Source organism: Calypte anna, chromosome 7, assembly GCF_003957555.1.
Source record: "Calypte anna isolate BGI_N300 chromosome 7, bCalAnn1_v1.p, whole genome shotgun sequence".
Taxonomy (NCBI): Eukaryota; Metazoa; Chordata; class Aves; order Apodiformes; family Trochilidae; genus Calypte; species Calypte anna.
Genome location: NC_044253.1, coordinates 39022215 through 39139214, shown reverse-complemented (window position 1 = coordinate 39139214; position 117000 = coordinate 39022215). Strand labels below are relative to the sequence as shown.

The 117000-nt window shown below is 45.0% G+C and overlaps 2 protein-coding genes and 2 long non-coding RNA genes across 7 annotated transcripts; 2 read left to right on the top strand and 2 right to left on the bottom strand.

Annotated features, from left to right (window-relative positions):
• Positions 1-6319: 6319 nt before the first annotated feature.
• Positions 6320-13872, bottom strand: LOC115598600. Its single transcript, XR_003987763.1, has 2 exons — positions 13799-13872; positions 6320-6539 (listed from the first exon to the last, which is right to left on the bottom strand). It is a non-coding gene; the product is annotated as an uncharacterized LOC115598600 (long non-coding RNA).
• A 3004-nt stretch (positions 13873-16876) lies between these two features.
• Positions 16877-43930, bottom strand: LOC115598588. The gene is made up of 19 exons (XR_003987756.1): positions 43845-43930; positions 34383-34447; positions 26752-27384; positions 26243-26339; positions 25818-25883; positions 24875-25498; positions 24367-24463; positions 23942-24007; positions 22998-23624; positions 22489-22585; positions 22063-22128; positions 21124-21744; positions 20615-20711; positions 20190-20255; positions 19247-19866; positions 18738-18834; positions 18313-18378; positions 17374-17985; positions 16877-16962 (listed from the first exon to the last, which is right to left on the bottom strand). It is a non-coding gene; the product is annotated as an uncharacterized LOC115598588 (long non-coding RNA).
• Positions 43931-51277: 7347 nt separating this feature from the next.
• STAT4 (signal transducer and activator of transcription 4) lies at positions 51278-85825 on the top strand. The gene is made up of 23 exons (XM_008496957.2): positions 51278-51409; positions 52798-52942; positions 62946-63044; positions 63799-63891; positions 65508-65586; positions 67965-68050; positions 69458-69609; positions 70757-70915; positions 71764-71856; positions 72641-72700; positions 73495-73512; positions 73589-73682; positions 74462-74506; positions 75869-75952; positions 76672-76770; positions 79132-79267; positions 80360-80412; positions 81193-81287; positions 81723-81859; positions 82239-82430; positions 83023-83089; positions 83547-83655; positions 85633-85825. The coding sequence occupies exons 1-23, from the start codon at positions 51282-51284 to the stop codon at positions 85657-85659; spliced, it is 2250 nt and encodes a 749-aa protein (XP_008495179.1). The 5' UTR covers positions 51278-51281; the 3' UTR covers positions 85660-85825.
• A 3384-nt stretch (positions 85826-89209) lies between these two features.
• On the top strand, positions 89210-115851 carry STAT1 (signal transducer and activator of transcription 1). 4 transcript variants are annotated; one of them, XM_030454616.1, is made up of 24 exons: positions 89210-89230; positions 91820-91948; positions 92565-92709; positions 94400-94498; positions 96538-96633; positions 97440-97518; positions 98619-98710; positions 99297-99448; positions 99711-99869; positions 100480-100572; positions 101140-101199; positions 101819-101848; positions 101984-102077; positions 102834-102875; positions 104061-104144; positions 104632-104730; positions 105301-105436; positions 107172-107227; positions 107922-108016; positions 109899-110038; positions 111296-111481; positions 112495-112570; positions 113033-113135; positions 113621-115851. In XM_030454616.1, the coding sequence occupies exons 2-24, from the start codon at positions 91821-91823 to the stop codon at positions 113642-113644; spliced, it is 2268 nt and encodes a 755-aa protein (XP_030310476.1). In that variant the 5' UTR covers positions 89210-89230; position 91820; the 3' UTR covers positions 113645-115851. The 4 variants fall into 4 exon arrangements, with proteins under 4 accessions (XP_030310476.1, XP_030310474.1, XP_030310477.1 ...); XM_030454614.1 differs by lacking the exon at positions 89210-89230 and adding an exon at positions 89239-89338; XM_030454615.1 differs by lacking the exon at positions 89210-89230 and adding an exon at positions 89895-89932.
• Positions 115852-117000: the final 1149 nt, after the last annotated feature.

The following is a 117000-nucleotide window of genomic DNA, read 5'->3' as shown; positions in this document are numbered from 1 at the left end:
CACGGAGGCGACGCGGCGGAGCGGAGCGGCCGCCGATCCGGCGTTCCGCGCTCTGCCCGCCTGCCCCGCCAACAGCGGCGGGGCCGGAAAGAGACGGACGCGGCCGTTCCGTACGGAGCGAGAGGGCGCCGCCATGATTCCGTAACGAGGGCGGGTGCTCGGCTTCAGCCGCCGCCGCGCATGCGCAGAGACGCCGGCGCCTCGCCGCTGCAGTGCCGGCTTCTCGCCACCGGGGGCGCCCGCCAGCCGCGAAAAAATGGGTAAAAACAAAAAAAAGGAAGGGGAAAACAAGAATAATCCCAAAATAAAAGCTCCCCGCACGTCCCCGTCACCCCCTGGCCCCCCCAGGACCCATTTAAACCCCCCCAGCAGTCCGCGGCGCCACCCAAGTGCAGCCTCCAGCCCCCCCCACGGCCCCTTCTCCCAGTAGCTGCTCCGAGTCAGGCGTCTCCCCTTAAAACTGAACGTCTGCAAAAAGTAAAGCAAGGCACCTCCGGAACCAGGGTTCACGGCTCGTCTTTATTGGAGTCCAGCAGCTGACACGGTACCCCACCGTACTACACAGATGACCTCCCCCGTCTCCAATACCACCCACCTCAAACCCACGCCCTCCCCCCATCCCCCCAGAAAAAAAAAACCACCCCTCAGGCTAAAGACCCCAGCATCACTGCGAGAAGACTCAGATACAGTCCTAAAAGTCAGTCCCCTCCGTGGCCAACACACAGCTGCCCGCCCCCCAAATCTAGCCTCCTCCCCCAGTTTCCTCTCCCCTTCTCACATTTCTTTACCTGTCTGCTCATACCTTTTCACCAAGGTACCAGAACCAGGCATGTGGGAAAGAAGAGCGGAGAGAGAGACGTACATCAAATGGCATCACTGACACAGCTGACAAAATAAAGCTTTTCTAGGCAGCACCTGATGCAGCACAACTCAGCCGCAGCCAGAGCAGAGGCTGTGGCTGAGGGTTTTGGGGGAAAAGATACTACAGTTTCTTTCCTGCGCCCGTGCCGTACGGCTGGATTCTTCTTTACAGTCTCGAGCAAACCTCCTCCTTCAGCAGAAGATGATCTCTGGTTTTTGAACAGCGTCCTGGTTTGGGACAGGAGAAAAAGGTAAGTTTCTGTCTGGCACTGCTTCTTTCAGCTAAGTCTCTAGCCAGCAATCTGGCTACAATTTTGCTTCAGTAACAAAAAGCTCTGATGTTCGACCCCTCCAGGGCACACCCACTATCTAAACAGGACTCCAAAATTCCAGAGAAAAGGGCTTAAATAAAAAACATAGTGTGATAACTGAAAACTTGTGCTGGCCCTTACCCTCACGTGGAACCCTACCCACAGGGCAAGGAATAATCTGGCTACAACTTTTGTTTTTGTACCACATACCTCCAATATCTGACCCCTCGATGGCAAACCCACTGTACCTAAATACGGCTCCAAAATTCCAGAGAAAAGGGCTTAGGAAAAAAAAAAAAATCCACAGTGTGACCACTGGAAACTTTGGCTGGCCCTAACCCTCACGTGGAAAGCTACCCACAGGGCAAGGAATAATCTGGCTACAACTTTTGGTTTTGTACCACATACCTCCAATATCTGAGCCCTCGGCCTCTCCCCTGATGTTTCACAATGGGGCTCCAGAATTCACCAAAAATGGCCCTAGATAAAAAAAGGAAAAAAGTGACAACTGAAAACTTGTGCTGGCCCAAACCCTCGCGTGGAACCCTGCCCACAGAGCAAGGAATTAACTTGGTAAAGCTTTGTTTTAGTACCAAAAGCCCCCAATATCTGACCCCTCGGCAAAATCCGCTCCCCTTCCCCAGCCCGGTACGGCTGCCGCCCCCCCCCCCCCCCCCCCCCCCCCCCCCCCCCCCAAAAAGCCTCGCGCGACAAGTTCCTCGCCCCGGTGGGACCGGCGAGCAGGAGCCGGAGACAGGACGGGGCTGCTAGCCCGCCCGGCAGCCGCCCCCCCGCCCCATCCCACCCACCCCCCCCCACCCCACGTCCCCCTCCACCCCGTGGCTCTCCCCCGGCCCCAGCTCTCCCCCCCCCCCTCCTCCCCAAACAGCCTCGGAACTCCCTGCCGGCCCCGGGGCACCGCTCGGGACCGGCGCGGAAAGGCACGGCACGGCACGGCACGGCACCGCCCGCCCCGCCCGCCTTACTCACCCCCGTCTCTCCGCGCCGCTTCCGCCCCTCTCCTCGCCCCGGAGGCGGGCGGCGCCCCCCTGCCCGTCTGGCGTTCCGCGTTCTGCCCACCGGCTCCGGTAACGGCGGCGGAGGCGGCGGGAGAAGCGGACGCGGCGGCTCCGCGCCGGGGCGCCGCCATGGCTTCCGCAATGACGCCGTTCCCGCCTTTTAGTTCTCCGTGAGTGCTGCCTCCCGGTGGCTGAAAAGCGGTACTGCAGCTCGCACTGCGGCGCTGAGTCGGCGCATGCGCACCGGGCAAGTACTGGCAAGCCCGGCTCTCGCACATGCGCAGTAGCGCCCAGAGAAGCCCAAACGTGCCGGGATGCTCGCCAATCTGCGCATGCGCCTCCGGCTTGCCAGTACTTGCTTCTGCGCATGCGCCGGAGGACCTCCACCAACGAGACGAGCCCCGGCGGACGGACCGGCTCCTCGCGGGCTTAACCGCCTTCATTTCGCCATCGAGACGTGCCCGCTCCCTGCCCGCTTCGGCCGTCCCCGTCCCCAGCCCCGCCGCCGCCGCCGCCGCCGTCCCCGGCCCTCCCGCGCCTTTTCCTCGCCACGGAGGCGACGCGGCGAGGCGGAGCGGCCGCCGATCCGGCGTTCCGCGCTCTGCCCGCCCGCCCCGCCAGCAGCGGCGGGGCCGGGAAGAGACGGACGCGGCCGTTCCGTACGGAGCGAGAGGGCGCCGCCATGATTCCGTAACGAGGGCGGGTGTCCGGCTTCAGCCGCCGCCGCGCATGCGCAGAGACGCCGGCGCCTCGCCGCTGCAGTGCCGGCTTCTCGCCACCGGGGGGCGCCGCCAGCGCCGAAAAAATGGGTAAAAACAAAAAAAAGGAAGGGGAAAACAAGAATAATCCCAAAATAAAAGCTCCCCGCAGCGTCCCCGTCACCCCCTGGCCCCCGCAGGACCCATTTAACCCCCCCTCAGCAGTCACCGGCGCCACCCAAGTGCAGCTCCAGCCCCCCCACGCCCCTCTCCCAGTCGCTGCCCGAGTCAGGCGTCTCCCCTTAAAACTGAACGTCTGCAAAAAGTAAAGCAAGCACCTCCGGAACCGGGTTCACGGCTCGTCTTTATTGGAGTCCAGCAGCTGACAGGTACCCACCGTACTACACAGATGACCTCCCCCGTCTCCAATACCACCCACCTCAAACCCCACGCCCTCCCCCCCATCCCCCCAGAAAAAAAAAACACCCCTCAGGCTAAAGACCCCAGCATCACTGCGAGAAGACTCAGATACAGTCCTAAAAGTCAGTCCCCTCCGTGGCCAACACACAGCCGCCCGCCCGCCCCCCAAATCTAGCCTCCTCCCCAGTTTCCTCTCCCCTTCTCACATTTCTTTACCTGTCTGGCTCATACCTTTTCACCAAGGTACCAGAACCAGGCATGTGGGAAAGAAGAGCGGAGAGAGAGACGTACATCAAATGGCATCACTGACACAGCTGACAAAATAAAGCTTTTCTAGGCAGCACCTGATGCAGCACAACTCAGCCGCAGCCAGAGCAGAGGCTGTGGCTGAGGGTTTTGGGGGAAAAGATACTACAGTTTCTTTCCTGCGCCCGTGCCGGACGGCTGGATTCTTCTTTACAGTCTCGAGCAAACCTCCTCCTGCAGCAGAAGATGATCTCTGGTTTTTAAATAGCGTCCTGGTTTGGGACAGGAGAAAAAGGTAAGTTTCTGTCTGGCACTGCTTCTTTCAGCTAAGTCTCTAGCCAACAATCTGGCTAAAATTTTGCTTCAGTAACAAAAAGCTCTGATGTTCGACCCCTCCAGGGCACACCCACTATCTAAACAGGACTCCAAAATTCCAGATAAATGGGCTTAAATAAAAAACATAGTGTGATAACTGAAAACTTGTGCTGGCCCTTACCCTCACGTGGAACCCTACCCACAGGGCAAGGAATAATCTGGCTACAACTTTTGTTTTTGTACCACATACCTCCAATATCTGACCCCTCGATGGCAAACCCACTGTATCTAAATACGGCTCCAAAATTCCAGAGAAAAGGGCTTACGGAAAAAAAAAAAAATCCACAGTGTGACCACTGGAAACTTTGGCTGGCCCTAACCCTCACGTGGAAACCTACCCACAGGGCAAGGAATAATCTGGCTACCCCTTTTGTTTTTGTACCACATACCTCCACTATCTGAGCCCTCGGCCTCTCCCCTGATGTTTCACAATGGGGCTCCTAAATTCACCAAAAATGGCCCTAGATAAAAAAGGAAAAAAGTGACAACTGAAAACTTGTGCTGGCCCAAACCCTCGCGTGGAACCCTGCCCACAGAGCAAGGAATTAACTTGGTAAAACTTTGTTTTAGTACCAAAAGCCTCCAATATCTGACCCCTCGGCAAAATCCGCTCCCCTTCCCCAGCCCGGTACGGCTGCCGCCCCCCTCCCACCCTTTCCCCCCCCCCCCCCCCCAAAAAGCCTCGCGCGACAAGTTCCTCGCCCCGGTGGGACCGGCGAGCAGGAGCCGGAGACAGGACGGGGCTGCTAGCCCGCCCGGCAGCCGCCCCCCCACCCCACCCCACCCCACCCCACCCCACGTCCCCCTCCACCCCGTGGCTCTCCCCCGGCCCCAGCTCTCCCCCCCCCCTCCTCCCCAAACAGCCTCGGAACTCCCTGCCGGCCCCGGGGCACCGCTCGGGACCGGCGCGGAAAGGCACCGCACGGCACGGCACGGCACCGCCCCGCCCTTACTCACCCCCGTCTCTCCGCGCCGCTTCCGCCCCTCTCCTCGCCCCGGAGGCGGGCGGCGCCCCCCTGCCCGTCTGGCGTTCCGCGTTCTGCCCACCGGCTCCGGTAACGGCGGCGGAGGCGGCGGGAGAAGCGGACGCGGCGGCTCCGCGCCGGGGCGCCGCCATGGCTTCCGCAATGGCGCCGTTTCCGCCTTTTAGTTCTCCGTGAGTGCTGCCGCCCGGTGGCTGAAAAGCGGTACTGCAGCTCGCACTGCGGCGCTGAGTCGGCGCATGCGCACCGGGCAAGTACTGGCAAGCCCGGCTCTCGCACATGCGCAGTAGCGCCCAGAGAAGCCCAAACGTGCCGGGATGCTCGCCAATCTGCGCATGCGCCTCCGGCTTGCCAGTACTTGCTTCTGCGCATGCGCCGGAGGACCGCCACCAACGAGACGAGCCCCGGCGGACGGACCGGCTCCTCGCGGGCTTAACCGCCTTCATTTCGCCATCGAGACGTGCCCGCTCCGTGCCCGTTTCGCCCGTTCCCGTCCCCAGCCCCGCCGCCGTCCCCGGCCCTCCCGCGCCTTTTCCTCGCCCCGGAGGCGACGCGGCGCGGCGGAGCGGCCGCCGATCCGGCGTTCCGCGCTCTGCCCGCCCGCCCCGCCAGCAGCGGCGGGGCCGGGAAGAGACGGACGCGGCCGTTCCGTACGGAGCGAGAGGGCGCCGCCATGATTCCGTAACGAGGGCGGGTGCCCGGCTTCAGCCGCCGCCGCGCATGCGCAGAGACGCCGGCGCCTCGCCGCTGCAGTGCCGGCTTCTCGCCACCGGGGGGCGCCGCCAGCGCCGAAAAAATGGGTAAAAACAAAAAAAAGGAAGGGGAAAACAAGAATAATCCCAAAATAAAAGCTCCCCGCAGCGTCCCCGCCACCCCCTGGCCCCCGCAGGACCCATTTAACCCCCCCTCAGCAGTCACCGGCGCCACCCAAGTGCAGCTCCAGCCCCCCCACGCCCCTCTCCCAGTCGCTGCCCGAGTCAGGCGTCTCCCCTTAAAACTGAACGTCTGCAAAAAGTAAAGCAAGCACCTCCGGAACCGGGTTCACGGCTCGTCTTTATTGGAGTCCAGCAGCTGACAGGTACCCACCGTACTACACAGATGACCTCCCCCGTCTCCAATACCACCCACCTCAAACCCCACGCCCTCCCCCCATCCCCCCAGAAAAAAAAAAACACCCCTCAGGCTAAAGACCCCAGCATCACTGCGAGAAGACTCAGATACAGTCCTAAAAGTCAGTCCCCTCCGTGGCCAACACACAGCCGCCCGCCCGCCCCCCAAATCTAGCCTCCTCCCCAGTTTCCTCTCCCCTTCTCACATTCTTTACCTGTCCTGGCTCATACCTTTTCACCAAGGTACCAGAACCAGGCATGTGGGAAAGAAGAGCGGAGAGAGAGACGTACATCAAATGGCATCACTGACACAGCTGACAAAATAAAGCTTTCTAGGCAGCACCTGATGCAGCACAACTCAGCCGCAGCCAGAGCAGAGGCTGTGGCTGAGGGTTTTGGGGGAAAAGATACTACAGTTTCTTTCCTGCGCCCGTGCCGGACGGCTGGATTCTTCTTTACAGTCTCGAGCAAACCTCCTCCTTCAGCAGAAGATGATCTCTGGTTTTTAAATAGCGTCCTGGTTTGGGACAGGAGAAAAAGGTAAGTTTCTGTCTGGCACTGCTTCTTTCAGCTAAGTCTCTAGCCAACAATCTGGCTAAAATTTTGCTTCAGTAACAAAAAGCTCTGATGTTCGACCCCTCCAGGGCACACCCACTATCTAAACAGGACTCCAAAATTCCAGAGAAAAGGGCTTAAATAAAAAACATAGTGTGACAACTGAAAACTTGTGCTGGCCCTAACCCTCACGTGGAACCCTACCCACAGGGCAAGGAATAATCAGGCTACAAATAGTGCAGGAAACTGCAGGAAAAAGTGCAGGGAAGTGCAGAAAGTGCAGAAAAGTACAGGGAAGGATAGTGCAGGGAAGGATAGTTCAGGGAAGGAGTGTGCAGGGAAAGGACGATAGTGGCAGGGAAGGATCGTTCAGGGAAGGGATCGTGCAGGGAAGGGACGATAGTGGCAGGGAGTGCCAAGGAAGTGCAGGGAAAGTGGCGGGAAGGGTAAGTGCAGGGAAGAATGATAGTGCAGTGGAAGGGTAGGTCCAGGGAAGGGTAGTGGAAGGAAGGATCGTGCAGGGAAGTGCAGGAAGTGCAGGGAAGGATAGTCAAAGAAGGATTAGTTGAAGGGAAGGTAGTGGCAGGAAGGATTGCAGCAAGAAGGATGATAGTGCAGGGAAGGATGATAGTGCAGGGAGGGATGATAGTGCAGGGAGGGATGATAGTGCAGGGAGGGATGATAGTGCAGGGAGGGATGATAGTGCAGGGAAGGATCGTGCAGGGAAGGATAGTGTAGGAAAGTGCAGAAAAGTGCAGGAAAGATCAGGACAGTGCAGGAAACGATAGTGCATGGAAGGATAGTGCAGGGAAGGATAGTGCAGGGAAGGACCGTGCAAAGAGGATGATAGTGAAGGGAAGGGTCGTGGAGGGAAGGATCGTGGAGGAAAGCATAGTGCAGGAAATTGCAGGGAAGTGCAGGGAAGGATAGTGCAGGGAGGGATCGTGCAGGGAGGGATCGTGCAGGAAGGGATAGTGCAGTGAAGGATGATAGTGCAGGGAGGGATGATAGTGCAGGGAGGGATGATAGTGCAGGAAAGTGCAGGGAAGTGCAGGGAAGGCTCGTGCAGGGAAGGCTCGTGCAGGGAAGGCTCGTGCAGGGAAGGATCGTGCAGGGAAGTGCAGGAAAGGATACTGCATGGAAGAATAGTGCAGGAAAGGATGATAGTGCAGGGAAGGACCGTGCAAAGAGGATGATAGTGAAGGGAAGGGTAGTGCAGGGAAGGATCGTGCAGGGAAGTGCAGGAAAGTGCAGGGAAGGAAAGTGCATGGAATGATCGTGGAGGGAAGGATCGTGCAGGGAATGATAGTGCAGGGAAGGAAAGTGCAGGGAAGGAAAGTGTACGAAAGGAAAGTGCAAGAAAGAAAAGTGAAGGGAAGGAAAGTGCAGGAAAAGAATAGTGCAGGAAAGGATAGTGCAGGAAAGGATAGTGCAGGAAAGGGTCGAGCAGGGAAGGAAAGTGCAAGAAAGGGTCGTGCAGGGAAGGGTCGTGCAGGGAAGGAAAGTGCAGGAAAGGAAAGTGCAAGAAAGTGCAGGAAAGGAAAGTGCAAGAAAGTGCAGGGAAGGAAAGTGCAAGAAAGGATAGTGCAAGAAAGGATAGTGCAGGAAAGGAATAGTGCAAGAAAGGATAGTGCAGGGAAGGGTCGTGCAGGGAAGGAAAGTGAAGGGAATGAAAGTGCAGGGAAGGAAAGTGCAAGACAGCATAGTGCAAGGAAAGCATAGTGCAAGACAGCATAGTGCAAGAAAGGATAGTGCAAGAAAGGATAGTGCAAGACAGCATAGTGCAAGAAAGGATAGTGCAAGACAGCATAGTGCAGGAAAGGATAGTGCAAGAAAGGATAGTGCAGGAAAGGATAGTGCAAGAAAGAAAAGTGAAGGGAAGGAAAGTGCAGGAAAGGATAGTGCAAGAAAGGATAGTGTAAGAAAGGATAGTGCAGGAAAGGAAAGTGCACGGAAGGAAAGAGCACGCAAGAAAAGTGCAAGAAAGGATAGTACAAGAAAGGAAAGTGCAGGGAAGGGTAGTGCAGGGAAGGAAAGTGCAGGGAAGGAAAGTGCAGGGAAGGACCGTGCAAAGAGGATGATAGTGAAGGGAAGGGTAGTGCAGGGAAGGATGATAGTGCAGGGAAGGATGATAGTGCAGGGAAGGATGATAGTGCAGGGAAGTGCAGGGAAGGATAGTGCAGGGAAGGATAGTGCAGGGAAGTGTAGTGCAGGGAAGTGTAGTGCAGGGAAGTGTAGTGCAGGGAAGTGTAGTGCAGGGAAGTGTAGTGCAGGGAAGTGTAGTGCAGAGAAGTGTAGTGCAGGGAAGGGTAGTGCAGGGAAGTGTAGTGCAGGGAAGTGTAGTGCAGGATAGTGTAGTGCAGGGAAGTGTAGTGCAGGGAAGTGTAGTGCAGGGAAGTGTAGTGCAGGGAGGGATCGTGCAGTGAAGGATGATAGTGCAGGAAAGGATGATAGTGCAGGAAAGGATGATAGTGCAGGGAGGGATAGTGCAGGAAAGTGCAAGGAAGTGCAGGAAAGTGCAGAGAAGGATAGTGCAGGGAAGGATGATAGTGCAGGGAAGGATCGTGCAGAGAAGGATCATGCACGGAAGGATCGTGCAGGGAAGGATCGTGCAGGAAAGTGCAGGAAAGGATAGTGAATGGAAGAATAGTGCAGGAAAGGATGATAGTGCAGGGAAGGATAGTGCAGGGAAGGACCGTGCAAAGAGGATGATAGTGAAGGGAAGGGTAGTGCAGGGAAGGATCGTGCAGGGAAGTGCAGGAAAGTGCAGGGAAGGAAAGTGCATGGAATGATCGTGGAGGGAAGGATCGTGCAGGGAATGATAGTGCAGGGAAGGAAAGCGCAGGGAAGGAAAGTGTACGAAAGGTAAGTGCAAGAAAGAAAAGTGAAGGGAAGGAAAGTGCAGGAAAGGATAGTGCAAGAAAGGATAGTGCAGGAAAGGATAGTGCAGGGAAGGGTCGTGCAGGGAAGGGTCGTGCAGGGAAGGGTCGTGCAGGGAAGGAAAGTGCAGGGAAGGAAAGTGTCAGAAAGGAAAGTGCAAGAAAGGATAGTGCAAGAAAGGATAGTGCAAGAAAGGATAGTGCAGGAAAGGATAGTGCAGGAAAGGATAGTGCAGGGAAGGGTCGTGCAGGGAAGGGTCGTGCAGGGAAGGATGATAGTGCAGGGAAGGATGATAGTGCAGGGAAGGATGATAGTGCAGGGAAGGATCGTGCAGGAAATTGCAGGGAAGTGCAGGGAAGTGCAGGGAAGGATAGTGCAGGGAAGGATAGTGCAGGGAAGGATAGTGCAGGGAAGTGTAGTGCAGGGAAGTGTAGTGCAGGGAAGTGTAGTGCAGGGAAGTGTAGTGCAGGGAAGTGTAGTGCAGGGAAGTGTAGTGCAGGGAAGTGTAGTGCAGGGAAGTGTAGTGCAGGGAAGTGTAGTGCAGGGAAGTGTAGTGCAGGGAAGTGTAGTGCAGGGAAGTGTAGTGCAGGATAGTGTAGTGCAGGATAGTGTAGTGCAGGGAAGTGTAGTGCAGGGAAGTGTAGTGCAGGGAGGGATCGTGCAGGAAGGTATAGTGCAGTGAAGGATGATAGTGCAGGAAAGGATGATAGTGCAGGGAGGGATAGTGCAGGAAAGTGCAAGGAAGTGCAGGAAAGTGCAGAGAAGGATAGTGCAGGGAAGGATGATAGTGCAGGGAAGGATCGTGCAGAGAAGGATCATGCAGGGAAGGATCGTGCAGGGAAGGATCATGCAGGGAAGGATCGTGCAGGGAAGGATCGTGCAGGGAAGGATCGTGCAGGAAAGTGCAGGACAGTGCAGGAAAGGATAGTGAATGGAAGAATAGTGCAGGAAAGGATGATTGTGCAGGGAAGGATAGTGCAGGGAAGGACCGTGCAAAGAGGATGATAGTGAAGGGAAGGGTAGTGCAGGGAAGGATCGTGCAGGGAAGTGCAGGAAAGTGCAGGGAAGGAAAGTGCATGGAATGATCGTGGAGGGAAGGATCGTGCAGGGAATGATAGTGCAGGGAAGGAAAGTGCAGGGAAGGAAAGTGCAGGGAAGGAAAGTGTACGGAAGGAAAGTGCAAGAAAGAAAAGTGAAGGGAAGGAAAGTGCAGGAAAGGATAGTGAAAGAAAGGATAGTGCAGGAAAGGATAGTGCAGGAAAGGATAGTGCAGGAAAGGATAGTGCAGGAAAGGATAGTGCAGGGAAGGGTCGTGCAGGGAAGGGTCGTGCAGGGAAGGGTCGTGCAGGGAAGGGTCGTGCAGGGAAGGAAAGTGCAGGGAAGGAAAGTGCAGGGAAGAAAAGTGTCAGAAAGGATAGTGCAAGGAAGGATAGTACAAGAAAGGATAGTGCAAGAAAGGATAGTGCAAGAAAGGATAGTGCAAGAAAGGATAGTGCAAGAAAGGATAGTACAAGAAAGGATAGTACAAGAAAGTTCACGGAAGGAAAGTGCATGGAAGGATCGTGCAAAGAAGGATGATAGTGCAGGGAAGGATAGTGCAGGGAAGTGCAAGGAAGTGCAGGAAAGTGCAGGGAAGGGTAGTGCAGGGAAGGATGATAGTGCAGGGAAGGGTAGGTCAGGGAAGGGTAGTGAAGGGAAGGATCGTGCAGGAAGTGCAGGAAAGTGCAGGGAAGGATAGTGCAAAGAAGGATGATAGTGAAGGGAAGGGTAGTGCAGGGAAGGATTGTGCAAAGAAGGATGATAGTTCAGGGAAGGATGATAGTGCAGGAGGGATGGTAGTGCAGGGAGGGATGATAGTGCAGGGAGGGATGATAGTGCAGGGAAGGATCGTGCAGGGAAGGATCGTGCAGGGAAGGATCGTGCAGGGAAGTGCAGAAAAGTGCAGGAAAGATCAGGACAGTGCAGGAAACGATAGTGCATGGAAGGATAGTGCAGGGAAGGATAGTGCAGGGAAGGACCGTGCAAAGAGGATGATAGTGAAGGGAAGGGTAGTGCAGGGAAGGATGATAGTGCAGGGAAGGATGATAGCGCAGGGAAGGATGATAGTGCAGGGAAGGATTATAGTGCAGGGAAGGATTATAGTGCAGGGAAGTGCAGGGAAGGATCGTGCAGGGAAGGATCGTGCAGGGAAGGATGATAGTGCAGGAAAGGATGATAGTGCAGGAAAGGATGATAGTGCAGGGAAGGATGATAGTGCAGGGAAGGATCGTGCAGGGAAGGATCGTGCAGGGAAGGATCGTGCAGGGAAGGATCGTGCAGGGAAGGATCGTGCAGGACAGTGCAGGAAAGGATAGTGAATGGAAGAATAGTGCAGGAAAGGATGATAGTGCAGGGAAGGATAGTGCAGGGAAGGACCGTGCAAAGAGGATGATACTGAAGGGAAGGGTAGTGCAGGGAAGGATCGTGCAGGGAAGTGCAGGAAAGTGCAGGGGAGGAAAGTGCATGGAATGATCGTGGAGGGAAGGATCGTGCAGGGAAGGAAAGTGCAGGGAAGGAAAGTGCAGGGAAGGAAAGTGCAGGGAAGGAAAGTGCAGGGAAGGAAAGTGCAGGGAAGGAAAGTGCAGGGAAGGAAAGTGCAGGGAAGGAAAGTGCAGGAAAGGATAGTGCAAGAAAGGATAGTGCAAGAAAGGATAGTGCAAGAAAGGATAGTGCAAGAAAGGATAGTACAGGGAAGGGTCGTGCAGGGAAGGAAAGTGAAGGAAAGGAAAGTGCCAGAAAGGATAGTGCAAGAAAGGATAGTGTAAGAAAGGAAAGTGTAGGGAAGGAAAGTGCAGGGAAGGATAGTGCAAGAAAGAAAAGTGCAGGGAAGGATTGTGCAGGGAAGGAAAGTGCAGGGAAGGATTGTGCAGGGAAGGAAAGTGCACGGAAGGAAAGAGCACGCAAGAAAAGTGGAGGAAAGGATAGTACAAGAAAGGAAAGTGCAGGGAAGGGTAGTGCAGGGAAGGGTCGTGCAGGGAAGGGTCGTGCAGGGAAGGGTCGTGCAGGGAAGGGTCGTGCAGGGAAGGGTCGTGCAGGGAAGGAAAGTGCAAGAAAGTGCAGGAAATAAAAGTGCAAGAAAGTGTAGAAAGGAAAAGTGGCAGGGAAGGAAGTGCCAGAGAGGATAGTGCCGAGAAAGGATCAGTGCCAGAACAGGATAGTGCCAGAATAAAGGATGAGTCGGCCAGAACAGGATAGTGCCAGAAAGGATAGTGCAGGGAATGGATAAGTGCCAGGGAAGGAAAGGTGCAAGGAGGATAGAAGTGCAGCGGAAGGAAACGTGCAGGAAAGAAAAGTGCACGCAAGGGAAAGTGCAACGCAAGGAAAGTGCACGGAAGGAAAAGTGCGAAGAAAGTGCAGGAAGGAAAGAAAGTGCAGGAAGGAAGTGAGGAGGAAGTTGCAGGGAGGAAAGTGCAGGGAAGGAAAGTGCAGGGAAGGAAAGTGCAGGGAAGGAAAGTGCAGGGAAGGATAGTGCAAGAAAGGATAGTGCAAGAAAGGATAGTGCAAGAAAGGATAGTGCAAGAAAGGATAGTGCAAGAAAGGATAGTACAGGGAAGGGTCGTGCAGGGAAGGAAAGTGCAGGAAAGGATAGTGCAAGAAAGGATAGTGTAAGAAAGGAAAGTGCAGGGAAGGAAAGTGCAGGGAAGGATAGTGCAGGGAAGGATTGTGCAGGGAAGGATTGTGCAGGGAAGGAAAGTGCACGGAAGGAAAGAGCACGCAAGAAAAGTGGAGGAAAGGATAGTACAAGAAAGGAAAGTGCAGGGAAGGGTCGTGCAGGGAAGGAAAGTGCAGGGAAGGAAAGTGCAGGGAAGGAAAGTGCAGGGAAGGAAAGTGCAGGGAAGGAAAGTGCAAGAAAGTGCAAGAAATAAAAGTGCAAGAAAGTGTAGGAAAGGAAAGTGCAGGGAAGGAAAGTGCCAGAGAGGATAGTGCCAGAAAGGATAGTGCAGGAAAGGATAGTGCAAGAAAGGGTAGTGCAGGAAAGGATAGTGCAGGAAAGGATAGTGCAGGGAAGGGTCGTGCAGGGAAGGGTCGTGCAGGGAAGGAAAGTGTCAGAAAGGATAGTGCAAGAAAGGATAGTGCAAGAAAGGATAGTGCAGGGAAGGAAAGTGCAGGGAAGGAAAGTGCAGGGAAGGATAGTGCAGGGAAGGAAAGTGCAGGGAAGGAAAGTGCAGGGAAGGAAAGTGCAGGGAAGGAAAGTGCAGGGAAGGAAAGTGCAGGGAAGGAAAGTGCAGTTTCCCTCACGTGGAACCCTACCCACAGCACCACCAACAGTGTGGCTACCACTTTTGGTTTTGTACCACTCACCTCCAATATCTGACCCCTCGGCCTCTCCCCTGATGTTTCACAATGGGGCTCCAAAATTCACCATAAATGGGCCAAGATAAAAAAGGAAAAAATTGTCAAGTGAAAACTTGTGCTGGCCCAAACCCTTCCATGGATCCCTACCCAGAGCACTACCAACGATCTGCCTACCATTTTCCTTTAGTACCTAAAATCACACACTTTCCATCCCTCAGCAGCTCTGTCATTGTTTCAAGTTTCGGCTCCCAGATACACAAGATTTACACGTGGCTTTTCCACACAAGTAAAAATTGCCTGGATTCCTGTTATTTTGCCCTAACATTATCATCAAGTCTTCAAGAACACTTAAAAACTCTGTATATTCATGAAGTAAACCACTCACCTGCTCTTTGTAGTATTTTAGTTTGTAGCCATCTTCAGTTTTAGAACCTGGATGATGAAGAGTTTGCAGACAACTCATCCAGAAGCCACTGATTCACTCCACACACAGACTCAGCCCTTAAACCCATGTGGAGGCTTCTATGCAGTTGTTCTGCCCCACCTCTTTCTCACCATCCCCTCCTCTCCTTCACTGTATTTACCTGGGATGAAGGAGCCTCACCTGCAACCCACCTGAGAACATCACACCCTAACCCTAAGCCCACCCCCTATCCCTCCCCACTCCCCCTGCCAAGAGCTGCAGTTTGACCCCTGGGGCTATGGAAAGACTCAGGCCACAGAGAACCAGAAAATGTTCACTAAAGCACATCAGAAATTTCCCGCAGTGGGATGGGGAAAGGAGCAGAGTAATATGGATTTCTTAAGGCTGAATCTAAGGTCACCTGCACCATGGATGGCCAAAATCAGAAAGGTGCAAATCCAATGGAGTGTCATACCTCCCCTGGCATGGCTATTTCAATCCCAAAGTCCCTGGAAACATATTTTTTAATAAATTTTTTTGATTCCCAACCTTGTCCCCTCCATCCCACGAGCCCTCTCCCGCACCCATCCCTCTACTTGGCTTCCAGGAGGATGCAAGTCTCAACCCATGACCGGCACAAGGAATATTAAACAGAATATTAAAATACAAAATATTTAAACACCCCAAAATATCCCACAGAAAGCTGCTAACAGGAGAAAAAGATGAGGGCAAGAAACGCCCTTCTGACTGCACAGACTGCTGACTCAGAGGCTCTTGCAGAAAGCTGATGCCTCTGTGTCCATGACCTCCCAAAACCACTGACCCAGTGAGCTGCAGAGCTGTCACAAACTGCAAGAACAGCAGAGTTCTGACCCCAGCACAGCACCAACACAGACTGAGAGCCCTGGGCAGATGTGGGGGGTTTATGTACCTCAGGCACCACCCACAGACTGTCCCACCACCATCTGGGGAAGGGGCAGTGCCAGGAATAAAGGGGCAGGAGGGCATACAGCTGGTTCTGTCAGCTGCTTCTGGGGACACAGTGGAATTAAGTGAAAAAAACCTGAAAACTAAAAGGGTGTTGACATAGCATTATCAGTTGGAGTGTTTAGACCTCAGGCTGCAATTCAAATGAAATCGTAGCTGAACTCCTGTGATTTAGAGTTAGACTTTCACTCGTCCACTTAGAATAATAATGGCAGTTTGTAGACTGTAAATACTCAAAATAACCACGTACAGTGGGAGGATGCATTGACTGAGACTGAAGTTGGAACAATTGGACTTCTGAAGGATTATCCTGATGAGAAGTGGTTGATGGTGAATGGGGACTCGGGTAGAGGACAGACCCAATCATAAAAGGGAGGCCTCATCATCCTGGGAGATTACTGGATGGACAGTCACATGCATGTCGTGCAACCAACCTCGAAGCCACACTGTGAGCTCCAGCTGCAATAACCCAGTTCTGGGACAGAACTGAACCTCTCAGCTGCAATAAGGAGCAAAGCCCTCTCTTAAATCTTCATTTCTTTCCAGACAGCTCCTCTCAATGCTCATGCTTCGGGAAAGAGTCCAAACAAAACATGTCCAGATTTTTATCTCTAAATCAGGAGCAACTAAAAGCAATTCAGTGTTCCATTAGCACTGATAAAAAAATTCTCAGAGTAACTATGGCAGCTCCAGTGTAAAGCAGAGGGACAGCAGAGGGCTAAGGAGTGCTATGTGAGTGCTGCTGCCCTGTGGCTGAAAAGGGGCACTGCACCTGGCACTGCTGCTTGGAGTCCACCCATGTGCACTGGCAAAGACCGGCATTCCGGGTTTGCACATGCACAGTAGGACACACCAAATCCACGGCCCCCAGCCACATTTAAAGCCCATTTTAAAAGCCCTACTTGCAGCCCTTTCTGCCGGTACCTGGTCCTTCAAATTAGGTACTGTGGAATCTCACAACAAAAAAAAAGTAGCCTTTGAAAATAAATTAAAAAAAAAAAGCCAAGAAAAATTTAAACATTTTACACAGTACAAGTTTTATTTTACACATCTGTATTGACACTGCTTTAGCAAAAAGGGGTTTTATTTAACAAAAGCACTCTGCAGAAGCCCACTCATCTGCTCTTCACACCCATTTGCACCACACCACCCAGGCAAAGCCAGCTGCAGCCTCTGCCCTGCACCTGACCACGTCCACCAACAACTACCTGCCAAGAAACCAGCCCTGTTTTCAGCCTCCAACACCACAACGCTTCCCTGTTCTCCCCTGACACAAGCTCACACAACAAAGCCTTCACAGAGCCACCTGCTCCTCCTGCACAAGGGCTGCAGCAAACATCTACCTCAAGGCTCCTGCAACAACGGCCTCCGCCACCAACACTTCCTCTGTCTCCACAGGAGACTTCCCTAAGCTGCCTCCTGACAAACTCGCCCTGTCCTCGCCAAAGACACACACCACTACAACAACAACAACAACAACAACAACAACAACAACTCCTGCCAAGACAGATTTGCATGTGTGGTGGGCGCAGGTGTGAGCTAATGCAGAGCTGGCCTTGGAAATGGCAGAGTGCACAGCCCGGGGGCTTTATCTAAGGTTTTATTGCATCATCTCCCTCCCCCCCCCCCCCAAACCCGTGGACGAATCCTCCTCTTCTTCATCCACTGCTGAAGGTCCCCCGACGTCCTCGTTCCTCTTCAGCCTCCGCTGGCAGGTCCCCCGACGTCCTCATCTTCTCCTCCCCGCCGTCTTCTGCTCCCAGGCTTTCTCCTTCGTGACCTGTCCAGAGAGACGCACAAGAGGTGAGCTCTACACCAACCCTCTGGTGCCGGCCCGTGGCCGAGTCCCAAGGCTGAAACCTCCCAACCGCCCCCCCTTGCCCTCTTCTTCCCTCCACTCCTCCCGGTACCCCAACCCTGCCCACTCCCAGCAGCTGAGCTGACCCCACACCAACAACAAGCCCGCTTTCCCCTTCCTCCCTCCCCTCCCAAGAGCCCAAACCTTACACCAGGCTCTTGCCCGGGCTGCACCCTTTGGTCTCTGCCCGTTGCTGCTTCCTTCTGGGGGGCCCGGGACACAAGGACACCCCTCTGAGCCATCTCTGCACCCTCCCCTCCAGCCCCCCTCCCACCTCCCGGCCCCCGAGAAGCCCAAAAGCCCAGGCAGCAGCCCCTGCTCCTCCCCACTCACCAGCCCCTGCTGCTGGACACCCCGTAAAGGGCCAGGGAACGTGCCTGTGGTGGCCAGATTGATCCCTAGCTTTAAGTGCCCTCCAGAAAAGCCCACTCCTTATCCGCTCTTGGCACCCTTTGCGCCACACCGCCCAGGCAAAGCCAGCTGCAGCCTCTGCCCTGCACCTGACCACGTCCAACAACAACTACCTGCCAAGAAGCCTCCAACACCACAACGCTTCCCTGTTCTCCCCTGACACAAGCTCACACAACAAAGCCTTCACAGAGCCACCTGCTCCTCCTGCACAAGGGCTGCAGCAAACATCTACCTCAAGGCTCCTGCAACAACGGCCTCCGCCACCAACACTTCCTCTGTCTCCACAGGAGACTTCCCTAAGCTGCCTCCTGACAAACTCGCCCTGTCCTCGCCAAAGACACACACCACTACAACAACAACAACAACAACTCCTGCCAAGACAGATTTGCGTGGGCGGTGGGCGGACCCCAGGTGTGGGCTAAGGCAGAGCTGGGCTTGGCAATGGAGGAGGGCACAGCCCGGGGGCTTTATCTAAGGTTTTATTGCATCATTCTTCTCTTCCCTGGCACCAGTGGATGGATCCGCTGGGGATGTCTGGAGGCATGAGGGAGAGAGAGAGAGAGAGAGAGAGAGAGAGTTTAGGTAGGATTAACCAGCTCAACACCCCTGTCCCAAGCAGGGGGACCCCGAGCCTGCAGACACCCCAGGAGGCCCCACATGATTTACACTTCTTTCTCACCCCTGCCCCAGCCTGGGCACAGAGGGGAAAAAATACAGCAAGTATTTGTCAAAGGGGCACCCAGAGCTCTATCGGGTTTTCTTTCAGGAAGACGCCAGGGCAAGGAGATGGCCCGCCATTTGCCAGCCTCTTCCAAAAGGAAAGCCTTCTCCCTCCTCAGCTCAGAGGCTTTTGCAACTCACCAGAACCTCCCCCAGCGTTGAACAGGAGCCTGGGAGCGCGGGTGCAGGACGCCTGGTGTCCTGAGCCTAGGGGAGAAACAAAGAAGAAGAGGAGCGTGAGACCACTGAGCACAAAGTGGGAAGGAAGGAGCCCTGCCCCCAGCTCACTACCAGGCGCTGAGGAAGCCTCGGCTCGGGCCATCGGACGCCCCCTGGCCTGGGAGGTCTGGGCCCCTGGGCAAAACTTCCAGGGGGAAGCCAGGCCAGCTGCAAAACCACCTGCATCTTTCTTCATCCCTCCTGAACCGGAGGGTCCACCGCCATCCATCCTCTTCTTCTTTTTCCCTTTTGACTTCTTCAAGCTCTTAACTGCCTCCCTCTTCCCTCCCAGGTGCGTGGCCACCCTCTCTGCTTCCTTTGTCACTCTGGAGCCAGGGGTCCCTCACCATTCTTCGCCTTCTTCAGCCTCCGCTGGCAGGTCCCCCGACGTCCTCATCTTCTCCTCCCCGCCGTCTTCTGCTCCCAGGCTTTCTCCTTCGTGACCTGTCCAGAGAGACGCACAAGAGGTGAGCTCTACACCAACCCTCTGGTGCCGGCCCGTGGCCGAGTCCCAAGGCTGAAACCTCCCAACCGCCCCCCCTTGCCCTCTTCTTCCCTCCACTCCTCCCGGTACCCCAACCCTGCCCACTCCCAGCAGCTGAGCTGACCCCACACCAACAACAAGCCCGCTTTCCCCTTCCTCCCTCCCCTCCCAAGAGCCCAAACCTTACACCAGGCTCTTGCCCGGGCTGCACCCTTTGGTCTCTGCCCGTTGCTGCTTCCTTCTGGGGGGCCCGGGACACAAGGACACCCCTCTGAGCCATCTCTGCACCCTCCCCTCCAGCCCCCCCTCCCACCTCCCGGCCCCCGAGAAGCCCAAAAGCCCAGGCAGCAGCCCCTGCTCCTCCCCACTCACCAGCCCCTGCTGCTGGACACCCCGTAAAGGGCCAGGGAACGTGCCTGTGGTGGCCAGATTGATCCCTAGCTTTAAGTGCCCTCCAGAAAAGCCCACTCCTTATCCGCTCTTGGCACCCTTTGCGCCACACCGCCCAGGCAAAGCCAGCTGCAGCCTCTGCCCTGCACCTGACCACGTCCAACAACAACTACCTGCCAAGAACAGCCTCCAACACCACAACGCTTCCCTGTTCTCCCCTGACACAAGCTCACACAACAAAGCCTTCACAGAGCCACCTGCTCCTCCTGCACAAGGGCTGCAGCAAACATCTACCTCAAGGCTCCTGCAACAACGGCCTCCGCCACCAACACTTCCTCTGTCTCCACAGGAGACTTCCCTAAGCTGCCTCCTGACAAACTCGCCCTGTCCTCGCCAAAGACACACACCACTACAACAACGACAACGACAACAACAACTCCTGCCAAGACAGATTTGCGTGGGCGGTGGGCGGACCCCAGGTGTGGGCTAAGGCAGAGCTGGGCTTGGCAATGGAGGAGGGCACAGCCCGGGGGCTTTATCTAAGGTTTTATTGCATCATTCTTCTCTTCCCCGGCACCAGTGGATGGATCCGCTGGGGATGTCTGGAGGCATGAGAGAGAGAGAGAGAGAGAGAGCGAGAGTTTAGGTAGGATTAACCAGCTCAACACCCCTGTCCCAAGCAGGGGGACCCCGAGCCTGCAGACACCCCAGGAGGCCCCACATGATTTACACTTCTTTCTCACCCCTGCCCCAGCCTGGGCACAGAGGGGAAAAAATACAGCAAGTATTTGTCAAAGGGGCACCCAGAGCTCTATCGGGTTTTCTTTCAGGAAGACGCCAGGGCAAGGAGATGGCCCGCCATTTGCCAGCCTCTTCCAAAAGGAAAGCCTTCTCCCTCCTCAGCTCAGAGGCTTTTGCAACTCACCAGAACCTCCCCCAGCGTTGAACAGGAGCCTGGGAGCGCGGGTGCAGGACGCCTGGTGTCCTGAGCCTAGGGGAGAAACAAAGAAGAAGAGGAGCGTGAGACCACCGAGCACAAAGTGGGAAGGAAGGAGCCCTGCCCCCAGCTCACTACCAGGCGCTGAGGAAGCCTCGGCTCGGGCCATCGGACGCCCCCTGGCCTGGGAGGTCTGGGCCCCTGGGCAAAACTTCCAGGGGGAAGCCAGGCCAGCTGCAAAACCACCTGCATCTTTCTTCATCCCTCCTGAACCGGAGGGTCCACCGCCATCCATCCTCTTCTTCTTTTCCCCTTTTGACTCCTTCAAGCTCTTAACTGCCTCCCTCTTCCCTCCCAGGTGCGTGGCCACCCTCTCTGCTTCCTTTGTCACTCTGGAGCCAGGGGTCCCTCACCATTCTTCGCCTTCTTCAGCCTCCGCTGGCAGGTCCCCCGACGTCCTCATCTTCTCCTCCCCGCCGTCTTCTGCTCCCAGGCTTTCTCCTTCGTGACCTGTCCAGAGAGACGCACAAGAGCTGAGCTCTGCACCAACCCTCTGGTGCCGGCCCGTGGCCGAGTCCCAAGGCTGAAACCTCCCAACCGCCCCCCCTTGCCCTCTTCTTCCCTCCACTCCTCCCGGTACCCCAACCCTGCCCACTCCCAGCAGCTGAGCTGACCCCACACCAACAACAAGCCCGCTTTCCCCTTCCTCCCTCCCCTCCCAAGAGCCCAAACCTTACACCAGGCTCTTGCCCGGGCTGCACCCTTTGGTCTCTGCCCGTTGCTGCTTCCTTCTGGGGGGCCCGGGACACAAGGACACCCCTCTGAGCCATCTCTGCACCCTCCCCTCCAGCCACCCCTCCCACCTCCCGGCCCCCGAGAAGCCCAAAAGCCCAGGCAGCAGCCCCTGCTCCTCCCCACTCACCAGCCCCTGCTGCTGGACACCCCGTAAAGGGCCAGGGAACGTGCCTGTGGTGGCCAGATTGATCCCTAGCTTTAAGTGCCCTCCAGAAAAGCCCACTCCTTATCCGCTCTTGGCACCCTTTGCGCCACACCGCCCAGGCAAAGCCAGCTGCAGCCTCTGCCCTGCACCTGACCACGTCCAACAACAACTACCTGCCAAGAAGCCTCCAACACCACAACGCTTCCCTGTTCTCCCCTGACACAAGCTCACACAACAAAGCCTTCACAGAGCCACCTGCTCCTCCTGCACAAGGGCTGCAGCAAACATCTACCTCAAGGCTCCTGCAACAACGGCCTCCGCCACCAACACTTCCTCTGTCTCCACAGGAGACTTCCCTAAGCTGCCTCCTGACAAACTCGCCCTGTCCTCGCCAAAGACACACACCACTACAACAACAACAACAACAACAACAACAACTCCTGCCAAGACAGATTTGCGTGGGCGGTGGGCGGACCCCAGGTGTGGGCTAAGGCAGAGCTGGGCTTGGCAATGGAGGAGGGCACAGCCCGGGGGCTTTATCTAAGGTTTTATTGCATCATTCTTCTCTTCCCTGGCACCAGTGGATGGATCCGCTGGGGATGTCTGGAGGCATGAGAGAGAGAGAGAGAGCGCGAGAGTTTAGGTAGGATTAACCAGCTCAACACCCCTGTCCCAAGCAGGGGGACCCCGAGCCTGCAGACACCCCAGGAGGCCCCACATGATTTACACTTCTTTCTCACCCCTGCCCCAGCCTGGGCACAGAGGGGAAAAAATACAGCAAGTATTTGTCAAAGGGGCACCCAGAGCTCTATCGGTTTTCTTTCAGGAAGACGCCAGGGCAAGGAGATGGCCCGCCATTTGCCAGCCTCTTCCAAAAGGAAAGCCTTCTCCCTCCTCAGCTCAGAGGCTTTTGCAACTCACCAGAACCTCCCCCAGCGTTGAACAGGAGCCTGGGAGCGCGGGTGCAGGACGCCTGGTGTCCTGAGCCTAGGGGAGAAACAAAGAAGAAGAGGAGCGTGAGACCACCGAGCACAAAGTGGGAAGGAAGGAGCCCTGCCCCCAGCTCACTACCAGGCGCTGAGGAAGCCTCGGCTCGGGCCATCGGACGCCCCCTGGCCTGGGAGGTCTGGGCCCCTGGGCAAAACTTCCAGGGGGAAGCCAGGCCAGCTGCAAAACCACCTGCCATCTTTCTTCATCCCTCCTGAACCGGAGGGTCCACCGCCATCCATCCTCTTCTTCTTTTTCCCTTTTGACTCCTTCAAGCTCTTAACTGCCTCCCTCTTCCCTCCCAGGTGCGTGGCCACCCTCTCTGCTTCCTTTGTCACTCTGGAGCCAGGGGTCCCTCACCATTCTTCGCCTTCTTCAGCCTCCGCTGGCAGGTCCCCCGACGTCCTCATCTTCTCCTCCCCGCCGTCTTCTGCTCCCAGGCTTTCTCCTTCGTGACCTGTCCAGAGAGACGCACAAGAGCTGAGCTCTACACCAACCCTCTGGTGCCGGCCCGTGGCCGAGTCCCAAGGCTGAAACCTCCCAACCGCCCCCCCTTGCCCTCTTCTTCCCTCCACTCCCCCCGGTACCCCAACCCTGCCCACTCCCAGCAGCTGAGCTGACCCCACACCAACAACAAGCCCGCTTTCCCCTTCCTCCCTCCCCTCCCAAGAGCCCAAACCTTACACCAGGCTCTTGCCCGGGCTGCACCCTTTGGTCTCTGCCCGTTGCTGCTGCCTTCTGGGGGGCCCGGGACACAAGGACACCCCTCTGAGCCATCTCTGCACCCTCCCCTCCAGCCCCCCCTCCCACCTCCCGGCCCCCGAGAAGCCCAAAAGCCCAGGCAGCAGCCCCTGCTCCTCCCCACTCACCAGCCCCTGCTGCTGGACACCCCGTAAAGGGCCAGGGAACGTGCCTGTGGTGGCCAGATTGATCCCTAGCTTTAAGTGCCCTCCAGAAAAGCCCACTCCTTATCCGCTCTTGGCACCCTTTGCGCCACACCGCCCAGGCAAAGCCAGCTGCAGCCTCTGCCCTGCACCTGACCACGTCCAACAACAACTACCTGCCAAGAAGCCTCCAACACCACAACGCTTCCCTGTTCTCCCCTGACACAAGCTCACACAACAAAGCCTTCACAGAGCCACCTGCTCCTCCTGCACAAGGGCTGCAGCAAACATCTACCTCAAGGCTCCTGCAACAACGGCCTCCGCCACCAACACTTCCTCTGTCTCCACAGGAGACTTCCCTAAGCTGCCTCCTGACAAACTCGCCCTGTCCTCGCCAAAGACACACACCACTACAACAACAACAACAACGACAACGACAACAACAACTCCTGCCAAGACAGATTTGCGTGGGCGGTGGGCGGACCCCAGGTGTGGGCTAAGGCAGAGCTGGGCTTGGCAATGGAGGAGGGCACAGCCCGGGGGCTTTATCTAAGGTTTTATTGCATCATTCTTCTCTTCCCTGGCACCAGTGGATGGATCCGCTGGGGATGTCTGGAGGCATGAGAGAGAGAGAGAGCGCGAGAGTTTAGGTAGGATTAACCAGCTCAACACCCCTGTCCCAAGCAGGGGGACCCCGAGCCTGCAGACACCCCAGGAGGCCCCACATGATTTACACTTCTTTCTCACCCCTGCCCCAGCCTGGGCACAGAGGGGAAAAAATACAGCAAGTATTTGTCAAAGGGGCACCCAGAGCTCTATCGGGTTTTCTTTCAGGAAGACGCCAGGGCAAGGAGATGGCCCGCCATTTGCCAGCCTCTTCCAAAAGGAAAGCCTTCTCCCTCCTCAGCTCAGAGGCTTTTGCAACTCACCAGAACCTCCCCCAGCGTTGAACAGGAGCCTGGGAGCGCGGGTGCAGGACGCCTGGTGTCCTGAGCCTAGGGGAGAAACAAAGAAGAAGAGGAGCGTGAGACCACTGAGCACAAAGTGGGAAGGAAGGAGCCCTGCCCCCAGCTCACTACCAGGCGCTGAGGAAGCCTCGGCTCGGGCCATCGGACGCCCCCTGGCCTGGGAGGTCTGGGCCCCTGGGCAAAACTTCCAGGGGGAAGCCAGGCCAGCTGCAAAACCACCTGCATCTTTCTTCATCCCTCCTGAACTGGAGGGTCCACCGCCATCCATCCTCTTCTTCTTTTCCCCTTTTGACTTCTTCAAGCTCTTAACTGCCTCCCTCTTCCCTCCCAGGTGCGTGGCCACCCTCTCTGCTTCCTTTGTCACTCTGGAGCCAGGGGTCCCTCACCATTCTTCGCCTTCTTCAGCCTCCGCTGGCAGGTCCCCCGACGTCCTCATCTTCTCCTCCCCGCCGTCTTCTGCTCCCAGGCTTTCTCCTTCGTGACCTGTCCAGAGAGACGCACAAGAGCTGAGCTCTACACCAACCCTCTGGTGCCGGCCCGTGGCCGAGTCCCAAGGCTGAAACCTCCCAACCGCCCCCCCTTGCCCTCTTCTTCCCTCCACTCCTCCCGGTACCCCAACCCTGCCCCTCCCAGCAGCTGAGCTGACCCCACACCAACAACAAGCCCGCTTTCCCCTTCCTCCCTCCCCTCCCAAGAGCCCAAACCTTACACCAGGCTCTTGCCCGGGCTGCACCCTTTGGTCTCTGCCCGTTGCTGCTGCCTTCTGGGGGGCCCGGGACACAAGGACACCCCTCTGAGCCATCTCTGCACCCTCCCCTCCAGCCCCCCCTCCCACCTCCCGGCCCCCGAGAAGCCCAAAAGCCCAGGCAGCAGCCCCTGCTCCTCCCCACTCACCAGCCCCTGCTGCTGGACACCCCGTAAAGGGCCAGGGAACGTGCCTGTGGTGGCCAGATTGATCCCTAGCTTTAAGTGCCCTCCAGAAAAGCCCACTCCTTATCCGCTCTTGGCACCCTTTGCGCCACACCGCCCAGGCAAAGCCAGCTGCAGCCTCTGCCCTGCACCTGACCACGTCCAACAACAACTACCTGCCAAGAAGCCTCCAACACCACAACGCTTCCCTGTTCTCCCCTGACACAAGCTCACACAACAAAGCCTTCACAGAGCCACCTGCTCCTCCTGCACAAGGGCTGCAGCAAACATCTACCTCAAGGCTCCTGCAACAACGGCCTCCGCCACCAACACTTCCTCTGTCTCCACAGGAGACTTCCCTAAGCTGCCTCCTGACAAACTCGCCCTGTCCTCGCCAAAGACACACACCACTACAACAACAACAACAACGACAACAACAACAACTCCTGCCAAGACAGATTTGCGTGGGCGGTGGGCGGACCCCAGGTGTGGGCTAAGGCAGAGCTGGGCTTGGCAATGGAGGAGGGCACAGCCCGGGGGCTTTATCTAAGGTTTTATTGCATCATTCTTCTCTTCCCTGGCACCAGTGGATGGATCCGCTGGGGATGTCTAGAGGCATGAAAAAGAGAGAGAGAGCGCGAGAGTTTAGGTAGGATTAACCAGCTCAACACCCCTGTCCCAAGCAGGGGGACCCCGAGCCTGCAGACACCCCAGGAGGCCCCACATGATTTACACTTCTTTCTCACCCCTGCCCCAGCCTGGGCACAGAGGGGAAAAAATACAGCAAGTATTTGTCAAAGGGGCACCCAGAGCTCTATCGTCTTTTCTTTCAGGAAGACGCCAGGGCAAGGAGATGGCCCGCCATTTGCCAGCCTCTTCCAAAAGGAAAGCCTTCTCCCTCCTCAGCTCAGAGGCTGTTGCAACTCACCAGAACCTCCCCCAGCGTTGAACAGGAGCCTGGGAGCGCGGGTGCAGGACGCCTGGTGTCCTGAGCCTAGGGGAGAAACAAAGAAGAAGAGGAGCGTGAGACCACTGAGCACAAAGTGGGAAGGAAGGAGCCCTGCCCCCAGCTCACTACCAGGCGCTGAGGAAGCCTCGGCCCGGGCCATCGGACGCCCCCTGGCCTGGGAGGTCTGGGCCCCTGGGCAAAACTTCCAGGGGGAAGCCAGGCCAGCTGCAAAACCACCTGCATCTTTCTTCATCCCTCCTGAACCGGAGGGTCCACCGCCATCCATCCTCTTCTTCTTTTTCCCTTTTGACTTCTTCAAGCTCTTAACTGCCTCCCTCTTCCCTCCCAGGTGCGTGGCCACCCTCTCTGCTTCCTTTGTCACTCTGGAGCCAGGGGTCCCTCACCATTCTTCGCCTTCTTCAGCCTCCGCTGGCAGGTCCCCCGACGTCCTCATCTTCTCCTCCCCGCCGTCTTCTGCTCCCAGGCTTTCTCCTTCGTGACCTGTCCAGAGAGATGCACAAGAGGTGAGCTCTACACCAACCCTCTGGTGCCGGCCCGTGGCCGAGTCCCAAGGCTGAAACCTCCCAACCGCCCCCCCTTGCCCTCTTCTTCCCTCCACTCCTCCCTGTACCCCAACCCTGCCCCCTCCCAGCAGCTGAGCTGACCCCACACCAACAACAAGCCCGCTTTCCCCTTCCTCCCTCCCCTCCCAAGAGCCCAAACCTTACACCAGGCTCTTGCCCGGGCTGCACCCTTTGGTCTCTGCCCGTTGCTGCTGCCTTCTGGGGGGCCCGGGACACAAGGACACCCCTCTGAGCCATCTCTGCACCCTCCCCTCCAGCCCCCCCTCCCACCTCCCGGCCCCCGAGAAGCCCAAAAGCCCAGGCAGCAGCCCCTGCTCCTCCCCACTCACCAGCCCCTGCTGCTGGACACCCCGTAAAGGGCCAGGGAACGTGCCTGTGGTGGCCAGATTGATCCCTAGCTTTAAGTGCCCTCCAGAAAAGCCCACTCCTTATCCGCTCTTGGCACCCTTTGCGCCACACCGCCCAGGCAAAGCCAGCTGCAGCCTCTGCCCTGCACCTGACCACGTCCAACAACAACTACCTGCCAAGAAGCCTCCAACACCACAACGCTTCCCTGTTCTCCCCTGACACAAGCTCACACAACAAAGCCTTCACAGAGCCACCTGCTCCTCCTGCACAAGGGCTGCAGCAAACATCTACCTCAAGGCTCCTGCAACAACGGCCTCCGCCACCAACACTTCCTCTGTCTCCACAGGAGACTTCCCTAAGCTGCCTCCTGACAAACTCGCCCTGTCCTCGCCAAAGACACACACCACTACAACAACAACAACAACAACAACGACAACAACAACAACAACTCCTGCCAAGACAGATTTGCGTGGGCGGTGGGCGGACCCCAGGTGTGGGCTAAGGCAGAGCTGGGCTTGGCAATGGAGGAGGGCACAGCCCGGGGGCTTTATCTAAGGTTTTATTGCATCATTCTTCTCTTCCCTGGCACCAGTGGATGGATCCGCTGGGGATGTCTGGAGGCATGAGAGAGAGAGAGAGGGAGTGCACTTTAGGAAGGACTGATCTTCCTCATGTGTAAGAGAAATTGGTTTTGTTTTTTGTCAAAATAATTTTTTAAGACTTTTTTCAGTACTCCACCTTTAAAAGGTGGGTAAAACACAACAGTCTAGTTTTGTAAGATTTTTTTTTAATAGATTAACAACTATTTAGTATAGGTGTTCTTGATTGGGGCTGCAATAATTATTTATTGATGTAAGGGTTAATATAAAACTTGTGCCAATAATATTTTTGTAATGATAATGACACCTGGTTTAAGCTAACACAGAATGCTTATTTAAGAGAATCTAAGGAATTGTTTACATTGTCATTGTAATAATTTACATATAGTTACATTTGTTTATTTAAGAAAAAAGGTGTGGGCCGATTATACCCATTACAAGAAATAACAATTAGAGGATATGTGGTCATGCCCGTTAACTCTGAGGACGTTAGAGAAGTTAAAAAAGAGATGAGAAATTTATTGGAAGATCCGTTAGGAGTAGCAGAATAGGTAGAATAATATTTAGGCTCCTATGTGTTTACCTGTGATGAGTTTACAGTCAGTTTTAAGAATGATCAGGAGGGCAGGAATGAGGATTTGGGATGAGCAACATCAGCAGGGTCCTGCAGCAGATATTAAGTGGCCCCTACAAAAGTCAGACTGGACTAACCATGATCCAGCACATAGGGGGCATATGTAGGAGCTGAGAACAATATTATTCAAGGTAAAAGAGAATCCGTCTCACACGGACAGAATATTAATAAAACATTTTTTTATACAACATCAAAAGAAAGATGAAACTCCTACTGAGTGGTTAGAAAGGTAAAGAATGAATTTACAGATGTTCTCAGGGCTGGACCCCAGTACTCCAGTAGGAGAAGCTGTATTAAAAACTCAAGTTTGTGGCTAAATCTCAGAAGCATATTAGGAAAAAGCTGAAGAAATTAGAGAACTGGCAGGATAGGGGACTGGATGAATTGTTTAGGGAGGCTCGGAAAGTGCGAAGAAGGAAAGTGTATGTGCGAAGAGGTGAAGAGGCAGAGGAGCAAGCAGTGAAAATGATGGGTGCTGCTGCTGTGCGAGGGAGTCAGAGACCGGCAGGTCAAAGGCCAGTGGGGTGGGAGCTGGTTGAGCCCAAGGGACAGTATCAGAGGCCTGGTAAAGCTCCAGGGCCACTTGAAAGGACTAAGAATGTAGTAGTTTGCTATTACTGCAAAAAGAAGGGTCATATGAAGAGAGATTGTGGACAAAGGAAGAGGGATGAGAGGATGTTTGAGGAAAATTAGGGGCTTTACTTGCTAGGGACCAGAGAAACAAATGAGCCCTTTGATTAAGAAAAAAACAAAAAAAAGTTGGTTCCTAGCAACAGGAGGGAGAATTTTCAGTGGACTTGGGGGAGGATGGTAGACAGCTTGTAAATTGTGAGCTGTCTTGGGAATTTTACCGTTGTTGAGGGAACAGAACTGGCATTGTTTGTACTGGCTTAAGTATGCATATTATGTCGTACATATTTTTGAAAAATTTTTTGAAAAAAGAGGCCTAATTAATTAACAAAGGAAGGGACTTATACACAGGTATTGCGAGCCCTGCGAGAACCAGCAGGAATAGCAGTAGTACATGTAAAAGGTCACTAGAGGGAGCTGGGTTTTATAATCAGGGATAATAACATAGCTGATCAGGAAGCTAAAAGGATAGCCTTAATGACCATGTAGATGACTGACAGTCAATGCAATGAATTAGATACAAGTAATCAAAAGCTGTTAACCAGAAGATAAAATGTATTCATTTTTTTTTTTTAAGATTTAAAAATTAAACCTTATTTGTTACAATTAATGAGTAGGCAGGAACAATAGGGAGCTAAAGGGTTTAAGTAGTGCAACGACCACCATTGGGTTTAGTGATACATAGAATAAAGACTGGAGATAAAATATTAAGTCAAATCCTGGAAGGATTCCTCTTTGACTTCTCGCTGGGAAGTTTTTTTTTATTGTTTTGCTTACTACAGAGACAGACAGCCCAACTTCCAAATGAAGATGGATAGATGCCAGCCACGTCAGGGGACCAGTTAAAGTGGAGTGGAGGACCATTCCAGGAGCAGATCTTACAAAAGTCATCAAAAACTGATGTGAGATAGTTGATGAAACCTCTAGGCAAAGGGAAATAAAGAGTAAACACCATACTATAAGAATACTTAGACCTTCATTAAAAGACTTAGTAGGAACTGTAAATTGATGTACAAAAATTACATTTGCTATGCTTTACATGGCATCTAACCCAATTTTTTTGCCTAAAAGACCAATTGCAATATAAAATAAGCAGAATAAGGGGCTGATATTAGTATATATAAGGTAAATTTCTCCTAGGTGGCTACGGAGGTACACTTGTCAGAGTGAAATGCAGTGTTGTTTGTTTTAGTGATGTAATTGTGAGATACATGTCTGATTTATTTTTTATTTTAGTAGCTGCTTAAAACTCACTTAATAAATAACCAAAACACAACTAGCCAGAAATGTTATTAGTGTAGTATTAGTGGGCAAAAGCTACTTTTTGTTATAATTGAAAACAATTATAAGATCTGTATGGACAAAGAAATAATTAGATAACACATTTAAGTTTGTTCTGTAGCAGAATTTTAAAGTAACCTTATTTTTCAGTTTCATTACACTCAGCCTTCAGATACTTTCAGAACGCTCTATTCCTTAAGAAAATCCTCAGCTGTGTTCTAGGCTCTTGCTCTTCCCTCATATGTAGTTAAAGGCTATCAGCAAGACTTTGCTGCCCAAAGGATGAAGACTAACAGGTTATCAATGTTTTCATCTTCACGTTTTTTTGCCCTTAATCTTTGAACATCCACAGTATGAAACATTCTGCACATCTGCCTAGGACTCTGCCTGCTCCATCCCCATCCTGTCTGACAGGTCATGATAGGAGCTGTCTCAGAGATGGAAATGAAGGCAGACAAGGTGGAACAGAGATTTTTGTTGTTAGAAGCTGTGACTTTTCTGAGCCTTTGTGTAAATTCATCTTCTAGTCTGGCTCCACCTAAAATCCAAATCAAACTTAGAAAGAGCCAGGACAGGGATTTAAACAAGTCCATGTCTGTCAGGAAATGCCCTTCCACTGTGAAGTGAATACTTTTAGCTCTTGTGGAAAGAACCTCTTTTTGGGATTGTTATAGATTCTGGTTGGATTTAAGCATGACAACCATCTCATTCTGTCTGACAAAGAATAGAGATTCATACTGCCATTAATTCAGGAAAGACTGCTTCTTTGCTCATTTGCCTCTCATTCTGCCAATGTGTTCACACTAGTATAGTATTTTAAAAACCTTCTTCCTAAATTTACTTTGGACTTGGAAAAGATCCTAGTGGGAAATAATTAAATTAGTCCTCTAACAGGGGAAAACGTCAGATTTAGGTCTGATCCAGTAATTAAACTGACCAACAAGTATGTCCATTGATAGCTTGTGGTATTTGAAGAGTTTGCTATTGACCAAAAATTCAATCCAGAACTTAAATCTTATAAAAGCTTTCACAAAGGCTTTCACAACTCTCCAGAAGTCATTTAACAAAGGGCTGTAAAGAATTTTCTTTAAACTGCCAAGTGTTTTATAGCTATTATTGTCATTTCCATCCCAAACAGGTTATGAGCTGCATGGTGTGAAAAACCTACCAGAAGGACCAGCCATTCTTGTGTATTACCATGGAGCTATTCCTGTAGACTACCTTTACTTTTTGTCTAGGCTGTTTCTCTGGAAGAAAAGACTTTGTCTGTTGGTAGCCGATCATTTTGTCTTTCGTTTGCCAGGTAAAAACATATCCTCTTGTATTAAAATATCCTGGATGCACTCGATTTATCACTGCTTTTGGTGAAATTTACATTCATTACCCTTTCAAGACATCCTTTAAACTGAAAGACTGGTTTTAAACTTTTAAAGTAAAAGCTGGTAGATGCAGAAGGACAAACAGCATAGAATACCCTGTCTTTTAGGTGAAAGTTTAAAAATATTGGTAGGGTCTCCAGAGACAACAAACAGAAATTATATAATCCCTTTGGAATGAAATATCATGCCTTAGTGGAAAGTGCAGGGTAGGACTTTATTAATCACCCAGTCCTGGATGGTCATCTATTGTCTATAAGTGCAGAAGAGCTCAGTAAATGATAAGGTATCAATTACTTACTTGTTCTCTACATTGGGTAGCCATTATAGGATGGGATATGACATAAAATCTACCTTTTGATAAAAGGAGAGATTATTTACAGGCACCTTTCACCACTTACATAAAAAATTCTAAGAGGAAAGGAAGCTATGTACAAGTAGAAAGCCATTCTTCAGAAAAGGAAGTTGTGTCCATACACTGGAAACAAAGAGCACAGACTCAAGCAAGTTAGATTCATGAGCATATTAAAGCATCCCGGGAAAGATGATGAGGAAGAATTTGCTAGAAGCATACTTAGTAAATATTTTGTAGTACTAAACCCATCAAGAGATGATTAATGGTCATCAAGAGCTTATTGGCTTTTAAGACCCTATGAGGAGAGGCTGAGAGAGCTGGGGCTGTTCAGCCTGGAGAAGAGGAGGCTCAGGGGAGACCTCACTGCTGTCTACAACTACCTGAAAGGAGGCTGTAACCGGGTGGATGTTGGTCTCTTTTGCCAGACAACTTTCAACAAGACAAGAGGGCATGGTCTTAAGTTGTGCCAGGGGAAATTTAGGTTAGATATTAGAAAGAATTTCTTTACGGAGAGAGCAATCCGGCATTGGAATGGGCTGCCCAGGGAAGTAGTGGATTCTCCATCCCTGGAGATATTTAAAAAGAGACTGGATGTGGCACTCAGTGCCATGGTCTAGCAACCGCAACGGTGGTAAAAGGGTTGGACTAGATGATCTCTGAGGTCCCTTCCAACCCAGCCAATTCTATGATTCTATGAACTGTAAATAATAATAATAAAGTGTTACTAAAAAATATAGAACCCCCACATCCTCTGAAGAGCACTACCTGCTGCTGAGAAGAGACACTCCCAGCGCCTTTTGAAAACAGGCGGCCGAGACAAAGGCAGAGCAGTACGAGGTGTGAGGTGACATATAATGGGGAACCTAATATTAATTACCTTGATCACTTCAATCCTGCTGGCCGAAGGTTTAGGAAATGAACACCACCAACCCTCTGAATGGTCCCTGATATACCTTGAAAAGCTGTGAGCTCCATATTTGATACCAATATCAGATCCTATGGCACCTTGTACTGAGCAAAAAGCATGTAATTTTTGTCCTGCTCCTGGAAAATCTTCCTCCATGCCCAGATGACAATTAAAATACTATTTATTGAACTATAATATTTTTCTAATATACACAGATTGATTTTCTGGCATCCTGAAGAACCAGCAGGTGGCTAGGTAGCTTGTTGGGTCTGTCCTGCTTTGAACAGGAAGTGTGAAAAGCACAATGTGACAATTGTTAAAGCCAAAGCTTTATGCATGGGAATCAACAAACAGGTTCACATCAGGTAAAATAAATACGCACAACTTGTGTTATGTCTTCATTAGGAATTTTTACCTGCTAACAGATTTCTGAGTAAATAAGTGCATCTGTGCTTTTCGAAGCAATGTGTGAGTTTTTCATGAGACCTTTTGTGAATATTCATTCTCAATGATGCTTTCCCTGTAATGCCATATACGTAACATTCTCTTTCCAGAGTAACACTTATTTTAGTTAGGAGCATTGCACAAACAGGTATTTTTTTCAGGCTTTCATGTGGTCATCTGAATATAAACATATATAAAATATATTTTTGTGTGAAAGTTATATTAAATCAACGTATAAATATACTATTTGTTTTAGGACTTACCTGTGGGCCTAGTATTTTCAATAAAGTAATTGCATTAGTTAAGAGTCGTTTAGAAGCAGCCCATCTAATGCTCATGCGTGCCAGATATGAACAAATACCTTCTAATAAATCTGAAACGGCAGAAGTTTTTGTATCACGCTGCCAAGAACTGCAACAGTTCAATGAACAAAATCCAAGATAAAAGAAAAGGGGAGATTGTAATAATTTACATATAAAGTTATATTTGTTCATTTAACCTATGTAACTTTGTTCACAAAACAGAAGTATTAACAGCAAAGTTACGTGCCAAAAACACAGTGGTACTGTAACAATTTGTAATAACTTATGTTTGTTCATTTAACCTAAGTAGAAAAGTTTTAGTGTATTTAGGCAAGATAGAAACAGCGAAAGAAGGTAAGGATGTTAACTGTAGAATGTACTTGAGAAAGAAAAAGTGTATTGTGACAAAATGCTGTGTAATTATGTTTAAACGTTCTTATAGACAACCTTTGTAGAAAGGGGTTAACCAAAACACACGATGTGTCTGCTTAAGAATAATTATTGTAGAAAAGGGTTAACCAAACACAAGATGTGTTCATAAGAGGAATTAGTATTGTTGGCTGTGTCTGCTCAAGAACAGTTTGTATCTCGACACATTTTGAGCTTTCCCAGCAACATCGGGCTCACACAGCCATACAGGACTATAAATACCTAAGAAACTTTAAGGAAGCGGTGCTGTCCTGTCGGAGCAGAGACTCCCGAGCACCCAGCGCTGTTTTTGCTTGCTAATAAATTCTAATTGGTTTTCAATTAACGTGTCCTGGTCAATTTTTTGGACCCTCTTCTAATTTATAATTGTCGTCATCTTTTTAAAGGAAATATATTTGCTAAACTGAGAATTACAGTACCTTGAGTTAAGAAACAGAACATGGCTGAAGACTGAAGAAATGCACATCCCCAGAGAAGAAGAGGTGAAAAATTAACATCTAGAAAAATCTTTTTTAAATTTTTATTTCATACCCACATCCCTTTTGACCACTTCCAGGAGACACCAGGATTTCTCACAAAGTTCCTGCTATTCCTGGAACTGAGGTGCCCAGAACTGGAGACAATATTCCAGATGTTGCCTCACCATCCCACTTACCAGTACCTGCCTAGCCCTGAAGAGCAGCCTGGAAGCTGGGATGCAGAGCTACTGGTATCCTGAACCTAGGGGAGAAAAGAAGAGTATCAGTCTGAGCATTAACTGTACACCTGGAAAGAGCTGTTCCTAAAAACTTAAACATTTCAAAGTTTTAAAATAAACTTAACAAAAATTTCTAAATTAAAATTAATAAATGTTATTGCAAGATTAATTTCAAATTAATAAAAGTTACTTCAAATAATTCTTGTTATAATGATGTAAGTTAATAATAAAACAAATACATCTATACTAAACTGTTCATTATATATACTTATTAATGTTTAGTTCCATTATAAATAAGCATTGAAAAGTAGAATAAAATTCAGTATTATTTTTAAAATTCAAATATCTTAAATGAAAAAAAAAAATTATTTTAAAATTTTTTATGTAAAAATACCATTTAAATCTTAGAAAATAAAAATCACATGATAAAAACCTGGGATAGAAAATAAAACCTGGGAGTTAAAATTTTTTTAATAAAAAAAGAAAAAATTAAAAATTAAGATTTTAAAAAGTAATTTTAAAAAAATTTATTTTTTTTATTGAAATTTAAAAGTCCATGGTAAATATTAATAATTAGGTTTTAAATTTATCTGAAACTTTACCCATTTATTTAAAAAGTAATTTTAATTATTCGCGACAGTAAAAATATGCATCATTAAAAATATATATTAATTAAAAATAAATTTTAATTTGAAATAAGGGTAATGATTTTAAAATATAAAAACTAAAATTAAACAAATTAGCTATGTTTAAATTTAAAGAAAATAATTTAAAACATTAGATTAGAAAATAAATATTTCAAGTAGAAATAAACATTACAAAAACGAGAAATTACAAATAAAGTCTAAGAATAAGGCCAAATTGTTAAAATCGAGTTAAAGATTTAAATTCAAGTGTTATATTTATTGTAAATAAACACTTATAATTAAAATGAAAATTATTATTAAAATTGAATTATTTAAGCTAGAAAAAATATACTTTTCTATTTAAAATACTTCCTTTTTAAGATACAATTAAATCATACAAAAATATAAAAGACATGACAATAACCTGGGAAAAAAAATAAAACCAACATGAGAAATTATGACAAACTTTAAAAAATTAAGCTAAATGTTTAAATAGTTAAAAGTATAGCTAAAATTTATTGTACTTGAGTAACATTTTAGTATTAGAAATGAAACTTATACAATCTAAAAACCAATTAAAGTTAAAAGTAATTAAAAAAGAAAAAGCAATAAAAATATTAATATGTTCTAAATTTTTAAAATTACATTTTAAGCACTTAAATAAATATTAAAACTATATTTGTTATTTAATATTATCAATATTAATAATTACATTTAAAAATAAAATTTAAATAGGTAATAGAAAATATACTTTACATATTTTATTATATATTTATGAATATAAATGTAAAAAATAAGTTTATTATTATATTATATACTTGTTTATTTATATTTTATAGATGAATTATTTATATTCATATATTTACTTTATATAATATAGTATTTTTATTTATGTGTAACGTATGTATAAATTAATTATTGATAATTAATATTATATAAATTATAAATATAACACTGATGTTAGTAATTATTAAAATATTAAATCTTAATATCGAAAATTTTAATTTCATTTTAACATGTTAAAAACATTAAGAAATTAAAACTCATAAAGGCAATTAAAAAATATTTACGTTTAAACATAGACTTAAAAGTTACACATTGGAAATTCGATTTAAAATTTAATTAAATTTTTAAGATTTTTAAAAAACAACACGATCTTCTGGAAACAAAGCTGTCGGTTTCCTGTCAGAAGTGAAAAGTGATTAAAAAAGAAAAAGCAAATAAAAATATTATGTTCTAAATATTCAAAATTACATTTTAAGCACTTAATCTTAAATAAATAAATTTTAAAACTATTTTTATTATTTAGTGTTAATATTAATAATTACAATTAAAATAAAAATATTTAAATAGCTAATAGAAAAATTTACTTTACATATTTAATTTATTATATTTTACATATTTTTATATGTAAGTTTTATTGTTATGTTATATACTTAATATTTTTATATTTTATAGATGAAGTATTTATATTCATATATTTACTTCGTATATTTATGTATAACGCAAGTTGTTTACATTAAATACTATTGATATTTAGTATTATTATAATTATAAATATATAATAAATGATAATTATATATAATATATATACTATATATAATATAGTATATATATAATAGAAAAATTTGCTTTACATATTTAATTTATTATATTTTATATATTTTTATATGTAAGTTTTATTGCTGTTATATACTTAATATTTTTATATTTTATAGACGAAGTATTTATATTCATATATTTACTTTGTATATTTATGTATAACGTAAGTTGTTTATATTAAATACTATTGATATTTAGTATTATAATTATAAGTATATATAATTTATTATAATTATATATAGTATATATAATATAAAATATAATATATATAAAATATAATATAAAATATAATATATATAACATAATATATATAACATATAATATATAATAGAAAATTACATATTTTATTTATTATATTTTACATATTTTTATATGTAAGTTTTATTGTTATGTTATATACTTAATATTTTTATATTTTATAGATGAAGTATTTATATTCATATATTTACTTTGTATATTTATTTATGTATAATGTAAGTTGTTTAAATACTATTGATATTAAGTATAAATATAATTACAATTATAAATATATATTATAATTATATATAATATATAAAAGTATAACATATAATACATATAATATATATTATATAATATATAAAATACATAGTATAATATATATTATGTATAATATAAAATATATTAAATATATATAATATGTAATATATAATATATATAATATAAATATTTATAATTATAAATATTTAACACTGATGTTAGTAATTATTAAAATATTAAATCTTAATATCGAAAACTTTAATTTCATATTAACATATTAAAAACATTAAAAATTTAAAACTTATAAACGCATTTTAAAAAATATTTACGTTTAAACATAGATTTAAAAGTTACACATTGGAAATCGCATTTTAAATTTAATTACATTTTCACAAATCAACACGCTCTTCTGGACACAAAGCTGTCGCTTTCCTGTCACACAGTGTAACAGGATCAGAGCCGCAGCCGCCATCTTGTCCCCCCCTTTCCCCCCCGAGCTTCGGTCCCGCCCCTCTTCTTTCCCTAAAATGGCGACCGCGCCGTTTTCTCCCTCACCTCCTCAGCCACCCCTGACGAGCCTTGACGCCCGGGGGGGGGGGGGCAGTCCGTCCACTCGGCCCCCGCCGCCATTTTAGGAACCTTCGCTTTTTTTTTTGTTTTCCCTCGCAAAACCAGCGTTTAAAACAGGTGGTTTTTAATTGCATTAACGACACTTTTAAAAGAAAAACAGATCTGGGGGGAAACCACACCGTACAGACCAGATCGGATTAGTTAAAATATCAACAAGTCACTCAGAACACTTAAAGAGTACAAAGCAGACACAACTCCAACATCGGACAACCCATGCGCGCGGCCGCCAGCGATGCCGTGATACAAACCCCCCTTCCCCCCCCCCCCCCTCATCCGCACCCCAACCCCCGCTCGGTCTCTCGGACCCCTCCGGGACCACGCGGAAAAATCCGCGGGTCTGCACGCATAGCGTAGAAACTCCACCCCGCGCACTGGAACTTTTGGGCATTATTAACCGAGGAATAGTTTAACCGAACACGGGTGCGAATATTGAGGTAATTTTCAAGTTTCCTCTCACCATTTTCAGTATAAAATAGGACTGGAATTCCAGGAACCTCTTACTGAGGTGAGGACACCGCCTCACAGCGCAGGAATGGGTATTGTTGCAAATTATTACTGCTCCGAGTGCGGATCGGCCGATAGCAAACAGGGTACCGAAACCGAATTTGGGTCTTAGACGCAGCGACAACCCCCGCCCCCCCCCGAGTTACCTCAAGCCCCAGGCCCCGGCCGCCGCCGCCGCCTCCCTTCCCTTCCCCTCCCCTCCCGCGTTCAACACTTACCTCATCACCTCAGAGCAGTCGCCTCACAGTTCGCGCCGTGCTGAGGGAACGCGAGGCAGCATGCCCTTTATACCCGGGCCAGCCAATCGCGTTCGAGCCCGCCGCCCGCTCCGCCCTCCTCCCCGTACCACTGGAGGACGTTCCTGTCCATCACCGGCACCGGTTCCCGCGCCTGCAGAGCACGTCACCGCCCAGCCTTTATCCCAGCCAATCAGCGCCCGAGCTGCCCTTAGCGCCACAGTCCCTGCAGTTCCGCCGAGCGGCCGCAGGGTGGCAGTGGCGCTCCGTAAATCCTCACCCTAATCGCACGGCCCGGCGTATGATCAGTTCCTGAGCATGGAAACACTGCCGGAGCCGCTTCGTTTGCTTCCAGGGTATTAACAGCCACCACGAGAAAGGCTTCCATCCATGAGCTGCTTTCTGCTTCCTGAAACACAATGAAATCCCTTTGCAGAACCGAAAAAAAGTGTGGAGACATCTGTTCAGACAGATGGGCGATTATAATTTTTTAATTAAACCAAGTCTTCTCTTTTTTGCATCAAATGGATAGATTCTTCATTTGAATTACTTGATAACACCATTTCTTAAAGAACACAGTTGCTTAGGTAGTCAACCATACAATGAGGTAGAGAAACTTGCTGCTACTGTCTGCAACACAATAACCAGTCTTCATAAGCATCTGCTTGTGTATAAATATATATTTATTAACATTTCAGTTTCCTAATGCATTACACAGCCCTCTGGCCTTCATAGATGATACTTTACAGGATAATGTTTTCCTCTTTCCAGAATGAAGCAAAAGGGTGATACATAGAATATACAAATCGTGCTTCACGATACATTTGATATACTGTAGCACACCTTGGACATACACTGATACCACATTTTCATTATCAGTTTTAGAATCTCAAGGGTGCATTCTCCATTGCTCTTTGATGTTCTGCTTCCTAGAAAAAGAAAAAAAAATAGCAATTTCATTATTTTTGTGGGGAAATTAAAACCCAAAACAACAACAAAACAAGCACAGAAAAAATATCATCATTCCTCGCTGTCTCCAGGTAGATAGAGTGTCAAGCACTTCACACAGCTTTTCAGCTGGCTGAGTTGCAGATTCCCTGTCCCCCCCCAAAACAGTCCCCCCGATCTTGTCAATCGACTCCCAAATGGTAAAACGTTTGGGCATTCAACAGACATTTGGGCTATCACCACCTTTGACATTCAACAGGTCACCTACTCATATGGAAATTAACCCCCCCCCTTCTTGCAGCCACAACTACACCATCCGAATTTCCACACGAGGAAAACTTTGGGGGTTGGGGAGGCACAGAAGAGTGGAGGGGGGATGGAGGGGTGTTTATTTAAGGAAATTTCATCACACCAGTGCAGAGGCGAATTTGGACTCTGCGTTATTACAGAGGGGACCTCAAATTATTTAGTAATTTCCCCTTTCTCATTTAGTCAGCCTTACTGACACTAAATGCAGAACCCCTCCACTGAAAAGGCCCCCCGACATTGATTTTCCCCCCTTAGACATAAATTGGAGCCCAAACATTTCAGACCACAGGCACTCTTCCATCACCAGAGCTGGGCAGAGCAGAGCTGGAAAGAGCACGAATGCACAGGGCAGGAATTGACAGGATGGGAGAGGACGGGACAGGACAGGGCAGAATGCTTTCAACACCTTGTTGAAAATGAGAAAAAAACCCCAACAAGTACTAAAAGGAAAACCCACAAAACTTCTTGTCTTTAACTTTGTTTTTAACTTGATAGTTCGATGCAGGCCATGTTCCCTCCTAAACTGGCAGTATGGCAATGGGGCAGGAGCAGATGTGGCAAGAAGAGCTGGGGCAAGGTCACCTGTGTAGCAAAAGATGAACAGTTCAGGGGGAAGCAGCTTCATGTGGAAATACACTGCGGGGCCGAAATGCACCAGCACAGAGTCCAGCACACATTTGACACAGTGCCCCCCTCATCTCTATCAATCGTCACAAGACTTTTGGCCTCCCCGGCCGACACCTAAGAGCATTTTAAGACAGCTCCACAGTTCCTTCACATCACCAGAAATTCACTGCCAAAAGCAGACAAAACCGGCGAGCGGCAGCCCGTGACAGGACGGGGCTCAAACTCCCCGCCGGCTCCCCCCCCGCCGCTTCCGGGTTGGGGGGGTCGCTCCATCGCTCGCTCGCTCGCTCCCGGAGGCGGGCGGCGCGGCGGAGCGACCGCAGCCGGGGCCCCCCGCCGGGCTGGAGTTCCGCGCCATGCCCGCCGGCTCCGCCAACAGCGGCGGCAGAGGCGGCAGGAGCGGAGGCGGCGGCTCCGCACCCGGCGAGAGGCAACCGCGCGGCAGCACCGCCGCCATCACCCCGGAAGCGGCGCGGCATCACGCGCCGGCAGTGACGATTCCCCAGCGCCCACAGCGGCACCGCAGCCGCGGAGAGCCCCAGTGCCCGCGCTGTGCCCGCGCTGTGCCCGCAGCCGCAGCCCCGCGCTCTGCACCCGGGAACGGCCGCGAGTCAACAGAGAGCTCGGCTCCGATGCCGGTGTCTCTGCCTCCCTGCCTGCCTGCCTGTCTGTCTGTGTGTGTGAATGCACACCCGAGGGCAGGGACCGCCGCGGTCCCGAGCTGTGTCCGCAGCGCACACACTGACTGTAAAACCCCTCCCGATTTGCACCCTCATGCCCTCACAGCCCCTCAGCTTGGCTTTCACATGACAAAGAAGCTGGTAGAGAGAGATGGCAGAAAAAACAGCGGGTGTCCAAGCTCAAGGAAGCTGCAGATGTCCAACAGTAAGCTTGCAGACTTCCACCCTTCAAACAGCATCCTCAAATACACGGGGGGAAGGGTGAAGATGGCTTCTCGACAGCCGACATTCTGGGAAGCACCATCCTCACTCAGAGACACTCAAACCAGTATGCCCTGCTAAGTCAGGCGCCTTTACAGATACGACAATCTCACCAGTAATGACCACAAAGCATTCAAAAGTAGAACTTGAAATACATTACTGAGCAAGTCTCCTCAAAATTTAAACTCCTCGCTAGTTCAGAACTCACTTCTCCAGCTCTCTGCCAAAAGCAGCATTCTCCATTTCAGCTCAACTATTTTTGAGAAATCTAACAACCTGAAATACAAACCTAAAGCTTTGTCACCTGCCTCACAAGAGAAGTCAATATTGGTTTTTAAGGCAAGAAGGGAAATGGGATCAAGTTATGTATGCTGGTATGTTTCTCATACCTTGAGAAACCACCCTGAGTGACAGAGGGAATGTGGTGTTCATTTGCCATGTCTTGATTCTTTTGTTCTTCTCTTGAAGAAGGACAGAAATAGACCTGGGGGCAGGTTCAAGAGCTGTCGTTCAGCTTGCAGTATAGCAATGAGAGATCCCAGCCTAGTAGCTGGAAGGGCCAGGGCTAAGCAGGGAATGCTGATTCAAACCCAGGCATCAGCTAACTCCGGGCGGGAAGCCCTGAGGCTTTCGCAATTGCTGCCTGGAATCGCTGGAAATTGGCTGGGGGAAGTGATAGGCACAATCCTGATAAAAAGAGATAGTGCTTTTAAAATTAAAACCCAGGACCCTGATAAGAAGGATGCAGAAGCTATGATGAGGAATCAAGGAGAACGAGAAGAAAAAATGGAAAACTGAAAGAGATTCCGTACTGTTTGCCTCCACCTCCCCCTCCCAAACCATTCCCCATCTTGTCAATCGGCTCCCAAGTGGCTGTCTGAAGAGCACAAAGGAAGAAAATTCACCCAAATATGATCCATTCAGGTAAAACATTTGGGCTATCACCACCTTTGACATTCAACAGGTCACCTACTCATATGGAAATTAACCCCCCCCTTCTTGCAGCCACAACTACACCATCCGAATTTCCACACGAGGAAAACTTTGGGGGTTGGGGAGGCACAGAAGGGTGGAGGGGGGGTGGAGGGGTGTTTGTTTAAGGAAATTTCATCACACCAGTGCAGAGGCGAATTTGGACTCTGCGTTATTACAGAGGGGACCTCAAATTATTTAGTAATTTCCCCTTTCTCATTTAGTCAGCCTTACTGACACAAAATGCAGAACCCCTCCTCTGAAAAGGTCCTTTACAATTTAAAGCCAAGCCTTCCTTAAAAAGATACAACAGTACAAATGTGACATCAAAGACTGTCGGGGAGACAGTCTCCAAGTTAATGCTGCTTTTTTAAAGCGACATACTGCATCATGAGCCACGAACTGGAAAACAAATCACAAGCACCTCAGCTACCAGCTTGCTTACTCTCCTGAAATGCACCATTATAAAGGACTGAGACAAGATACACGGAGTCATAGAAGCACTGACCGATTTTCATCAGCCCTGGAGTTTAGCCACAACTTGATGAAAATTGATCACCTGGCACACATTGTGCTCTTGCGCTTGCAAAAGCCTCTGAAACAAGAGCTGCAAGCTGCGGAAGGAAAACTTCTTACTGCAAAACATACAAGTTTTTAGCCCATCAGAACCATTTACCAGACACTGGCTGATCTCTCAGAACTGGAGCCTCAACAACTCAGCACTGGATACCTCAGTGGTCAGACTCGTGTCATAACGCTGATGCTAAAAAGCCACAAACTTGTGGTTGAGACAAAAAAACCCAAATCAACAAAACAACAACAACAGAAACAAAAAAAGAAAACAAAACAACCAAACAAAAAACCAAACACCACGTGCCACAGCATCTATTTCTTATGTACAGGCTTTCCCAGTCTTTCTCAATACTTGAAAGAGTACCTGAAGAAACACCACAAAAGTTCCTCTCCACTTTCAGAAGTCAAAGAGTTGAAAGAATTTTCAGAACTTGAAAAGCACTTTTATTTAGCTGGAGAGGAGTGTGATATGTGACAACACTTAGTGAGAAATCATTGCAAGGGCTTCTCGGACTCAAGCAGAGACTCAGGCAGCCTCAGATGTCTCCTCCAGGGCTCAGCAGACATTGATTTTTCTGCCCTCAGACATAAACTGGAGCCCAAATATTTCAGACCAAAGGCACTGTTCCATCACCAGAGCTGGGCAGAGCAGGGCAGGAATGGAGAGGAAAAGAATGGACAGGAAGGCAAAGGCAAAGGCAAGGCAAGGCAAGTGCAGGGGAGGAAAGGGCAAGGAAAGGGAACAGGAAAAGGAAAGGGAACAGGAAAAGGAAAGGGAACAGGAAAAGGCAGGAAAGGAAAGGAATGGGCAGGAGAGGAATGGGCAGGAGAGGAATGGGCAGGAGAGGAATGGGCAGGAGAGTCCCCTCTGGGCTGGGCAGCAGCTGGGGCAGCCCAAGCCCAGGCTCTCAGGGACAGCTCACACCAGGCTCAGAGCAGCCAAGCAGCTCCTACCTGGGCAGGCAGAAGGCGACCTGTCCTGGGCAGTGATGTTCGTGTGAGGGGAGGAAGCCAGGAGCAGCGGCAGCAGAGCCTCAGCCTCTCTCTTGTTGGCCATTTTGTACTGAGCACGCCAAGCAAAACTGTTTGGAGACAGAGTTTTGAGTCTTTAAACAGCAAAGGTATTTATTTTCGGATCCGGGGAACTCCCAGCTTGCCCCGGACAAAGAGTTCCAAGGGTTAAGGGAAAAGGGGTTAGGGTATTTATATAGTAAAAGGGGGAGGTTACAACATTACTACATTCTCAGTTCAGTTCTTGCTGACTTCATTATATTGTTACAAGGCGATATCAGACCCCAGCCATAATTTTCTTCTTATCCATTGGTGGTGATATCTTTATATTCTTCTTGTGCGGATGTTCACATCCTTTGGTGTCCAGCTGGCGCCTGAATAAGAACAAGACTTGTTTTAAGAAAAGAGTTACAGAAGAAAAGACTTATACTCAATTATTTCCAAGCTAGAAGTTAATCCCGTTAGGACCTTGTATTGGTTACATTGTAGTTGTTGTTCTAGTAGGAAAATGACATGTCTCAGCTGCTTTGTATGGGAAAGTGAAATGTCTCAGCTGCTTTGTTAGCTTCTTTCTCAGTTTAACCCTGAATTCTTAGTAATTATGAATACAAATTCATTAGCATATATTACAAGTCTTAATTTTACATAAAGTAAATTCACACAAACAGCTTGGCCTGATCCACTCTCTTCTTCATTCCCCCCTTTCCTTAGAACTTACAAAATCTTCCGTCAAGTTCCAAGGGAAGGTTCTCATGCCTTTGAATCATTGCCCACAGTACTCGGATCCTTTTGACTACATCATTCAATTTGTAGTGTAGCCACACAATGAAGAAGAATAACATGAGAATCATCACTACCATGACTATTAGAGGGTATATCAGGTAATGGAGTACTTGCGTAGTTGCAGGGGAATATCCCGTAAAGATATCCCACCCATGACGCTTCCCTACTTGTTCTATCTTTGTTAGCACCTGCTGTATACCTTTTGAATCATGTGTCACTTGCCAAAGCATGCGTTGTGTGGTTCTATTAACTTCACGGACTAATTGTTCTATGTCAGGGTGTATAAGCATTGCCTTCAAAAGATTAATATTCATGCCTATCTGCAAATGTGGTACATTATGATACAGAGTATACTCAGCTGCAATCAATTGCATAGTGGTTAGTGGAACAGAATAATCAAAATCACAGCCTACAATTCTAGAAAAATTACACACACATAAATTGGTACCATTAGCTATTTCAGGACAATAATCAATGAAAATATGAAGGCATAATGTTCTAATACATGCACAGCCATTTCCTACATAGTAAACCTGTGATCAGTTGTCATTGTGGGGAAACATTTCAAAAGTACACACACTATCTTCAGTATCTAAGCACAAATCTTCATTTTCTATGACCATATTTTCACAAATATATCCTAGTTGTTCTTTAGGAATACAGGCTTCTGTGCTGATTGATTGCCATTTACTCCTGGAGTAATCAAAACTTGCCCAAACATTATGGCCTATGGGTCGAATTACAAGGTGGTATGCACTACCTGTCTTATCATTATAGATAACAGCTATGTAAAAATGCTCAGAGAGTGACTACCTAGCCTAAAATATGTATAAATATATATGTATAAATGAAGCTATGAGTATTTATTTAAAGGCTGGAGGACAAAGTACACTACAATAGTTCCCCCTGCTGACAGCACAAAATCAAATTACTCAGCAATGTTATTGCCTGGGTGTCCCCAAATTACTAATCCCATGTCCCTGCACTGGTAGGCAGGAAACACAGAGAAAATCAGCTGCCTTAGAGGACTTACCAAATGGTACAGAAAAAAATCTGACCAAATTCCAGTCAATCTCTATGATTATTTACTACACTTGCAGCATGCAGTCCTGGGTAAGGATTCCAAATTGTGTGTGGGTTCTGAATGAAATGCCAGGATATCCATCAGCAAAACCAGAGCTGTAAGTGCAGCTCTGTAAGCTTCCCATGCTTGCTGAAATCTAAAGGACAGACAGCAGGTCTGAGCTTGCCAAAGCCCAGCTCTCTCTGGAGAATTACCTCTTCAGACCAAGAGCAAGCCTGACATTCAGGCTGCTCCCCAGCTGCCAAAAAAAAGTAGTGAAAATAGAAAATACTGCCATTCTGCTCTCTTGTGAGCCAGTGGCAGCTGAGTTGAATCAGAGCCAAGAGCAGCCACTTTCAGAAGTCCAAATGTAATTTGGGAATAGAGAATGCATCTGGTCATGAACAGGAGCATCCTCCAACCTTATGTACCCAACTTTCATTTCTGGGTTGTAAAGCTAAGTTGGTTTTGCACTCTGGTCATTTAACCAAAAAAAAAAAAAAACAACCTCAAGGAGCTGAAGAATACCCTCTAGTACATCATAGCCTCATCTTACTTGAAAAAGGTAATGAAAATTATGCATTGATACAACATGAAAGAAAAAGAGGAAGACACAGAGAGCGTACTGTATTATGCACTAGATGACACAACTCTATAAAGCAGAATTTTGCAGACTTGTTATGATCCTGCGTCTGTAAAAAATGCCCCTGAAAAATTGTTAAATACTTCTGAAAATAATGCTAAATCTCATTTCAAGCATGCATCCAGTGAATATTCCAGATAACCAGTGGGCATTCAGACATGGGTCAGTTGCTGACACTTGCATAGGATCATCTGAAAGTTTCCTGTGTATCAAAGCTCCTCACCTCACTTTCAGTTCTCCCTCTGCTCTATCTGGAAAAAATAATTATATATCAGCAGGGATAGAAACCTTCCTCTTAACTGCATCTCCAGCACTTTTTCCACTTGTAAAAACACTCTGTAGGTTCTCTGGCATGTTCTGGGAGCATCCTTCTTAGTCCTGGTATGCACAGCCTGGTGCAGAAAAGCCTTGCTCGTGAGTGGGGTTTTTTGTATGACAAATAAAACAATAGCCACTCCACTGGATCTTTTTTAAGATGTGTTTGAAAGGGTCATAATAAAACCAGAAGAAAGAGCCAGGGGGTATTTAGGTTGAGTATTAGGGAAAATTCCTTCACCCAAAGGGTTGTTAGGCCCTGATCCAGGCTGCCCAGGAGAGGGTTGGATTCCCCATCCCTGGAGGGATTGAAAAGCTATGGAATTGTGGTGCTGAGGGACAAGGGTCAGTGGTGGCCTTGGCAGTGCTGGGTTAATGGTTGGACTCTGTGATCTTAAGGGTCTTTTCCAAACCAAACAGCTCCCTGATTTTGTGATTTAGTATTGTCCACTCCCTCTGGTTTCAGCAGCACTGCACCTGCAGAAATCCTCTCCCCAGTAAGATGTTTCTTTGGAGAAGAAACACTTGGATCAGGTCTCCTTGCTCTGAGAACATCATTTACAGCCACAGTGCTGGATTATGAACTCCTGGGACAAGAAAAGGGGATGAGACAACTTGGGACAACTCTTGGGACGAGAAGAAACTTTTCTCTCCCAGAGAAGCTCCGGTATCCCAGGCACTCCCTGAGCCCAGGACTGCCCAGGGCAGGCACCTGAGAGGCTGTGCTCTCCATCCCTCCGGGAAGCATTGGGAATGGGCACTGCCCAGGGCACTGCCTCGCCCTGCAGCACAGGGAAGGGGAGCAGGAAAAGGGGGAGCCGGGAGGAGAAAGGGGGGAGAAAGGGGGGGAGAAAGGGGGGGAGAAAGGGGGGGAGAAAGGGGGGGAGAAAGGGGGGGAGAAGGGGGGGAGAAAGGGGGGGAGAAAGGGGGGGAGAAAGGGGGGAGAAAGGGGGGAGAAAGGGGGGGAGAAAGGGGGGGAGAAAGGGGGGGAGAAAGGGGGGAGAAAGGGGGGAGAAAGGGGGGGGAGAAAGAGGGGGGAAAGAGGGGGGGAAAGAGGGGGGGAAAGAGGGGGGAAAGGGGGGGAAAGGGGGGGGGAAAGGAGGGGGAAGGGGGGGGGAAGGGGGGGGGAAAGGGGGGGGAAAGGGGGGGGGAAAGGGGGGGGGAAAGGGGGGGGAAAGGGGGGGGGAAAGGGGGGGGAAAGGGGGGGGAAAGGGGGGGGAAAGGGGGGGGGGAAAGGGGGGGAAGGGGGGGAAAGGGGGAGCAGGGAAAGGGGGAGCAGGGAATGGTGGAGCAGGGAATGGGGGAGCAGGGAAAGGGGGAGCAGGGAAAGGGGGAGCAGGGGGAAAGGGGGAGCAGGGGGAAAGGGGCAGCAAGGAGAAAGGGGGAGCAGGGGGAAGGGGCAGCAGGGGAAGCCCCGGTGCCTGACACGCCGGAAAGCCGCTGCCGTCGGGGCTGGGGGCGGGCGCTTGAAAAACCCAAAAAAAAGCGGCGGCGGGGAGGGAGGGACAAGGGACGCGGCGGCAGCATCGGGGCTGGACCGGAGCCCTTGGAGCAGGCAAGTGGGGAGGCCGGGGGGTGGGCTGGGAGCCCGGTGTGGGTGGGAGAGGCAGGGAGAGGGGGACAGGCGCAAGAGCTGTTGGATACCAGAAAAGGGAGGTGGGGATGCTTAGGATGCTGAGGGGAGACATGGCTCCATAAAGCTGCCCATAAGGAGATGGTAGCCAGGTGGGGGTCAGCCTCTTCTCCCGAGGAATAAGAGATAAGATGGGAGGAAACGACCCCAAGGTGTGCCCAGGGAGGCTTAGGTTGGGTATTCGGGAAAATTTCTTCACCCAAATGGTTGCCAGACGCTGGCCCAAGCTGCCCAGGGAAGCAGTAGAGTCTCCATCCCTGGAGAGATTTTAAAGCCATGGAGTTGTGGTGCTGAGATGCACTTGGGCCACAACAACTCCATGGGGAGCTCCAGGCTGGGCACAGAGTGGCAGAAAGGGACCTGGGAGTCTGGATTGCCAGGAAGCTGAACATGAGCCAGCAGTGTGCCCAGGTGGCCAAGAAGGCCAATGGCATCCTGGGCTGGCTCAGGAACAGCGTGGCCAGCAGGTCCAGGGAAGGGACCTGTGCTTCCCTGTGCTCAGCTCTGGTGAGGCCACAGCTTGAGTCCTGTGTCCAGTTCTGGGCCCCTCAGCCCCTCAGGAAGGAGATTGAGGTGCTGGAGCAGGTCCAAAGGAGGCAACTGGGCTGGGGAAGGGACTGGAGCACAGATCCTCTGAGGAGAGGCTGAGGGAGCTGGGGGTGTTGAGGCTGGAGAAGAGGAGGCTCAGGGGAGACCTCATCACTCTCTACAACTCCCTGAAAGGAGGTTGGAGCCAGGGGGGGTTGGGCTCTTTTTCCCAGGCAACTCTCAGCAAGACAAGAGGGCACAAAGGGTCTCAAGTTGTGCCAGGGGAGGTTTAGGTTGGAGATGAGAAAGAATTTCTTTCTGGAGAGGGTGATCAGGCATTGGAATGGACTGCCCAGGGAAGTAGTGGATTCTCCGTGTCTGGAGATCTTTCCAAAGAGCCTGGATGTGGCACTGAGTGCCATGGGCTGGGAACCACGGGGGGAGTGGATCAAGGGTTGGACTTGATGATCTCTGAGGTCCCTTCCAACCCAGCCCATTCTATGATTCTATGGTTCAGTTGGACTCTGTGATCTTCAAGGTCTTTTCCAATCAAAAACCATTCCCTGGGAGTCAGGCATCTGCACTGTTGCTTCATCCTGGCTGTGACATGGCACCTCCTCCTGCCAGCTGCCATCGGGGGCCACCCAGAATAAACCAAAACTCTCCAAGCTTTTAAACTGATTGTATAGCTCCCTTTGCACTGAGGAACAACAGCTGTAAGGATGTCTTGTGCCAAGAATGTCACAAAATCCCATCCACAACCCACACCCATGAGCCGTGCATGGGAGCATCCCTGCACCATTCATAGCAGGAGTCAGAGCCTGGACAAAAATCTTGCTGCTTTTTTTTTTTCTTTTTTCCTTTAGATAATATTAATTTATTTTTTTTTGCTAATTTTTACAGGGTATCTCAATCACCAGAATTCACCAGCAGCAGCAATTTTAAAGTCCCACTAAGGTGAACAAGCTTACAAATTTTGAATTTTTTTCCTGTGTATGAGCTATTAATGCACCATTTGGTTCCTTGTATCTCAGGAAATAAGGTCTGTGATTCTTTGGTGCAGTAGAAACAAATGCAGTGAAACTCTCCCAAACAATTCAAAGAAATGAAGTAAACTTTCAGGCAGTATTTTTTTGGGTTTTTTTGTCCTCTCTTAATGGAAGTAATAAAGAGGAAAGAAACATAACTGAGCACATTTCCACTGATGTTTCATGTGCTGCACACAAAAATCATCCCATCCAGCCTTAAATAGAAATTAAAACCTGTCACTTTTATTTTTGCCTGACTAAGCACTCAGGGCTCCGTTACACCTTGAGACATTTCATCTTTTTCTTTTCTTTGTCCCCTTGGACACAAGAGCGTGCAAAGTGCAAGACCACAACATGAAAATGATGATGTATTCTCTACTCCATTCTGAAACTATGATTCAGAATTGGAAATAGAGAAGCTGATTATAAAAAGGTCAACTTTCTATATAAACATCAGTTTTGATGAAATCTCTTTTTTTCAGTCAAAAATTCTACCAGGAATGCTCATGCAGATGTAATACCATCACCTACTGCAGTGCAATCTTTAGTCCATGATTAGATTTGATGGAGCTTTTTAACATGAACAAACATCCTGACAAAAGGGAAGACACTTCCCTGTGGGATAGGAACCCTTGAGGACCAGAATCCCTTTTCTCTCCTCATCCACCACAGCCTCTTCACAACCCTCCTGCTGACTTCCTACCCACTTGCCCACCCAAAACCAAGCTTCTGACTCCTGTATCTCAGTAAACAAAAAAACCAACTTATTTGGGATGGTTATTTGAGTAAGAATTAATATTATGGAGCCTGTCAATTGGGTTATGCTACTCTTACCCATAATGCCCATATGCCTTAACAATTCCTGATTTTTTTTTTCTTTCTGTAATGTGAAATCTCAGGATTCTCGGCAATGAAAAATTGGAAAGATTTACTAGATAAACGATTTAGACCATCAAGCAAACAGTACTATCCAAACAGAGGCTGAGGGGTTTGGGAACAGCACACTAAACACACAGCTCTTACTGCTTTAGGAAAAACCTGAGGGCTACCAGTTCACTAAGAAATCCATTTGCTTTCTACCACACTTCCATAAGAACAGGTTTTTGCACACTGGAAAAAATAATTTGCACTAAAGGAAGCAAATTGGCAGAGGTGCCCATTCAAGTGGAAGAGTTAGAACTTCTTTTAATGGGTTTCCTTGCTGTTCCCTCTCTTCCCTTTAGCTGAGTAGCTGGAGCCAAGTACTCTCCATTTAGGCAGACAGAATAGAGAGGAATATTAAGTCTATAATAAGGACTACAATGAAACCAAGTGATTTATGCACTCTGGATGATTAATTTATATTCACCTTTCAATGACAAACATGTTTCAACTTCTCTTTTGCAGTATGTCCCAATGGAGTCAAGTCCAGCAGCTGGAAATAAAGTTTTTGGAGCAGGTAGACCAGTTCTATGATGACAACTTCCCCATGGAAATCAGACATCTGCTGGCACAGTGGATAGAAGGCCAAGATTGGTAGGATTACATTTACCCCCATCCTTTATTATTTCAGTCATGAACATTTTTTTTATCTATCTGACAGGTTTTGGGGTGGTTATTCATGAACTAAGCACTCCAAGAATAGTATTCCACTAGCTGGGGATTTATCCCATTGGACTGTCAGGCTTTACATTTAAGGAATGCTTGGAGGTGATGTGTCATTTAAACTGCTTCCTAAACAAAATCCTAAAAAAAAAAAAGTCTAGTAAATTAATGGTATTACAGGTTTTTCATAGGAAAAAAAAATAAGCACAACATTTTCAATGGAAATGTTAGACATTTACCTCTTGTAGCCAAAATTGTCCAACACTGCACTTAAAGCTTGCTATTAATTTTAGGGAACAAGCCAGCTGTTTGCAGGAGCTGCACTCCAAAAGGTGAATTTATTCACAAATTTAGATCAAAGTCACTGGAATTGGATCACTAAAGAAGTTTAAATTAGTTGTACCAAAAAGATATATCTCAATTTTTCAAGCTAAATCCACAGACCATTAAAAAAAAATAGTAATCACCAGCTAAGGAATATAATCTTTCCTTATAGTTCATAGCCCAGTCTTTGTGAGGCTACAGGAATTTGGGAAAGATTAAAATCTCCTTTTTGCAAGAATTTTCAAGGATATCTCAGCCAGGCATCTGGGTACTAAATCTCAAGGACAAGGATGCCATGCACTCCATAGTCCATCTTCTTCTATTTGGCTTGCTAATGTTATTGCCCTTCAAGTACCAAACTGTTCCATGAACAGCAGAACCAGTAAAGCCCAGCTCTGTGTGTGGTTGGGTCCTTTGTCCCCTACATCACCAGTAGCTCCAGAGACTTTCTGGATCTCCAAATAGTTTGGCTAAGGCAAAGGCTCATCTGGTGCCTGGTGTGAAGATCCTTGTCTGCCACCATTGCCATTTTCCTCAGTGGAGGCACTAATTTGGATCCCTCTCCTCTTCCAACCTGCCATTTTTTTTGTGAAATGTATGAAAACACAATATCTTTTTGGACCTCAAGCCCAGTGTCAACAACTTTGTCTGAAAACAGGCAGCAAATTCTGAAATGATACTGACAGTAGGAAAGTGTGCATCAGCTCTATTTCCTCTGAGAAGGGAGCTAAAAATATATTTAAGTATTCACCAGAAAATCCTGATTGCCTCCCCTCTGGCTCTGTCTTTAAACCTGCACATCTCTGTGAATATACATAAAAAGATCATAAAATCAGTTATTCACAAATCTTTAAATTATATGCAAGCCACTATGTATTTAAGGCTTTTTTTTTTTTTTTTTTTTGCTGCCTAGATTGCTGAATGGATTCTAATTTCCTGCACAGACCATCTTACGACTTTTTTTAACATGGTTTTCTCATTCCCTGATCCTGCAGGGAGGCTGCATCCAATAATGAAGCCATGGCCATGATCCTGCTCCAGAATTTGCTGGTACAAGTGGAGGAGCAGCTGGATCGGGTGTCACAGGAGAAAAATCTTCTCTTGCTTCACAACCTGAAAAGGATCAGGAAGCTGCTGCAGGTATGTTCTTACTTTGGGATTTGCCTAATCCCAAATTCCTAGTGGATCCTAAATCATAGAATCATGGAATGGGCTGGGTTGGAAGGGACCTCAAAGATCATCAAGTCCAACTCCTGATCCACTCCCCCCGTGGTTCCCAGCCCATGGCACTCAGTGCCACATCCAGGCTCTTTGGAAAGATCTCCAGACACGGAGAATCCACTACTTCCCTGGGCAGCCCATTCCAATGCCTGATCACCCTCTCCAGAAAGAAACTCTTTCTCATCTCCAACCTAAACCTCCCCTGGCACAACTTGAGACCCTGCCCTCTTGTCTTGCTGAGAGTTGCCTGGGAAAAGAGCCCAACCCCCCCCTGGCTCCAACCTCCTTTCAGGGAGTTGCAGAGAGTGATGAGGTCTCCCCTGAGCCTCCTCTTCTCCAGCCTCAACACCCCCAGCTCCCTCAGCCCTTCCTCACAGGAATTCTGCTGGATCCCTTCACAGCCTCCTTGCTCTTCTCTGGACCTGCTCCAGCACCTCAATCTCCTTCCTGAGGGGCTGAGGGGCCCAGAACTGGACACAGGACTCAAGCTGTGGCCTCACCAGGGCTGAGCACAGGGGCAGAATCCCTTCCCTGGACCTGCTGGCCACGCTGTTCCTGAGCCAGCCCAGGATGCCATTGGCCTTCTTGGCCACCTGGGCACACCGCTGTGCCCAAGCCCTGCTGAACACAGGTTGTCCCTATGTACATCCCAGAGCTGCCTGGGGTGCTACAGACTCCAAGCAGCTTTGGGAAGACCAAACTTTCAGCATTATAATTAAAAAATAATAATTCCACTGTTTCTTTCTTTGTGGAAGAGTAATTGACATTTTATTGCACACTGCTCAGAGACAAGTGCTGGGAACTCCTTAGCCCTGCGTTTCTCTGTTTCACTGAGCTCTTAAAAATAAAACTAGCATGCTTGTGGATGTTCATGTTTATTACAAATGTAATTACAGCCTTTCAGGCACACTCAGATATTTAACTGGGGAATAAAAATCCATGTTTAGGGCTTAAAGCAGCACCCTGAAAAAACCCCACCCTGTATATCACTGGCATGTTTGCCATTTTATGCGTAGCTGGGGTTATTTGTTATGAATGGCTTCGAGGGTTTTCCCTTAGGCTTCCTCAGAACGCTATTTATTTTTACTGGCTGAATGTTTCTCCAGAGATTGTTTATCTAAGATAAAAAAATTAAATTTTAAATCTAAGATCACACTCAGAGTTCCACTTCATTAGTCACTGACTTCCTGACATCTATCTGTCTTCTGCATAAAACAGAAAGGCAGCTGAGTTTAATGAAAGTTTGGGGGCTTTTCTCTTCTTTGATGGTGTTAGTAGTTAAATGACAGTTTTCTTGCTGGCAAAACATTTTTTTATTTTTCTTAATTTTTTCTATTTTTCTAAACACACACACACCCCAGTCTGGAAAGTCTTAGCGACCTTGCCAACTATTTTTTTTGTCTTCATGTCTGTGTTCTATACCTCTAATGGTACAGAAATCTCTTTAAACAGTGACAGTATTTTTATAGGAATCTCTTTAAACAGTAACACTATTTTTTTTATCTTTATGTCTGTGTTCTATACCTCTAATGGTATAGTAATCTCTTTAAACAGTGACAGTATTTTTATAGGAATCTCTTTAAGCAGTGACACTATTTTTTTTGGTCTTAATGTCTGTGTTCTACACCTCTAATGGCATTGAAATCTCTTTAAACAGTGACAGCATTTCCAACTCTACCACCTTTTCTCCAATTGCTATGCAAGCACCCTCATTTATCTTAAAACTAAATTGCTTTTTGTTTCTTTTCTGGGTTGTTTAGCATCACTAGCCATAATTCCAGTACTGCTCAGACTCCAGATTTACTTGGCTGCTTTTGGAGCTGACTGCAAAAAGCTTCATCCTGTTCTTGGCACACAGTAGAGCTGAGACAAAGCTGTGGCATCTTAGTAAAGGTATTCCCTCTCAGCAGCATATTTCTGGAATATTCCAGCAGCATATTTCAGGGAACTGAAAGAATCAGTTGCACCCCTGGATTCCTAGCTCCCAAGATTATGCATTTACAGCTATACCATAGCAAATGCAGAAGGACTGCTGTGTATTTACTGCCAGGCTCTATAAAATTCATGCCTCTTGCTGTTCCTTCTCCTCTTCACTCCATTTATTGTATTCTAAAATTTTTACCAAAGCTTGGAGTGTGAAATCTGGCACACCAAGTTTTCATAATAGCCAGCGTGGCAATGGCCAGAAGGAAAAGCATTTTTCCCAAGTCCTGGTGTGTCTGGAAATTGTATAAAGATGTGCTGCTGGAAGAGCACAAGGCAAAGGAGGTTTCTCCCAGAAAAGCAAAAGAAGGGGAGTTTAAAGTGATTTTTAAGTGATTTCTGATTTAGTGGTTTCTCAGGTGCATGGATCTGAGTCACCATTCCAGAGGAAGCCCAAAGTGCTGAGATGCATCATGCTGGAATTATACCACTTGTTAAAAAATGGCAGTCTTGAGCTTTGCAGTAAAGTGTTTACAGGTGAGCAGAAAAAAAAAATACAGAATTCTCCATCACTAATAATGCTGGCCTTTTAATAATAATGCTGGCCATTTAATACTTTGTCCATTATCTCAAGACAGCAGATAATCTGCATTTAGATAAAAAAACTACTCAAAACACACATGGCAAACCACCAGATACTGAACAGCACATTCACTATCAGAGCTTCTCCTGATTTCTTATGACTATCACCTGCAGTCTGCTCTGATTTCCAAAGGAGTTTCTACAGGCAGGAGTAGGACCAGGCTCTTGCAACTGAGTTTTCTTTATTATTTTGGATAAGGCAAATAGCTTAAACTGTGTCTTAAGACATTGGTGACAGAGGAAGTTTGGATTTCTTTGTAAAATATTATGTGACAATTTCCCCTTTTTTAGCACACAGACAATAAATGCATTTTCAGCCAAAGTATAGGCTGCATTCTCTATAGAGCTGCACAGGCTGCCCCTGGGCTTCAACTGATAAAATTATTTTTTTATTGGTCAAGTACATAAGCAAAAAAAAAAAAAAAAAATTCAATACTTGTAATCAGCTGTCACCCTCTCCTTGTTATTAACTGTCAGGTATTACTAATGGACTGGGAACTGCACATGACATAGGGACAGTATCTGCTGTCCTGTCCTTCAATTTCAACACGCAAATCACATAATTATGGGTTTAACCTTTTCAATGCATTACTGATTGTATTTTATTGCTGAGGTGTGAGAAGTTTGGACCTGGGTGTTGGGTTTCCCACCCCCAGCTGCTCCATTTGCAGCTCCCTAACTCCTGCTCTTCCAGCTAGGTTGGTTCCTAAATATAAGAGGAAGCTGTGCTTGGTTTTTTTCTGGTGGTTCTGTGATAGATACTGGGAGCCCACCTTGATCTCTGATGTGCTCAAGCACTTCTTGGAAATTTCCCTCCTCTTCCTTCCCCTCTCTGACCACAGACACAGATACAAGCACACACAGAGATGTTCAGCCCCAAAACATGAACCCAGAGCAATGTCTGCTCATTCTTTTGAGCCAAACTCTGTTAAACTATGAAATAATACTTGTCAAACTAGATAATACTGGCAAGCAGCATTTATCACTGAGTATGGAGATTAGTCTTTTGAGCTAAGCCACAGGTCCCTAAATACTGTGACAATAATAAAATTAAAACCAGAGGACACAAAAACCCAATCTGTAAATATCTGACAAAAGGCAAAATGAGGGACTAACATTTAATTAGAAATACAACTAGATTGTTACTGAAGAGCAGCCTTAGGAGAGGAAACCACAGACACTTTGCAAAGGACTTGTGACAACCTGAGACTCATTGGGATCAAGATTCCTGGTGCTGCTTAGAGAGAATTATCCCTACAAGTTACCAGCACCACATCCAAGCATATCCAAGACCTCCCTGGGGTTAATTTTTGTTATAAAACATGACAAAATGTTCTGTTCTGAGCTTGAACATCCACAAAGATGTTCAACCCCAATACATGATCCCAGAGCAATGTCTGCTCATTCTTTTGAGCCAAACTCTGTTAAAATGTGAAATAATATTTGTCAAACTAGGTAATACTGGCAAGCAGCATTTATCACTGAGTGTGGAGATTAGTATTTTGAGCTGTGCCACAGGTCCCTAAATAGGTTGGAGCCAGGGGGGGGTTGGGCTCTTTTCCCAGGCAACTCTCAGCAAGACAAGAGGGCACAAAGGGTCTCAAGTTGTGCCAGGGGAGGTTTAGGTTGGAGATGAGAAAGAATTTCTTTCTGGAGAGGGTGATCAGACATTGGAATGGGCTGCCCAGGGAAGTAGTGGATTCTCCGTGTCTGGAGAGATTTCCAAAGAGCCTGGATGTGGCACTGAGTGCCATGGGCTGGGAACTGCAGCGGGAGTGGATCAAGGGTTGGACTTGATGATCTCTGAGGTCCCTTCCAACCCAGCCAATTCTATGATTCTATGAATCCAACCATAGGTCTGAGTCCAGTGCTAAGCCATGTCCCTAAGCACCACATCTACATGATTCTTAAATGCCTCCAGATTATTTCTTTCAGTACAAAGAAAATGGACAGAATCCCACTAGATCTGAGAATGAGAGGTCATTCCAGCTGGTACTCAACAAACAGTTCTAATAAGCACCGTGCTGAGAAGCAGTTCCAAAGGATGGAAATGCAGCCATTGATGGGTTGAGTTGCAGTTTCCTGTTAAAGCTTACAACAGGGTGAGAATGGAACAAAACAAAAAGTTTCCAGCATACCACAGAAGACCCATTTCAGGAGGTTAATTACATGTATTTAGCACTCCTGTAACTTGCCAGATCAACAGAACAACCAAATTATGGTAGGAAATGTGTTTTGAGCCAGTGTGTCCTGCTGTCTAACACAATTCAGATTGTTTTTTTCATATTACTGTCTTGCCCCCTCTGAGTTTTCCAATTGTGTATCAAGCTGTTTATAAAAAATATTGGTGCATGAACTGGACAGAAGCCTGCATGGTGAGGCAGCTCTCTGCTCTTATGATCACTAAACCTGTTACCAGTGATAACATTTCCACTGTAGATTGTTTTGTAGCACCTGGAGAAAAGGAGCTGATTGGAGTGATTTATTTTCACTCCTAGGGGAAAAAAAAATAAAATTAGCCCCAGAGCCTTTGCAAATGCTAGAATAAAACCAATCACAGCACTGGCTGGTGACTGCATATCAGCTAAGAGATTTTTTTAAAATTACTGATACAAGAATAAAAAAACCTACTTTTTAGCAGTAAAATATTTTTTCCCAGTTGTTATTTAAAGTATGCAACTTGAACAGTTTATAGGTGTTTGGTTTTGTAGAATGAGTAAGAGTTAACTTGGAAACAAGAAGTGAAAACACACCAAATGAAGTGAACTGCCTCCCGTGGGGTTTATTCATTCTGCAGGATTAAGGGCTCAGTTGCAGGCAAACATAATTATATAAAATATATATATTAAAAAAAAAAATATATATATATATATAAAATACTCAGATCTTTGCATCCAGAAGATGAAGGGAAGAAAAAAAAATTGGGGAAAAAAACCCCCACCCTCTCTCTTCTCTGCTGTGTTACCTTTTTTCATAGGAAACACTCATTTTATTTATTCTGAAATAAATCTCATTTAACTACAAAGCATCACTGCATTTTTCATCCCCCCCTGGCAGCACAGCTCTGCTGTCTGATGATGATATTTACAGACATTCATTCTCTGTAACTGTATCTACCTGCTTAGAAATCTGCTGTTTCTCTAGATCATTCCTTGCTGGGAGGGACTTCAGCTGTGGAATCTGGCAGCAAACTGAGGGATGGAAAAAAAAAAATAAAAAAAATCTCTGCCTTCATAGTTTATTTGCTGTGCTTTTACAGCTTAGCCTATTGCAATTTAGGTGCCCTAAAAGTTGTACAAACTCTTGGTTGTTATAAGATAGCAGAAAACCAGAACTCCAACACTCCAGACCTATGTGTTACAACTTCCCACACATCCCAGGAGCTGCCTGAAACAATGAGGTTACCTTGAAATTCTCCTTATTTTGAGAGGGGGAAGGAGAAATCTAAAAATAAAAGTCTAAATAGTGTTGTCACAGGTACTTCCTCTGGCAGACCTAGATAAAACACAGCCATCTTTCTATTAGAAAAAGATTTCTCAGTAAAATTATTGCCTGTTTAAATACAGGCTTTCCAAAAAGTTCCTAGCACTTCACCTTAATCCAGGTAACACAAAGACCATCTCTTTCTTTGTATTCTAGTACTGTCTTCTTAAGAATTTCTGCCATAAATAAAAGGTAGAAAACAAATCAATATAAAACATCATTTGGCATATTTGAAGGTGAAAATGGGAAATAAGCACCTATGGTTATATGGCTTCCCACTCACACGTTTCCTTGAAAAACACAACTATACCAAAATTGTTTTAGCTTTCAAAAATCAAGTGATAAACGAAAGGAAATTTTTCTCCCTGTTTTTTAATTGCATGAAAGAGAGAAAATCTTTTAATCTAGAAAAACACCCAGTATCAGACCTGGTCAAGTAAACACATCCCAAGTGAGCAACAGGGAAAGAAATGTATTTTTGCTTGATTTTGTAATCCTGTTCCTATCTCTCTTTGCCCCTTCCATCAGCTTCTTTAAATATACGTTTAATTTCAACAAATACATCAACAGCCACACCAGTTAAAGGTTCCATGCCTCCAGTAAAGCTCTTGTTGTATACAAGTAAAAGGTTCAAACAGAGTTCTTCTAGCAAAAGCAAGAAAAAAATACAGCTGATGTTATGGGTAGGTTAGGGGGGAAAAAAAATTAAAACAAGGGAAAGAACAACCAAATTCAGAAGCACTTTTTTCAGAATTAGAAAGCACTATAACCTGCTCAAGTCCTCTTTAGGTCACCTTGAAAACCAGGAGATAACCAGGTGAAACCCTGGCTGACTTTACAACTATAGAGCAAAAGTTACTAATACTTAATTCTCTACTTCAGTCCCTAAAAATCTGAGTCAGGATCCTCAAATAATGCCCATATTCACTTACAGATGTGTGCACTGTGGAGACACCTTGGACAGAGGAAAAGAAAGCTTTTCCAAGCCAATATTACTGTGGTTGGAACTCATCCACTTTGTGATGGAGCTGCCACAGGAAAACGTGCTAAATTTTGGAAAATTAAAAGAAATGGGGAGAAAAGAATAGTAAAAGAATGGATCTCTGGTCTAGAGTTCTTCATTCATCCCAGGAAATTTCAGATACTAAGATATTTAACAAACATGAGCTTATAAAAACCACACTGAAGTGTCAGAATATGTATTTTAAAATTCTTCCATTATATTCCAATTCACAGAAGCAAACCTTCCATTGTCCCAGCCACTGTTTCATGCATCTGGAGTAGAGAGGGTAGATGCTGGGTGGTAGGAGGGAGGTTTTCTCCTGAGGAAATGTCATCAGCAGTCAGAGAAAATTTTCACCTCTTCAGAACAAAAGTTTTTTTTCCCCTGTTTGCTTCTATTTAGCACCAATGCTGGGAGTTGTAAAGAACCAAATAGGATCATTTGTTGTAACTCATTATAAGGAAGATCTCATCAAAGGAGGAGAGGGAGAAAAAAAAGAGAAAAAAGGGAAGGGAAAAGGGAAGGGAAAAGGGAAGGGAAAAGGGAAGGGAAAAGGGAAGGGAAAAGGGAAGGGAAAAGGGAAGGGAAAAGGGAAGGGAAAAGGGAGAGGGAAAAGGGAAGGGAAAAGGAAGGGAAAAGGGAAGGGGAAAAGGGAAGGAAAGGAAGGGAAAAGGGAAGGGAAAAGGGAAGGGAAAAGGGAAGGGAAAAGGGAAGGGAAAGGGAAGGGAAAGAGGGAAGGGAAAGGGAAGGGAAAGGGAAGGGAAAAGGGAAGGGAAAAGGGAAGGGAAAAGGGAAAAGGGAAGGGAAGGGAAGGAAGGGAAGGGAAGTGGAAGGAAGGGAAGGAAGGAAGGGAAGGGAAGGGAAGGGAAGGGAAGGGAAGGAAGGGAAGGGAAGGGAAGGGAAGGGGAAGGGAAGGGAAGGGAAGGGAAGGGAAGGGAAGGGAAGGAAGGGAAGGGAAGGGAAGGGGAAGGGAAGGGAAGGGAAGGGAAGGGAAGGGAAGGAATGGGAAGGGAAGGGAAGGGAAGCGGAAGGGAAGGGAAGGGAAGGAAGGGAAGGAGAGAAGAGAAGAGAAGAGAGAAGAGAAGAGAAGAGAAGAGAAGAGAAGAGAAGAGAAGAAGAGAAGAGAAGAGAAGAGAAGAGAAGAGAAGAGAAGAGAAGAGAAGAGAAGAGAAAGAGAAGAGAAGAGAGAAGAGAAGAGAAGAGAAGAGAAGAGAAGAGAAGAGAAGAGAAGAGAAGAGAAGAGAAGAGAAGAGAAGAGAAGAGAGAAGCCTTTTTTTGTTAAATTTCCTTTTTTTTCCAACAGATACAACAATTTCAATGATAGGAAACAATTCTCTATTAGTTAGTCTGAATCATCTTGGGCAGAAATGATAGGAAACAATTCTCTATTAGTCAGTCTGAATCATCTTGGGCAGATAATAATCATCTTGGCAGATAACAAGGGAATACTGAGTGGAATGTCTGGGACTGGGATTACCTCTGAGGAGTACAAAACATGGGGAGAAAAATAAAAATCCAGTGTTATTATTTTGACAGAGCAAATCACACTGGCTTTAAGTAATTATTTGCTAGGTTACATGGATTGAGATATTAAATATTATAACTTATTTATCATCCAACAATTATTGTCTAGTTGCAATCTCTCTGCTACATGGCTGCAAAAGAGTTGAAGAAGCACCAGACAGACAAAATTGAAGGAATCACTGCAGACCCAGCTTATTACTACAGCTTTAGGAGTTAGAGGAGAAAGGAAGAAAAAGAAAGTGCATTTCCTCTTCATCTCTTGATTCAGATCTCTCAATGAAACAATGAAAAATTTCACATCTAGAAAGGCCAGGAAAGTCCCTGATGCCTTGCATTTTTTTGTGGGGGATTTTAAAACATCCCACAGAAGATTTTTTTTTTTTTAAGTGCCTCTTCTAAAAAAACACCTTTTCCAGCTTCAAGAGAAGATGTTTATTTCTTCTTGACTTTGCTAAATAGTTTTGCTCTGACTCCTTTTTGCCACAGGGCAACCATCAGTCCCTAAAGTGTTCACACTCTGATGGGCAGAGGTAAAACCCAACACTCCTCAAGCTCTGCAGTTTCAGAGAGCCTGTTGCTACCAGCAGGCCATATGAACCCCAGGTGGAACCCTCATTTTTAATACACCAATTGGTGTGATACAGCAAAGGAAAACACAGCACTAATTTCAGGATGTACAGATTGGTTGTGCCACATTCAGAGAAAGGAAGAACAAATGAAGTTCTGAGTGGCAGCAAAAACTAAGCAGAACGAGGAGAGAATAGACCAAGTCCAAAACCAGAAACCATACAAGAAAATAAATTAACTGGACTAATTATAAGGAATGGCTGGAAAATGTTTGAGCACTGAATAAAGGGCATCTGAATGATGAAGGATATTGAGAACCACTGAACAAATAAAAGAAGCTGCTTGATACCCCTCAATCTTTCCAGCTGGACAAAGCACAACCCAACAGCTGTTCAAATTGTGCCCACTCCTCAGACACACATCAGCAATTCTGCACTTTAGTTATGGTGGTATGAAAATAAAGGCTTTTTTTTGTTGTTTTGTAGCTTGGGAGGAGAGTTCCTTCTTCCTTCGTCCTAACCTTCGTCCTTCCTTCTTTCTTGAAGGAGAAAAAAAATTCATTGACATTAAAATTTAAGCTTTCTTGCTGAGAAAGTGTAAAAAAAAATTGGTGAGGAATATTTGATGACCCTGACACAAAGTGATGCTGCTCTCCAAGGCTGAACCCCCACTAACAGGGGAGTCTCCTCCCCCTGCAGCTCCTGGACCCACTGCTTGTGACACCCAGAGGGACATTCCCTGAGTTCTGAATTTTTCAAAAGCATTTACTTGTTCTTGCAGGGCAAATATCATGGCAATCCCATGCATATAGCAGTCATCATCTCAAACTGGTTAAGAGAAGAAAGAAGAATCCTGGCTGCAGCTAGCATGCCTGTACAGGTAATCAATTTTATTTTTTTTAATGCACTCCTGCTTTTAGGACTAAATCCAAATCCTGTCCTCTCATTGTACTACAGGGTTTTATGTACACTAGGACTTGCCAAATTTTGCCCTTTAAAGTGATGTTTGTACTTCATTAGTGGCTCTGCTGCTGCAGATATTGCTATAGGTGACTTCTATGTCACAATGAGTCTTCAAAGACTTTAATCTGTGGGAAAGGCACTAAAAAGATTATTTTTTTTGCAAAACAGATGTGTGCAGTAATTCAAATTAATAAATGCAAAAGACATTCCAGCTGATATGTTGTAAAGGCATTGATAGCTTTAATGTTGTTTAAAGAAAAACTTTAAAATATTATATAAAACCTTTTTGGAGGGGAAATTAAAGGATTAAAACCCAGATATAATTTTTGAGTGGGATCTTTTTAGCCACCTGTGGATGCGATACATATTCTTACACAAGTACTGTGCCATGGGTTTTTTCCAGCAACCTAATCTGTGTGTCAGTTTCTTTAATTTACTGGCTCTTTGAGGTTTAATGTTTGCACTATACCCAACCTTTCACCTTCTGGAATTTCAAAGACAAAGCAGCGTGGTTTTCACATCGTGGAACTAAACAGAATTTTTTGTTTACCCCAGTTTCCAGTTTTGGAAGACCAGCATCTGAATTCCCTCTCTGTGCTGGAATTTACAGCAGAGCTCCTGTTATTCCTTCTTATTTCTCATCCCCTCCTTCTCTGTTCCCTGTGCTCCAGGGACCACTGGAAAAATCTCTGCAGAACTCTGTGGTTTCAGAACGACAACGAAACGTGGAACACAAAGTGTCAGCCATCAAGAACAGTGCTCAGGTATTTTAGTTTTCTCCTCTTTGCCACGAGACACACCTGAACCAGCTTTCAGCTGGGCAGCACAGATCCTTTTCCAACCATTTTCCATCATTCTGGGGACATCAGCCCAGATTACCTGGTGGCACCTGATCCATCACTCAGCTGGATCCCCAGGTGTTTTACAGCTGCTCTGGCTTCAGTGTGGGAGCTCCCTATTTTCAAGGTAGCTCATTGACCCTTATGCAAGTTGCAGGAAGTGTTGCTGAGTGTTTCTGAGTGCAGAAACACAGCTACAGTCTCTAAAAAGATGTCTGAGGTTCAGTAAACCTAGTTCTGCAGTATCACCTCTTGTAGCTGGGTCAGCCTTCATCACCTCTACATTCCCTCCCAAGATCTCTTTGTAAAGCTGAAAGTGAAATGAAATAATTACATATTAATTGTAATTATGAGACATGAAGAGAAGAATATTGGGAGGTGATGGTAACAATTCTCCAGGAGTTTCCCAACCATTGCAGACCTGTAGCAATGTCTCAGAGAGACCTCAGAAGCTCAGAGGAGGAGAAAGATCCAGATGAGCTTTGCTCTTCTGCTCTCCCAGCCCTACTTTCAGCTTTGCAAAGGTCTCAGGGGAGTTTTATTTGAAATATTCTCTCCACGGGGTGTTCAAGAGCAACACTTTTGGTATATTGCTAAGAGGTCCTCGTAGCATTTTCTCACGAGTGTCTTCCTACTAAGGGGAAAAAGGGTTAGAAAGATGAAACCCTTAAAAGGACAAAGCCAGCTTTAGGAGAAGGTGATACTGAATCTCTTATCTGTGTGTCAAGTTATGAGATAAGAGGTGTGAAATAAAAGCAGAGAAAGCCGCAACACAGCAGATCCTGTGCTGCTCCTGCTGCCTCTGTGGGAAAGAGCAGCCACCCCTGAAAGAGCAGTGAAAATAAGAATGATTTCTAGGTAAGAAATAATTTTTTTTTTATTTAGTAAGCAATTAAGTTGAACAGAGCACAGACTTTAAAAAAAAGAAAAAAAAATCTAGCCTCTAAATTAAAGAATAAAACAAAATGGCTGATGCTGTGTGTCTTGCCTTAGCAAATGGCATCTGTATTTTCACAATACTTGTGTCCTGGGACACTAAAAAGGATTTTTTATGAGTTGTTGGCAAAATCAAGGATTCCTATAGACAGCATAGAAAGAGAGAGAAATAAAGCAGATTGTTTCCTGCAGTTTTATTTTCCTTCTTCTGATGTGCCTTTCTTTTTGAATTATTGTTTTGTTCCTAGGAAACACCTTCTAAACTTTTTGCAGCACACATGAAAACAAATCCTCGCAAAAAAATCCCAAGAAAGCAAGTGAAAATGTTTTATATCTTTACCCAAGTCCTGAAGTAACATTCTAAAAAAAAAAAGTTATAAAAAATATTATAGTTATAAATAGGTCATTTATAAATAGGTGCATTTATAGGTCAATTGTCTTTTTGAAAGTTAAATAAGTTAATAAACCACAGTTCCCAGAGCTGCTTAGGGATTTTCAAATGATAAGAAAGGAAAACAATACATTAAGAATTTGTCCATCACAAAACACATTCCTTTTGTCACCATGAATGCCCAAATAACTTTATTTTCTTTTCCCTGGAAAAGCTGACTGACCAAGATGTCAAATACCTGGAAGACTTGCAAGAGGAATTTGACTTCAGGTATAAAACATTACAAAGTTTAGGTAAGAGATTTTGTTATAATTTTTAGACTCTCTAAGCTGACTGATTCTGCAGCTAGACCCCAGTGTCAGACTTTTTTATGAATTACAAGGATTATGTATATAACAATAAAAAAAGTATTTTTAGTTTACATAAAACTGAACATAATGGTTCTTTTGGGAACAAGAGGATAATCAGGATCTTATTGAGCAAGTAGAGTAATTTTGTATAGATAAGTGGGATAATGGCATGAAAAGTGGTACTTTTCTTGATTTAGAGAACCTATTTTTCATCAATTCCTCATCTTTGACAGGATGGGGGAAAGCCTCTTATTTCCCAGAGTTGTGCAAAACTGATTTATTTTTTTTTTTTAGCCTCTAACTTTCTGTTCTTTTTTGCTGACAGTGGTGATAACCCACTGGTAAGCACTCTGAATGCAAGTCTGGCCATGATGGTTCAGAGTTGCACTGGGCGACAGCCCCTGCATGATCTTTCAGAAAAGAAAATTATGTCACCTGTGTTTGCTCAGATATCTTCCAATTTTCCTTTAAGCATGCAAAAATACTGGGCTGGAGGTGTCCAAGGTGTTAAACACGGCATTCCTAAAATGTTTAAGGCTGGATGTGGCCAGGTATTTGGCAGAGATCAAGTTGCTGTGGTTTTAATGAGTCGGTAACCATCAGAAGTATTGACCACACAGAAGATTTTGCCCCACTGGCAAAAGAAAATTTGCTTACAGGAATGACTAACAAGGCTTAAAATGTCACCAGCAGAGCCACCTTGCCCTGCCTTCCCATGTCTGTGGGCAACTTCTGTGACTGAGCTGCCCTGACCATCAGGTCCTTGTCTGCCTCTGCTGAAACAGCTGAATGTAATGGGAAGATGGGAATCCAGAGCTCAGCAGAGACACAGCTGGCACCAGTCTCTTTTTTGAAGCTAGCATAGAATCACAGAATCATAGAATGGGCTGGGTTGGAAGGGACCTCAGAGATCATCAAGTCCAACCCTTGATCCACTCCCGCTGCAGTTCCCAGCCCATGGCACTCAGTGCCACATCCAGGCTCTTTGGAAATATCTCCAGACACGGAGAATCCACTACTTCCCTGGGCAGCCCATTCCAATGTCTGATCACCCTCTCCAGAAAGAAATTCTTTCTCATCTCCAACCTAAACCTCCCCTGGCACAACTTGAGACCCTTTGTGCCCTCTTGTCTTGCTGAGAGTTGCCTGGGAAAAGAGCCCAACCCCCCCCTGGCTCCAACCTCCTTTCAGGGAGTTGCAGAGAGTGATGAGGTCTCCCCTGAGCCTCCTCTTCTCCAGCCTCAACACCCCCAGCTCCCTCAGCCCTTCCTCACAGGAATTCTGCTGGATCCCTTCACAGCCTCCTTGCTCTTCTCTGGACCTGCTCCAGCACCTCAATCTCCTTCCTGAGGGGCTGAGGGGCCCAGAACTGGACACAGGACTCAAGCTGTGGCCTCACCAGAGCTGAGCACAGGGGCAGAATCCCTTCCCTGGACCTGCTGGCCACGCTGTTCCTGAGCCAGCCCAGGATGCCATTGGCCTTCTTGGCCACCTGGGCACACTGCTGGCTCATGTTCAGCTTCCTGGCAATCCAGACTCCCAGGTCCCTTTCTGCCACTCTGTGCCCAGCCTGGAGCTCCCCATGGGGTTGTTGTGTTGAACCTCATCCCGTTGGGATCAACCCAACTCTCCAGCCTGTCCAGGTCCCTCTGCAGAGCCCTCCTGCCTTCCAGCTGATCCACACTCCCCCCCAGCTTAGCATGAAGGATGCAAAAAGAGCAAAAGGTGGGGGAAAGCAAGGACAGGGAGGGAGAGCTGCACGTGGAAAAGCACAGGGCAAGAGATTGGGAAAACTTGAAACTCACGCATGATCCACAGGAGGCAAAAAATTACTGAGAGGGGGAAATACCCAGTGATGACTACTCCTGAAATCCCCAGTGATTAACACTTTACCTCCATTTCCAGTGCCTAGCCTCCATCCTCCCTGCCAGACATGAAATCCACAGCAAACCCAAAGAGCTTTATCCTAACTGCATGAGCATATTTCAGCAGTGCACAGCATCACTGAGCCAAGACAGATGTACCAAATACAGGAGTGTGCACCTGAACAAGACATTTATGGATTTCTAGGCATCATCCATATGTTTTCTACCTTTTCGTCATCTAAAGAGTGGGGTCATAAACCTCATCTCAAACCACCCCTAAAGTCAGGCCATGGAGATGAAACACTATTACATAACCTGCTGATTTCTGCAGTTTATTTTTTCACAGGTGGTTTTTACCTCTCCCCTCCTCCCCAACAAACACAGGCACATACCCACATGAGTATTTCTACTCATTTTTTCTTTTTTTTTTTTTTTTTTTTTCTCATCCCCCTGCAGAGCAGACCGATAAAAACAGCGTCCTCATTAAGCAGGAAATGTTGGCTTTGCAGGCAATGCTCAACACTTTAGACTACAAGAGAAAGGTTGGTGACAAGTTTTGTCATTTGTGGTTCGTTTGCTTTCTCCCCTTTTTCCCCACATCTAATGCTCAAACATGTATACGTGCCTGCTGTCTCCTCCACCCAGAAGAATAGATAATTTACACCGGTTACAAAGCCCCAAGAGGTTTGGGGTTGGGTGTGTGATTTTAAAAAGAAGATCTTTGCAAGTAAATAACAGGTCAAAGATTTGCTTCTTCACACTTTAGAAGGTGAAGGCATCACTTCACAGGACTTATGTGTAGGTACCTTAGTTGGTAAAAAAAAGTATTCAGAGTAAATGTAATAATTAAATAAAATGTAATAAACCCAGAAAGGTGCATATAATACCCTGCTGTGTTCAGTGACAAAGCCTTGCAAATATAACAAATATTTCCCTGGCCACTTCTTTGCTGGCACAAAAATTAGTATGTTTAGAATCATAGAACTGGCTGGGTTGGAAGGGACCTCAGAGATCATCAAGTCCAACCCTTGATCCACTCCCGCTGCAGTTCCCAGCCCATGGCACTCAGTGCCACATCCAGGCTCTTTGGAAAGATCTCCAGACACGGAGAATCCACTACTTCCCTGGGCAGCCCATTCCAATGGCTGATCACCCTCTCCAGAAAGAAATTCTTTCTCATCTCCAACCTAAACCTCCCCTGGCACAACTTGAGACCCTTTGTGCCCTCTTGTCTTGCTGAGAGTTGCCTGGGAAAAGAGCCCAACCCCCCCCTGGCTCCAACCTCCTTTCAGGGAGTTGCAGAGAGTGATGAGGTCTCCCCTGAGCCTCCTCTTCTCCAGCCTCAACACCCCCAGCTCCCTCAGCCTCTCCTCATAGGATCTGTGCTGGATCCCTTCACCAGCCCAGTTGCCTCCTTTGGACCTGCTCCAGCACCTCAATCTCCTTCCTGAGGGGCTGAGGGGCCCAGAACTGGACACAGGACTCAAGCTGTGGCCTCACCAGGGCTGAGCACAGGGGCAGAAATTTAGAAATTAAATTTAGAAATTTAGGCAACTTGAGTCCTTGTGCTTCTCATGGATAAAAGCAAGCAAAAAAAACCTGAGTGCACTGGGCATGATACAAAAGGAAGACTTTTTGACCTTGATAGAACTTGTAAATGTCAACTTCCTGGAGGCGTCCTGCCCACAAAGAGTACAACAGCTCACTTTCCCACCCCAAACCAGAAAGTTTTACTGAGGAAGAGTTCAAAGAGATTCAAGACTGATGTCAACTACAATGAGTGATGAACCCAGTCACCTGTAAATCAGAGACTAAAGCCATAGGGGCTAAATATGGTAACTTTCAAAGCCAAAACTTTCAAAGTCAATGTCATCAGCCCTTCTATAATACCTGCTGAATTTTGTGGCTGTTCCTTGGGGTGGGTTTGTGATACCTTTGGTATTTTGCAGGAAGTCCTCAGTAAAATAGGGCGTGTGATTCATGAAATTGAACTGCTGCTGAGCAACATGCTGACTGAGGAGCTGCTGGACTGGAAGAGGAGGCAGCAGATTGCCTGCATTGGGGGCCCTCTCCACGGTGGGCTGGATCAGCTACAGAACTGGTGAGCTTGCCCTGGGCTTCTATTTCCACTGAAAACCACAGGAAGTCTGCTACACATGAAATGATCTGTCCTTTAGATCGTTGCAACGGAGGCAAATTCATCAGCAGCTAGGCAAGCAAATACCAAAAATGCAAATTTTTTGGTGGGCAACGTTTGGTATTTAGAATTAACAGCATTAGAGTGAACTGGTGAGCTTGAGATGGGGCAGTCAGTAATTTTTTGGGTTGATGGTTGGTCCAGATATAGGATACATGCCCTCTTGGGAGTTTTGCTTGAGTAAAAACTGTGCTGACTGAGCTGAGGACAGGGAGAGTTTTGCCTAGGCAGGAGCTGGGCTGACATTTTGTGCTTTGACTCAGCAGGTACACCAGGCTTCAAACTACACAGGAATTGAATGGCAGTAGTCTCTGTGGTTCTAAAGGTGATTCCAAATTAAAAAAAAAATTAAAAAGCATTATATTAAAAAAAGTGATGCAGCCAGAGAATGTCAGTGCTCTGGTGATTTCTCTCCCAAAGTTCTCTTAAGGAAAAGGTGAAGTAAAAAGATGAATACAGGAAGGAAAACAAAAAAACCCTATTTAAGTTTGAAGACAAAGTCTTTTTTTCTTTTTCTGTGTGCTTTTTTGACTACTAAATACAATAAAAATAGCTAAAAGATGTGATTTTATACAAGCATGCCCTATTAAACTATTACCAAGTGTTCAGATTTGATTTTCCTTATTGCTTTCACATTTGAGAAATTCACTTCCTCGGTTTCACAACTTTCTTTTTTATATAAATATTCTCCCTTTAAAGAGCCTGTTTTCCAAAACCACTCAGCTGTAGGAAAGAAATAAAATTGGCACAAGTGCTCTGCAGGTACAATGTCAAAACTGGGCATATATTTCACAGACAGTGTTGCACTGCTGTTGATGGGACCTGTTGCAAGAACACTTCTCTTTGAAAAAAAAGCAGGAAATTTTGGCCTGAGGTATTTACACACTCCTTTAAAAAAAAAAAAAAAAAAGAATGAATATGAGCCTGGATAAAGCTAGAAAGCACCAGTTAGCACTGACTGTGATTTCCCTAAACAAGAACTTCAGCAGCCAAAACGCTCTAAGCAGCCATCAAAACTAAAGTTTGCAAACTCATTTCTGTCTTCCTGTAGTTTTACCCTGCTGGCAGAGAGTCTGTTCCAAGTTAGAAGGCAACTAGAAAAACTGGATGAGCTGTTGACCAGGCTGACTTATGATGGGGACCCTATTCCAGTGCAAAGACCTCAGCTGCTGGAAAAAGTCAACTTTCTGCTCTACAACCTCTTCCGCAAGTACGTAAATGGCTGCCAAGGTCTGGGGGCTTCACCTGAGCTGAACCCAACTGATCATTGGCACCAGGGAGACCATCTGGTTAAAAACAAAACAAATGAAAAAAAAAAAAAAAGTTGAGTCTCTGAGGATCTTGAAGGTCTAGTTTCCAATATTGAAAGTATTTACAGCTGTCCTCAAAATTTCTAGAAGGCGAAGGTGCCAGGCAGATCCTCCTGTGCAGGAGTTGAAGTCAAGTTCTGACTCTAGGTGAACTTAAAACATCCACTTATTTCAGTAGAAAGCACATGCACATGGTAAAAAGGTTGAGGGCTTGCTTGTTTGTCTCTTTTTTAAGCACCTTTTTTAAGTAGGTGCTAATTTTTCCTTGTCTTTATTCTTCCCCACCAAGATATTTTATTAATATATAAAATATCATCCTTCCTCTTGCCTTTTGTAGATGAGAAACACATCACAAGTTACTAGCTGAAAGCAAACCATGTTCAATTGGGTTTTTTTAATGAAATAAAAAAAGATAATATGTTTAATTTCACTGGCTCAGTGCATTTTCATATTCTGTTTCATGGTTCTGTTAGAAATATTGGTCTGCCAGACTTTATCAGCCCGGTATCTTAGGACTATGGAATTTATTTTGTTTCTAGTTTTAATATATTCCAAATATCTGTTTCTTAGGGGAAGAATTCAGCTGTTAGACCACATGATCAGTTTGAGAACTGAAAAACATACCTCCAATTCCAGCATCTGTAGAGAAATTAATCTCTATAGATAACAGCACTTTTTTTTCCTTTAATACAGCTGTTTGCTTATGCATATTCCTAACAATATATTTGTTTCATTTCCTTTCACACAGCTCATTTGTGGTTGAAAGGCAGCCCTGCATGCCAACACATCCCCAGAGGCCAATGGTTCTTAAAACCTTAATCCAGTTCACTGTTAAATTAAGGTAAGGACAGGCAACCTGATGCAAATCCTTTCATTTCTGTGCTGCATTTTAACCTAGGAGGCTGTTTCAGAGGATTAGAGAGCAAAGCAAACCAAGCCAGCTTGTGTTGGAGATCTTTTTGACTCCAGGGAGGGTTTCGTGGAATGGGGACATAGAGGCCACAGAATCTGTCACTTGTAATGAGAAGCAGTAAAGAGTAAATCAGTAGGAGGAAAAAAAAAAAGACTGTGGCCTGAAGTCAGCACCCTCAGGATGCTATTGAATTCTTGTTTTAATGACTCTGCAAACAGAGTAAATAGTGATCCACATCATACAAGCCACAATCAGAATACTCACTGCCATTTCTGCACATAGGAAAGAGAAATTTCTGTATTTTGGGGTGCTCTGGTGAATCAGTGACAAGCTTGCTCTCTCCTGATTTTCAAAAAGAGTGAAGATGGGAGTAGGAGCTGCCATTTCATATCCATCTGGCAGCAAAAAAAGAATTCTGGAAAGGGTAGATGAAGGAAAGTACAGTCACAGATTATATGTATCCATCTCGATTTTCTCTCTGCCCAGTCCCCCAAACACATAATAACTTTGCTAGATATTTGCAGGGGAAGTATAACACCTGCCACTGGAACAGCTCAACCCCTCTGAGTATACAACCCTATAAATCTTAATTCTAGATGCCTGATCCATTTTCAGATTATAATTTCAGATACCTTGGTGTCTAGCTCCCAATCTCTAATATTATCTGCTGAGAAATTTATTAAGATTCACTTTCACATTTTCTGTTTTGAAGGTTGCTGATCAAATTGCCAGAGCTCAACTACCAGATCAGAGTGAAAGCAACTATTGACAAGTAAGAAACTTCTCTCCCTTCCTACAGAGACAACACAGGTTTTTCAGATGCTGCCCTATTTGATTTAGAAGTTGCTCTAGAAAGGAAAAAACCCACAACACAAACAACAATAGAAACCCCAAACTGTTAAAACATCAGTGCTAATGCTTTTCTTTTTCACTGTGGAAGACTTCTCTTTTTATTAAAAAAAAAAAATTAAAAAATGTCTAATTGATAGTTTTAAAGTGGAAGCAAGAAGCCCATTATTTAAGATTTATTTCAAGACTAGATAAAATTCACCAGTCTGAAACAGTGGCATCACACAAGAACTTTAAATCCAAATCTATTGCATTGATAGGACAGATGAGATTTGAAATATCACTTATCTCTCCTTGTACTAATAGGCCTGGAAGTTCCAATGTAATATGTTTATGATGCTCTGAGTATTATGAGTTTGTGCTTGAAAAGCTGCTTCTGTAATTAGTAACTGGTAAACTTAGGGAGTTTTACCCTGGCCTAAAGTCAGGACTTCTACAGAAACTTTTTCTTTCAAAGGGTTTTGGTACCTTGATACCCAATGGAAGAAAAAAAGCCAAAACAAAACTAGGTAAAATCACCTCCTCACATCTGGCCAGATACAAAAGTTGAACTGTGCAGAACAAACTTTTGGTTCTTCATTTTTATAATTACAATTGGATTGGTAACATGACTTAATTTTAATAAATGTCCTCTCTCAAGTCTCTCAGTGCAAGTCTGGCTTAACACACTTATTGATCCATAACCTCTTTCTTCCCCTCACCCTTCTTCTGTTGCAGGAATGTTTCAACTGTAAGGTAAGGAAATATCAGATTTCTTTCCTTACCCAATATGGGGTTATTTGGGTGTATAACCATGTTATGACCTCCCCAGTAACCGTAGGTTTGTTCTGTGTGGCACACACGTGAAAGCAATGAACATGGATGAATCTGCAAATGGGAGCCTCTCAGTAGAATTTAGACATTTGGTAAGTTTGGCTGATTTTTTTTCCCCCTCTCATGCACCTCTGGTAAAGACATGTAAAAAGAAAAAGAAAAAAAAACTGTGCAGGGAGAAGTGTATTACAAGTAATTTTCTGCAAAATTTACTCCTGGAATTTCTTTGTCCCACTCCGTATTTAACCCATTCTGAAAAATAAATGAAGTTTCAACAGAAATGCCAAAGCAAATCCTAATAATGCCAGAAAAGGAGGAATATGAACATGCTGAACTGAGTTTGAGAAACTGAGTTTTGTTAAAAAAAACAAAACAGAACAACAACAAAACAAAAAAACCCACACCACCATTGTCTGGGGAAATTTATAATCAAATGCTTTAGATCTGGTTGAAATGAATGCTTGTAATAACTATCTTTTGAGAGCCTATAGTAGTGCTTCTGTAACTTCTCTATATCCCAGTGAATCCTGCTTTCTGACTCTCTCACCCATGTTTAGTTTTTTGCCTAAGCACAGATGCAATGCATCAATGTAGTTTTGCAAAAAAAAAAAAAGAAAGATTTATGGTCTTTCTTGAGCACCCTGATTAACACTGTGTTACATTAACTTAGTTTCTTTAAAACTTCTTCAAAAAGAGCAACAGATTATTCACTAAATAGACTTTTCAAGGCTTAGTCTCAGAGCCTTCAGTACCACCTGTAAATTGTAAATAAAATCTTATTCTAAGAACATCGTGGTTACAAATGACAGGTTTTATATGTGCTTCTATCTCTACTTTCTTTGCCACATAAATACTGTTTTGCTTTATACAGCAACCCAAAGAAATGAAATCAAGTGCTGGAAGCAAAGGAAATGAGGTTTGTGCCCTTATTTTACATGGTTTTGATTACTCTCACAAGTATCTCAGATTAGATTTTTATTTCAACCAAAGAGCAATCATATGGCGGTAGATTTTGAAAAACCCTGTTCTTATATTAAAATAGGACTAATTATCACATGAAAGTATAAATATAAGAAGAACTTTGCAGAGGTAAGTGCTCCAATTTTAATTACATGCTTCAAGTTTCTGTATAAAAAAGTTAGAATAGAAGATAGGAAGGAGGAAGGCCACCTCTTTAGTCATTTCCATTTTGAAAAAAAAATAATTTTGGAGTCTTTTGCTGGTCCAATTTTTCCAATAAGAGTTCTTGAAATATATATATTTTATACAGCTAAAGCAAGAGTATAATGGCTTCAGAGGTCTGTCTGCTTGTCTCAGCCAAGGTCAGGGATCCTCAGAGCTCATCAAGTCCAACCCTTGATCCACTCCCGCTGCAGTTCCCAGCCCATGGCACTCAGTGCCACATCCAGGCTCTTTGGAAAGATCTCCAGACACGGAGAATCCACTACTTCCCTGGGCAGCCCATTCCAATGGCTGATCACCCTCTCCAGAAAGAAATTCTTTCTCATCTCCAACCTAAACCTCCCCTGGCACAACTTGAGACCCTGCCCTCTTGTCTTGCTGAGAGTTGCCTGGGAAAAGAGCCCAACCCCCCCCTGGCTCCAACCTCCTTTCAGGGAGTTGTAGAGAGTGATGAGGTCTCCTCATCCCGCTGGAATCATCCCAACTCTCCAGTCTGTCCAGGTCCCTCTGCAGAGCCCTCCTGCCTTCCAGCTGATCCACACTCCCCCCAGCTTAGTGTCATCTGTGAATTTGCTGATGATGGACTCAATCCCCTCATCTAAATCATCAATGAAGATATTGAACAGCTCTGGGCCCAACACTGATCCCTGGGGGACACCACAGACGCCATTTTGGACACCACAGCCGCCATTTTGGACACCACAGCCGCCATTTTGATGCAGCCCCGTTCAGCACCACTCTCTGGGCCCGGCCCTCCAGCCAGTTCCTAACCCAGCACAGGGTGCTCCTGTCCAAGCTGGGGGCTGACAAAGTACCTGTTAACTTCTTGTGTGTGCCACTGTTTAAAAGAAACATTTTAAACAAATTAAAAGCAAATGTTTCAAGTTTAAAAGCCTTGCTTTAACAATCTGAAGGGTGTTTGGTTTTTTGTTTTTTTGGTGTTTTTTTTTGAAAGAGTCATCAAGGAAAAAACAAGCCCAAACAGTTAATGTCAGCATTCAAGCAAATTATTTCATTCACTTCCTCTTTTTTCCTGCTCTGCTTATGTATTTGATGTGGTTTCTTTCCAAGTTTTATAACCTACTCCTTCCCTCAGGGCCCTCACATGGTGACTGAGGAGCTGCACTCCATCAGCTTTGAAACCCAAGTCTGCCTCTATGGACTGACTATCAATTTGGAAGTGAGTATTCCAGCCACATTTTCCAGGGCAAGAATAAGAGGTGGTTTTTTCAGCAGCTTACATGAGAGCAATGGGATGCAGCCAGATCTATCCTAGGTTTTGCCTTCAGCAGTGACCAGAAGCAGACAGGAGATTTCCAGAATGTCTGGACAGAAAATAGTATGCACAGATTTACGTAATTTTTTTTTTAACCCTTCTCTTCAGAAGCTCAAATACTGCCTCTCACTGTCATTCTGTTACTTTTTTGCAAAGGTAACACATTTTACTTAGCAAAAGCTGTAGGATCCATTGAAGCCAGTGATAAAATCCACTCACAAAACCCATGTTGCCTGGCAGGCACACCCCTCCACCAAGCACTATAAATTTACATATTAGAGAAAGTCTATGCTACCACCTCCAAGTTATAGGCAAAGGACATCCCTGGGTGCCTAAAATGGACGTTTAGAAGCTCTTCTAGTGATAAGACTGCCACAAATCACACAGTTGGCATCCATGGCTGTGTCTTCTGCCCAGGTACAGCCAGCCCCAGTCCTGGATACCCTCTGAGATGCCACTTATGTGTTCAAATGTAAGGTAGACATCAGTTACCAAGAGCTCCATGAGCTAAAAAATAGTATTTTGAGGGGTGGGAGAACCAAAGAAGAAAGAGAGCAAAGCATAACACAGTACTAACACTTTCCTTATCAACATTTATATTCTGTGTTCATTCTTTCTACTAGACCAGCTCTTTGCCTGTGGTGATGATTTCCAATGTTAGCCAACTACCCAATGCATGGGCTTCTATCATTTGGTACAATCTATCAACCAATGATCCCCAGGTAAGTCCTTAGTGTGTAAATATTGACTTCCTGCATGGTCACCTTGCTATTATTTGGTTACCAAATACATTCATTATAAAAAGGCTTTTGTTTCCCTCTTAAACTAAATTTTCTCACATACTCTGCCATTGACATCATATATTCATGTTGTTCACTGTATCTTTTGTTCTCTGCCCAGATATAAAAGCATATGCACATTTTAGCCTTCCTTTTTGTAAGCTAAAATAGTAGTTCTTAACTAGGAAAACATCATAGCCCCTTCTCTACAGCTTTTCTAGTTTGAATTTTTTTTTTTTTTTAAGATGTAGTTGACCAAAACTGTACATGGTAAAATAATTCTACTTGTACAATTCAGAAGTGTCATAATAGGTGTAAAGGTGGATCTGGAAAAGTGCTGCTTTCCCTCAGACATTTATAGGAGGTAATGCTTTCCATGGAGAAGATCCTAAATGTCAAGTAGCACCTGCAAGTGTCTCTAACCATGAGCAAAAGCAGAACCATCCTTTCTCAGGCTCCTGCTGGCTCAGCAGGTATTTTAGATTCAGTCTGTTACTGCATTTGCAGGCTGCTAATATCTCACAGGCTTTCAGTGGATATTTAGTGGTAGTTAAACAGATGACTAGAGGAGAAAAAGGTGAGATATTTTACCACAGTGAGCCTAAGAATGATGGCAGAATCCATCCAGATTGCTGGTCTTCATTCTCACTTGGTGCTACTTCAGAGTTTTCTGGATGTTTATTACATGTACAGGCCAGAAACCAAGTGAAAATAATAAGATGAGCCCAACCATTCAACAGTTCATCCCTACACAAGTATGTAATGGTTTGGGATTTCCATGCACCAAATATTATTGTGGGATCATCTACATTTATAAGTTTTAAGAATATTTTCACTGCCTTAATACACACTATGATGAGAAGCATAGGAAGTTATTTCACCATCCAAGGTGCACACACAGACTCCTGCTCTCTCTAGGAGTTCTGCCCTCTTCCTACAGCTCTGCACAGGGACCCAAATTGACTTTGCTGGGTGGCTGCAGCTGGGAGGCCCAGCACTTACTTACCCCAATGTATCCCCAACACACACACCTTAGAATCACACACAATCACCCGGGTTGGAAGGGACCTCAGAGATCATCCAGTCCAACCCTTGATCCACTCCCGCTGCAGTTCCCAGCCCATGGCACTCAGTGCCACATCCAGGCTCGTTGGAAATATCTCCAGACACGGAGAATCCACTACTTCCCTGGGCAGCCCATTCCAATGCCTGATCACCCTCTCCAGAAAGAAATTCTTTCTCATCTCCAACCTAAACCTCCCCTGGCACAACTTGAGACCCTGCCCTCTTGTCTTGCTGAGAGTTGCCTGGGAAAAGAGCCCAACCCCCCCCTGGCTCCAACCTCCTTTCAGGGAGTTGTAGAGAGCAATGAGGTCTCCCCTGAGCCTCCTCTTCTCCAGCCTCAACACCCCCAGCTCCCTCAGCCCTTCCTCACAGGAATTCTGCTGGATCCCTTCACAGCCTCCTTGCTCTTCTCTGGACCTGCTCCAGCACCTCAATCTCCTTCCTGAGGGGCTGAGGGGCCCAGAACTGGACACAGGACTCAAGCTGTGGCCTCACCAGGGCTGAGCACAGGGACAGAATCCCTTCCCTGGACCTGCTGGCCACGCTGTTCCTGAGCCAGCCCAGGATGCCATTGGCCTTCTTGGCCACCTGGGCACACTGCTGGCTCCTCTTCAGCTTCCTGGCAATCCAGACTCCCAGGTCCCTTTCTGTCACTCTGTGCCCAGCCTGGAGCTCCCCATGGGGTTGTTGTGTTGAACCTCATCCTGTTGGGATCAACCCAACTCTCCAGTCTGTCCAGGTCCCTCTGCAGAGCCCTCCTGCCTTCCAGCTGATCCACACTCCCCCCAGCTTAGTGTCATCTGTGAGTTTGCTGTTGATGGACTCAATCCCCTCATCTAAATCATCAATGAAGATATTGAACAGAACTGGGCCCAGCACTGATCCCTGGGGGACACCAATTGGATCAGCCCCGTTCAGCACCACTCTCTGGTGGCCTCCAGCAGTTCCTAACCTAGCACAGAGTGCTCCTGGCTGAGCCCTGGGCTGACAGCTTTCCCAGGAGATGGTATCAAATGTTTTGCTGAAGTCCAGGTTGACTCCATCCACAGCCTTCCCCTAATCCCCCAGGTGGGTCACCTGGTGATAAAAGATGAGGTTGGGCAGACAGGACCTGGGTCCTCCTTTCATCCCTTTTTATGGACTTCTGGGTTTGGGTGAAGTATTTGCAGCCTTTATTTACAGCTTTTAGTTTATTTCATGATTGCAGCCTGTCTAAACAAAACACTAATTCTGTTGCAGAATTTGTCTTTCTTCAACAATCCCCCTTCTGCCACTTTAAGTCAGCTGTTAGAAGTACTCAGCTGGCAATTTTCATCATATGTTGGCCGTGGTCTCAATTCTGAGCAGCTCAGCATGCTGGCAGAGAAACTTACGGGTAAGGTTGTAGAAATATACATATTTTACATGCTTTTGGGCTCCTATATTTGACAGTCACAGGTAATGACTTTAAGTATGACCTTCCCTACCAGAGCTAACTTCAAAAATGCCACAATGATTTTTTTTTTCCTCTTTCTTTTTCTCCAAAGAATTGCACGTGTCAGCTCATTCTCACAAAGTGGTTCAACTTCTGAACTTTCAGGTTGCTAAACTGAAAAAAGGAGGGCATCAGTCACACTGAACTGTGATGTTATCTTGTTTCCTTAGCAAGTCATTACCTCCTGCCTCTGAAATCAAAAGGAAGGGTTTCTGCTTGTCTATGGGGTTTGTCTCATTTTAAGTGCTGCTCCTTGTGGGTCTGTTAGTTTGGGCACCCATCCCTGACAGGTGACAGCAGAGCCAAAAGGCCCGGGAACGTGCATGGGATGGACTATTGAACACTTTGATCTGACAGTGCCCAGAAAGGAGAGGCCTTAGGGGGACCTGCCAGAAGAAAAAGTGTTTTCTGTTGCTGGAAAAGCAAGAACTAAAAAATACATTGTGAGCTGTAAGAAACTCTGAGCTGAAGGTCATGAGACCTCCACTGTCAGGCAAGGAAAAAAAAAAAAACCCATCTGTCACAGACTGGGGGCAATTTTTGATTCTATTGCTTCCTAAAGCTGGGAAGCAAGGACTGGGGTCTCTGGATAAGTCACTTTTTTGATGGTTTCTTCGAGATTTCTTGCTTACTGGAGGTAGCAGAGTTGAAAGGTGATCAGCAAGAATCATAAGAATAAATTGTCTTAAAATATGGAAGCTCAAGATAGAAGTAACACTGAGGCTAAGAACTGGAAGTGAACAGAAAAAAACTTCAGGCAAATATTCCCAAATTTCCAGTATCAGCTGCTTAAAAAACATATAGAAAACCTGATTTACAGCCCTTTAGCTTGCCCCTCTCAATCCCTCCCCATGTCTGGATATCCTGTACTCCCCCAACTACATAGATAGCAAACTATATTCATTTCAAAATTTCAGAAAAACAGACTCATTTTGTTGGTTTGTTGGGTCTGAGTGTTCTGGGTTTTGTTTTATTTTGTGTTTTCTCTCTCAGGACAACAAGTCAGTTACAATGATTATCAACTATCCTGGGCAAAGTTCTGCAAGGTATGGTTGCAAAAGTAAAACTAGACTTTTCTTTCTCTTAACACCAGCATGAGGGCCTAAACCTGTGTCTCTCTGATGCTACTGATAAGATTCCCACTTGTCATCTATGGGACTTGTATCCCAGCATAATATTTGTTGTAAAAATTTAAAGAGGAAAATCAGATTTCCACAAGTTTAAAAGCTTGGCCTAAGAGATCTACTCAGTTATGTTGCTACAGAGATCAGAAACTGTCATGATAGTTACAGATTTCTGTAAATGATCAATAAACTGTGCTATCAAAGAACACATTTTCCATAAAGCACACTGTACATTTTTTCATACCCTCAGTTGTGACCTAAATTTCAGGTCAATCAATGTATTCAGCAACTTTGCTGAGGAACAGAGAAGTTCTTGAGGAAAAAGTCTGAACCCATTTTACTTGTATTAACTACATCATTTAAACACAAACAACGTTGGAAGAAAGTTGAGTTTTCTCATCACTATTTCTCTCAAAATATAAGTTCATAACCAGGAAAAAAAATTAAATCAAATTGTTTGTTTTCTTGAAAAATGAGGCATTTCCAAAGCTTAAAAATAAATGGATTTTGTTAGGCTGAGAGACTTGTACTCAAAACAGCAGTTCAGATTTGCCATTTTCATTTCAACAACCAAGATTATTCTCAAAAAAACAGATAACTATATCACATGGATGTTGGGTAACACACTCACAATTCTCTTCTTGTGTGTGTTGGTTTTGTGTATTGTATTATTTGGCCTTTTTTTTTTTTTTTAACCATCAGGAACATTTACCTGGGAAGTCTTTTACCTTTTGGGTTTGGCTGGAAGCCATCCTGGACTTAATTAAAAAACACATTCTGCCTCTCTGGATTGATGGGTGAGCAATGAGGAAACAGCTTTTTATTGATCCCTCTCTGCTTTGTCTTTTTTCTTTCTAATCTCTGCTTCAGCCACGCAGAAGAAAATTTCCAAGCAATCCAATACATCTGTTTCCCTCTTTCTGTGTATAAGTTTTTGAATTTTTTTTTTAAACCAGAACACCTTTGAATATTAAAAAAATGCAGGTTTAGATGTGTTTATCAGTTCCGTCATTATACAGTCAATTACTGTGGTAAAATTTCATCAAGCTTCACAATACTTGGAGCTCTAATACATGTAACTCACATCAGCTTTTCTCATAGTTCAAGATCTTATAAAGCTTTTCTACCCAGGCTTTGAAAACCCATATAAAGTTTGCCTAAATGCTTTGCACAGACTGAATTCTGCTTTTTTTTCCCCAAAAGCAAACCCGTGATTTTCTGTTACACTTCAGGTACATAATGGGATTTGTAAGCAAGGAGAAAGAACGAATTTTGCTCAGAGACAAAACTCCAGGAACATTTTTATTAAGGTTTAGTGAAAGCAACCTGGGTGGAATTACCTTTACGTGGGTGGATCAGTTAGAAAATGGTAAGTGTCATTTAAAAAAAAAAATAACAAGCCTCAAAACTCTGTAAAAATACAGGAGCCAGTTCCTTTGGTTTAGAGGTCACATGTATCATCTCTTAGTATGGCTTTGGGCAAGATATAAGAATTCTTTTAACTGAAACACAAACCAAAACTCTGAAAGCTTACCCCTTGGTTCTTTATATTCATTAAATAACTCCACTAGGAGGACTATCTGCTTACTGCAGGCTTGAAATTTGTTTCCACACGTGCAGAAAGTAGGAGTTGAAAGATATGAACTTTGGGATGAAAAGGTAAAACCTATCCAAGTGTAAACTGCAAAAAAAAGGTGAAAATATGTTCCAACTATGGATGCTGCTCTGCTAGTACTGTGTTTTTCCAGGAGACGTAACCTTTCATTCAGTGGAACCCTACAACAAAGGTCGCTTGTCTGCACTGCCTTTTGCTGACATCCTGCGTGATTACAAAGTTATTATGGCAGATAATGTTCCTGAAAACCCCCTGAAGTACCTGTATCCAGACATTCCCAAAGATAAGGCCTTTGGCAAACACTACAGCTGTCAGCCCAATGAAGGTCAGGCTCTGTTTGGATTTACCCTTTCTGCAAAGTCCAGAGGATGGGCATCAGAGGGGGGTGGTGGGAATAGAGTAAGGTGCCTTCTTTAATAGGCAAAAAAAAAAAAAAAGGGATTTTTTTTTCCCCTGACACATTGCAAAATTCTGTGCATAATCACTCAAAGAAGATGAAACTGAAAAGTCATACAGCTTCTTAATTATGAGATGCACAACTAAGCTCCTGCCTCTTTAGTTTCAAGCTGGAAGCTGTATCTCCACAAAAGCATTAACAGAACTAAAATTTGGAAGCTCAGAAGGACCAAGCTTGTAGACTTCATGTAATTTGAAGCCCTGATGAGATCTCTTTCAACAGTTACTGTATTATTTTCTGAGATAATGATTCATACCAAGGGATCACAGCCAATTATCTAAGACCTGAACTCAAAGATTATGTCAGGTATTCCCCTCATTTTTATGGCTGTTTGTCTAAACATAAGGACACATTTATTGCTTAATATATTATTGTCTGCAGCACCTAAAGCAGATAGTAAATTTCATTTAAATAACAAAATTACTGGGTATGATTTAATTTTTAATATTTTTTTTTTTAGTCTCAAAGCCCTCAGATGGAGGAGTCAAAGGTTATGTGCCTTCTGTGTTTATCCCAGTCTCCAAAATGTAAGTATGCCTACAGCTATATTACATCTCAAAAGTAATTTTTATCAGATTTACATATTGCTTCAAAGTTTTCCACGCCTCCCTTCCCTCATTCAAAAAGGTTGGAATAGCAACAACACTTGGCATGTTTTTGGCCAAAGAGTACAAGAAAAGGAAGCAAGGAACTTCACTTCTACAGTTCTTTTCCTATCCAGGTGGCAAAATATTTGTTAAAATTGAGTGCAGACTTTGCAGTACTCATCTTTCACTGTCTCCTTTATCTCTCCAGAAGCTGACAGTACTTCTAGGTTTATCCTCTCTTCCCTTGGTCTTCTCTCTTACATTTTTAAAGCTATACCAGGTTTCTGGCATGTGCCTCTAGCCCCAAGCACAGACTTATGCATCAAGTTGGAGAGACTTAGGTCACTTTTAAAGATTATTTTTCTGTTTTGTTTGTTTGTGTGTTTGTTTTTTTAAGCTTAAATGATTCTACAGAGCCACATTCTCCATCAGACCTCCTTCCAATGTCTCCAAGTGTTTATGCAGTGCTGAGAGAACACCTGAGCCCCACAGTGATCGAAACCGCCGTACGTTGCAAAGCTGCCATTCACAATAATAAGTAAATGGGACACATGGGACACAGATGCTGGTTATAAAAGGGCTGCTTATATAATTATGAAAAAGTTAGAGCTCTTTCATAACCTGCCATGAAAGTGCAGACATTTCCTATTCTGAACAGGACAGGATGCTGCAAGTATACACCATGCTTGTGAAATCGTCTGACGTGCTGGCCAGTGAACTATGAATTTCATTATTGAAAGATCACAGAGATCTTGCACAAACAAAGCTTTTGCACTGCCAAACATGTCTTGATTGCACTAATTGTGTAGACAGCACAAAGGACTTGAATTGCTCAGGGAACCTGCACAAAGAACACAAAAAATTCAGATTCTGCAAACTTGCACAGCTTTTCTGTGCTGCAAGTTCCTACACTGGGTATGGAAGTGAGGAATTAGAAGTCAATGAAAACATTTTTAATAAATAAAATATTTACTGAGTATATGGAAAGGTTGGTAAAGTACTGTCCCATTAGAAGTATTTTCCTCTTGTAAAAGACATTGTGTTCTGGCTTAGATTACTTGCAGCACTGATATATGCCCACTGGTAATTTGTCCAGCAGACTTTTGTCAGGACACACAGCAGTGGTTTGGCTTTAACAGCTTTAAACAAATCCTCCTTTCTAATGCTAGCTCTTAGTTTTCTCTGTGACCAATGATTTATGGTCTTAAAATGGTTATGTATTTAAGAGCCTGTCAACTCCCCTTCTCTGTAAATACCCCTCCTCACTCACAAACAGAGCAAAAATAAACCAGGAAACTGGTTGTTTAGCACAGCTTAATTTCATATACAAATAAAGGAGCTCTTTAATATTTACCAGGCTGCAGATCTGTTCAAGAGCAAAATAACTTTGCTTCTTCACCTTTTTCTGATAGTGCTCCAGGGTGAAATCCTTAGCCTGAAAACTGCATTAAAACCTGCCACATCCAGTCTGAGACATCCACTCCTCTCTTGCTGAGTTTATACATAAAAAAACCCACTTCTGACCTTCTAAACTGCATCTGTTTAGAACTACAAATGCATTAGCAGTTTCCCAAAGTTTTGGCAGTAGCAAGAATATTTGGCTTCATTTTTGTTTATCATCAGGTTCCAAAAGGTTTTGGTTTCCTTAACATTCACAGCAATTCTCAAACCAGATCTGTCCAGAGCTTCCAAGCCAGCTGTGACTATCACCATCTTTTGGGGTCACAACCCTGCAAAAAGAATTTGTTGACTGATGAATTGGAAGAGTTAAATAAAATCATGCTTTTAAGTTTTTAAGGCTGCTAGAGAAGTGGTTGAGTGCTGCTAGATCCTAGGTGGATTTCTGGAGGTTCTTGATAGAAATGTTTTCAAGTTCTGTTAGAAATCAGGGGAGAAAATACTTAGGGAAGATTTTTTTTATTTCCTTAGTTTTTCCATTATATTTAAATTGCTAAATGGAAATGAGAAAAATACAGAAGTTGTCTTTTTTTTCTTTACATCCCAAATTCTCAGCATATAATCTCCTATGAGGAAGAAGTTGCAAATTTCACTAGCAGTCTGCATTATTACAGCAACATTTTTCCTCTATGAGATGCCAAGAAAAATACACCATGTGAGATACGGAGGACAGGAATGAAACCTGCAGCAGGACAAACTTATATCTTAGATATATTTTCTGCAGTCTTGAATTCCCTTGTTTCCCCCTCCAGATTCTCCTGTCCCTCAGGAGAAGAGTAAGAAGCCCACTATACATATCTATAGGTTGCAAGAACCACAAGAGTTCAGAAAAGAACAGAGAACTAGCGAAGAGAACTAGAGAACTAGAGACAAGAACTAGAAACTGGACACCACGATCCTCACCAGTGCTACCAGTCAAAAGGATATTACAGTGACCTTGAGCCAGGGGAGATTTTCTCTGCAGGTATTTCGGGATGAAGAGCAGTAACAGCCCTGACACTAATCTTTTCCTTCTTTTCTTCCAGCTGAGTTCTCCTTACTCAACTGACTGAAGCCCATATAATGAAAAAATGAGTAAATGTGTGAACTCTGGAGTGGTTAAAGGTGCAGTAAACTGGTTTTGCCATCTTTGGAAATCACCATTTCTTGGAAACCAGTCTGATGCTCCGCTTGAGCCTCTCAACTCTTATCAGTACCATGTAAATGTGGAATCTTCTCCTTAGGGGTTACAAAGCCTCCTGCAAATCAGAATTGTGTCCTCACTTGATAAAAGGCCACATCCTTTCTGGCTTAGAAGTTAACTTCAGTGAGGTCCAAGCAGGATTAAATTTTACTCACAAAATTAACATCCACAGAACTGCTGTAATGTAAAGAGTTTAACAATATGTTTTCCTTCTGAGAACAGTGTGTGAAGATAATTAAATCCATGAATGTGCTTGGGGAAATTCTAGGATTTATTAGGTTAAACGTTTCTATTTAATCATCATCTTTCATACTGCTGCTTTAGCTTCTCTTTTAAAGACAAGATTCTCATTCCTCTGAGTTGAGGCATGCCACAGGGGTTGTTAGTTTTCCAAAGATGAATGGCCATCAGCATAGATGTTTGTCTGCCACCACAGCAGAAGATGTGGGAGAAAGGCAAGGCTGGAAAGGGAATTCAAGAAAAGAAATGGACACAAAACCCACCAAAAAAAAAGCTGTTTCTGTTTTGCCACTGAGAGGATTAGCAAAAAACCTACCCCTCTCACACAGTAGATGCAGAAGTAAAGCTCTTTGTGTATGAAGCACTTGGAAACTACAGCAAGTTGTATCAGAAATTCTACAAATTAAAATCCTGATGATGCAAAAGTTGAGAGAGGATCTGATAAATCCAGGCTGAGAAGAACAGAATAGTTACTGAAGAGTTGCAGCATTTGCTGACTGCTGGGCCATTTGTGCTATATAACAGGATGTTGTATGCCAGAGACTCATGTAATAAGCAGAATAACTAGTTTTATATGTAATAAATTGCCTTTTAAAAATATTTGCCTTTTTTTTTTCCTTTCAGGCACTGTTTAGTGTTGGGTTTGGGTCATTTGGTTTTGTTGTTGCTTCCCCCTCTCCTCCCCCACAAATTATCTTTAAGATTAATTTTTTAATAGAATAAACAAGTAACTCCAACCCCACTGTATTTTGTGTATATGCAGGCTTGTTCAAGATCTAATTCTTGTGTGCAGAATATAGGGTAAAAGCATACAAAGGGCCTGAAATACATCTGAACACTTGAGTAGCTGCACCTTATACTCAAATATATATAAATTGTACAGTTGGGTTGAAAACAACCTCCTTGAATCAGCAAGACCTGGATTTTACTTTCATTTCTCCCTTTTTACTCACTCCCTTCCCCCTTACCATTGATGTGAGTTGAAAGTAAGTAAATTGAAAGAAAGGATTAGATACCTGCACTGTGGTGCAGGGGAGTAGATTTAAGATGAACAAACACCTCTCTGTTCATTAATCTGAGTGACACAGAGCAGCTCAGCAGAGGTCCAGTTGTTTTCTCTCAGAAAGCATCACATATAAATAAATCTCCAGAACAACAAGAGCCATGGGGTTTGATAACATCTGTAATTTATATAAGGAATGAATAAAACCAGATTTGGGCTGAAAGCTGGATTCCTGAACTTTTCTATGGCATTTTCAAGATACAATAATGATAGTCCTGCCTTTCTTTTTTGTTGAGTTCAAGTCATGCAGTTACACAGAGTTCTAGAGCAGCAAAGGTAACTTCAATAGCATCATCTCCTGCATTGCCTTTTCATTCCAATCAGTTCTCACAACTTCTAATACAATCACTTGGGGGTGCACCCTATGCTTTTGATCATGAGATATCCTGGGGAAGAAGGGCCAGACACAACTCAATTTTCTCTCTTTCCTCCCTGTGAGATAAAACTCTTCAAGATTCTCAAGCTTTGGCTTGAACCCAGTGTATTTTGTTGCTCAATAGCATTTCAGCTTCAACTGTTGTTTCAAAACAGATCCTGCAAGGCAGAGGTTTAATATTTAATTAAAAGGCATCCAAGTTCAGTTTGCTGCTTTAAAGGAACATTGGTGTCATTTTCTGGAAGATAAGTGTATACGGCCCAAGGCTCCTTCTATAAAAAAGTGAGAACTTTGTCCTTATACCCCTGTCAGTAAGAACAGGATTCTGAGGTAAAATGACAGGGACAAGGGGCAGAGAGTAAAAACCATGTTCAATGGGATGCCAGAGGAAAATAACCCAAAACATCTGCTTTTATGTATTTTTATTAATTGTGCTTTCACTGCATTTTTCAGCAGTGAAGTCAAAACTAATGGTGGGGGGGTGGATGGGGGAGGAATCACATTATTTTTCTGTGCTTTTAGTCTTGCCACATCACCAGAATGAGCTAAGTAAATGTAAAAATGGAAAAACTGTCATCTACTGTAGCTTTTATTTATAACCATATTTATATCCACTACTCAGTAGCATTTCATGCCACCAAGTTTACCAAACAAACCTTCTATGTACTGGTTTTTTCCACAGACCAAGAATTTTTTTAAGAAACACTAAGTCACCTGCAATCTATAAATATTCTTTAAGCTTCCATAACCTTGATGGAAATCTGGGTAACAGTTGAGAAACTAACAACTGTGTGTGTACAACTCTTTAAGGTACTTGCATGCCTTTTTTCCACCTATGCAATTGGGGCAGCTGAGATTAACAGCTTTTTTGCCAGACTTTTATATCTCTGCTTTTGCTTTCCAGAGCTGTCTCTGCACCAGCTGTGAATTCCATGAAATAGTCTGGGTTGGAAGGGACCTTACAGATGATCAGGTACCAGTAGTCCTGCCATGGACAGGACACATCCCACCAGACCAGGCTGCTCCAAGCCCCATCCAACCCAGGCTTCAACACTGCCAGGGATGGGGCAGCCACAGCTGTTCTGTGTCAAATTGTGTCACAGTAAAGAATTTTTTCTTAATATCTAAACTAAATCTCCCCTTTTCCAGTTTAAAGCCATTTCCCCTCATCCTATCACTCTATGCCTTTGTAAAAAACTCCTTCCTGGCTTTTCTGTAGCCACTTCAGGTACTGGAAAGCTATTCTAAGGTCTCCCTGGCTGAACAACTCCACCAGATTTCGCTCAGGGGAGTTGAAAACTGGCAGAAATTTTTTCCTCCGAGGAAGTTCTGAGAAAAGCTGAACAGGAGCCAGCAGTGTGCCCAGGTGGTCAAGAAGGACAATGGCATCCTGGGCTGGCTCAGGAACAGAGTGGATCAAGGGTTGGACTTGATGATCTCTGAGGTCCCTTCCAACCCAGCCCATTCTATCATTCTATGAAAAAGAGCGACTGCAAAGCAAGTCCCTTCCTACCGCTTCCAGCCCACCGCCTCTTTTCACCCCCACAAAAATCGAAAGCAAACCACAGCTGCTCGATGAGAGGCCGCGGGACCAGATGCCCTCGGGCTGCGGGGTGGCAGGGAAGCGGGATCAGGCATTGCGGGGGGGGGGGGGGGGGGGGGGAGGGCAGTGCGGAGGGCCGGGCTCCTGCCCCTAGTTTCGCTTTCCCTTTCCCCTCAGTCGCCGCTTTCCCCTCCTCCTCCGCCTTTCCCAGAAATCAGGTGACGCGGCTCTTCCCTCCCGGGCTCATTCCTCCCACAGCCGCAGCCTCCGGGACATTCCCAGGGGCACCGGGGGGTGGGCTCCTCACTTTGCCGAGGCTCCCGGAGGTGAGGGGAAGGGAGAGGGAACACTAGGGCTGCTGGCTTCCAAGGCAAGGCGGGGAAGGTCATCCTTAGCACCGGGAGCCGCACAGCGGGGCGGGACCGGAGCCTCCAGGAGGCAGAGGGGGGAATGAACATACAGGCAGCTAAACGTATGGCGGTCTGGGCTGCAGATTGGGGCTTGACGCTTCGTTAATTTGGGATTCATTAATTTTGGGATTGAGGCTTCGTTAATTTGGGGGCGGTGGGAACAGAGCTAACAGAGCCTCCTCACCTCCCTTCCCTACTCGGCACCTGCTCACACGTTACACTCCCTGACCCATCTCCTCTGCTAACTACCGGCTGCTTCCCTCCTGCCCGCAACCCCTGCGCAGCTCCCGCGGGTGCGGAGGAGGTTGCGGAACCGGCGGGGGGGGGGTAGTGATATTCCCTTCCACGCGGAAAGAGGCCGTGGGCGGGGCGGCAGGCGGTGTTGCGCACGCCCATTGGACGGGGCGGCGGAGGGGCTGGGAGCTGGTGATTGGCAGGGCTCGGAGGGTAATTCCGCGCGTCGGAGAACGGGGGTGCCGCGTGGAGTGGGAGCGCAGCTTCGTCGCGCGAGTAAGTGCCGGGGAGGGGGGGAGGGGAGGGGGTGGTGCGAGGGGCGCGCGGGGCTATCGGTCGCCCAACGGCCGTTAACGGTCGCGGCGCGAGCGGTGCGGGGCTGACAGAACGAAAGAGAACGGGGCGGGATGGGATGGGATGAAGGGGGTGAAACAGCCCGCGGTGACTCCGCCGATCGCCCCGCAACGCAGGGACGGCTGTGCCCTTCCCCGCCTTGCGGCGATCACCCGGGAAGGACGCGGGGAGGGAATGGTGAAGAGGGGTGGGAAGGTCGTGAGACAGCGGCCGAGAGGAGTGCCTGGGAGGAAAGACCTGAGGAGGGGTGGTACCGAGCCTCACAGACCCAAATAAGCCAATTATTAGGGGGCTTCCAGCGTGGTCTCTTCTCCAGAGACACGCGTGGGCTGCCTTTGCTATCGCTGTGTTTTGTCCTTATCCCGCAGAACGGGCTTCCCACCCTGCAGCCCTTCACTTGCTTGTCCACGGCAGGCTGAGCCCTGCACCCCAGGACTGGTCTCTCTAATGCTTTCTGCACAAAAGCTGCTGCTTTCCTGCTTGTTTGTAATGTTTCCCCGCCCTTAGCCCCAAGAGATCACAGAATAGGCTGGGTTGGAAGGGACCTCAGAGATCATCAAGTCCAACCCTTGATCCACTCCCGCTGCAGTTCCCAGCCCATGGCACTCAGTGCCACATCCAGGCTCTATCGTGTTCTGTATCTGTCTCTTTGGGTGGTTTTCTGTCCCTGCTTCTCAGTCCTTCCCCAGTCTAATTGCTTGAAGACAAAAATTATTGCTTTCTCTCTGAAGCAGGAAGGGGGAAAACAGACTAACTCCATGATTTCAGACAAATTCTTGCAGCTTTCCTCACTCACATCATGTTTAACTCTTTGCCTTGGTGCCACTACAGTGAACTCGCATGCTGCGTTATCTGCGATCCCAATCCTCACACACCTCCAGATCCCAAAAGTCCACCCTTTAAACACAACAGCCTTTTTAACTTTTAACTTCTCAGGCATAGCATGCAACACGAGCAGCCGAGGGACCTGGCGTAATAAACAGGATGAATATGGCAAGAAGCCACCTCTGAGCCCTTCACCATGCTGCCCTCATCCCTGGATAGGTCCTATGACTCTTTTAAAAGCTGCAGATGTGAGGGGACATCCACCTCACCACCCATATTCACTCCTTGTACATGTTTTTGCGTGCAATTCCTGCTACAAGATGCTCATGTGCAGCCCAGTCAGGACGCAGCAATGGCCAGAGAACATAAATCACAACAAACAGCCACTTGGTCAATAGAAATATTAGACTTCTCCTTTTAAAGTGACTGGGATCTAGTCCATTTTCAGAGCAGGTGAGGGCACAATTAGAGCATGAAAATGGGCTCCTGGAGGTTTGATTTTGATTCACATTTTTCCCACCTCTTGGTGGTAGAGAGTTTGTCTGTACCAGTGAAAAGTGAAACTCCTCATCCAGGATCCTCAGAGTGCAGGTGTTAAACAGAGATCCTCATTCCCATATCCCTGCTCAACAAGAACAGTCACACTATCAGCATCCTAAATGCTGTGAAAACAGGTTCAAAAGGGGGGGAAAAACCCATGCAAGTTTTCATAGCGAAGGGTGATATAGCTTTGAGTTTTCATAGTCCTGTCTCAACTTGGCAATTTTTTTTTTTTAAACAAGCACTGAAGCTGTAAAGTTTTAATGATTACCTTTGTCAAACAGGTATGGCTGAAAATAAAATGTGTTTGCTAGAAACTTGTTTCATTCCTATTTCTATACTGTGTTCTGTTCATTGTCCCTGAAAACTTGCAATTACTTGTTACCACTTCAATCCAAACACTTCTTAAACATTTACAATGTGATTTTTTTTTTTCTTCCTCAGGATGACGCAGTGGTATCAGCTACAGCAACTTGAATCCAAGTTTTTGGAGCAAGTTCACCAGCTGTACGATGACAGCTTCCCTATGGAAGTCAGGCAGTACCTGGCAGAGTGGCTGGAACGCCAGGACTGGTAAGCACTGACATTGGCCTTCAGATTGAGTAATAATTACTGAATTTATCATGATAAATTACTCAAGTTATCATGAGTGTGATTGTGGGCAGCAGGAGAACACTGGGGAAGCAGCCTGCCAGGTGAATTTCTGCTAGCAGGAGACTTCAGGAGCTGTGTGGGTGCTATACCCTGTGCCCCTGCCTCTCTTCAGGGCATTCAGAGGGGCCTGACACCTTGAGTAACTCGTGTTTCTCTCTGCTGGTGTATAACAAAAACAACTCTTTTAAAAAAGACCAGTTGCCGCTTTGGCAGCTCTCACTATTTGCAGACTTTGAGTTTTGCCAAGACTTCTAGGAAATGGCTTTTTTTAGAGGAGCAGTGAAACAATCCCATGCATCACTTTCAGCTTCTTGATGGCAGTAAAGTCACACAGAGTGTGCTAAGAATAATAATAAGAAAACTATTTCTATATCAAGGAAAACAAAGTCAAAGTTGAAAGAGCGAAGCTGGCTTAGGTTTGGAAGCAATTCCTACTGCTTGCATATATTTCTTATATGCATATATAAATTGCATGTATTTCTTAAATGTGGTATTGAAAGCCTATTTAACACAAGCTTGCCTTCAATTATCCTAGGGAACATGCAGCCAACAATGTCTCTTTAGCCACGGTGTTATTCCACGACCTCCTGTCACAACTTGATAATCAGTTAAGTAGATTCTTGACAGAAAACAACTTTTTGCTGCAACACAACATAAGGAAAAGCAAACGGAATCTTCAGGTATGCCTGGGGTAGATGCCTATACCTGTGCCTGAATTGCTTCACTACTGCAGCTGGATGCCTCTAAGCAATCTGCCCTGCCATGAGGGATTTCCCAGGGGAATGTGTGAGGATTCTGATTTAGAAGCCAGAATTCAGTTGTTGTTCCAGTTTTGTTTTAGTTGTCTACAGTTACAAAGTTAGTTGCATTGCCACTACAGTTACTTAGTTGCACTACCAGTAGTTACAGATTCCAAGAACTGTAGAAAAAAAAAAAAATTTTGTTTGTAAGGAATTTATGTATTTGGAGCACTTGACTGTAGCTTCAACTTAGCCCACCCCTTCCCCAGCCACTTTCCTCCCTGTCCTAACAAGCTTCTGATGCAGAAGAAACACGGGGAAAGAAATCCTTCTATGTAGCTGCAGAATCACAGTTAATAGCAAAGAGCTCGTCACTGGATAGCACTTCTGTGTATGGTTTTGTAATGACAAATGGCCAAAGCTATTGCTAGTGAGTGGCAGCAAAGAACATACCCTTAGTTATACTTAATTATCTCTATTAATCAGTCCCTTCCCCCCATCCTCCCTACAGGGCTCTATGTCAGAGGATCTTCCATAGCAATGAAAGATCAGTCAAAAAGGGCTGGTACAGCTCAACAACCCCAGGCCAGCACCATCCTGGGCAGAGCAGCACACTACTTCCTTCAGGGCACATTTCAGCCAACTTGGTATAGAATCATAAAAATGGGCTGGGTTGGAAGGGACCTCAGAGCTCATCAAGTCCAACCCTTGATCCACTCCCCCCGTGGTTCCCAGCCCATGGCACTCAGTGCCACATCCAGGCTCTTTGGAAAGATCTCCAGACACGGAGAATCCACTACTTCCCTGGGCAGCCCATTCCAATGCCTGATCACCCTCTCCAGAAAGAAATTCTCTCTCATCTCCAACCTAAACCTCCCCTGGCACAACTTGAGACCCTTTGTGCCCTCTTGTCTTGCTGAGAGTTGCCTGGGAAAAGAGCCCAACCCCCCCCTGGCTCCAACCTCCTTTCAGGGAGTTGGAGAGTGATGAGGTCTCCCCTGAGCCTCCTCTTCTCCAGCCTCAACACCCCCAGCTCCCTCAGCCCTTCCTCACAGGAATTCTGCTGGATCCCTTCACAGCCTCCTTGCTCTTCTCTGGACCTGCTCCAGCACCTCAACCTCCTTCCTGAGGGGCTGAGGGGCCCAGAACTGGACACAGGACTCAAGCTGTGGCCTCACCAGCACATGTATACATGTAAATCAGGGTGAATTTGTATCCAGACTTGGCTCTGTGTTCATAAGTGGCAGGTAAAGCACCTCCTTTACACTGGTGAGCAGGAGCTGTGCCTGTCAAACTAAAATAAACCCCTTCAAAACCCCTTCAAGGGTGTGGGATGCTGCCTCTTGAAGATGAGCTCTAGGACTGTAGGGTAGCATCTTATCTCCCAGTAACATCTCTGTCCCTTTCCTCTTTTTGCAAAGTCCCCTCTCCTCATGCACTAAGGAACTAAAATAGAAACCATTCTTGGAGGTGGTTGCAGCTGTCACGTTGTAGCCTCAGAACATGCCACAACCAACACAAACCCCAGGGCTCACAAACAGCCACACACTCATCTTTTTGCCAACCAGTTTACTGAAGGGCAAGAGATGAGCAGTGTGAATTTTAACACTAGGGCTCTCTCTGATTGCAGGATAACTTCCAAGAAGACCCAATACACATGGCAATGATCATCTACAACTGTCTGAAAGAAGAGAGGAAAATATTGAACAGTGCCCAGCTGTCAAGTCAGGTAACAGTCTTGGAATGCTTAGTGGAGCTCTTTCCTGTTATTTGGGACAGAGTGAGCGAAGACTAATGCAAAAGGAAATAGACAGCCCTCTCTCCGACCAACATCTTTTTTTTTAAAGACAGAGGAGTGAACATTAGTATGTACCATCAAATCATAGAACAATTTGGGTTCAAAGGGACCTTAAATGTCCTCCAAGTGCAAACCCCCCTGCATGGGCAAACACCTCTTACTTCACCGGGTTGCTCCAAGCCCCATCCATGCAAGCCTTGAACATTTCCAGGGAGGGGGCAGCCACATATTCTCTGGGCAACCTTTTCCAGTGTCCCACCACTCACTAAAGAATTTCTTCCTAATATCCAATCTAAATCTAATGCCAGTTGGACAGTGTGGCTTCTTTGTGCTATGTGAGACATTTAGAGGAGAAATGGCCAGGGGTTCCTTGAGTGATGTAAAAGCTATGTTGTTTTTTTTTATGCTTCTGAAGTATAGCTTGCTGTGATCAATTTTAATGGACAATTTATTAATTAGGGCATGGCTTATTTCTGCAACAAGATTTTTTTGTGTTTTACTCCTGAACAAACAGCAAACAGCTGAGCCTTGGTTCTTCTGCAGACTGTGTCTCCAGGAGAATGATGCATTATCCTCCTTCCCAGTTATCTCAAAGTATTTATTTCCATTTTTGTTTTGTTTTAAATGAAGCTCATTTCTTTCCTCTGAATCATAGGTAGAGCCATATTCTCCTTCCTTATCTGCTCTGGCTTTTCATCTTTTTTTTTTTTTCTTGCCAAAGATAAATATTTTGCAATAAAAACATTTCTGCAGCTGGGGAAGACAAGCATACTACATACCTGGATGTAATCTACCTTTGTAATAACACAGTGCTGACTGGCCAAGTTCTGATACTTAAATACCCCTTTAGAAAGCATGCTGTAGGGTGTAAAAAAACCCACTCAGGCATAGGCCTTCAAGAAGGGTTGTACAGCAACCATGTCAAAAAGAGCCCCTACAAAAATGTGACTGACAAAGCCATTCCCTGATTACTTGTAGCTGGCTGCAGCACAGCTCTGCAGTTTCTATTCTGGCATGTGATGTAAAGCACACACACCCTACCTTTCCATCACAAGGTGGATTTGAGCCAAAAAGGGAAATAAGTCTTTCTGGACATGTTGGCACTAGATACAGCACAAGGCTCTACCTCTGCTTTTTGGTAAAATGGTCTCATTTCCCTAAAACTGAGAAGACAGACACTGAGCAAACAGCTTAAACACCAGAGGATCCCAAGCATTAGACTATGCTCAGATTGCCTTAGCAGTCTTAGAGCCACAAGGGGAGACCTTTGCTAGGCTGCCAAAATAAATACTTTGGACTCCCTCAGCTTAAGCATTAGGCAGAGCAACAATGCACACCTGACTGTACCACCTTAGGGGATCAGGGATTTTCTAACACCAACACTACTGCTGGTGAGTGGAACAACAAGAAAAAATCCCATCTTTCACATTCCTGCAACTCGTGAGTCATGTCATCCAATGAGATTTCTGAATTATATTGGGGTGTTTTCAAAGAAGCTCTATTATACAGAGGTCTCAAGTGTGCTTGAATGCCCTTTAGGAAACAAATTGCATACCAAGTCACCCCGTTTGCCTGTACCCAATCTTGTTCTTGCTCTCAGCCCATTTCTCTCCATCCCCTGTATGAATAAATCTAACATTTAATGGAGATGTCATCAGGATTGCTGATGTCTTGAAATACATTTAGAAGATGCAGGAAAATAAACAGAATAAATTATTTGTGCAAAGAGAAAATATGTTTATAGCTTTATGTTGCTATGATAAGCACATCACCACCATACAGCAGGCATTTTTCATCCTCCCTTGCCTCTTGCAAATTCACTTGATTTTTCTATTACAAAACCTTAGCATGATATAGCAGAACAAGCCATGCTTCATCAAGCTGGTTGCCAACAAGTCACATTAAGGAAAAAAAAATATTTGCTGTCACAAATCACTTGGCCTTGTCGTTCTTCTGCTTGACTCCCTCAGATGGATGTGGGGAATGTACAGAACACTATGATTGGGATGCTGGACAGACAGAAGGAGCTTGATGCAAAAGTTATGGGTGTGAAAAACAGTGTGAAAGTAAGTACAGTGCAACTACTTGGTGTTCTTTTGATGCATTTACATTGAAAAGCTTTCAGTACATCAGACTATAAAATAAGAAGTAGAAGTCAGGTAATGATTTGGGGTTTAATTCTATCTTCAGTGGCTGTTTGAGAACTAATTATTCTCAGATAATTATTATACCTTTTAAATTATACTAATTATTATACAGATATATACAGATTATTATATAAATACTATAATATATTTTATATATATTATACAGATTATACAGATTTGTAATTATACTAATTATACAGATAGGGATTTGACTGGTTTAACAAGATCAAATTTCCTCTGCTTGACTTTTAGCAACAAAAACATTTGACCTGACAAACCAGCAGCTGAGGAAAAATTCTTAAGAAATCATATACTGACCATTTGTTGTTAACTAGATATTTTTTTGTTTAGTTAGCATACATATGTTGGGCTTGAACACCATCATGACAGAAAGCTTCTCTCCAAGAAAAAGCTGATAATTTCAAATGCTTTATACCATTCCAACTTCTTCTGCTGTAGCCTAGGTTGCTCTGATTTCTGTGAACTTCTGTGGCTAGTTTTTCCTTATTTTATAATGAGCAGATTTTAGTCATCTGAGAAGATTAAGGGGGAGGGTGAATAAAAGGTGATTAAGTATATTTCCTGTTAGACAGTTCCAAGAAAAGACACTGCTGTAAAACTGGACTTCATCTCTGCAAATGGCTGGTTCCAGGCAGTCCCTAAATCAGAAACCTTGCATTACCTGGGGGTATTTAATTGTGGCCACTTTAATTTGTACTTTATAGGAAGTGGAGCAAGACATCAAGACACTAGAGAATATGCAAGATGAGTATGACTTTAGGTATAAAACCGTGCAGAACAGAGGTGAGTAATTTACCAAGGACATACTTTATTGCATTGAGTTCATAAGAGTAAACTGTTCTGTCTTATGTCAGGAAATTAAACATAAAGTTATGTAGCCAAACTTACTGATATAATGTCCCTTCTCTATAAATTCTGCTTTATGCTGAAACCTAAATTCTCTGCATATGACTATTCTTACAGGAAGCAAGAGCACCTCTGTTAACCCAGCATTCCTTTACCCATTACATCCCATTCGTACTAGAAATAGGGAACCCTATAGACTCTTACTATTCAACCATACATTTAAGTAGTTAATATTATGTTTTGCTTTGCCAGCATTTATTTCCCAAATGCCTTGTCTCCTTCAGGTTGTGTAGCCCTTGTATACTGAGGGAAGCACATGCATCTTCAGTCAGTGCTGGATTCATGACATAGATGTCTCCCTTTTTGACTTTGTTCTAAAAAACCATTCAGTTCCCAAGACAGTTTGGCAGCTGACTGTTCCCAGGAGAGGGACATGTTCAGAAAATACCAAGGAGAGCACTAAGTCAACATCTTGCTCTTTGTACTTCAGGACAGGTAACACTTCCATGAGGCAGATGAGAACCTCTGACTTAAGGCCAGCAGGCAGCAGAGGTAGTAGCCAGGGGCAACTATGTAGGATCTGTCCTGGGCTACCTTTAGGTGGCTGTAAACATTCTCCCTTGGAATACTAGTTAGCTTCTGTTGCCAGGTTAAGTAATAAGAGTTATGCATACCCAAAGTCAGCATAAGAACTAATTGCTCTTTGTATATCTTTACACAATTTAATCAGTGTTTTAAATGAAGTTCTTACTCTAAGAAGTAAACTTATGTCTCAATTACCTCCCTGGGATAGTGGCTTTTCCTTGCATTAGTTCTGCAAGTGTAAACTCTGTCCTTCCAGAAAGGGGGGGAAGAGGAGGAATCACAGAAACATCTGGGGGGCAGTAAATATTTCCCCCCCTTAAGCTTTAAAGATATCCTTCACTCAGCATTAGCCAGGCAGGTCCCAGCTTCTCCCCAGTGCTTCCCTGTTCTCAAAAGGCATCACCTGCTGCACTCCCTCAGCCTCACCTTCACAATTTGGACTTATTTTACAGAGTACGAGTCCACCAGTATGTCACAGGAAGAATACAAGAAAGAACAGCTGACTCTCAAGATGATGTTTTCATCACTTGACCTCAAAAGAAAGGTAGCACTCTAGTTTTCTTTCAGAAGGCAGCAGCATTTCATTCTGAACACGTTCATATTGGCTGGGTTGACAAATTATGTGACAGAACACTTTACTACTACTGCCAGTTAGACTAAAAGTTCATTCTTTCCCTCCTGGCAAGAAATCTACAAACTCTGGAAGCAAGTCTCTTCTAGCAATCTCTATTTAGAAAGATGACTGAGAAGGAAAAGTTTCAAAAGGAAAAGTCATGCCAATAATCATGTTCTTGAGGAAGAGCTGCTTTAAGAATCTGCAGCTGTAATGAAGAGTTATCCTTCTCCTTCAGTGCTCAAATCTACAGTGAGCACTGGGTGACCGCTGATACACATTTGGGACACGTGCACATGAGACATGGACTCTTTAAAACCCAGTGATACTGAAAATATATTGTTTTTCCACTTCATTTAGCAAATACTCCAGCCAAAAAGAAGCAGGTGCTTTAGGAAACATCCTCTGGTAATAAACTATTATTCTGAGGTCCTTGCAAAGTTTTACAATACATATAGCATTATCTAAAGCACTGTTTTCCTGTCTTTTAACAACAGTAACTTAACATGCTTTGTAGGAAGTTGTGGACAAGATAGTACAGCTGCTGAACACCACAGAGCACACACAGAGTGCACTTATTAATGAGGAGCTGGTGGAGTGGAAACACAGGCAACAGACTGCATGTATTGGTGGCCCACCCAATGCCTGCCTTGACCAGCTACAGAACTGGTAAGTCTCCAGTCAAGGACTGCATTGGCCAAGAACTTGAAGTGGTTGATGTAGGAACACCAAATCTGTAAAAAATACTAATTACTTATTTTACATTTTCATTCTGTCACAGCATAACTACAGCTCATTGATTTTATTACCTACTCCAGTTCCAATTAGCAAGAGGTGCTCTCTCTGCACTGCCATGTCCATAAGGGACAGTCACCTTGCTGCATTAGAACAACACAAACCCACAGTAAAAGTAATGAGGCTCTCATTGTAGGTTCACCATTGTTGCTGAAGGTCTACAGCAAGTTCGTCAGCAGCTCAAAAAACTTGAGGAACTGGAACAGAAGTTCACCTATGACAAAGATCCCATCACAAAATATAAACAAGTTCTGCAGGATCGAGCACACAATCTTTTCAGACAGCTCATCCAGAGGTAACAGACAAGGGTCTTTTCACCTTGGCCTGAATAAATGGATGGAGAGCACCTTCCTTCTTTTCCTTCAATATTTCCTGCATGCTAACTTTGCATTTTCTGAGTCTTTCCCAAGTTTTTCAGAAATATTAAACTAACTGGCTGTTTGAGAGTTAGGCTATTTAGTCTTTCAGGCCTCAGGAGTTTGATTCATGGGGTTAGGTAGCCCTCTCCAAATCCCCAGCTAACTTATCTGGCTCTTGGGCACATCTTTCAGAGCAATGTCACCAGCAAATTTAACAAGCACTGGGAAGTGGCAAATGAAGCAACACTCCTCACTTGGATTGTTCCTGTTACATCAGCCTTTATATGACATTTTTGTTGAAGGAAGCTCAAAGTAGCACTCTCCCTCCTCAAGCCAGTCTAAGACAAGCCAGCCCTTATAAAATCACTTTATACTTGCAATATTTCTACTTTTTCCAGAGGTCTACACAGACCTCTGTGCAGATTGAAACTGCATCAATAAAGTGTATGGTATCACCATCCTGCAAGTTTTACTTTTTATGTTATTACTTGTTCCTTAAAGACAACACTGGTAAATCAAAGTGCCTTTAATCTCTTCTTTCTATAGCTCCTTTGTGGTAGAGAGGCAGCCTTGCATGCCAACACACCCCCAGAGGCCACTAGTTCTGAAGACAGGAGTACAGTTTACTGTAAAGCTGAGGTGAGTTTTCCCTCTCCCAGCCTGTTTTGAGGTAAGCATTTTCCTCATTGTTCTCCTACAGCTGAGAGCACATCTTACACAGGCACTTAAACACTGAGGTCAGGAGGAGGAAAGTGCCATATGGCAGAGGGATGTCTCCTACTGAAGTTTAGCTTGCATTTAGCTTTTTCCCTTTACCAGAAGTAGAAAGTATGGAGTGTACAAGAGACAAAACAGAACAGCCAGATGCAGGAGTATTGCTCATTTGTCCATCTAGTTTTCTCTCTGAATCAGGACCTCAGATCAGTGTCTGCAGAACTCTTTATTTGTCCTGTCACTGAAAATATTGCCAAGTATAATGGGAGTTTAGAGCCTATATGTGCCCCTGAGTTGTGCAGCTTAAGTAGAGCTGTGATAAACAGTGTGATAGAGAAAAACCTGTCTTTTGTAATTGCAGGAATTAGGAAAAAAAAAAAATGACAAAACAAACAAAACCACAAAAAACAAAACAAAACCCCAAAATATCCAACCATAAAACCAAAAAACCACCAAAAAAAAAATCCAACCAAAACCAACTCTCTTTTTCAGATTGCTGGTGAAATTGCAGGAGCTGAACTACAACCTGAAAGTGAAAGCTTTATTTGATAAGTACGTTGGATTTTTCTCATCCGTGTTTATGTTAAGGGTAAGCAGTCCCCACCTTTAGAAATCCAAAATGCAGCCCAGTTTGAAGTGTTGAGTTGGCCAGGAGCAGACTGGTTCTCCATGGCAACAGGTACCTCCCTCCTTTTTCTTACCCTCGTCCTTGCTCTAGATCCCTCTAGATCCCTCTATGTAGGGAGATGTCACCAGGGGCTCAACAGTTGCTTTAAGGTTTGGGGATGTAACAGGTTCTCCAAGATTATGACAATGGCCCTAAGGTCATGAAAGAGGCCAGTGCATTTAAGAAAGCAGGTGGGTTTTTGTCTGTTCACTTGAAACACCTCTGGGATCCAGAAACTGCATGAGATGAGAAAAAGAAAATATTTATGTGGATGTGGGAACCAAGGCTTTGAGAGGTACAGCAGCTATAATGCAACTCTAAAATCCTGATCCATTCAAGTGATGCAGCAATTTATTCAAAAGTTGTATGCTTTGAAAGCAGATTTAGAATGACTGTGCTACTTTTTTTTTTTCTCAGAGCAAGAGTTAAAGCCTGTGTACTAAAAGAAAGGACTTCCTTTGATTATAAAACATTTTAGCAGTTCTTTTTTTTTTTTTTTGACAGAGATGTAAGTGAGAAGAACTCAGTCAAAGGGTATGTACAAGACAGAAAATCACCTTTATCCTGGCCCAAACCAGGACACTTACAAAGGATATACTACAGTTTGATATATTAATACTGGGTTGTTCCAATCAATGAGACACTTAATTCTTTCCTCTCTTTCTGAAGGTTCAGGAAATTTAATATTTTGGGAACAAACACAAAAGTAATGAACATGGAAGAATGTACTAATGGAAGTCTAGCAGCAGAATTCAGGCACTTGGTAGGAGATTTTTTTTTTTTCCTTCTATTCATGCATCCATTTAATTGTGTGGCTAGAGAATGTGGTGGGAAGGAGAAATTGCATTTGTTATTGAAGTCACCATTTATTTTTGTGTAAGGGGAACTGTGGAAATCTTCCTTCATTCTTCCTTTTTTGAAAAATATTTGGCCTCTTTCAATTTAAATGCTTTTGCTTTTGTCACTAAAATAGGGCCAGAGAGGCAAGCAAGGGTATTTGCTGTCATACAGTTTATATAGCTCCCAGTTTTTTAGAGAAAAAGACAGACATCTAGAAATGCTAGATGGGAAGCTTTGAGTAATTTTAAGAGCTTTGAAACTGGAAAAGGAAATCTTTCTACAAGAATTTCAGTGCCTTCAGTAGACTATGCTAAAGATTGGGTGATAAGTCAGATTTTGATTTCATCATCATAACAGGAAAGGAAAACTACAAGTCCTGAACCAGTGAACATGGAAATCTCACCCCCTGTCCAGAACAGACAATGTCTGAAGTTTATTATCCAGTTCAGAAGGTTACTTTGCTAAATCAGAATTTCCTGATTCATCCAGACTTCACACTGCTTTTATTCTTATAAGGCATCTTACATAAAGGTGTTACAGCAAATATCTGTGTTCACAGATGAATGGTTTATAAAAGAGTCACAGTAACCTATTGTTTGCAACCAAATGCTTGACTCCCCTTAGCACTTTGATTTGTGACCGAGCTAAATGAGTGACAGGGTTATTTGTTTCTTTGCAGCAACTGAAAGAACAGAAAAATTCAGGAAGCAGAACAAATGAGGTATGCAGCACTCACCTTGTTCCTAAAGCTTTTGCACATAATTAAAAAGGTAGTCAGGCATTTAACAGTGCTGTGCTCTGTGCCACCAAGAAATACACAGTATGACAGATCCATAAGAGAGGAGTTTCTGTGACACAGTCCATGCAGGAGGTATCTACACATGACAAGCACTGCCAGAATGGTGTCCCTCTGGACTCACCCTCACTGACAACTAACTGGACTTACAGATTTGTTTGTTGCTTGGGAATAGAATCATAGAATCACAGAACTGGCTGGGTTGGAAGGGACCTCAGAGATCATCAAGTCCAACCCTTGATCCACTCCCGCTGCAGTTCCCAGCCCATGGCACTCAGTGCCACATCCAGGCTCTTTGGAAATATCTCCAGACACGGAGAATCCACTACTTCCCTGGGCAGCCCATTCCAATGCCTGATCACCCTCTCCAGAAAGAAATTCTTTCTCATCTCCAACCTAAACCTCCCCTGGCACAACTTGAGACCCTGCCCTCTTGTCTTGCTGAGAGTTGCCTGGGAAAAGAGCCCAACCCCCCCCTGGCTCCAACCTCCTTTCAGGGAGTTGTAGAGAGTGATGAGGTCTCCCCTGAGCCTCCTCTTCTCCAGCCTCAACACCCCCAGCTCCCTCAGCCCTTCCTCACAGGAATTCTGCTGGATCCCTTCACAGCCTCCTTGCTCTTCTCTGGACCCGCTCCAGCACCTCAATCTCCTTCCTGAGGGGCTGAGGGGCCCAGAACTGGACACAGGACTCAAGCTGTGGCCTCACCAGGGCTGAGCACAGGGGCAGAATCCCTTCCCTGGACCTGCTGGCCACGCTATTCCTGATCCAGGCCTGATCCATTCCCCCCAGCTTAGTGTCATCTGTGAATTTGCTGATGATGGACTCAATCCCCTCATCTAAATCATCAATGAAGATATTGAACAGAACTGAAGCTAAAAGAAAAAAAAGAAAAAAAGAGGTGCCTAGCAAGTACCCATTCTAACAGGTGGCATTAGTTTAGGAAGTTAGCATTTTCACTTAACTTTGACCTCTAAACTGTTTGAGGTCCAGATCAAGTAACCTTGGGCAGAAATGTTTCCTCCCCACCACCATAAATGCCTTACATTCCTCCCAAGCAATTTTCAGTCCCCAAGAGGTTCTTTTTTTGATTACTACTTCTTTTCCTTAAAGGGTCCTCTCATTGTGACAGAAGAACTTCACTCTCTGAGTTTCGAGACACAGCTGTGCCAGCCTGGCTTAGTAATAGACCTAGAGGTATGCCTTGGATGAAACAGATGGACTAAAATGTGCGTCTTTCATGCTGAAAACCTAAATTTTAACAGTGTTTTGATATTAAACACTATTTCAATATATATAAATGACACTTCACAAGGTCTCTATGTACCCATACAGGGAGAATGATGTCAGATCTCTAAGTAGGAATAGATGTGTTTTAGAAAGTATATATAACCAACTTTGTGTTTTAAGCTCTCTTGGAAGTTTCCATTTATTTCTTAACAATTATGCTAAGAACTCTCTAACAGTGCTATCACACCTGACACTAAAGAAAAGTCAGACAAAAGTCACTCGAGTCTTTCTAGTACTTCATTATACTGACACTTTTCCTCCCCTATGTACAAACTTCAAGTGAAAGAGGAAATTACAGCAGGAAATTACAGCGAAACATGCTTGTGGGTCACCTAGAGCTGGGCTGCAGCAGGGCCACAGGGCAGTGACACGTTTGCTTTTGTATCTCTTTCAGACCACATCCCTTCCTATCATCGTCATCTCCAACGTCAGCCAGCTCCCAAGTGGATGGGCCTCTATTTTATGGTTCAACATGCTGTCTACTGATCCCAAGGTATCTGGGGGTGAGAGGGAGCCACAAACACAACAGCTCACACACGCACCACAAACAGCTCACACACACACACCACAAACAACACCTCACACACAAACACTGCATGAAAAGGAGCCTCTACAGTTTCCAAAACTGTATCAGCACTAATTTTCAAGCATGGGCTGTTTATATTTGTGGCTGCTGCATTTTTACCACAGTTGACTAGGAGAGAAGCACAGTGTCCTACTTACATAGCCTAAAGAGAACATTTGAAACCCACATCATCATCCATTGTATTCATTATATACAGGACACAGTGAGAAGCAAAACACAGATTAAAGAATTGAAACAGTGGCCACTTGAGTAATCTAGGAATTCTACCCACTGGGAGAAGACATTCCCAAAGTCCCAAACATTGCTTTCCATGATAAAGCCTGCCTCTCAGAATGGCAGCCTCCTATCTAGATTTGTCTCAAGCTCACATCCATTCTTAAATCTGCATTTTGTTTGGGCAATACAATTGTGTTAATGTAAAATTAAATTCCAAAAATGTTTATTAACATCAACTGTACTTTTTCCCTTCTGTTCTAGAACTTGTCCTTCTTTCTGAATCCACCCTGTGCAAAGTGGAGTGTACTTTCTGAAGTTCTGAGTTGGCAGTTTTCATCTGTAACAAAGAGAGGACTTAATGCAGATCAGCTGGGCATGCTGGGAGAAAAGCTACTTGGTATGGTCTCCTTCCATCACTTCAGACCTTTGGTTCTACTGAACAAGCAGATGCCTTATTTGGATTGAAGCTGCTTTACATCTTTGCTGCAATCCCTTTTAATTCTCACTTCCTCTCACACCTTTGCCCTGCATGCAACATCACTGCAGAGCAGTGGAGTGTTTTCAGTGTAGGAGAGTTTGCAGGTAAAGGTCAGGTCATGAAAAAAAAAAAACCTACGTTTTTAACTTAGGAGTTCTGTGCATAAAGACAATGCAAATTGGGGCTACTTCAGCCTTTTGAAGAGCTACTGAAGCACACGGCAAGATTTGAGGTGGCTGTTTCTTGGTTTGTTTTGGTTTTGCCTCCATCCATTTTAACCACAGGCATGGCCCCAACTCAAGGCAATACTCAACATCAAAGACTAGGAAGCTATTAAAGGGTACCAAATTCAACATATCCCAGGTGAAGTCCTTAGTAAAAACCTAACCAGCTATGGATTATTCCCTTTTCCAAACTCCTTGTCAGTTCTCCTTATAGCCAAGGCACTAGACATGGCTACAAGCTTGCAGAGTAGACTATGCAAAATAGTACACACAAAAAAAAACAACAAACAACCTCTTGAATCAGTGTGTTCCACTAAACTTCAGTTTCAGGAAGCATTTCTACTTAGAGAGATTTAACATTAGTGGATCTAGGTGGTAATTCCTTTCCTAATTTCCACAGGATGTGACAAAAAGCTTACTGCTTTATTAGATTACTTTTCCAGGGAGAGTAATTTTTGTTAATCTAATTAACCATCTGGAAGAAAAAGTAACCACTGACATTTTTCTATGGTCAACTTCTATTTCATAGCTTCAGACAAGCTCCAAATAACAGTAGGGATGCTATTTACATCTTAATTCTACAGCTAAAAGTATTTTACTACTGAAAAAAACCCAGGTAGCTGAACACTATATTCAGGATCCCATAGTGCAAGGGGACACAGAACATAAGAGGGTGCCAGGGTACAACACACCTGCTGCTTTTGAAATGTGAAAATTGACAGAACCTCCTTATCAAGCATCTCAAACAAGCTCCCTAACTCAATTTATTTTGAGAGATGAGAGGAAAAAGTATCAGACTCCCAATTTTGAAATCCATAGCATGATCTGTTACAGAAAAAAAATTGGCTCCAAATATAGCCAAGGTCTGCAAAGCTTCTGTGGTCAAGTGCAGGATTTTCTTTACTGGTTTGATGTGGTTATGAAACACCATAAAAACAAGGCAGGAGGAAATTATTGCAACAGAAATGAAATGACTCTTTGATTGGGGGAGACCTGGGAGTCAACAAAAGCCTTCAAGTCCCCAAAGTTGAGGCAGGAAAGCTCTGAATCTCAGAAAAAATATTGTGGGGTCTGCTGAGCTCCTACAGAAAACCTTACAGGTTGCACTTTTCTTCTTTTGCCAGAGAAGAGATGCACAAGATCGTGTTTTTCCTGGAAGTGTTTTTGAAACTGGCAGGTGTTAGGTGTAGCTCAGAGTAGAAATTGTCAGAATAATTTCATTCCCATTACACAAGGTCTGCCCAAATACATTTGGTCATTCTCATGCAGCAAACTTCCCCAGAGAAGTCTGCAAGCCCTCCCTTCACTAGCTAGGAAAATTTGTAAATAAATTTGTAAGTAAACACCCAGAACTTAGTAAAGCTGAAAGAAAAGCAGCTGTAGCACCACGTAACTCATGAACATAACTGGAGTCCATTTATTCTGTTCAGGGCCAGCAAGTGGAGGCTCCCATGATGGCCTTATTCCTTGGACAAAATTCTGCAAGGTATGAACACAGTTTGAAAAGGGAGATGGAACAGGAAGTTTTATCCTGGGATCTTTTTGGGTGGGCTGGTGGTTTGGGTTGTTTTTGTTTTATAACTCCTATAGGGTGCTTTTTCAGTAGTGCACCCTAATTACTCTAAGGCTTAGATAGTTGTGGGAGGTTTTGGTGGGGAGGTTAAAGTAGTGGCAGCAGGAAAAAAGGGGCTTTTCATAAAGGAGTAGATGACTTTGAGATTACTTTTGAGTCATGTAAACCACACAGAAAAATGCATCTTCTAAACACACCATCTTAATCATTATTAATGGAATTGCTATTAATGCAATAGTTCTTTTTAGCTATTACAGAAAGCATAAAAGGAACCAGCAAGACTAGCAGCTCTTCTGTTACAGTGAAAGACATTTCCTAAGCCAGGGGCAACCTGCTTAATATTCAGTATATGCTTCATTCTGTTGTATGTAGTATAAACAGTTTCTGTCCTTCTGGGCAGAGAAACAAAGGTAAAGAAAAAAAATTAAAACAGAAGAGAACACAGGGATGGTGGGAAAGAAGAGGGGGGGAAAAATGCAAGAAAAAGCAGATGCTTGCAGGATTAGAAGCTTGCTTCCTTTCCACTAAAAGTCACATTACAGTATCCCTGTTCTACCCTCTGCCCCCTCCCCCCCCCATCTGTGCCTTTCCATATTCTGCATTTCAGGAAAATATCAATGATAAAAGTTTCCCCTTTTGGTTGTGGATTGAGGGAATCCTGGAGCTTATTAAGAAACACCTCCTGTGTCTCTGGAATGATGGGTAAGACCTGAGTGAAGTTAATAAAGATGTGATCATTGCCTCTTTATTTAGACTAGTAGTTGCATCCTCATGTTGTGGGGCTCTTTGTGCAGATACTTGGGATCCAGTAAACAAAAAAACAGCAAATCTGAGGGAAATTAATGCTAGTAGTGAAGAAGCCCCCAATAAGGCAGCTGCTTTTAAGCAAAAATGTCAGCTGACCAAGCTGTGCCATTTTAGTCACAGAGCAGGGCTTTGAATGTTGGATATTTTTTTTCTGCCTCTTCTCTTGCTGGGTTCTTTCTACACTCTAGAACAGAGCCTCTTCTGTGTTTGGCAAAAAAGACTTAAGTACACAAAGCATAAGTCATAAAATGATCATCCATCTTAAAAAAATACAAACAAAAAAACACCCCACAAACAAGAAACTGACCCACAAGCAAACATTAATTCTGAGTCACCTCTGGGTGGCAGCATCCAGACTTTGAATTTCATTGCAGTCCAGAAAGTGGTCTTCAGTGATTTTAATAGAGTATTATTAACTAGCAAGACAGACAGATAGAAAGAGTTTTGTTTGCCCTTTAATACTGCTTTAGTAAACATTTGGTTCCAGCCTTGCCAATTTCAGGAGAAATCACTGTCAGAAACAGGTTCAGCCAAGGCCAGAATCTTGACTTTTAGGTTTTAACCACATTTTGAAACCCTGTCAACCACTCAACTCAGGGTGTAGCACCCTACTATCCCCACAAGTCTGCAGCATCTACAACAGCAAGCTTGCTCTGTCCTGCTCAATCAACAGCAGGCTTCAAATTATTACCCCCCAGCTCCAGATCAGTTCTGCCAAAGCCCTTTCCAGTATGAGCCTTGTTTTACTGACTAAAGTTCAGATATTGTTTTTACACATGGGAAGTCCCCAAAAAAAAAGTATTACAGCTTCAATAACACTTGCATTTCTTCATACTTGATAGGAAGGCTGATTATACACAGTCATTTACTACTGAACACATTTATTACCCAAGGCATGCCACTGAAAAAACAAAAATACCACCTCACACAACACCCAGCACCCATAAAACTGGACAGCCTACAGCACCTGAAATTTCTAAGCAAAATCACAATTATTTAGCAGGATTTGTGCAAAAAGCTCTTTTCCTAATTTACTGCATGGAAGAGGAGAAGTAGCACTTTTTGAATAGTACTCAAAACTTCATTATTGCTGGATTATTTTGAGGAATAACAAGTAGTAAAAAAAAAAATTGACTTTTTTTTTTTGAAAAAAAAGCAGTTGGATTCACCCAGGGTTATGCCACAGCACTGGCTTGTGCAGCTCCCTCCAGAGTATCTGTTGAGACCAATCCATGTCTTAAAATGATCACACTGGCCTCCTTGCCTGCACCATGGCATTTGCTGAGCACAGTGTATTTATGGGAGGTGAAGTCACACAGTCTTAACAGCTCATCTTGCAAACATGCACAAGGAATAAAACAAACCCCACAACTTTACAGATGCAGCTGGTAGCTAGCAGGATTTTTTTTTCCATCAGCTAAAGAGGAGAAACATCTTAATACAGTTTCTAAGCTAAAACTGCTAGCTGGGACCTGACTATATTGCATACATACAACTTCACTGCTGCTTCCACAGTTTTTTTTTCTGCCCAGTATTAGCAACAAAAGATAATGTCTTATTTAACCTCAGGAAAAGGACTGTATAACCCACCAAGCAAAAAGAGCAGTGCTGAGTAAAACTATGGCAATCCACAGCCTGTCAAGTCCTGCTGCTAGTTTACCAGGTGTTCTGTGAGGCTTTTTCATGTCCTTTAGCTTCTTAGTTTTCCTAGCTAGCTGAGCACAGCTTGCATTGTATGTTGAGGAGATAACTCAGCTTTTTCTTTCCCACACCACAGCTGCATCATGGGTTTCATCAGCAAAGAGAAGGAACGTGCTTTATTGAAGGACCAGCCTCCAGGAACATTTTTACTGAGATTCAGTGAAAGCAGCAGAGAGGGAGCAATCACATTTACTTGGGTGGAAGGTTCTCAAAGTGGTAAGTCAGTGAGAGAACATCTTTATCTTCACAGTACAAACTCACATCCCAACAAGAAGTCTTGATGTTCTTCCCTTTCACCCCAAGGACCAACACAATGCACCCCCCTCACAAGCAACAGGCCACAAGCCATGTCAGACATATACCATACTTGGGGAAACTCATAAACCACAGAGTGGCTGGTTCAAGGTTTCAGCTGGGATTAGTAATACTTGCCAGGAAGTGTTACTGGCTGGCATGTTTGTTGAGGACAAACTGACCAAGGTAACTCCTTAGGAGGCCTCTAGTACACACACAACTGCATCTCTCTCTCTCTCCAAACCCTTATTACCTTCCCTATTAAAGACTTCTTTCTCAGCATAAGTTCACTACATCCACATGCAGCCCTCTGTACTGTTGTTCTCTCACACTACTTCACCTTGTGCACAACACTCCTTTCTCACAAAGCTTTCTCTAACTTACAACCCAACACCATTCCTTCCTTCCTTCCCAGATAACCACACATTTTCTTACCTCATTTTCCTAGCAGTTCTCCTTCCTCCCATTTCCAGAAGAGCTGGTGTAGAGCTTTCTTCTTCACTTTATTAGACTACTCCTCTCACCCTGTTGCAAGGAGGCACTGAAACACAAATGCTGTAAAAAACCCTACATCTAATCAGGGTCCTCCCCTTCTCATCCCACTTAAAACAATCTGCTAAGGTGCTACAGCTGTTGGCACTTCACTTGGATAAGCCCAAGACTTAAAACAGCTGGAAGAGAAACTGCTGAAATATACTCCAATTATTTCTTTCCCTTTGCTGCCTTTGTAGCTGAGGCATCCAAAAGTTGAGCAAAGAAGGATTATAGCATTTGGGGCAGCTTTATCTGTCCCTCTTTGTGATTCATGGTGTATTGGGATCACACTGCCCAATAGGGTGTGAAGGGCATCAGCTGGAAGCAGGTTGAAAAGGTAGCACAGCTCTAATTAGTTAATGGAATACTGCTGTTTATCTCCATGGACCAATCACCCCTGTCATTCCAAATACAGAATACCCCAAAAGCCACATGCTGACCCCTCATCTAACATATAACCCCTTCCTCCCCACAAAACATTTCTCCCTTTCACAGTTATTAAATCATCACCTGCAGCACAGTAGGTGTCATCCAAGTGAGCCTTTTGTTCACGTGGCATCTGAACTTGTGGAAGTGGCTGGAGATTTTCTGGACAGTTTTAGCTTTGCAAACACCCAGCAGAGTTGCTGTTTGTCTCCTCTGCAGAGCCTGAGTTCCATTCAGTTGAACCTTACACCAAGAAGGAACTCTGTGCTGTCACTTTCCCTGATATCATCCGCAACTACAAAGTGATGGCAGCTGAGAATATTCCTGAAAATCCACTGAGGTTCCTCTACCCAGACATACCCAAAGACAATGCCTTTGGCAAATACTACTCCAGGCCTAAGGAGGGTGAGTGCTGGAAATATTTCCTACAGCACAAGTGTGAGGTTTGTTCCTGAGATATGTGGGCAGTGGGTGATTTCTCTGGTGTAGAAAGGTTGGGTGGCAGGGGGACTGAATGTCTTGGCAGCCTAACCCATGCTTGAGTGCTGCTCAGCTGGAAGGTGAGAACAGGCACCTAAACTTCAGGAGGTTAATAAAAAGTCTGGCTTTAAAGAGGCACAAAGTGAGACCTAGTCAGATCAAAACCTGGTGATTCAATAGTCACTGGTCACCCAGCTCAGCTTTCATCTGAGCCTGTGGAGGAGGCTCAGGGGAGACCTCATCACTCTCTACAACTCCCTGAAAGGAGGTTGGAGTCAGGGGGGGGTTGAGCTCTTTTCCCAGGCAACTCTCAGCAAGACAAGAGGGCACAAAGGGTCTCAAGTTGTGCCAGGGGAGGTTTAGGTTGGAGATTAGAAAGAATTTCTTTCTGGAGAGGGTGATCAGGCACTGGAATGGGCTGCCCAGGGAAGTAGTGGATTCTCCGTGTCTGGAGATCTTTCCAAAGAGCCTGGATGTGGCACTGAGTGCCATGGGCTGGGAACTGCAGTGGGAGTGGATCAAGGGTTGGACTTGATGAGCTCTGAGGTCCCTTCCAACCCAGCCCATTCTATGATTCTATGTGGGATATCTCAGAGATGCAGGTTCCTGCTAACAGCTGGAACCATGACTCAAATTTGACTATTACATAGGACTGATCCTGGCTGTGTCAGTAAGGTAGGATGTCCGGATCAGCTACATCAAACTTTACAGGTGTTTTTATTCCCCAATTTCTATAGGGCAAAAACAAAAACAGAAAAAAAAAAAAAAAAAAAAAAGGAAAATCTGTCAAAATATGGATTAAATTAACCTAAGTGCTGTAAAGTGCATGAGAAAGACTTGCACATTATCTGGGGCACAGGCTTTATTCTTTGTATAGTAAAGATGGCAATTTGCTAAAAAAAAAATACCTGAAGCTTTTCTTTTTTTTCTCCTTGAAGCACCAGAGCCTATGGATTTGGATGGGCCCAAGGGAAACGGTTACATCAAGACTGAATTAATCTCTGTGTCTGAAGTGTAAGTTTCCATAGAAATGGTGGCTTTCTAAGATCTGATCATAACTTTTTAGATGTAGTTCATGTCCCTTCATAATATTTAAGGGGTAGGCGCCCCTGTCAAATCTTTATACTCTCTTAGAAGACCTGAGCACAGCACATTCAAGCAGTGCTGTGTTTGAAACACCATTTTTAGGCAGAACCCCTACAAACTTGCTGGTTGGTCATACTGGCAAATAATTTCCTGAAAAGGAAGTTCTTGGAGACTTGTTGGACTTGTTTAATTAAGAGTGTAGATGTCTCTGTAGTCCCAGTTTCCATTAAAAGCCAGGCTGGCTTTGCAAAGCATAGAGTGCTTCCCACATACCAGTTCTTACCAAGAGCTCTCCTTAGTGGCCCTTTGGGACTCAGAGCCAGACATGGCAGCCTGGCTGGGCCTCACTTCTTCAGTAAAGATTCATCCCTGCTTCTCTCCTTCTATCAGCCACCCTTCTAGGCTCCTTTCTCCAGAAAATCTGCTCCCCATGTCTCCTGAAGAGTTTGATGAGGTGTCTCGGATAGTGGACCAAGCAGAGATTGATACTGTGGTATGTATCACAGACAGGAGGCTTGAGCCCTTTTTCCTTTGGTTTTTTTTTTTTCCCACTTCAAACATACATCAGACACTTGACCAAAGATAACTCATCACTTCCTGTGCAGAGGAGAAGCTGGGAATCCAGAGTTAGACTGGGATTTCTATCCTTTTTCTTGCTGGTTACTTGTGGCATAGGGGTGGAGAAGAGGAGAGCAAAGCTCCTGGTGTGTATCTCATAGGGAAGGGAGGGAGGGGAGAAGTAGCCCTGCAGTCCAATGCTGGCAAGGTACCACCTGTTAACAGAACAGTGCCACGGGTGTACACACTTCAGAAAACAAATTCCAGATCAAAGCACAGACATTTCATTTTCTCCATGGTATTTTGGTCCTAGGATGAGTCTGATGCTATCTGGGGGCTGTGTGCTCTGTGGCTAGCACAAAGACTGGAGTATGAGTGCTTCTCTTGGCTTGTTTATTGACAGTTATTTTCTTCTTGCAGATGTGTTCAGCATATGGAACTTGAGAGGCTGAGCTTTTTACTGCATCATTAAAGCAGCTGATTAGCTTACGTATTTATCCTGCCCTGCACTCTGACTTGGTGCCACGCTTCACTCTGATTCTTTGGTTTCTCAACCAGTAGCAAAATGCAAATATAAACAGCAGCCTGGTTTTGTTTAGAAGTTCTCTGTTTAAGAATTTCCAGTTAGCCAGCTCCCGTGCCAGACTGGAGGAAGAGACAAATACAGGAATGAGATCTTCAGCAAGAGCATGAGCAAAAGAAAAAACATGGCATTTTTTGTTTAAGGGAATTAATTAAATTTAACATTTAAAACAGTTGGCTGTACATAGAAGGCTTCAAAGGCAAGTTAGTTCTTTTGCAGAGGTTCTGTTCAGAAAGGTCACATCTTCCCCATAACAACTTCTTAACTTCCATTGATTTGAATTTTCACCTGCATCACAGAAAGGAGCAGACTGGGCAGGTATGTGCCACACCGAATCCACAACCTGCTGAAGTTTTTCCTGGTTTTATCTTTTCTAAAGGCATGGCATGCAGAGAGAACAAAAATGCTACCTGCATTTCATTTTTGCTTGTTTCTGAGACCAAGTTCTGTTGTGTAGGGTGTTTAGCACAATCCTCCTCATAAAAAGCACTTCTTAGAACACCACCTGGCATTGGCATGTGCTGAGCTTGCAACTCAACATGTAAAATCAAAATTAAAGCCTCTACAGACATCAGTCATGCTGTCAGGTAGCAGTATCAGGCAAACCAAGAACCTTAAAGAGAGCAAAAGGGGTCAGAGTATGTTTTTACTCACTTTGCTTACTCTACCAAGGTGTGGATCTGGGCACTCTTATCTTTTACAGTAACACATTGAGGTTATACCAGGTGGGATAAAACTTATTTTCTCATGCCCTATTAACCAGGGTACCTATTTAACTGAATAGCCAGAAGATGCTACAGGGTTTGATAATTAAGTGGTTTTGCAATTAGGGATAAAGGAAGAGGAAAGCAAAGAAGTCAAATTTATAGAGAGTAATGGCTGTAGCACAGGCAAGCATTAGTACTTAAAAGGATAAAGCTGGGCTTCCACTGGAGAAGGAACAGGTTTGGTTTTCTGCATGTTTAAAGATAATTAGCAGCTGCTTAGAAAAGAAAGGACTGGTTCAATTTGGTGTGTAGTGCTCAGGAAGACTGATGTGTCCCCTGCAAAACCAGAAAGAAATTTCAAGGACCTAGAGCACATATTTCAATGAAATGCATTGCAGAACACACCTGGTTTTGGTGCCTTGGGTTACTGAGGTTAACAGTGCTACAGAGTAGCACAACTGGTGACTTTAATACTTATTCTAATAACTAGCTGAATCATTATCTCTGTTGCAATACAAAAATCAGATACCTGTTTCTTGAGATAAATACATCTTATGCTTGTGGTTGATATGCAGCAGTTTGTTTTCATTACTATTACACTTCAATTTTCTCAACCAGTTCTCTTGAGAAAGTCAATGCCATGGCCTTATTTGTGGCTTTGTCTTTATGTAGCCAATAGTTCTAAAAGCAATGGGTTTTCCCCCATGGAATGTTCTTTTGCCAAGTCCTCCCAGTAGTTTACTGTGCATCTCTTTTAAATTTGTTTGAACAACTAAACAGTTACAGCTCTGAAGCATCTGTAATAGATGCTTTCAATTCACAGCACTGTTGCAAGCCAGTCTGAATTAGAGCTCTTAGAAGGTACTGCTGGAATAACCTTTATTCATTCTTACTTGTGTCACATCGTTGATTTTTTTTTTCCTTCCCCAACCAAACTTCAATAAACTCAACTTATTTCCAATGGGAGTCGATCAGTAGGGTAACTGACCTAACACTGCCAAACTTTGTGAGCTATCAAGCTGGCCCACTGCTGCATCATCATTTTCTCTGGGGCTGTGAAGTGAAACAATCCCTCATCTTGTCAGACTTGTAACTACACAGCCAGAAAAGCAGTAAAAGGACAGAAACTGCTGGCAAGATGAAAGAGAGCAGGCAGGCAAAAGCTGCTGAGGACACTTGGCCAATGCACTGAAGAATCCCAGCATTAATAAAAAGCACCCAGAGAAAGGACAGGGCTCTAGAAGATACAGATAAACCAATAAAACCATCATCATCTTGGTATTTCCATTTATTATGCTGTAAAAAGCAACACTATCTGGATTTTATTTCTTAAAATAAATAACTTTCATTTTCAGAACCAACACAGCTGAAGTTTAGATTCATTGATGGGAAACTGCTAGAAATACATTCATGACTGTCCATTCCCCACAAGACAGAATCTAAAAGTCAAGATCAGCCCAGTCAGTTACAATGACCAGAAGTACACTGCCAATAAGTATAGTCACTGATAGTCCAGCTCTGAAGCAAAAAAACCCAAAACAAACAAACAAACAAAATATCTGGTACAATACAGTTTGTTCACAAAGAGAGGCTAATTAATGCTAAGACTATCACAACATTTCTGAGTACAAAGCATTAAGTTAGCTTAACAATTTTAGGTTGTGGTACAGAAGGAACAGATATGACATAAAAACAAAGGAGTGGAGGGATCTTCTTTGGAGCATAAGGAAGTCGGCGTTTGATAAGATAACCAAAAGCAATTCATGGTAAAATCTACATGTCAGTGTCATGAATGATAACCAGCCAAACCAATGGACTGCATATATTTATATTTATAAATAATGCCATGGCTAAAGAGCTGCATCGCTGAACTGGACATGACAAAACAATGCATCTTCTCACAAGGAGAAAATACTAAAACTAACCAGCAAAAATGCACTGAAGCTAAGACCAGCTAAAAGCATTCAGGATGATCCAGAAAAGCATCTAGGGACAGATCTTTAATGTTAATTCAGTTAAAATACCTTCTTTTGGGTTTGTTTGGGTTTTTTTTTTGTATATATGTGTATTATATCGTTGACCTATTAAAACTGCCAGTATGAACAATGCAAATCTCAATTAAAGAAAGCTGAATCAGGTATTTTTCTGAGAAGAAAAAGGAGATGTTTTAATAGGGAAAAATTATGGAAGAAGAAGTCAGATTAGCACTGAGATACAGAACACGAAGCTCGAGTCCACCTGGAAAAATTCCTCAGCACTGAAGTTGACGGATCTGGTGCCAGAGAAAACCCATTGGAATTCAGGGTGCAGCAAAGAAGAGGCTTTGTGCTACTCTGTGACCAGTGTGGCTCAATAAAGAGTCAAGAGGCCACTCCGTTGAGTTCTTGATCAGAACTAAGGTGGCTGTGACACAGGATATGAAAAGAATGGGTTAAAAGCCTTCAGAAAAACAGCTGATCCCTACTAAAGGGAGGAAAAAAGAAAAAAGCCACTTAAGAACAGTAAGATTC

What these genes read in the sequence shown, in the direction of transcription:
- STAT4 (XM_008496957.2), top strand. Translation starts at nt 51,282, where the DNA reads ATGTCCCAATGGAGTCAAGTCCAGCAGCTGGAAATAAAGTTTTTGGAG. An exon ending in CAGTAGAATTTAGACATTTG is followed by an intron (nt 73,683 to 74,461) that starts GTAAGTTTGGCT and finishes TGCTTTATACAG; the next exon opens with CAACCCAAAGAAATGAAATC. An exon ending in CAGCTGTCAGCCCAATGAAG is followed by an intron (nt 82,431 to 83,022) that starts GTCAGGCTCTGT and finishes TTTTTTTTTTAG; the next exon opens with TCTCAAAGCCCTCAGATGGA.
- STAT1 (XM_030454616.1), top strand. Translation starts at nt 91,821, where the DNA reads ATGACGCAGTGGTATCAGCTACAGCAACTTGAATCCAAGTTTTTGGAG. An exon ending in CAGGAAGCAGAACAAATGAG is followed by an intron (nt 102,876 to 104,060) that starts GTATGCAGCACT and finishes TTTTCCTTAAAG; the next exon opens with GGTCCTCTCATTGTGACAGA. An exon ending in GCTGGGAGAAAAGCTACTTG is followed by an intron (nt 105,437 to 107,171) that starts GTATGGTCTCCT and finishes TATTCTGTTCAG; the next exon opens with GGCCAGCAAGTGGAGGCTCC.